This window comes from Balaenoptera borealis, assembly GCF_965194805.1.
Source record: "Balaenoptera borealis genome assembly, chromosome: 4".
Lineage (NCBI taxonomy): Eukaryota > Metazoa > Chordata > Mammalia > Artiodactyla > Balaenopteridae > Balaenoptera > Balaenoptera borealis.
Genome location: NC_138861.1, coordinates 106998600 through 107142778, shown reverse-complemented (window position 1 = coordinate 107142778; position 144179 = coordinate 106998600). Strand labels below are relative to the sequence as shown.

The 144179-nt window shown below is 41.9% G+C and overlaps 1 protein-coding gene across 3 annotated transcripts; it reads right to left on the bottom strand.

Moving 5' to 3' along the window:
- Window positions 1-29067: 29067 nt before the first annotated feature.
- TAPT1 (transmembrane anterior posterior transformation 1) lies at window positions 29068-94610 on the bottom strand. 3 transcript variants are annotated; one of them, XM_082389302.1, is made up of 14 exons: window positions 89312-94513; window positions 79594-79724; window positions 66003-66121; window positions 55311-55473; window positions 52819-52954; window positions 51174-51271; window positions 50928-50997; window positions 45384-45464; window positions 42804-42913; window positions 41320-41379; window positions 40865-40933; window positions 37442-37518; window positions 34127-34287; window positions 29068-31300 (listed from the first exon to the last, which is right to left on the bottom strand). In XM_082389302.1, the coding sequence occupies exons 1-14, from the start codon at window positions 90129-90131 to the stop codon at window positions 31083-31085; spliced, it is 2313 nt and encodes a 770-aa protein (XP_082245428.1). In that variant the 5' UTR covers window positions 90132-94513; the 3' UTR covers window positions 29068-31082. The 3 variants fall into 3 exon arrangements, with proteins under 3 accessions (XP_082245428.1, XP_082245430.1, XP_082245429.1); XM_082389303.1 differs by lacking the exons at window positions 29068-31300; window positions 34127-34287 and adding an exon at window positions 34501-34814 and having other exon boundaries at window positions 89312-94610; XM_082389304.1 differs by lacking the exons at window positions 34127-34287; window positions 37442-37518 and having other exon boundaries at window positions 31086-31300; window positions 89312-94585.
- Window positions 94611-144179: the final 49569 nt, after the last annotated feature.

Genomic DNA, 144179 nt, shown 5'->3' with positions numbered 1-144179 from the left:
ATTGAGAGGGTAAATAAGTGAATAATACACGTGAAGCACTGAAAACGGGGCGAGCCACAGAATAAATGCTCAGCCAACGCATCCACGTCAGCTGTTATCATATTTTTCCCCACAACTCAATGTCATGACGATTATTATATCTGCAGAGGAAGAAACCGAGGGTCAGAGAGGTCAAGTAATTTGCCAAAAGGCAAAAGGAAGCAAATATTCTTTTTTGAGTACCTCTGTGTGCTAGGTCATTATCACTGCCTCATTTTACAGAGAAGGAAATTGAGGTGCTGGGAGGTTAGCGTGTCCGAGGTCACACGGCAAGTTGGGGGCAGAGCTGCTTATTAGCAGTCCTGGTGTCTTCCTCCATCCTGCCCCACTTCCTCCTTCCGTGGAACAAAGGCCCCTAATCTGGGATTTACAATCACGTGGCCAGGGCGCCTCACCTCTGTGCGGTTCGAGGCATCCGGTTCTGCCTTCCTGGTTTCCCAGGGCTGCTGTCGGCTTCCTCCCTGGCTGCTTGCTCTGGTCATCTCTGGGCTGTAACTGGAGACACTCCTGCAGTGTCTCCAGCGTCTCTCCGAGCGGAGTCAAACACCCCGTGGAAGCAGGCGTGTCAGTGCCCCGGTTTCTACTGCCGGAGCCCCTCGGGTGCTGTTCAGAGACAGCCCAGGGCCTTTGAGCGAGGCCTCTCCAGGGTACACTATCTGCCGTGAGCTCAGGGCCAGGCACCAGGCCTCCCTTCACAGATGCCATCCCCTGAAGCCTCCCACCTCTGCCCTGGAGCAGGGTAAGCCCTGCGAAACACCGAGAAACGCCTCAAGCGCGGTGAAGCAAGGAAGACGTCTCAGGCTGGAGCCCAGAGCTCCGCCAGCCCACCATGGTCAGCACTGGATGTTGTTACCGAAACAATTCATTGGGCCGTAGAGCTTTCCCTGAGATTCCACAGGAGGGCTTCGAGGCTGCAGCCTTTTCCCAGGATGCTAATTAGAAGCACAACCCGACCAATACGGCATCATAAGTTATTCAACTTGGAGGACCACAGGGACGCAGGGTTCACGCTGCTGCCCGCGTCCCTCCAGAGCACGCTTGTTCCTGCCGCCCTCCGTCTGTCTGGACATCTCCCGAGACGGGAGTACTTCTCCGCAGGAGCTGCTCCCTAGTCACTGGGCCTAGAGGCCCGCACGGCTGCCTTGGTCCTGGCAGCCCCACTGAACCCCATCTGGGCTGCTGCCTGGCTGGGCTGTAGATGAGGCTGCCTGGCTTGTCAAACGGGAGCTGAGTCTGGAAACTGGACACGCCTCCCTTCAGTGAAGTTCCCCCAAAGTCCTCCAGCTCGGGGCTTGGTGGGAGTCGGGTAGACCTTCTGTTCCTGAGTTCCCAGAGCATACGCAGGTGAAGACTTATTTGTGAATTTAGAAATTGCAAATGCCTTGGACTCTGTCCGTTGAGGATGTCGGGCACCTGCTAGGTGATGAGATGCCCGAGCACGTGTAGCCCCATTGTGCTGTGCTGCACGGATGCGGGTGCTGTCAGTGTGTGGGTGTGGCTTCGACACCGGGAAAGACTTAGGACGTCCACACGGAATAGACCTGTGGGGCAGGTGATGCCTCCGGGGGCCTCTGCCTACCCAGCCTCTCTCCTCGGCCTTTCTGAACTAATGAAAACTCACTTAATACACCTGGAAAAATCCTATCGTCCACGACCCATGGAGAAGGCTCCCAATAAATAGAGAAGGTTCCCACACTTGGACTTCAATTGAAGGATCAGAGGACAATGCAACACAGTCGCTCTAACCTCTAGACCACACTCCTGTTATGCGTGTGGCAGACCCTCCAGGGGGTGTTCCTCAGCTGGCTCGACTCTCTTCCCCTGCTGCCAAAGCCCAGACCAGATCTGGGCACCCCCTCTCCCACCTGCCCAAGGGAGCTAGTGTCTCTGTGGCCACAGGCAATGAATGTGGCTCAGTTTGAGCCATTCGTGGTCCCTCATTCCCCACATCCATGATTGCTTAGGTGCGGGCTTGGGATGTAACCCTAGCTCCTGACACAAAAGGAGAGGGTCCTTTGGGGATTTGGGGAAGGATTTCCTCCCTGATGGAAAGGATATGTGAGGAGAAATTGCCCCTCCTGTTCCTGGACATGATTCTGTGAAGATAGATAGGCGATCAGAGGCTGAGGCCACCATCTTGCAACCATGAGGCAAACCTGAGGACAAAAGCCAGTAAACCAAGAAGCAGTGTAGAAAGCACCCAGGCCCTTGATAAAATTTAACAACTTGCTCCCAGCTGCCTTTGTACTACTTGTAGATGAGATAATAAATCCTTAGGTGCTGAAGCCGTTGATTTCCAACCTTTAGTGTGTGTATGAGGATCACTCAGGGAGCTTGTTAAAACAGGGATGCACATGGGGGCTGGACTGAGGCTCCCTAATTTGCATTTTCAGCAGACTCCCAGATGATGCTGATGCTGATCCAGGGACCGCACTTTGAGTAGCCATGGCTGAAAGCAATTTTAGTTGCGTGCTCCATTTCTCACAACCCAAAGCATCCTAGCTGATAAGTGCTTTGGGCTGGTACATAACAACGAAGTTTACTTCATATTCACAAAGCTCTGATGCAACACTAGCTCATTTGATCCTCACCACCGGCTTAGGAGGTGGCTTGCTTTGCAGAAGAGGAAACTGAGACTTAGAAAATTTCATTTGCCAGAAGCCTTTTGTTTGCAAGGGACAGAAACCTGGCTCCAAAGGAGTTTAAGCACAAAGGGAAAGTTGTTGACTTAGGTGTCCAGAAAGAATAGGGGACAATCTAGGCACAGCTGGATCCAGTGATTCAAATGACGTTGCCAGGGCTTCATTTTGTTTCATTCTTTCTGACCTTTGACCACCTTTCTTCAAGTAGCAGAGAACCTGACCACTAGCAACCCAAGGCTCCCATCCCATCACACTGGATTAAGACTCTAGAGTGGAGTGTTTCTCTTGCCCAGTGTCCACATATGAAACCCCTGGACCAATCCCCGGGAGGAAAGAATGGAAACAGTGAGAATGGTTAGGAAGTGACCCAAATTGCCAGGCATGAGATAACATGGCTCATATCAGGCTGGGGGGCATGAAGGTTGTGAAAAGCAGTCGGTGTGTTTAAATTCAAATACCTTTGTAAGATTTTCATTTCAATATATGTAAAAATCAGACAAAAATACTTTACCAGAATTCCTGTTGCAGGGCTTGGTCCTGAAAATGTGACTCCCCGTGGTTGTAGTTTTTATCTGACCCTCCAGCTTGGAGATGTTAATTATTACCTCCTTCATGAGTTATGGGGCCCTGAGAGCAGAAAACATGTCATTCATTCATTTCCTCAACAAATATTTGTGTGCCCAGCTCGAGGAATGGCGCTGATAACGCTGTGTCCGTCCCAGTGAGGACGTGGCATCTGGGCAGTCGGGCTCCCTGTGGACCAGGCATCCAGGAGGTGCGTCTTTGTGCCCCTCCTGGAGCACAAAGAACCACTTCAGCACACTCTCCTCAAATTTCATTCTATGATTGTAATATTCAGCTCTGTCTTGGCTTTGAATAAAGACTGATTTTACCATCTGCCAATTTAGAATTTGGTCAAAGGCACATTTAGTGACCCCCAGAATGTGTGCACGCACGCACGCGCGCCCACACACACACACACACACACGCCTCGTTATCCCAATGTCTCCAAGCCTCGCCAGGCTGGAGTTATGATCACATTAACCATAATCCCTATGGTTGGCAAGTAGTTCTTTTGTTTATATGCTCAGCCTTTTCCATCCCAAAGAGCATATTAGCTGGGTCAGAATGGATCTCAAATATCAGCTTCCAGATGATCTTCAGATCCCCTGTACTGCCCTCTGGACCTGAAGTCTTGAATCTGACTTGTTTTGCTAAAATTCCACTTCTGTCTTCAATTCCCTTGCAAAGATCCCCCAGTATTTTTGGTGGCTGTGTAAATTCATCCATCTCTTGTTCACAGAAAGACAAGGAAATCACAGTTGGGGTGGTTTAGGCTGATATTAGATTTGGACCTAATTAGATTTGGGCTTCCACGTGGTGATGCCCACCCACATGGTGATGCCCATTCATGTGGTCATGCCCATTCATGCAGTGATCCATCTACATGGTGATGCCCATTCATGCAGTGATCCATCTACATGGTGATGCCCATTCATGTGGTCATGCCCATTGATGCAGTGATCCATCTACATGGTGATGCCCATTGATGCAGTGATCCATCTACATGGTGATGCCCATTCATGTGGTCATGCCCATTCATGCAGTGATCCATCTACATGGTGATGCCCATTCATGCAGTGATCCATCTACATGGTGATGCCCATTCATGCAGTGATCCGTCTACATGGTGATGCCCATTCATGCAGTGATCCATCTACATGGTGATGCCCATTATTGCAGTGATGCCCATCTACATGGTGATGCCCATCTATGCGGTGATGCCCATCAGCCAGGCAGAGCAGCCATCTTGGAAGTTCTGCTTGAAGACTTGGGATAAAACTGGGGCCTCTACAGAGGAGAGCAGACACAAAAGGGAACTCACCCTGGGTTACAACCAGGGTTGAAAGGCAGGGAGAAAGCAGAGCAAATGTAAACGGAAGAGACAAAGAAGCAGTATCTGGAGAAAGGGCAGTGCAAGATGGCTGAGTCCAGGCAGGAGCATTTCTGGAGGGAAGGAGAAATGCAGTGAAAGCACCAAGAGGGCAAAGTCAAGGGGGATCGACAACAGCAGAGCAGGCGAGTGGCAGAGGCGAGTGCCTGCCTGCCTGGACCTTCTCCCTGCCTCTGGAGGTGGGCACGGCAGACACTGTGATCCTGTGACCTCTAGTTCCCAAATGAGTCTGCGGAGGACCAGAGAACTGTAGGAACTTCTTCAAAATCACACAGCTTATTCTAATGCTCATGTGTCCTGGGACCTTGGCCAGTGTCCTTTTGGCTCCATCCAGCTGCCAGGGGCAGTGATCACTCCAATGGGCAGCAGCTGCACAGGAAGAATCGGTCATTGGAAAGGTCAGCTGAACTACAGCTCAAACACGTTGAGATCTGAATTTTTTTTAAAACCCACACAAGCCTGCTGAAATTAACCATCCAACTTCGCCATCCAACTGTCCTCTCAGGAGACAGAGTTTGTGGATAAATTTCTGTAGATCATTACAAGTTTCCAAAAATAATCTTCCTTCTCTGTGTTGGGGAAACCGACCAGACTTCCCAGGAGACATGACGATACCAGAGGCTTCCCTGAATCCACTAAATGGAAAACAAGCCTTTAGCACTGTTGTGAATTCCCTAAACCACTGGTTCTCCACCCTGACCGAGAGGTTAAGTCCTTTGTGATGTTGTCTCCCAGCCAGGGGACGGTTCGCCCCCAGCCCTACCGCCAGCTGGTCCCATCTACTGCGGGGAGCCTGGGAGAGAGATGATCACTAAGGTGACCCAAGGCCCCGGGGGCGGGCAGACACAGACACACAGCAGCTGCCACTGCTGGGCACGCAGCCTATGCCCTGCTCTGGGGGGACTCCCGAGGGCCTTGGGCCAGCTGAGGCCTCAGACCCGAGGCCTGCGGGGCTGCCTGGAGAGAGCTGCTTGGAGAGAGTCCTCTTGGTCTCTGCACGCTCCTGCTGGATCATGGAGACCCCAGGGACCATCTCCAACTGGGGAGACTGAGGCCAGGAGTGGAACTGACACTTAGCATCAGAGCTGGGACTTACCCTCAGTGGTCCTGATACCTGCTCCTTCTTTGGGGTGATGTCTTGATGCAATGGGCCCCCCAGGATCCCATAGAGAGGGGCTGAACAGTGCTGCCGTGGATGGCATTCATTAATTCATTCATTCACTCAGTAGGCATACCAGATGTCTACTATATTAGTTTCCCAGGGCTACCATAACACATTACCACAAATTTGGTGACCTGAAATAACAGGAAGTTATTCTTGTACAGTTCTGGAAGCAAGAAGTCCAAAGTCAAGGTGTTGGCAGGGCAGCGCTCCCTCCGAAGGATCTAGGGGTGAATCCTTCCTTACCTCTTCCAGCTTCTGGTGGCTCCAGGCATTCCTTGGCTGGTGGCTGCATCAATCCAAACTCTGCCTCCTGAACGTGTCCTGAGCTGCTGAAGTGCAGGCCCGGGCACCTTGAGACCAGAGCAGAGTGTGGTGACACCATGGCATGAAGACTGGGTTTTTGAATTTCAGGGGCCACAGGCAAGTGGCATGCCTTTCCTGAAGCTGCCTTGGATGCACAACGAGGCGTAACAGCAAGGGGAGCAATCTGCATCCCCAGGGGCTGGACAGGCCAAGGGAGTCCAAGGAAGGAACCAGACTAGAGACTTCCTGGAAAAAATTCTGCCCAAGAGGCTGCTTGCTGGGCAAGGGGACCTCCAGGGCGAACCCTAGGGCCGGAGATGTGATGGGCAGAAGCTGTGAGAGGTCAGACAGAGAGTGCACCTCCCACGCCAAGAGCCCCAGGTGGTGACAAGGGTGGGTATCAGGGGAAGGGGATATCCCTGAAGAGCCCACAGAACACCCCATGAAAGTGAGAGGAGAAAGAGGGCCATTATGGGTGAGCTGTTCACCCCCACCCACCAAATATGTTGAAGTCCTAACGCCCAATACCTGTGAATGTGACCTTATTTGCAAATGGCGCTGTGACTAATGTCATTGGTGAAGATGAGGTCACACCGGAGTAGGAGGGGCTCTTAATCCACTGTGACTGGAGTCCTTACAAGAAGAGGGAAAACTGGGCACAGGCACAGAGAGGAGAAGGCCGTGTGAAGACAGAGGCAGAGACTGGAGTGATGCTGGCACAGCCTAGGAACACTCAGAGCCAAGAGAAGCTGGAAGAAGCAAGCGAGGATCCTCCCCGGAGACTTCAGAGGGAGCACGGCTCTGCCGAAACCATGATTTCAGACTTCTGGCCTCCAGATTGTGAGAGAATAGATTTCTGTTGATTGAAGTGCCCCATATTGTGGCTCTTTGTTATGGCAGCCCTAGGAAATTAACAAGAGGACCAACCTTTGAGCATCCACCACATAGCAGGTACCAGGAGCCAGATATTCCAACAGGAATTCAACAGAACTGCCTTGCCTTCACATCTCCTCTCCCTTTGCTCACCCTTCTCCTCCAGCTCTGGAGGAGCCAGACACGGCAAAGCCTATGGGGGAGAGGGGAGGAAAAATATGAGCCGAAGGACACACAATGCCCTCGTTGCTGCTGTTGTTCTGCCTGAACTGGGGGAAGGGTACTGCTTCAAATGGGATGTGAGACAAAAAAAAGAAAAAAGGAAAAAAAGGTCTGCCTTAGATTAGACTGGAATCTTTTTTTTTTTTTAATTAATTTATTTATTTTTGGCTGCATTGGGTCTTCATTGCAGCGCCCAGGCTTTCTCTAGTTGCGGTGAGCGGGGGCTACTCTTTGTTGCGGTGCACAGGCTTCTCATTGTGGTGGCTTCTCTTGTTGCGGAGCACGGGCTCTAGGTGCGCGGGCTCAGTAGTTGTGGTTCGTGGGCTTTAGAGCACCGACTCAGTAGTTGTGGTGCACGGGCTTAGTTGCTCCGTGGCATGTGGGATCTTCCCGGACCAGGGATCAAATCCATGTCCCCTGCATTGGCAGGTGGATTCTTAACCACTATACCACCAGGGAAGCCCTAGACTGGAATCTTTATACTATCTGAAAATGACCAGAACGGGGTACAGGATCCACCTATATAATGTGGGAAATTGCCTCCAAGAGCCAAGAATGGGAAAGAATTCATAGGAAACATGCAGGTAGAAATATCTGATGGGCTCTGATACAAAACTTCCCCCAAAGCCTCAGCAGGAGCCAGAGTGCCTCTCTATAGACGAGGGTGGCGGCAGGAGGTTATCTCGGAATCCTTGCCTTCCTTTGTGCTTTTCCAAAATGGAAAGAACCCTCAATTCAGCTTCACAGAAGTCTTCTCCAGGGACTGAAACCTAACCTGGAGCCCAGGTCACTGCAGGGAAATGATCCAGACTTCAGGGAATTGTAAAACATGTACTCAGGCAACAGCTTTACCTGGAGGCTGGCCAACGAAAGTCACCTGGTGGCCAGGGCAATGTTTTGTAGTTGAAGGAATGCTTTCCGAGAGGGGAAATCGTTTGAGACTGGAGATGGTGATACAAATGCCAGCGTAAATAGAGCAGGGTTTCCTGGTTGAGGGCACAGGTGCTCGAGGCACACAGCGTGGGTCTTTGTTCTGGCCATCTGTGCAGTTGGCTAAGCGGCTTTATCATCAGGGTCAACTGCAGGAAACAAAAGCCTCTAGTAGTTTCTAGGCAAAACGAGAATTAGTACAGGGAATTAGGTGCTTACAAAGTCATCTGAAGGCTGAAGGGAGTAGGGGGCTCTAGACTCGGTCTCCAGGAGTATTTAAAGAGTAGATAGGATTTGTTTTCATCGGTATGAGAAGATACCGACATGTCAGTGACTGTTGTCAAGGAAGAAGTGTGTTATCCTCATAGATCCCTAGAAACAGAAGGCATAGCGTGCTATATAGGGCCACATGGGGAAGCACCATGGTCTGCTGGGGGCAGTGGGAGCAAGGGGAAAACACGGACAAGAAAGAGCCTTTATCATGGTTTCCAGGGGAAGGAACTTGCTGCAGGGTAGGCAGACTTGGGTTGGGATTGGCTGGTGTGAATAACTTCAGCAGACTGTGGGGCATAGGTGCTGCCCTTAGTTGTCTGGTACCTGGCCTTGGGGTGATTAGGGCAGGTGAATAGAGGCTCAGATGGGGAGAGTCTTAGAGGAGGTGGCTGGGGGTATGGGCTCTGGGTTATTGGCCGGTTTGCATAGGAAACACATGTGTACAGACCAGCCATTGGCTGTCTCTAGGAATTAGCTACCCTGGAAGGGACAGTCCCTCCAGGGTCAGCAAGGTCCCAAGATGTCAAAGCATCAAAAATACAGAATAAAAAGACTTGATTAATTCAAGAATGATTTCTTTACTACTGTAGAATTGACCAATAGGATGCGGAATGGTTTCTGCAACCTTCTGGAAGGTGAGGCAACAGGCCACAAGGAAGCTACTGAGTGCTAGAGGATACAGACATGTATATAAACCGCTAGCAGAGCTAAAGGCATCAAGTCTTCATAGTGACTGCTGTCATTCTTATTATTGTTTTGAATTCTGTAACTTGGGCAGCACAGACAATGACCATTAGGCTTGAACTTAAAAAGGGAAAATGTCCCTGTCATTTGATTATCCATTAATACAGTACTCCCAGGGACACAGGTCTGATCGCATGTGCGTACTTGTCAGCCCTTAGATGCACCACGTTAAATTGAACTGCGGTGTAATGGGGATAAGGGAGTAATTCTGAACCTTATCTTTCCATGAGGGCTTGAGCATTGTTGGGGGTAAAGTTGCCTATGAGAGGACCTAGCAAAAATTGTTTCCAGTACCTTCCTGAAATATCCCAAGAGCTTTTCCATATGTGTAATGTTTTCTGCTGCCCACCAGGTAAGCAGCGGAGTGAGGCAAGCCCCAAAGCAGGGTGATGAGGAGGCAAACCCTAAACCCAGCCAAGGAGGGCCAACCTCTGAGTCTGTTTCCTGGAGTTGGGGAAACAAAGCGAGGGAACCGTTCAGTGGGTGGGGCCTCAGGGACAGCACGGGGGGCAGACCACAAGGTCCCCCCCAAGTCAACACAGGCCAATGTTGGCTCCTTCCACCTGGCTTGTCCCACCCAGTTTCCCTGACTGAAATTGCATTTCTCTGCACTTTCACTCACAACTTTAATGGGTTGCATTTTTTTTTTAATGAAATAGCTCTTTTTTTTTAATTTTTAAATTTATTTTGGCTGCATTGGTCTTCCTTGCTGCACATGGGCTTTCTCTAGTTGCGGTGAGCGGGGGCTACTCTATGTTGCAGTGCGCCGGCTTATTGCGGTGGCTTCTCTTGTGGAGCACGGGCTCTAGGTGCGCGGGCTTCAGTAGTTGCGGCACGCGGGGTTAGTTGCTCCATGGCATGTGGGATCTTCCTAGACCAGGGATCGAACCCGTGTCTCCTGCATTGGCAGGCGGATTCTTAACCACTGCACCCCCAGAGAAGTCCATTATGGGTTATATTAATAACATGTCCCTCACAGTCACAAAAGTAATAGACACTCACTGTAAGACAGAGACGTGTACACTGTATAAAAATAAATCACCACACTGACAAGGATGGCTATACTGCAAAGGATAATAGCAGGTGTGTAAGGATGCGGAGCGATTCGAGTCCTCAGACACAGCTGGCGTTTAGCACAGCTGCTCTGTAGAACAGTCTGGCAGTTCCTCAAAATGTTAAACAGAGTTATCTCATGACCCAGTAATTCCACTCGTAGGGATATACACAAGAGACATGAAAACATATGTCCACATAAGAGCTTGCCCATGAATGTTCATGGCAGAATTATTCATAATAGCCAAAAAGTGGAATCAACCCAAATGTCCATCAACTGATGAAGAGATAAAGAAAATGTGGTCTATCCGTACAATGAATATAATTCAGCAATAAAAAGGAATGAAGTCAGGGAGGGGGAAGGGTAAGCTGGGACGAAGTGAGAGAGTGGCATGGACATATATACACTACCAAATGTAAAATAGGTAGCTAGTGGGAAGCAGCCGCATAGCACAGGGAGATCAGCTCGGTGCTTTGTGACCACCTAGAGGGGTGGGATAGGGAGGGTGGGAGGGAAACGCAAGAGGGAGGAGATATGGGGATATATGTATATGTATAGCTGATTCACTCTGTTATAAAGCAGAAACTAACACACCATTGTAAAGCAATTATATTCCAATAAAGATGTTATAAAAAAAAAAAGGAATGAAGTACTGATACAGGCTACAACATGGATGAACCTTGAAAATATTAGGCTAAGTGAAATAACTCACAAAAGACCACATATTGTAAGGAATGTCCAGAAAAGGCAAATTATAGACAGAAAGTATATTAGCGGTTGCTTAAGCCTGGGGGGGATGAGATGGGGACTGACTACTAATGGGTACGGGGTTTCTTTTGTGATTACAAAAATGTTCTAAAATTGAGGGTGGTAATGGTTGCACAACCCTATGAATATACTAGAAATCATTGAATTATAGTCCTTAAATGGGTGGATTTTATGGTATGTAAATTAAACCTCAATGAAGCTGTTATAAAAATTAGTTAGGAAAACTTATGCCCACACAAAGACCTGCATACGGACGTTTACAGCAGCTTTATTCATAATTGCCAAAACGTGGAAGCCACCAAGATGCCCTTTAGTGAGTGAATGGATATTGCAGTACATCCAGACAATGGAATATTATTCAGCGCTAAAAAGAAGTGAGCTCTCAAGCCATGGAAAGACATGAAGGAAACTTAAATGCATATTACTAAGTGGAAGAAGCCAATCTGAGAAGGCTACATACTGTATGAGTCCAATAATCTGATTTTCTGCAAAAGGCTAAATTATGCAGACAGTAAAAAGATCAGTGGTTGCCAGGGGTTGGGGGGAATGGAGGGAGGGATGAGTAAGTAGTGCACAGAGGATTATTAGGGCAGTGAAACTATTCTGTATGATACCATAACAGTAGATACATATCATTACATATTTGTCAAAACCCATAGAATGTACAACACCAAGAGTCAACCCTCCTATAAACTATGGACTTCGGGTGATCATGATGTTTCCACATGGGATCATCCATTGTAACAAGTGTACCACACCCTGGGGGATGTTGATGGTGGGAGTGGAGGTGGTGAATGTCAGAGACCAGGGTGCATATGGGAACACTCTGTATGTTTCTACTCAGTTTTGATGTGAACCTAAAACTGGTCTTAAAAAATAAGGCCTATTTTTTAAAAAATCACTTAAAATTAAAAAAAATCACTTAACAGTCTGATCACATACACACATGATAACTCAAACATTTTAATCATGTGCTTAGAGTCTTTGTAAAGACTTTTTATATAGTTTTACGTTATAGTATTTTAGCCTGTTTTTCTTCACTTAGCAATATAATATACACATTTTTCTATGTCAATAAAGGTTTTATTACACTTTAAAATATCTGCATGGAAATCCATTATGTAGATGAGTTATAATTTATTTAAACATTCCACATTTTTAGACATTCTTTTAATTTGTGTTAGTGTAAAGAACACAGTGGTAAACATCACATGCTCTTGGAATAAATTCTTAATGATAATAAATAGTGAATATTTGTTGAGTGCTTATAAGGGCCAGTGAATGATCAAATGCTGTACAATTTGTCTCGATTAACAGATGCTCAGAAAAACTTAGGAAGCAGTTACTATAATTGACCCCATTTTACAGATGAAGTGACTGAGGTTTGGAAATATCAAATGACTTGCACAAGGTTAAACAGCTAGTAAATGACGAAGGCTGCAATCAAACTTAGGTTCACCTGATTCTAGAACTTTGAGCTATTAATTGTTTCTGACTCCTAAACACATGGAATTAGTTTCTGTAACTTTTCATTCTCTTGATACCTTTTGTCAAATAGCCCTCCAGAAAATTCACAATAATTTATAGTCCCTACCAAAAATGCAGGAAAGTACTAATGACTCTCACCAACACTGGTTTTATAGTTCTATGTAATCTTTGTGCTAATTTGATAGTCAAAAAATGATTTCCTGTTACTGTTTCAATTTGTAATTTTTTTTTAAGGGGCAGAGTTGTCATCTCTGAGGATGTAGACATGTTTTCTTTTTTGTTCTTTTTCTTTTTTAATTGAAGTATAGTTGATTTACAATGTGTTAGTTTCAGGTATACAGTAAAGTGATTCAGTTATATATATATATATATATGCATATATTTATATAAATAAATAAATAAATATATATATATATATTTCAGATTCTTTTCCCTTATAAATTATTACAAAATATTGAGTATAGTTCCCTGTGCTATACAGTAGGTCCTTGCTGGTTATATATTTTATATATAGTAGTGTGTATATGTCAATCCCAAACTCCTAGTTTATCCCTCCCCATTCTTTCCCCTTGGGTAACCATAAGTTTGTTTTCTATGTCTGTGGGTCTATTCCTGTTTTGTAAATAAGTTCATTTGTATCTTTCTTTTTTTTTTTTTAAGATTCCACATATAAGAGATATCATATGATATTTGTCTTTGTCTGGCTTACTTCACTCAGCATGATAATCTCTAGGTTCATCCATGTTGTTGCAAATGGTATTATTTCATTCTTTTTTATGGCTGAGTAATATTCCATTGTATACATATACCACATCTTCTTTATCCATTCATCTGTTGATGGACATTTAGGTTGCTTCTATGTCTTGGCTATTGTACATAGTGCTGCAATGAACACCAGGGTGCATGTATCTTTTCGAATTATAGTTTTCTCCATGTATACGCCCAGGAGCGGGAATGCTGGATCATATGGTAACTCTATTTTTAGTTTTTTAAGGAACTTCCATACTGTTCTCCATAGTGGTTGTACCAGTTTACTTACCAACCAAGATATAGAAGGGTTCCTTTTTCCCCACACCCTCTCCATCATTTATTGTTTGTAGACTTTTTGATGATGGTCATTCTGACCGGCATGAGGTGATACCTCATTGTAGTTTTGATTTGCATTTCTCTAAAAATTAGTGATGTTGAGTATTTTTTTCACATTCCTGTTGGCCATCTCTATGTCTTCTTTGGAGAAATGTCTATTTAGATCTTCTGCTCATTTGCAATTTGTAATTTTTAAGTTACTTGAGAGATTGTATATTTTTATGTTTATTGGCTGTATTCATTTATTTTCTCAAGGATCAGCTTTGTACCTGCTTTTTTTCTCTTCCATTGGGCTTTTTTCTTATTATTTGTTTAGCAATAGCCTTGTTGTTATATAATTTTCAAATATTTTCACACTGCATGCTTTTGCATTGTAACTTGACAATTTCCATTATTTTTCTTATTGACTTTTATTTTTAGACTTTAAAAGTGTTCCCTTACCAACTCCTCTAGACACGAGTACAGTAGCAATGAAGTTCCACAATGAGCAAGCTGACAACAGCTAGTCAGGGAGCCAGCTCCTGAAATGGTTTAAAACCAGTCTCTGCTCTAATTTTCTCTCCAATCAAATCCAGAATAAATATCCATATTCTTTGCTTTCTGCCTGGAAAAGTCAGAATACACATCAGATGTAGGAGGCCGGTATCAAAAGCGCAATTTGGAGCTGACATTTGGTCCATAAGACAGCAAAAATTACAGCAAATTCCTCCATACTTTTGCTAATTGACGAAAAATTTTAAGATATAATTCACATACCATGAAATTCATCACTTAAAAGTATAAAATTTAATGGTTTCTGTTATATTCACAAGGTTGTACAACAATCACTACTACTTAATTTCAGAATGTTTTCATCACCCCCAAAATGACACTCCATACCCATTAAGCAGTCAATCCCCATTTCCCCTCCCGCCAGCCCTGGGATCCAATAATATACTTTCTGTCTCTATGGATTTGCCCATTTCCTATAAATGGAATCCTACAACATGTAGTCTCTGTCTAGTTTCTTTCACTTTGCATGTTTTTTTTTTTTTAATGATTTTTTTTTTTCTTTTGTCTGTGTTGGGTCTTCATTTCTGTGCACGGGCTTTCTCTAGTTGTGAGCAGGGGCTACTCTTTGCTGTGGTACGTGGGCTTCTCATTGTGGTGGCTTCTCTCGTTGCTGAGCACGGGCTCTAGGGGCACAGGCTTCAGCAGTTGTGGCACATGGGCTCAGTAGTTGTGGCTCACGGGCTTAGTTGGTCCACGGCATGTGGGATCTTCCCAGACCAGGGCTTGAACCCGTGTCCCCTGCATTGGCAGGCGGATTCTTAACCACTGCACCACCAGGGAACCCCTAGCATGTTTTTTTTTTTTTTTTTTTAAGATTTATTTTATTGATTAATTGATTGATGGATTGATTGCTATGTTGGGTCTTCGTTTCTGTGCGAGGGCTTTCTCTAGTTGCGGCAAGCGGGGGCCACTCTTCATCGCGGTGCGCGGGCCTCTTCACTATCGCGGCCTCTCTTGTTGCAGAGCACAGGCTCCAGACGCGCAGGCTCAGTAGTTGTGGCTCACGGGCCCAGTCGCTCTGTGGCATGTGGGATCTTCCCAGACCAGGGCTCGAACCCGTGTCCCCTGCATTGGCAGGCAGATTCTCAACCACTGCGCCACCAGGGAAGCCCCCCTAGCATGTTTTTAAGTTTCATCCATGCCGTAGTTTGAGTCAGTGCTTTTCTTTTTGTGGCCAAATAATATTCCATTGTATGGAATTTTGTTCCTCTGTTTGGTGTTGATGGACATTTGGTTGTTTCCACTTTTTGGCTATTATGAATAATGCTGCTATAAAAATTCATTGCTACAAATTTTCATGTGGAGGTAAGTTTTCATTTCCCTTGGGTATATATCCAGGAGAATGGCTGTATCATATGGTAACAATGTTTAACATTTTGGAAAACTGCTAAACTTTTCCATAGAGTCTACACTATTTTTCATTCCCACCAGCAATGTGTGAGGGTTCCAATTTCTCCACATCCCTGCCAACCCTTGTTATTTTAAAATGTATTTATTTTTATTATGGCCATCCTAGTGGGAGAGACTTTCACACTGGGTGAACTTTGAGTCTATTAAAATAAAGACAAGCTTTCTGAGTGTGGGTCTTCCAGGGAACTACTAGACAGGTCAAATGATGATCGTTCTTTGTGAATGACGTTTTGAAAGAATTCCAGCTTTGTTCTGCTCCATCCAGTACGGGGAATGCAGACAGTTATTTTTCAAGGCTACTGCTGAGCTGGAAAATGAGGGATGGGACTAGAGCAAGTTAAAAAATAGAAATTATATTTTTATGCAAAATTGCCTGATTTTTAAAACACCTTTTGATGGCCCCAATTGAAAACACTTGTGGGTCAAAATCAACTGCAGGCCCCCGTTAGGAGCCTTGGACACAGAGAGAGGTGGCTTGGCGGAATGGAACGGTTTTCAATTGTTTTAAAGTAGTAGAAAATTTTTGTCAGATAGCATTTTATTCAGAAGCAAGGGTGATATGGAAAATATTTCACAACCCAAAGGCCTAGCACCGGCCCATCAGAACAGAAACAACTTTAGCTGTGCCAGGTGTTGCCCTTTGAATGGCCGGATTGTGGGGAGACGGAAGGGTGTCCAGGAGAGGGGCCCTCCCGCAGCAGCCCGCAGAGAAGAAAGGATGAAAGCGGAGCTTCCTTTCAAGGGGGGGTGGGGAAGGAGAACGTGTGCGCTGACCCCCGCGGTGCCCCAGACCCTGTGTAATCCGGACTCCCTCTGATCCCACACCCTGCGCCCACACTCCTGTGCTGCGGACCCCACTGCCCCTCCCCTGCTCCCCCTCATCCCTTGCTTCTCCCCTCCCCCGTTCGGTCCCCTCCCCGCTCCGTGCTCCGGACCTCACCCCCCCGTGCGCCCCCCGGGTCCTGGTACCCGGGCTCCGCTGTTCCTGGGCCCCTGCACCTTCCGTGCCTCCCGCAGCAGCCCTTAAAGTAGCTCGGGGAACCCTGAGCTCCGCAGAGGAGTTTAAAACTTCCTGCTACAGGATGAAGAGCGTAGCCCACGCCAGGGCTTCCCAGACTTGATCCCTGGGGGTCCATTCTCTGAGCCCGCGGAGGCCTGCCCTCCCCACCCCACCCCCGGCGCCCTGGGGGCCTCGGTTCTCCGCTGGGTGGGCGGGGCTCGCGGGGTCTCTCCTCCACCCACCCCCGCAGGCACTGGGGGCGGCGGCGGCCACCCCTTCCCGAGGGCCAGCCTCACAGGCGGTTCCTCCTCTGAACGCAGACGGGTCGCGGGTCCAGGGCGGGGCTGGCTGAGGGCGGCGATGGGGCTCGAATCTGCCGCCTTTGTTTCCTCAACCCCGCGGGACTGCGTCTGGAGGGAGGGTCTCCCCTGGGCCCCCAGCTTCCCCCAGTCTCCCTTCTGTAATGCCACCCTCCTTCGTGTGCTTTGTAGCCTAGCTTTGCTGGATGCCCACGTCTCACAGATGGGTCCTGAGTGGGTCCAGTCTCTCCGCAGGAGCGCTGGTTTTTCTTGGAATCCACCACATCTGGTCTCCCGTAAAGAAAGCATATTCGGGCTGTGATGTGTCCTGGCTCCTGATCCTTGAGATACGAAAGTTACTGAGGTTTTTGGTGAGGGGCTTCTGAGTCCTGCTTGAGCCTGGTTTTTACTGAGAATCAAGTCGGCACGCAACAGGCTCCCTGCCGTCTTGTCGTTCATGATTGGCACCAGCGCCCCTGGGATGGTTTCTCTGATCCTGGACGGGGATGGAAATGTCCCTTTACCGTCGGCCCCAAGGGCGTGGTATTGGATGTCAGCAAACTGGGTTCAATGCTCATCTCCACCAACTGTTGTGTGTTCTTAGGGGGTTCACTTGGCCTTCCTGGACCTCAGGCTCCTCAGTTATAAACCTGAGATAAGACTGTCCTCCTTATGGAATACTAGCCATAAAAAAGAATGAAATAATGCCATTTGCAGCAACACGGACTGAACCAGAGATGATCATACTAAGTGAAGTAAGTCAGAGAAAGACAAATGCCATATGATATCACTTATATGTGGAATCTAAAGTATGACACAAATGAACCTATCTGTGAAACAGAAACAGACTCACAGACAGAGAACAGACTGGTGGTTGCCAAGGGAGAGGGGGAGGGCTGGAGTGGGAGGTTAGGGTTAGCAGATGCAAACTATTACATATAGAATGGATAAACAACAAGGTCCTACTGTATAGCACGGGGAACTATATTCAACATCCTGTGATTAAACCACAATGGGAAAGAATATAAAAAAATGTATATAAGTGAATCACTTTGCTGTACAGCAGAAATTAAGACATTGTAAATCAACTATTCTTCAATTTAAAAAAATAAATAAAAGCATTAAAAAAAAAAAAAAAAGACTCCCTCCTTGCAGTGAGGACTCAAACAGTGTGTGGAGAGGACCCAGCCCTCTTGCTGGCATCAAGCAGGCCAGCAACAGAAGTGAGTTTCTTTCTTTGCGTCTCTTGGCTTCCTGGATTGAGCCAGCTGGTGTCCATGCCTTCTGGAGGGGCTGAAAGGAGAGGACGATTCTATGACGCTCCGCTGTCTGCCATTCCCATGGTCTCTGGACAGGACCATGATCAAAGCGGCAAACATGGCCCCAGGGCTGCAGAAAGGCTGCAGGTGGAGCGAACAGCACGGTGGTTCAGTAGGGTCTGAAGCCAGACACCTTGGGTTTGAATCCTGCCTCCGCCACTTCCTCTGTTCCTTTGAACTTGCAGCTTCTATCTTAAGTCAGAGTCTTATCTATAAAAAGGAGTAGATTGTGAGAGTACCCAGCTCAGAAAAAGTACATGCAGAATGAATGACCTAAAGCACCCACCGTACGTGAGCAGAGAGTCCAGACGTGGGAAGGAGCATCGCATCAACACACACTAGTGTTATGTGTTTTAACCTCACGGGACTGCCCTGAACATCCAATGAAATCATGGTATGTGGGCTCTTGGTGAGTAGTAAATGGTTTTTTGAAAATAAAAGCTTTTTGTCATTTGATCAAAACAGCAAAAAGGGAAAATGGCCCACTCTAGGATGAAACCCAGGGGTTGGGAGGCTGCCTTTGGGAGTCTAGACCAAGTTCGGGAACACACAGAGAGATTCTAATTCCTGGGTGGGCTACTGTGTCTGCACTGAGTTATAGCTTCAGCTTTTCAAACCCGGTCAGCAGCTTGCTAGGGGGGTTTATCTTGTGGCTTAACTACGTAGTTGTAAGTAAAAGGACTTTTGCTAAGTAGAGGAAAGACGGCATCCAAATCAGTCATCTGTGTTAAAATGGCAGAGCGAACTAATACCATTTTAATTAGGAAATCGTAGGAATTTAATTTGCAGTGGCAGTAGGGTGCCCTGCTCAGGGGGTGGGGTGGGGTAAACCCGGAGCTGCGAGTCACAGGGCTGCATCTGGATGAGTCATACCTCCATCACTAGCCAGATGTGTCACCTATAGGGCAGGTTATCTAACCTTCCCAGGTCTTGCATTCCTACTCTGAAAAATGAGTATAGTCAAACCTATTTCCTCTATTAAAGATAATTAATGAGAACACAGTCCAGAAAGTATTAGGTCCTACACAAATACAAGGTTTCATCATCATCACATCAGAACCTTTCTCTCATCTCTCAGCCCAGGGGCCCAAGTTCATCAGAGAATGGAGATTTTTGTTTCTTTGTTCATTAATTTTTTACTGACCATCATTTAACGACAAGGATTCCAAGTAGCATGTAGAAACATACAGAGTCCAGTAGCATTCCAGTAAATACCACAGTGAGTTCCAGAAGGCTATTTCTTATAAGCAACGCAGTATAGTAAAAGTGATTCTTTGGGATTCTTCTTCTCACTTGGTTTGTTGAGTGAATGAATGAGTGAATGGAAGATAATGAATTGAGATTATCCCTTTAAGTAAGATTCCTTTGTACATGTACAGGGAGTACATACTTTTGCAATGTCACGATAACCTGTTAGATGATCTCTCCCTTACAAGCATAATCCAGCCACAGAGGATCGATGTTCTCTCCATCATCACTGACCATCAACTTTATGACAAAGAGGCTGACACTCCAAACTGACAGGAGTCAGGGTGCAGGATATGGTGTGATCAAAGATTTGGTGAAGCACTCCTCCAACGGCATTGAAATGATCCACTGGTAAAAACACAGATGCTATATTTCTGGACACTAAGGAACTGAGCAAAACCCTCCTTTTGGGGGAAATTTTGTGCCTGGCCTAGACAGAATAGGGATCAATTGCCGTGTTCGCAGTCTTTTGGGGCAACAGTGATGGAGGGGAATGAGAAGATACTGAGTGCTGTGTCCAGAGACAGGGCCCAGTCCATTGTATGCTCTATACATTGTGACTCAAGGTGATGTGGGCCCCATCGAATGTAACTCCTGATCTGCATTGCATGGTTGTCCTTAGCCATTGGAGAAACATCCAATGAAGAGTTTAAATAGAACTTTGGGGGAGGATTTGTTACGATGCGTGCTTGAAAAGACACTAGGAAAACTTATCCTACGTGAGGAAAAGAGTGCAGAGAAGTAGTTGCGATCTGAACACACCTGAAGAAACAGCACTGGGCTTGGTGAATAGCCCGGAGGCGGGCGAGCCTGCTATCCTAAAATGAACCTTGAAGAAAGGCCACTGGGGATCTGAGAACTCCTGCCCAGGGATAACTCTCTCCATTATGGACTGAATGTTTGTGTCCCCCCAAAATTCATATGTCGAAACCCTAACCCCCAATGTGATAATATTAGGAAGTGGGGTCTTTAGGAGGTGATTAGGTCATGAAGCTGGAGCCCTCGGGATGGGATTAGTGCCTTGTTAGTCAGGGTTCTCCACAGAAACAGAACTAATAGGATATATATAGTTATATACAAGAGGAGATTTATTCTGGGAATCGGTTCACAGGTTATGGAGGCCAAGAAGTTCCAGTCTGCTGTCTACAAGCTGGAGAATCAGGAAAGCTGAGGGTATAATTCAGTCTGAGGCTGAAGGCCTGAGAACTGGGGAGGCTGCTGGTTTTAAGCCCCTCAGGCCAACGGCCTGAGAACAAGGAGCTCTGATGTCCGAGGGCAGGAGAAGATGGACATCCCAGCTGGAGGAGAGAGAGAATTCACCCTCCTTTCACCTTTTTGTTCCATTCCGGCCCTCAACAGATTCGATGGCGCTGCCCATATTGGTGAGGGTGGATCTCTTTATTCTTCTTCTGAATCAAACACTAGCCTTTTCTGGAAACACCCTCACAGACACACCAAGAAATAATGTTTTACCAGCTATCTGGGCATCCTTTAGTCAACTTGATACATAAAATTAACCATCATGGCGCCCTTATAAGAAGAGACAGGAGACAGGAGAAACAGGAGAGAGCTTTCTCTCTCTGCTTTCCGCCAGGTGAGGCTACGAAGAGAAGACAGCCGCCTGCAAGCCAGGAAGAGGCTTCTCATCAGACCAGATCTGCCAGCACCCTGGCCTTGGACTTCCAGCCTCCAGAACTGAGAAAGGTTTGTTGTTTAAGCCGCCCCTGTCTTTGGTAATTTGTTACAGCAGCGTGACTGGCTAAGACACTCCCTGAAGGGGCTCTCCTGCAGCCTGGCAGTCAAGGCCCTCGGGGGCAGGCGGGGCTCAAGCAACTTTCCCAGACAATCTCCTTCCATCCTTCCCAGAGCCCAGCCCGCCCGGTGTTGGACGTGTGCTTGTTCACTCACACTGCCGCTCTGCCAGGGTTCACGTGTTCACACCGGCCCATCCTTCAAGGTCTGATGTTGGCTCTGTTACATGTCTACCTGATGTCTCCCTCCCTTTTTGTCTGTGCTAATGAAACCCTGATTTTGTTCGGAGCCAGTATGTTCCAGGTAGTTGATTATGCTTGGTGTAAGCCGGTGTTTTTCAAACTATGGACACAATCCATCACAAGATTATGAAATCAATTTAGTATAGTGTGACCAGCATTTAAAAATTATAAACTGAAGAGTGAAGGTAAGTATTGTTTGGTGAAAGTTTACTTTTCAGTTATATATGTGTGTGTACAGTGGTTTCAATGTGCCATGTATAGTTGACCCTTGAACAACACGGGTTTGACCTGAGTCCAACTATACGTGGATTTTTTTCAATAAATACTACTACAGTACTACACAGTCCACGGTCGGCTGAATCCGAGGATGCGGAAGCATGGGAGGGCCCACTGTAAAGTTATACACGGATTTTGGATTTTCGACTGCAAGGAGGTCGGCATCCCTAACCCTCCTGTTGTTTAAGGGTCAGCTTTATTACCTATTATGGGTCTCCATCAGAAATTTCCAAAATCACTGGTCTAGGCCAATCAGGAGGTTCTCAAGTCCCCATCTCCCAGCCCCACTTGCAGCTAACACCAAAAAGAAAAATTAAAGATATAAATACACATGCCACTAAGATGAAAAATAACTAATAAATATTTTAAAAATATTTAATCACACTCTTAAAACTAGGTACCCTTTTTAAACATCTGTAAGGTTGGCAAGGATTAGATCAGGGCTGGTGGAAGTGCGGGGTTCTAGGATGCTCATATGTGCATCTAGAAGGTAATTTCATAACTACAACAAAAGTCGTTTGGAGACTTTGTCCAAGGAATTCCAGCCCTAGGAATTTATGCTAAGGAGAAAATCAAATGCCCAACAAAAAGGAATTGATTAAACAAATTATGATACGGCCGTAAATGGAATTCTAGGCAGCCATTAAAAATATTTAAAATCATTGACTTGGAAAAATGTCCACCACGTGTAAATGAAAGGAAGCATGTTATAAACCAGTATGTAGAGTCTCATGGAAATATATTTACATGTAGGAACCTATACCTGTGTATATATTATCAGAAACAGTTTGAAAGAAAGTGCAACAAATTAGATGGTAAAATTATAGATATTCCTCTCCACATCTCTACCTTTTTCTTAATAGTCTTCTGACTTTTCTATAACAAATGTCTATTACCTGAGGATTGACAAAAGCTTTTAAATTATGCGGTATTTACCATTGCTCAAGCCAGGAAGGCGGTCCCCACCCTCCTTTCTTAGCACGTGATCAGCGATGGGGGGCATGTTATGCCCACGTGTTTAGCAAGCATGTGCCCCACCCATGGTCAGGAGCCCTGCTCCGAGGTCCTGGCACCACACCCAAATTCTTGGAAAACCAAGGTCTTGGTCTCCCTGTTGGTACATGGACATCAGGACCCACCACACAGGAGTAAATGAGAAACCAAGTGCTAAGCATCACATAAATCCATGTTGTCATGCCTCACACTGTCTAGGTTCCTTAGGGAGAAAAAAAAGGTGATTCAACAATAAGCAGTAGAACCAGAACAATCCATTCCTAGTCCAAATTCTAAAAATAGCACTCAGCAAAGCCAACCTATGGAGAATTGGAATCATATGAGAGTCTGGAAAATGTGAACTGAAAAGAGGTCAGGAGGAATGGAAAATTTGTTAAATGCTCACACTTTTGTTGGAAAACCACTTGATTTAAGAAAAAAGTCTTGTGCGTATTGGTAAAAGCTCTGGTGCAGGGCTGTCCTGGGGTCTGAGCACTGCACAGTTGTGAAGGACCAGTGCTCTGCCATTAGATGAACCAGCCTTTAAATCTTGGTCCTATTCTTCTCTAGCCGGATGACTGTTGAGAAAAGCCTCCTAGCCTCAGTTTCCACATCCATAAAGTGGGGACTCTGCAGGCATATTGTACAGATTAGATGAAGTATGAATTAAAAGGGCCTTGTATGATGGTTTGCAGTAGATGTCTAATAAGTACTGCTCTAAAAATCATTATTCTTCTTATTACTACTACAGCTCTTGCTTCAAGCCAAAGCTAGATGACACTGGGGTACAGGAGAAAAGTAGCTTGCCCTGGGACAGAGGTTGGGTGCCTGTTAGAGCCCCTTCAAGGCTAAAATTCCATCTTTCTAGGACCTACATCATCTTTTTTTTTTTTTTTTTTTTTATAATTTGGATCCTTATTTGGTTGCCTAATGTACTTTTTTTTTTTTTTTTAATTAATTATTTATTTATTTATTTTTGGCTGTGTTGGGTCTTCGTTTCTGTGCGGGAGCTTTCTCTAGTTGCGGCAAGTGGGGGCCGCTCTTCATCACGGTGCGCGGGCCTCTCACTACTGCGGCCTCTCTTGTTGCAGAGCACAGGCTCCAGACGCGCAGGCTCAGCAGTTGTGGCTCACGGGCCCAGCTGCTCCGCGGCATGTGGGATCCTCCCAGACCAGGGCTCGAACCCGTGTCCCCTGCATTGGCAGGCAGACTCTCAACCACTGCGCCACCAGGGAAGCCCTAGGACCTACATCATCTTTAAACATGTTCTCTTTGAAGGAGAAATGAACATCCATTACATTTGCAAGGGAAAGTCATATTCTTTCCTGCGGTGTTTTCTAATTAAAGATGGGTAGGATCTGAAACCGCATGGCTTTATGTCACCCCGCCACCTGCTTCTTTGTTTCCAGTTCTCAGTCCGGTCCGGACAATGAGGGAGCTGAGCCCAGTTTCCTGCTATTCAGCCTGGGGCTCTCAGGGTGCTTCCTTCCGTTGCCTGTTATGCAAATGTGATTTCCATCCTGAGCCGGTGACCGGGTCCCAGCCTGTCTGGGCAATCATTCCAGGGGTAACAGACCTGCAGGCTGCTCATCACTACATCATCCAGTGAGAAACAGAAAATCAGACAGAGATTGATTTTGCCTACGTGCAGTGTCAGTACTGAAAAAACACAAGGATGAAGTCTAAATCGAAACCTCTGTTAGGTGTCTCTATGGCCAGTGGAGGTTTAAAGGTTCCTGCAGAGGTGCTGCTTTTTCCTTCCGAGGTGGAGACAGAACCAAGTCAGCCTGGGGGGCTCCTGGCCCTGCCCCGACTCCAGGCCTCCCTCGCCTGGTTAATTCCATAAAAGCAGCCCCCCCCACTGGTGTCCATGATTCCATGCTAGCTGCCCTACAACCCATTCTTCACACAGCAGGAAAAAGCAACATCCTAACTCCTTATCTGGTCCCCAAACCAGGAATATCCTGGCTCCTCCTGGTCCCTGGGCTGGACGCCCTGCCATAGCCCACCTCTTACTGCATTTCAAGCTGCATCCTGTCCTTAACCCCACATCCCTTCAGCCCTGACTTCCTTCTGTGGGAAGAATACACCCTTCTCACTCTCATCTCAGCAACCTTGAACTTGCTGGTCTCTGCCTGAAAGAAGGTCCTTCTACCTCAGGCCACATCTTACATGTCACCTTTCAGAGGGCTTCCCTGACCATCCCCATCACATTATCTTGTTTTCACTATGGCACCCATCACCCTCCGCACTACTCAGCTGTTCCCAAGGTTATGGTCTGGTTTCTGCACTGGAAAGTAAGCTTCCAAGTGAAGGACGCTGCTACCTCGTCTGCTGTGTCCCTAGTTCCCAGAACAGCAGGCTGCGTGCTCCCAGAGGGGATGAATCTCCCGCAAAGGGTTTTGGTGCCCAATTGCACAAGTTAGTGGACTGTGTGTCCTTTCTCTCTTCCTCGACTTTGGTGATTAAAACTTTGGAGTGTCATGTGATATCCTGACCCAGTGCTCTATGATTTCTGCATGATTTATCTGACAAGTTCTACTGCCAGAGGTTGGGGGTGGAGCCTTGAGGGTGCAGGAGGCGGAGCATTGAGGCTTGAACATCTGGAAGACACCGGTTCAGCCCTGCTCTGCCTCATCTAACTGCCCTGTCTTGAGCAAGCAACATCAGTGAAGTGTGGATTTTAAATAAAATGTAGGCATATGCTAGAGAACTTTGGCTCCCCAATTCTATTTTAGTCTCTTCGGTCTTTACCTTGGGAAGAGCAGCTGGAGTTGTTTCTGGCCCCATAATCTGAGGTCCAGATCCTAGACAGCGAGAGCTCTACGCCAGGGGTTCTGAAACTTGAACGTGCACGTGAATCACCTCGATCGTCGGGCAGCACTTCCAGAGCTTCGGATTCAACGTGGCTGGGCAGGGGCCAAGAATCTGCAGTTGTAACATCTTCCCAGGTGATGGGATGCTTCTGTGCCGGGACAGCGCTTTGAGGACCACTAGCCTAAGCTGTGAGGCATCAGGTAAGGATGGTCAGCACAACTTAGATTCGTACAGTGCTTTATCATTGACAAGCCGAGTTTTAGATGCATTATCTTATTTGCTCCTCCCAACAACCCTGAGAATATTATCAAGCCCAGTTTAAAAACGAGCAGACTGAGGTTTGCAGTGTCACACAGAGGAAGTCCCTGACTCAACACCACACAGCCAGCCAGCCCTCCCCGGACTTCCTAGAGGGGTAAACATTCTAGACATCCAGCGTCCACAAGGTCACCATGCCCTACACCCCTTAAGTCCTGTGACTCCGGCATGAATGACCACAGTCACCTCCTTAAGGGGTTTCCCTTCATTCATTCATTTCTGACTTGTCCTTCCTTTTTTTTTTATCCGTTTAATTCCTACTCTTTCTTCAAAGCAGCCTAAGTGCACATCCTCCACAATGACTCCCAGGTTTATTCATCCAATAAACATTTATTGGCTGCATCCATGTGCCAGGAACTGTACAAAATGCCAGGGCTACAGTGAACACGGTGAAACCCATCTGAATTAGATGTCCTGTCGCAACCAGCACCTATGTTTACGGTAGCACTTACCTCAGTTAGTGGTCCCCTGTCAGGCTGCAGATAAACTCTGTGAACAGAGAGCACAGCTTATTTAGTTCTGTGCTGTGCACAGCGACTGACTGTGCCATGAATATTTTACATCAAGCCCGACAAGCTATTTATGCAGTTTTGTTGTATTTCACTTATCTGGTTAACCCTGACGTGATAGCTGTCTCTTTCCCGAGTATTTACATTTTTATGTAGACATATCTAAAATGAAATGAAAATAAGCTTGTTGAAAATAATTGCAGTTTTGAAAGTACCCACTTTGCAGGTGATTCACCCCTCAAGAGCTTAAACACTCTGTAATCCCTGATCTAATTCCCTCGAAAAGGTGCCAACTGTACTCTCAAAACCCTCACTTCATTTCCTCACCTGCCAAAAAGAAAGTTGTACGTGAAAAGCAAAATACATCGCGCAGATACGTTCCCTTCTTTTTCATCACTTTAAATATCAAACGACTCCAAATACAACTTTACTATGCTGTGCCAAAACGTGCCTTTCGTTAACTTGCCAGTGTGTGTTGCTTTTCTTTTCTTACTCAAATTTACAACAGCAAGGCCAAGCGTGCACTTGCTGAGCATTGCCTGTTACTAAGGAAACGCCTCAGATAACAGAAACTCCCTTGAACGCCAATTTCTTTTTTAACAACTTCCCCTCTCAACTGTACACATTCTTCCTTAATCAGATTAAACATAATCTAAACCATCCGAGGTGTCTCAGGCGTATATGAATGCTGCATATCACACTGCCCCCTAACACAGGGATATTTTCAGCCATCACGTACACGGTACCATTTGCTTCAAACTGGTCCCAGATGATCATGATTTTGCTGCTCTTTTGACATATTAACTCCTTTTCTTTCCAATTCTCTGTGTTGTTAGGCTGTACTCATAATCTATACTTCCTGAACAATTTCCTGAGAGACAAGGGGCAAGGCACATCTGTTCTGTAGAGTATATGAACAAATAGGACTTTGCCACTTATAAACACACTTAATGTCGTGATGACCCAGGGTGTTGGAGTCTGACTGCTGAATAAGTGGGGCATAGTCGTTTTATCTTTTCCTCTACAAACAACAAATAGTAAATATCCAAAGAGTATTTTTAGAAGCACACGTTTTAGGGAGTTAGGTCTAACACCCACTCCTTTCATGTGAAGATCTCTAAATAGGCCCTTTCAGATCTCCAAGTGTTATGAATGTGGGCTGTAATCCAGACCCTCCAGATTCAGTGGCTTAGAACCAAGGCCACTTACATCTCTCTCATGTATAGTCTAAGCTGAGTGTCCCAGGTTGATGGGCAACTCCACTCCGCAGAGGCATTCAGGGAACTGGGTTCCTTCCCCGTTGAGACTCTGCCATCCAGTGAGCCCTGTGCATTTACCTGCATGGCTGGGGCGGGGCCACACCTTCTCTGGGTTCCAACTGGTGGGAAACGGAGAGGTGTAGGGGACCCGTGACGGTATGTACCCTTTGGTTTCCATCTCTTGGTGAGAATTAGTCACTTGGCCACATGTAACAGCAAGAGGGGCTTGGGAATGTAGTCCCCAGCGAGGCAGCTAGATGCCCAGCCACAGCTCTATGCTTATGCCACAGAAGATGCTGGTGGACAACTAGCAGTATTTAGTAAAAAGAAATATTTTCTTTCCTTTTTTTAAATTAATTTATTTTTGGCTGCATTGGGTCTTCGTTGCCGCGCGCGGGCTTTCTCTAGTTGTGGCGAGTGGGGGCTACTCTTCGTTGCGGTGCGCAGGCTTCTCATTGCACTGGCTTCTCTTGTTGCGGAGCATGGGCTCTAGGCGCACGGGCTTCAGCACTTGCAGCGGGCTCAGTAGTTGTGGCTCACAGGCTTAGTTGCTCCGCGGCATGTGGGATCTTCCCAGACCAGGGCTCAAACCCGCGCCCCCTGAATTGGCAGGTGGATTCTTAACCACTGCGCCACCAGGGAAGTCCCTCTTATCTTTTTCTATTTTATGGAAGCACTGTGAAACTGCTAGACAATTATTTTATTTTAAGCAAATCCAATAGGAAAAAAAATCAGATTTAAGTTAAAGAACTATATTTATTTTAAAACTGAAATAGACCTGAGAGATCATTTGGTTATTAGACAACTTGCCCCCAGCAGCTGTTATTTCACTGACTTGTTTACCATCAGTCCTCCCCAGGAGGGCAGGGACTTTGTTCATTGCTGATCCCAGCAGCTAGAGCAGTTCTGGACACATAGAAAGTGTTAATAAATCTTTGTTGAAAGAATAAATAGATGGAACTGAAACAATCCAAAATGTAGTGATTTTAAATTATTTTGTGACTTTATATCCATCTCTGCTGAGTTACCAGGGATGGGAGGAAAATTTCTGAGGTTCTAACAAGTTTCTTCCATGTATACGTCTAAAGAGTATAAAGTCTAACTGCTAGCCAAAGTACAAAAGTACAAAGAAAATTTGGACAAGCTCTGAATGACTCTTGGTGTTTATACTTCTATCCCAAAGAGAAAGCTATGAGTCTGACTTACGTTGTGCCTCAGATTTTTTTTTTTAACCGAAGTACTGTCTTAAACTTGACTCCCAGATGTGAAAAGCACATGGTGTGACATTCAAATAGCTGCAAAATGAAGTACCTTAATTTGCTGAGAGATATTAAATGGTCTATGATCAAGACCCAGCCTATTTTTTTTCTCCAAAGACAAAAATCAAACATTTTTCTCCCATTAAAACCAAAAGAATAATTCAAATTAGACAGTCCTGTCACTTGTGAACTGGAAGGAAATTCTTATTATAGAGTGGGAAATTCACTCCACTGAATATAGTAGTAAATATTATTAAAATAAATTCAGTGACCTTTTTAAAAAAGATTATAAAATTGAATTTATTGAGTTTCACACAAGATGCACTTATAAAATTAGTACTGAATGCCATTTTAACAGAAGAAATGAACATCATTCCAAACTCCCAATATATTCTGCCAAAAAAAGATCTTCCAAAAATGACAGCACAGTAACAGAGTAATTCAAGCTGAACTGAAAGATATTCCCAAATCATATTTTTGCTCTGATCAGGGCTATGTTTGGCAAAGTTATCCCCAAACTATTCCCATTCCTCGTGGACACTGTTCCTTACGTTGGTGAAGAGAAGATGGAAAAAAGAATAACAATCCTAAAACAGGCCTTCATTGAAACATACACAAAACAATTTAAAGTCTTTCATTTTTAAGTTAAAATAATTCCTGGTTTCACAAAAGCGTTTCTGTACAATTTTCTTTTTTACCCTATTGAACATTAATTTCGATTTCTTTAGCTTTAATGCAAAACATTAAAATCCACTTTTGTTTTTCAGAGGAACAAGCCCAAAGCATTAAAGCATGCTTTTTCACATTTCACCCAGGAAACAGACAAATCAGCTAAAATTTACCCTCTGCACATCACATGCTGGAAATATCAGCACAAGAGCTGAACTTTAAAATGAAAACATCAAAGGAAGTTAACAGTTAACGGTTAACACCTGGACATTCTGAAATTAGACCCTGTAAAATTTTTATAAAAGTGCAGAAAGGTTCCTCAAGGTAAAATGTGGAAAATAACCTGTCCTAGGACGTGGGCCACAAACTGGTAATTAAGCAGAAATGGAATACTGATGTCAAACAAAACCAAAAAGCACCTTTTGGCTGCTGTTCCCAACATTCCCGCACAAACACCTGTCCACACCCAGGCAGACACCTGAACGCCCCGAACACCCCATTCCCTTCCCCCACGCAGCCTGCCCAGCCCGGCGCAGGCGCACGTGACGGCCACACCTCCCCGCACAACACAGGCCCGCCCAGGCGCAGGCACACAGACAGACCCACCCACGCACTCCAGAAGCCGGAGCAAGATGCTGCCCCATCCGCTAGAGGATGGACTTCAAAACTGTTGCTTGGAAAACCCACTTGAAGTCGACACCTTTGAATTTTGTATGTTGACAGTTCTTCAGCCTGTTCAACACCAAATCCTTTCAACTGTAACAGTTTAGGAAGCAATTAATTAGTTTTAAAGTGAAACCAGTTAACTATACATTAAAGTTAACACTGCTCTGCTTTCTCAGTATAAAAAGTGCCTTTCTGTAAGGGAATTCCTATTTTATCCACTGCAATGAAACAATACACAGCTCACGTTTTGCTGTAGAGTAAACTGAAAAATTATGAAACATTTTCTCAGTGATGCATAACCTTCATTAATTAATATTTTTTAAATAAACTGGCTTAGGGTCTTTTTTTCCTCTATAAAATGCTACTATTCATCATGTCTTATTTAAGGTAGCTTTTTATTCTGATTAATTCAGGTACATCTTCAAAGATTATTCTGGTGGTAAGAACACTTATCTTGACTTAAGTTTAATTACTATTATTATTTTTAATGGTTTGGCAGATGAAGTGACGTTTGAAAACTGTGGAAACAGAGTGAGGCTGGAAAGGGAGCATCGTGCTAAGAGCTTCTCAGTTTTCCAGGTATATCCTTATACTGAAGAGGACGCACGTCAAAATCCGCTCTTCTGGAAGCACAGATTGACAAAGCAAAGTGATGTCTGTGCTGCTCCTGTCGGGCCCAGAGAGACTCTGCCGCTTTGCCAAGCAGGAGGAACTTTTCCTAATCCGTCAAGTTTTCCAAGGAGTCAAGGCTGGAGGTCACTGTTGGCTGACTCACGTGACCTGACCTTCAGCCAGAGCACATCACTGGAAGAAGGACACTAAGATTTGCTTTCCATTAATAATTTAAGTTCTTAAATAAATATTTAAGTGCCATTTTCAGCATCTGTCTGTCCTGGTAGCACAGCATCTGCTGTCCCGGGACTCTGCATCTTTGGCACACGCAGCTACAGAAATCAGTCAATTCGGTTTCCACAAATTGTGAACCTGTCTATCTCTAACAAATCTTTCTTTGAGGATCTGTGTTTTAATTCAGAGTTTTCTTGCGTTATGTCCTTCTCGTCACCATCTGGAGTTGTCAGAAACTGATCAGAATTGCTTGTCACAAGTAGTGGTATGACATTTTCCTTTTGATGAAGAGGCTGGCTGGTGACCGAAGCAGACAGGTTTTCTTCTGTGGAAAAACAGATTCATTTAATTAGAAAAGGGTTTCCCCCCAGCTTATAATAACCACAAGCTTACCAATATAGTGGTACTGAAAAAAAGTGTGGATTATCCATGCTTTTGGATAAAGCGAATAACAGCCAAATAGCAAGTTGTATAAGCCCCAGAGTTTATAATGAAACTCAGAGGCTACACTATTTCTGTTTCCTCGTCCAAAATTTTATATAAAAGCTATTACGTGGATCATGTCACACAAATAACACTGTTACCTGATTTTGGAAAGATCAGAACTCCTATGTAACAACCCTCCTCCTATAAAACCAATAATAAGATTGTTGCCAGAGCTGAAAAATTAACATTGATTCCTAAACCTAGGACATCAGGGCTAAGTAGACTCTAATCCATTCCACCTCTTATGTGTAGTCACATTAGACATAGTCAGCATTTCATGTCCAGGAAGTCGAAATCAGAAATAAAAACAAATCAATGGACAAAACCTCTAATGTTTATTTTGGGCCATGGGGATCCTGAGCCTGGCCTGAGGAGCAGTGGTCTGGGGGCCTGGACCCACCAATCTCTGAATCATACATTCAGTCCTTGTAAGAGCAGCTTCGTCAAGGTAAGGATGACATACCACAGATGGTACATATTTAAAATGGATAATCTGATGAGTGCTGACACATATATACACCTGTTGAAACCACTGCCACGGTTGAGACAATGAATACATTCATCTCTCTTGGTCGTCCCTCCCTCCTGCTGTCCTTTGCTTCTTTTAGAACATGATGGACTCCACGCTGTCTTGACAGCCAGCCGCTCTTTTCATATGCAAATTGGGCCTGAGCTGCCCGACTGGCAATATCTTCCTGAATGGTCTCTGGCCAGTGGTCTCCTGACCTCCAAAACATCCTAACCAGACACAAAGGCACTCGCCCAAAAGGCACTTCTTATTACAGGGCTCTGGATCCAGTGAACTTGAACTGCAGTGAGTGCTACAGGTTTTATCCCCTCTTCAACTGGAGGCTTCTTGAAAGCAAGACCGATGGTTATTAGTTTCTTAATGTGTTGAAGGAGCCTAGCCTAACAGAACACACATGGACCCATTATGAACTATCCAGGTAGCTGAAACAAATGCAGTCCCATATTACCAATGGTACTTATATGTTCTTTAAAATTAAAAATTATTTTCAAGTTAATCACAAGTTTCTGTTCTACTTTAAAATAAAGCATACATGACGAGCATGGCTCTCTCTTCAGACTGGCCTCTGGCCCAGCTCTAGTCTCATCTCTTATTCCTTCCAGAACAAACTCGACGCTTGGAATACTGACCCACTAGTTCTCTTCTTTTTCAGGCCTCCACGATTCAGTCCATGCTGGTCCCTTTCCTGACGTGCCCCGATCTTCACCTGGGCCTATTTCTTCTCACCCTTCAGGATTTAGTTCAGGCGTCACCACCTCCAGGAAGGGCCCCTCTCCTGTCCCCTCCACGCCCCTGTCTATAACCTCACTCACCAATTTGGATTATCCACTTTTGTTGTCTCCCCTGTCAGTCTGTGAGGCCCTAAAGCATGATTTATTTACCTTTGTATCTCCAGCATCTCATATACTACCTGTCACACACATTGCCCCGGTTCTTCCTCCAAATCTTCCAGGCCAGAAACCCTGGACTCATCCCCAACTCCTCTCCCACGGCACAACCTCACTGGCAAGCCCTGGGCTCCTCCTAATCCACCAGAATCTGGTCAGCTTGCCCGCTCGCATGCTCCCCAGTGGCCTCCACCTCTGGGCTCACCCTTCTTTTTTTGTTTTTTTAATAAATTTATTTTATTTTTGGCTGAGTTGGGTCTTTGTTGCTGTGCGGGGGCTTTCTCTAGTTGCGGAGTGAGGGCTACTCTTCCCTGCGGTGAGTGGGCTTCTCACTGCAGTGGCCTCTCTTGTTGCGGAGCACGGGCCCTAGAGCACAGGCTCAGTAGTTGTGGCGCGTGGGCTTAGTTGCTCCGTGGCACGTGGGATCTTCCCAGACCAGGGCCCGAACCCGTGTCCCCTGCATTGGCAGGCAGATTCTCAACCACTGCGCCACCAGGGAAGCTCTGGGCTCACCCTTCTTGAGGTTAATTTCCACAAAGACTGAAAACAGTCCTTTTAAAATGTCTGCTGGATCGTGTCACTCCTCCGCTCCAAGCCCTGCAATAACCCCTTCACACAGGAAAAGCTGAGATCCTCACGAGAGCCCACAGGGCCCTGGGTGACCCGGAGCCCTGGGCAGCCTCTTGGACCCCCTTCCAGTCCCTCCCGATCCCGGGGCAGAGGCTGTCCCCTGACACGCCAAGCACGTTCCTGCCTGGGGCCTCCGGACGCATGGCCTGTGCCTGGGAGGCTCCTCTCTGGAAGGCTTGGTCTCTGCCCGGATGCCGGCTGCTCACGGCTGGGGAGTGCCCCCAACCCCCGTCACGGTCCCTCTCCTGAGTCTGCTTTAGTTTTCTCCACAGCACTGACAGCCACCTGCCGTAGTGCACACCCACCCCCTCTCTCTCCCCGATGATCCAGCTCTGCCTGCCCCCCTGCTGCATCCCTGGACCTGTCAGGTAACAGGTGCCCAATAATCATCTACCGAACAACCAACGAAGGAGTGAAAAAGCTCGGAGCGCTGCGTTAGGGGCACCTGTGATGAGATCCACAGCATAAACATTAAAAATTGACAGCTAAGCAAAGTGAAATCCAATCTTGAAAGCATTGCTAAACGTCGACTGAACAGTGATCTTTTTATTAAGTAGAGTTCAGACAATTAATTCATTATAGAATGATTCATAAAAGTGATAAAAAGAACCAAACCTACCTTGAGAGGGTTTACATTTATTTTGTGATTTACTGGATGGTTTGCTGGGAGCGCTGGTTGGGGGAGGGTTAAACAACTTTTCTTCCATTTTGGCTTCCTTCACGTACTGGCATGATTTTCCCAACAGGACAATGCTGTTCAGTACTTTCAGAGATATCAACCTAAAACCGGAAAGAAACAACCAACCACTGCTGGAGTCCCTCTCAGTCACTGGGCAGGCAGAGGGGAGGGGGAGAGAGGATCACCCGGGCGCCGCAGGGCCCAGTTCCTTATGCAAAACCCGAGTTTCTGGAGGCTTCTTTACCACGGGGGACCATTTTTGAAAAACTCCTTAGTTCTCATTATAAGAAGAAATTATACTTAGAAGTCTCACCTGGTTCTAAATTGTTTGACATTTATTCTTTTATTACAAAACAAATACATTTAGCAAATGCAGATGAAAAACAACAACAAAAACTTATAATGCCACACTTCAGTACAAATCACTGTGACATGTGGCATATTATCCTTCAGTCATTTTTGCTCTGAATGTACGTCTATTCATACTTCTCACTGTCCAGAAATGGGGTCTCTTCAGAAGGCAGTAGGGGATTGGAGTTCAGAGTGAGTGCAGAGACTCCAGGGGCCAAGCGCTTGAGTTCGAATCCTGACTCCACTGCTCAGGACCTGTGTGGCTCTGAGTGAATCTCTTAACAGGTTAATCCATAAAGGAGGTGATTTCAGTAAGGTGCTCAGAACAGTGCTGAGCACATAGAAATGCCAACAACTTTTGTCATTTTATTACCATCGTTGTTGTTGACATGACAATACATCATGAATATTCTCCAGAACCGCTGGTGTTCCTCAATGACGTTATCTTAATGGTCTCACAATGCTGCACTATATTGGTTATCATATAACAGAGCCCCTCAAAGCCCTTAATTTCTGGTTACTTAGGCTATTTCTAATATTTTGCTTCTATTAAAAAGTTTCTGGTTAGGAAAACTCACGTTAAATCTGTGTTTCCTTAAGATAAATTCCAAAATACATAATTACAGAAGTGAGATTTCTAGGCCAAAAGGTACATAACCTTTTTAGGCATCTGAAACAAATCTGGCAAAAATTCTGAAAAAAACTCTTCACACTGGTATCGTCACACAAATAGGGGCCCTTAAATGGCACAACACCAAGGACCTCACGGCCAGTTCTACAGTGAGTGAAGACGTGGGTGGCTATTCCTTAGGCCTGATATGAAATCCAATCCTGGCAGTGACACGGAACTACGCCATTAGTGAGGGGAAGTCCGAGGAGGGGCGTGGAAGGAGGTCAAACAAGAAGCAAACAGGCTTCCTTCACTCTCCCCGGCCTCCCCACTCCCCACTCCGGAGCACCGAGGGCCTCACATGGACCCAAGGCTGCAAGGACCTTCCGCGTGCGTGCGCCACTCTTCCAGGTTTACCGCCAGCCCCGACTTCCCCCGCCCTCCTTACTCAGCCCTTCCACTGCTTCCTTGACACCACTAGGGCATGTCTAGTAGGATCTCAAGCTTACAAAACCCAAACAGGACTCTCGATTCCAGCCCCAACCCTCCAAAAAATCCAAGGCGAACCAGCCCCACGTATCTGTCTTCACCGGCTTCCCCATCACAGTGGACGGCCAGCCCATCACCCTAACTGCCTGAGCCCCACACTCTGTGATCACACTTGATGCTTCGTGTTCCCTCTCGCCGCACATTCAGTCAATGCATCAGCAAGTCCTGTACATCTCCAGCTTCAGTGTATCCCTAGCTGACAGATTCTTAGCACTCATTGCCACCATTCAATTCCAGCTGTGGTCACCCTTCCTGGGAACGACTGGAACAGCTTCCTGACCTGGCCTGACTTGTGCTTCTCTCCTTGCTACACTCCAGTCCATTCTCTGCATAACAGCCAGAGTGGCCCTTGCAAAAAGCCAGATGGATCTAGCCCTCTTGTGCTCGCAAGACTCCAGTGGTTCCCCTCCCTCAGAGCTGAAGCCCAGGCCCTTCCCGGGGTCTGCTGGACCGCCGGCCATCCTTGCCCACGCTCTCTGCCTGGCAGGGTGGAGGTAAACAAGGAATGATACTAAGAACTTCGGAGGGCAGTGTGAGTATTTGTGCCACGGAAGGAGGATCTCACGTTTTTTAATGGCAGTAACTGATGAAAGTTACCTTAATACAGTAAAGCATTTCTATGTTCATTCAAACAGTACATGGTATACAATCTGATCAGAACCACATCTTGCTTTGGGCATCACTGACATTGGCCGTGTAGCCTGAAGGCGGCACTGAGGGTGCGGAAAGCTTATTTGTAACTCACATACTTGGTGGAGACGGTGAACACTGACCGCTCCTGGGCTCCTGCGTCAGACACCTCTGGAGCACCTGCCGAGTCAGTCAGCAGGCAGACAGCGGTGTAGAAAACACTCAAAACGTGGAACCGGAAATACCCAGATGTCTCTAGAAAGCGGACCTCGTCCCAGAGGCAGATTCTGGGTGACTCTCTGGCTGAGGTCACTACCGTTACGCTTATCCTCTCCTCACTTTCTCCTCTCGAGATACTCAGTTCTGACTGCCGCCCAGAGAACGGCTCCTGATGCGCCACCCGATGCGCCACTGCACGTGAGCACAGGGACCAGGGATGGGGTCCCTTTCCGCTAAAGTAAGTAAATCTAAAGCTAGGCGGGGCTACTTTATCATAAATTCACGTCGTGAAAAAACTAGCTGTGGCAAAAATGCCTTTTTTATATTATTTTCTTCATACCGCTTATTACTATCTTAAAGTATTTTAGTTGTTTATTTGTTACCCTTTGTCATTCCCAACAAGATATAAGCCGCATGAGACCAACAAATCTGCAGATAAAAGTTTAACCAGTCACAGGCAGAGAAATGATACATTTCTGCAACTCCTTTGGGTTTATATGACATAGGCCTAGAGCATGCTAAATAATCAGTATGATAAACATAGTAGAAACAAAGATTTTTTTAAAACATAGAACAATATCTGATTACAATGGCAGATTTTATCATAAAACATGGGTGAAACTTAAGTCCTAGGCAGAAAGGGCTTTAAGTGATTTCACTAAAAGATTAAAATTAAATCTAAAGTGCTATTAATGCTACTACCAAACAGCATATTTAATTTAACTAGAATTTAACTGAGTCACAAATACATTTGGAGATACATGCTGTCAAGGGAGACCCCCAAGACAGTTGGGATGGGCATATTGTTATGATTTAGCTGCTATTAGCTTCCATCACATCTTGCATTTATACTTTACTGTATAACCAAAAACATATTCAAGAATGGTTAATCTTACCCAAAATAGAAGAGTATGACACAGGCATAAGACAGGATTCCTTGCACTTTAATTGAGCTTGTTACAACTCTGATGAGCTAGCCAGAAAAAAACCAAAACAACAAAACACATAAACAAAACATACAAACACAGAGTTATTAGTTAATATTTAAATAAAGATTTCTCCATGCAGATTTTAACACTTTGGGCACATACCTGTGGCCTTTGTCTAAACTCAAGAAAGCAGTTCTAGTTTTGTTGATTCATATCAGAATCTGGCTGCTTGTGAAAGCTTCTGTGGTAGATTTGGATTCTTTAGACAAATCCAGGATGTCTGTGGCTAATGCCACGTTCAACTGCTGACTCTAAAGTCAGACACTGTACCTAGTTCATGAATGACATGTTTACCTGTACTTATTAACAGAGATGCAAATCAGCTGACTTTTAAAATAAAAATTATTCTGGAAGATACAAATGAATTCATCTTGCTGCATGTGTCCCTACCAGAGCTAGAAGCATTTAGTGGGCATTTCCCTCGCTCCTGCTTTTTCTGTCCTTTTTTCTTTGACTCTCTAAGAACCCCCAATGACTTGCAGGGGGAGAGAGAAAAGGGAAACTTAGGGGGTTTGTACTGTTTAAAAAAACTAAATACTATTACAAAATTAATTACTTAAAGGCCAGAAACGTTCTGCCTCTTTTGGATAGTTATGATTAAACACCTATTTTCTTACTTATCTCACAGAAACATAGGAGTAACAGCACTATCCTTGGAAGTTTGCTGAATAAATCTGGTGGGATCTGTCGCTGGAAAACGTTTACACATTATAGGTTCAGCTTGATAATAAGCCCACATATTAGGGTATAGGGGGACTGCTATGTGAAAATAGAAAATCAGGGAAAATAACTGACCTTATCTAGTAATGTTATCATCAAATGGAAGGGTCTCTAAATAAATATCATAAGATACATTTTAAATGACATTTAAAAAATGCTTTTAATAAAAGAGCAATTGGGAGAAGACAGACAGAATGGACTGCCATATATTCAATAAAATTTCACGATGAGGAAAGATATGGAAGTCCTCATCTCTGTCACAGTCTCTAATGGGGAAATGACCCGTCGTACAAACATTTGTGACGGAAAGTAACATGGTTCTAGAATTTTATTCATTAATATGAAAGGCAAACCAATGATCACATTCAAGGCTTAAATGACTTCATTTTTACCCAGTACATTATTAGGTAACTTTAAGATACACGTGTCCCAAGTCCAATTTCCTTGAGACCTTAACATGATTTATTTTACTTTTCTTGGATATGAATTCATTCTAGGACCAAAAGTAACATTTACAAGGAAACACTGCCAACTCTTGGCCTTAATTAAAGAATTATCTTAGTTACTGAGGCCTCAGCTTATTCTTCAGGGCCCCTAGATTTCTACCAAAGCTAGGGTGTCGCTCTGGCACTCTGTGAGAAAAGCGCTGCAAAAGAAAACCTGCTGGATCCCCGCATAACTACATAATCCCCTTTGAAACTACAGGAGGTTTCCCAGAAGTGTTCTGCTAATCAATTATTAATTAAATTTAAATCTTTTTGTATAACAACCATAAAAACTTATTTAAAGAGTAAAACAAACACTGAAGAAAAATCTAAAAAATCTACTAGTTTAAAAAATTCATACTAATTATGAATCGAGTTTTCTGGCAAATAAGTTACTAGATAAATAATTATTATTTGGCAAAGCAGGGACACACTTAAATCCAACCACTTAACCAATCCTTTAAAAAAAAATAAAGTCAGGCAAACTAGGTTTATTCTCACACTGTTGTATACTTTCTCCAGTTGTAGAAAACAAGTGTAGAAAAATTTTAAATTCTATTTCATCAATCTCTTAAACCTTTAACAAATAATTTTACTCTTGAAAAATTTTCTGTTTTTCCAAAATTCTAGGAGCTCCTATTCCCAAGCAAAAGAAAGCCAAATTAGTTAGTATATAATAAAAACAAGCTCCTGATACAACTGAAAACATTTAGGATGTGGTTATTAGAAGAGTCCTGCTGAAGTTTAAATAACATTAAATCTATTCATCATCCATCCTCTAAAAAAAAGTTAGGCAAGCTGGTCAAAACTACAGTTAGTATAATCTACAACTTCTTTATACATCTCTTAGTTAATTTCTATGGGACTCTGCATTGTAAGAGAACTTCAGATGTCCTTTGACAAAAAGATGGTTGCATTTGTTTTGATATGAGAATAGGTAGCCAAAAAGGAATATAGGGACTTCCCTGGTGGCGCAGTGGTTAAGAATCCGCCTGCCAGTGCAGGGGACACGGGTTCGAGCCCTGGTCCGGGAAGATCCCACATGCCACAGAGCATCTAAGCCTGTGCGCCACAACTACTGAGCCTGCGCTCTACAGCCCACGAGCCACAACTACTGAACCTGCGTGCCACAACTACCGAAGCCCACGCACCTAGAGCCCATGCTCTGCAACAAGTGAAGCCACCACAGTGAGAAGCCCATGCACTCCAACTAAGAGTAGAGCCCCCGCTTGCCGCAACTAGAGAAAGCCCGCGTGCAGCAACAAAGACCCAACACAGCCAAAAAAAAAAAAAAAAAAAAAAAAACCCAAAAAAGAATATAATCATACATAAGTGCAGCCAGCAAATCTTCTTAATTAACATTATTACAGCCTTAATTAAATATTATAGTAACTATATGCAAGGCTGTTCTGAGCAATTCATTAAAATATCAGAAGTTGACTAATTTTTTTGGTTGATCTAGTAAATTTCAGTGCTATTATTTAAAAATATATATGATATTTCCTGTGTATAACAGTAGAAAATCTCTTTGTAAAAACTTCGGAAAAAATTTAAGAAGTAGTGCTTATAATGAACATAGAATATTTCTTCATTTGTGCATACCATATTTATTTAATCTATTTCATCTGTTGCCAAATTTTTACTACTATAAATGCCACTGCAATGCATAACCTTGCCTATAAATCATCATGTGCCTTTTATAACTATTTTCTTAGGATAAATTCCTAGAACTGGAATTACTTCATCAAAGCATAATACTGTCACAGTGCCCTTTAGAAATGTTGGATCAACTTATACTTCCACCAATATGTGTTACAGTGGCCACATCAATGCCTACCACTAGGTATTTCCACTCTAAAAGAAAAATCGTTGCCAAATGAATAAGCAAAAATGAATACTCTCCTTGTCAGGAAAGCCATTACATAAAATAGAGCCTTAATATAATTTACCTATTGGATGGCTCAAGATCCAAAAGGAAAATACTATAAAACAAAATTTCCTTCTAAGTCATGTACCTTTAATTTTTATATCAAGTCCTTTTAAAACAAACTTATTGATAATCCATTTATTAATATTCTGTAATGACAGTCATCTCGTCATAAAAAAGGGAAAAGTATGGACTTACTAAAACAGCGAGTGGGAGAGGAATAAACCCCATCCTCCGTGCCACGGAATCACTGTAATCAGTATATGCCTAGACAGAGAAAGGAGAAAAGGATTTACGGGATTAAACAGCATTTAAAAAGTACAATTCACTCATCACCAGCAAATGTTATAAACAGGTGAGGCTGTGAGCAAGAAGAGAACCTAGCACCTATAACGTAATTTAGTAAAATGATGTGGCAATCTAAATGTTCATAAGAAGTTTAAAATACAAAGCTGCATAACTGTTACAACACTGCAGAAATCATACCCTATGTAATGTTACATATTAGTATTATTTTTATTATTTTGTAAACATTTAGTGTCGAGAACAGAGATAAGTAGGAAGTTTACCTAGCTTTCCCTTAATTAATATCCCATGCTAAATTAAACCACTGTTCAGTTAACTTCAGATTATGTCTTTAATATAATACTCACATTTTTCTGTCGACTGCTAACAAGGTCAAAAGCAAGGCTGGCTCTATATTCACTGTAGACCTAAAGACAAGTAAGAATGAAATATTAAGTAATATAGTGCAAACATACAACGTGGAAAGATTTACCTTGTAGATAAGATGTTCAATAACTAGCCAGGAAGAAGATGCTAATAACTAAGTGACATCTGGGTAGTTTTCCTCTTATTCGTTTTCCTACAATATGGGTAAAACATAGCCTCAATTCCCCCAAATGGTAAGTTCACAGGCTTTGTAAAGGTTTCTCTTAAAGAGGGATAAATATTCAACGATTATGATCCTGAGAGTTTAGAATTTGGGGAGGAGTGGCTATTTTAAGTAGTGTAAGGCACAGAAAATAATTCTGAAAATTTAAATTAAATGAACACTTTAAAAAATACTATTACTGTATATCTAATGATAATGATGCCTTCTTAGAAAAATGAATGGTAAACATGATATAAAGCTGAATTCGAGAACACAGTTATGAAGGCACTTGTAAATTGTCATTTCCAATAAAAACTGCACTAAGTATTCGAATCAATCCTATTAGTTTTGACTTATGTTGCTGAGAAAATGATCCCATGAAAAGGAATTCTTGTTTTGAGGAAGCCAAGAGAGTAAAGGGTAAAATTACTTTATCAGCGTTTTGCAAAAAAGTGCAAAATTATATTTTATTCAAGTATATTAAAACATTCAGAAACCCAATAATCCAATCATCACATTATAGCAGCTGCAACTGCATTACATTTTAAGTCTTTGCCTTTTGAAATAAAACAATAAGCATCAGAGTAAGACAAAGCACAACCAAACCAAACCTAGATAACTGGTGAAATTACTATTCATTTTGGTCCTGAGGTAGGAATGAGGACCGCACTAGAAAACTTGCCTACGTTTTGTTTACAAGCCTACAGCCCCATTTCTATTTCTGGAAATTCTATAGAATACCTGGTTATAATATAAAACAAATCTCTCAAAGTTCCAGCAAATGCTTTCACTAGAAAAATATAAGGCTCTTGTCTTCTAGGACTTCTCAGAAACCTATTCATAATCACAGAAAAAGAATCAATTTTTAAATATAAAATATTAAACAATCTAGGCAGAGAGAGAAGTTTTGATATCTAATGTTTTAAATAGAAACAATGTGATTTTTAAACTGTTTATGTAGACAGATTATGATGGTTATTAACCGTTTATAATGGTTTTGAGTTAGTGACACCCTGATCTCAACTACTGGTCAATCTATACCTCTACCCAAATGTATGGAACCAGAACTGTTTAATATTGAAATAATGTACTTTCAGTAGTACAATTATTTTTAGAAATTTAAAATTATAATTCTAACTTTAAAGTAGTAGTACTTTTCTATTTTCTTCATAAATGCAGTAAACTTAAACTTGCTCTTCTACAACTTTATAATATTAACCAGAAGTCAACAGCAAACACTGAACTGCTTATTAAAATACATACATCTGCAGTAATGTCATTGAACTTTGTGATAAAGGCATGTTTTACAATATCCACAGCAATTTCTGATGTAACCACCATACAGACATCTGGAAACAACACCCAGAGATGATCTATAAAGTAGGGGAGAAGAGAGACAATTAAATCTCTTAATATGAACAAAATCCATAATATCCTATCACAGGCTACCACAGAAACCTGCAATCTCCACAGGGCAAAACTATAATGTTTTCAATAAGTGATAATAGAGAACCAGCATTCAATTAATTATCAGAAGAGCCATATTTTATCCAGATAAAGGATAAGTCATTCAACAAGTATTTATTCTGTGCTTCCTCTGTGCCAACCCCTATTGAAGCGGGCACAGTGGCGAGCAGAGCCCCTGGCTCCCTTCCCGGACCAGCACGGGAGGACTGGTGGGATGGCCAACTAAGCAGGCTCCTTGGAAAACTCTCTGGCTGCCTTAATGTGATGGTAAATAACTACTAGGAACATGTGCTGAAGTCAACTGAACAAATTCTTTTCCCTCCTTGATCACTAAGACTTAAAGATACTGATCAATCATTTATTTCACTGTCATACAGACGTAATTTGTCAGATTTGCTCACCTTTACCGTATTTATTAAAATGTCAATTCAGTACCAAGTACCTGACCAAAAAATGCCAACAGATAACCTCCTTAGACCTTGAAGAAGGATATAAGAGTGGGACAGAGCAAGAAAAGGATCAGAATTGTTGGCAGGGACCTGTAGCAATCCAGCACCTGGGCAGCTGGAAGGTGGGGTGGAGAGAGCACAGCTGGGGTTCTGCCTGCTGACAAGACAAGGCAGTCTTAGGGAGTTTCACATCCTGTTGAGGTTTGGGGAATCAGGGAACCTCTTTCAACAATAAACTCTGCCACTGACTGGCTAGATGATGCTGGCAATTACCTAAGTTCTAGCTTCCTCATCTACAAGATAAAAGTATCTACACTTCACCATTATGAGAATTAAATGAGACAATGATGTAAAGTGCATAGCAATGGGCCCAGCATACAGAAAAGCTTGTACTATTTTTATGTTGTTCATCATCTTGGGAATTTAGGGTAAGCTTCTGTAAGTGGTATTTGGTTTAAAAAATTTTTTTTAAAAACCTAAAAAAAAAAAAAACAAAGAGTGAAAGAATGATGAATTTACCAACAAAGAAGTGTTCCTCTTATCATACTCGCAAAGAAAACTAAGATAACTTGTTGAAAGTCAAGTACAAATGAGAACACGACTTTAAACATCCAGTTGTCAGCAGGTTTAGGGATTACTGTCCTGGGGCGCAACAATACCGCTGTTTCGGGACTGCTGATCCCACATGGGCTCTGCTGGGACCAGCCACACTCGCCCGTTACTGCCTCTCATGGACATCCTGTTAGCTGACTTAGTTATAAAGCAAGAATCCAGCTATGCAGAGAATCTGGGGGTGGGTGGGTGGGGTGTGTGTGTGTGTGTGTGTGTGTGTGTGTGTGTGTGTGTGTGTGTGTGTCTGTGTGTGTGTGTGTGTGTGTGTGTGTGTGTGTGTGTAGGAGGGGCTTAGCTACCACAGGTCAAGTAGCCTTTGGATCTATTCAGATGAGACGTCAAGCCACTGTTAAGATATACCATTTGATTTTATGCTTTCTACAAGAAAATAACTCCTGGAAATATATTTCCAAGATCATATATCTCATTCTACATCTGTTTCTGATGTTTCACACACACCTGAAAACTAACAAGTTATTAAATACCTATAACATGCACAGCATTGGGGGTATTAAACTGCAAAACATGACCTCGATGCTTAAGAACAAGGTTATACAGAAATGTCAGACGTAAAAAATTCTAAATTACTTGAGATACCTGATCATTTCCCACCAAGCTGACTTCAGCACCACCAGACTGCGTTCTAATTACCTATCTATTTCTTCTATTAGCTTGTGATTCCTATGCACATCTTAGTCCTTCTTACCTGTGCCAGTGCCCAGCACATAACATATACTTAGTGAATGTCTGCTAGCTGAATGACTGATGAAAATTCATGGAATCTCAACAACTTCCTTGCCAGCCTTGATTCAGAGAGTGTAAGTAACAAAGTTTACTGCTTTACATTATATTTCTTTAATTTATCTTTATTCAAAATGCTAATTCATAGGCAGTGAATGAGTAAAAGATAAATTTTAGGAAAGAGTAAAAGTTCTTCTGGTGAACCCGTAAAATGAAAAAGATCTGACTGTATTTAGATAACCACAGCACACAACAGTTAGAAAAATCAGCAAAGAGGCTTGGAAGCTGCAGTGCTCGACAGGGTCCACTCACCCACTGGGTACACAGCTCTAGAGATGCTGTGTGGCTCACGGGAAATGACGGGCCAAACACTACGGCCCGTGGTCTGGCTCCCACCAGACCACAGAGAGCACACTCAATCTGTCCTACTGGAACGGTTATTTCCAACACCCAAAGAGTTGAACAGCTAAAAATTTTGAAGTTTTCTGCAATATTCATTTTATTCCATGGAAGAGAATGATTTTTGGTTCAAGAGTAAAATTGGAAGGCACCGTATTTATTAAGAGTTACTTACCTGGATTCCAAGAAAATTGTTCCATGTTTCTTAGACAGACTATTAGCAAAAGCACATAATTTGTGAATCGTTCTTTAATATCTGAAAAAGAATTTAACATACAAATAGTAGATATATAACAAATTGTATATAAATAACAATTATAGAGTATGTATCTAAAATAACTTTTAGTCAGAGCATGATGAAATTGTAAATGTGTGTAAAATTAATATATTATAAAATATATATAAAATGTCTGTAAAATTATATATAGGGTGGTGCTACGTTGGTAAGCCATCTACTTCTTTCACCAACATAATTCTAGTATGGAAATTCCAGTTTTCTACAGACTTCAAAAAATATTCAAGCCATCAATCTGCTCATATTGAGTCAGACCGCTCCTATGGTCTTTGGGAATGTAAGAAAACTGTTTTCATTTTATAGAAGAAGAAATAATAGAAGAGTGTAAAATATAAGACTTTGGGTAACATAAAACCCCTGCTTCCCAGACTATTTCCGATCTGGTAAATAGTAAGTATACAAGTACCGACCTGAGGAATCCTTCAGCTAAGAAAGTGCTAGTACTACAATAGCATTACTAAGGATATATGTGGAACTTAGGGGAATAAAACAAGCAAAAAATTAGGTTTCATGATATTTACCGAAAGTTACTAAGTATTCTGAGCTTAGTCTGAATGAATTTAATAAAAGCAAATAAGTAAATTCCTGCTAAAGGCTAGTTTACACATTTCACTTTTGAAGCTGTTATCTTCATCAGAGCCTAAGATACTATGTAACCAAAAAATGGAATGAAATAAATCTATGTCTGTGGTAAGTCTGGTACATCCATGTGTTGCGTCTATGCAATGGTAGGGCTGTGGCTAGAAGCCATCACGCATATAGTGCCCATCTCAAAAGCCTGTATACATCTGTCATTTCCCTAATAATCTAATATCTCAGGAATTCAACTGTGGGACCCCCTGTAGCCCTCTGCATTTCAGTTTCACTCTGAAGTCCTTCCTGGGACTGCTTTGTTCTTCCTTTCTGATTTCCACCTTTCCCTGTCACTCTAGAGCAAATGATTTGGACTTTTATTCTACAGCTAAACCTTGGCCTCTGTAAGTGAGCTGGCATTTTCCATGTGTCTTCTTCCCTAAATTCCTGAACTCTCTCTAGTTAGTAGCAGTACCTCTTTTCTAGGGTAGCTCGGCTCCTAGTCCCTATTTGTGAGGAGGCTGAGCTGTACCTTTACTTCTGCAAAGGCCAGGGGGCACAATTTGCTGTTCTATTATGAATCCATAGCGTTTTTTCTTACGAAATGCCACGTTCTGGGGTATAAGCTCACAGCACGGTGAGTCTCCAGGGGAAGGGCACAGGCGTGCCCCCTCGAAGGGCACTGCAGACTTGCAAGGAAGCACACTGTGGAGTGTAAAGCACACATGTTGTGACTAGTTCTAGATCACATTTTCAACTTATTCTGTGATTTCAAAGGGGAGTATAGGTTAAAAGAAGCTGAAAAAAGCCTGTCCTAGAATAATTTCCATCATAATCTAAATAAAATGTATTCCCTGCTACTTATGTATAGTTAACTGTGGGACTTAATTCATGGGACTAATTAAATTTGTCCATGTACTTTCAGTTGTAATTCTGTACAGTTATTCACAGAGCTGCATCTATATGTGTGCTAAGCCCTTTGGATTTCTAATGTCCATCAACAAATTTAGCGAAGAAATGTACTTATTTCTGACCTTTCCACTTTCCATGATACTGAGTTGGTTCACTGCAGAATTATCTGGAAAGAAACTGCCTTGTGAAATTTCAAATAGTATTTGAGATAAGCCAACATAATTTTTATGAAGTCTTATATAATAAAACAAAAACAAGAGCAGTGTTTAAATTAATCATATCTGATTCTTGGACACATGGTAGCTGCCGGCATAGAGGAAACCTATAATCATTTCAGTTCTAAGAATACTGATAAAAGGGGAAAAACTCCATTTTATTAGGGGGATATTTAAGGTCAAATAGATTTTAGAAAAGCAGACTATTTCAAAATACTGTAGAGATTAATAAAAATTGATAAATTCTGGTAGATAAATGCAATTTTACACTATGAGGGACGTGAAAGGTGGTAAGTGTGAAGATTAAAAACACAATAAAAAAAGCACTCATTTATCAATCTAACTATGAAAATGAGGCTGCTATGTGGCTATTAAAAAATCCCACTATGTTTCATTCTTGTACTTTCACAATTTTATTTTTTGTACATTTAAATAATTTATAGAGATTTGACTTTTAAAATTTGAGCATCACTAAAGTACACCGAAATTCTGACACAGTTCCTCCGCAATAAAATAAAATCTTACATAAAGAAGTAAGATTTTTTAGAATAATAGATTCTAATAATGATAAGATGTAAATATGTTGTTGATTGAATGAGTTATCTATTTACAATATTAATAATGCAATCCACAACGTATTTACATCATATCTCATCTTCAGAACAGTTTTGACTTGGATTGAACTCGCATTAATTAAAAAGTGAAACGCCTACCAAAATGGGAATGTTTTCTCTTAATCTTTATTAATGAGCTTAAAAACACTGGTGATTAATGGTTTAAAAATATTTCTGATATTCAAATGATTAAGCTCCTTTTTCCTCTTCTAAGTCACCACTAACAGGGATATATTTTAACATATTTACAGTCACAATTTAAATGTGCAATGAGTGACTCTTTTCTTTCCAACAGTCATTCAAATTAATGCAGGTACACAGGCTTATGTTAAGAGAGTTAAACAGAATCACCCTGAGCTGGAACCTGACTTCAGACCAATGTAACTCCTGCAGGATCTTTCTGAAGGTACAGTTCACATTGTCAGTGGGTTAACAGCTATGTAAAATATTTCATTTTAAGAACCCAGGTCAGAAAGGTCTAGGTTCCATACTCAGCTGGGGCTTACAATGACATGATGTGGAAGAAAGGACAAAATGTCAAAAGTTGGGTTTTATTAACTAAACTCTATTTCGTGTGTCCTCAGGTAATTCCCCTAAAGACAATGTACAGTCAGGCAAGAAACTGAAAGGGATAAAGTCACTCTAAAATTTCCAAACCAAGTTTTCAACATTAAACTAGCATGAGGTACTAAATCTGATCCCATGCCGTGTACACGGCAGCTCGGTTTTCCAGGGAAATTCACAGGGAAAGAAATAGCTGGTGTGTGACCGGCAGCATCCTGTGGCCTGGCTCTCATTTCACAGCTGCTAATGCATGTGGAGGAGGCAATAAACTCAGTCACCACGTGAAAGGCAGGCGGTAGTGACTCCTTTCCTATCCCTTTAATATCTGAGCACCACCTGCAACATCAGCGAGACTGTCTACGACAGATTTTTCTTTTTCTTACTTGGGAACAGGTTTTAAAAGCTACCTTAGGTAAAATTAGTTTCTTATAAAACTTGAAGGGAGACAGAAGGGGGTACAATGCAGATCACCCTGCATTGTAACGTGAATTATTTTACCTCTAACAAAAAGCAAAACTCTTCATGCTGATTACTAACCATTTTAAGCCAAAATATACTTCTGAATTTCTTATAGACTCACATGCATTGCTTGATTAATATGCTACTGTTTTCAGAGTTTTCTTAGAACTGAAATATTGAATTCCTTATCTTTCTAAGCTAAGAGATTAAAATTTGGGGGACTTGTTTATAAAAGAAAGGAAAAAGGGATATTAATTATATCAACATACTGGCGATAAGGTTGAAAATCGTTCACAATCTCCTCCTCACGATACATAAAGACTGAAAACCCTTACAACTTAAAGATCTGCATGTCTAGTTTAAAGCTCTACAAAGAGTGCCTACTCAAACCAGGTTATTAATTTAAATAGAAATAATATGATTTCTGCTACAAGTGAAATTCTTGTAGTTGAAGCAATATATTCTAGAGTTAACTCCTGAAGCTGAGAAGAGCATGCCCCTTCCCTCCTACCCCTCCCCTCCTCTTTCATTTCAAATGTAAAGAGCTTGGCAGCACACGTTTGAAAGAATATTACTGCACAGAACGACACTGTGCCAAGTGCCCTTCAGAGCTCTGAGATCTAAGGTCTATCACTGCTCCACAGAATTGTCTAAAGTTTTTCATTAGTTCTTTCTGTTCCTTGCCTAGTTATCAAATCTCCTATAATTCTAAACACTCCTTTGCTTTAATATATTCATATGCCATTATTTTCCTTGTCTAATATATGTATAGCAAAATTTATGTACCGTGAAATTTTACTTTTAAGTGTACAATTTGATTGAGTTTTGATGGATGAACAAGCTATGCCACCATTCCCATAACTAAAATATGAACAGTTCCATCACGACAGTAAGTCTCCTTGCATCCCTCCCAGTCAACCCCACCCCCAGTAAGTAATCACTCTTTTATTTCTATCATCATAAATTAATTTTATCTGATCATAAACCTCATAAGTATGAAATCACACAGTACGCACTTATTTGTGTCTGGCCTCTTTTCACTCAGCATAAGGCTTTTGAGATTCATCCATGTAGCTGAATATACGCAGTTCTCTCTAACTGCTGAATAGTGTCCCACAGTGTAGATATACCAAAATTTATTTATCTGCTTTCTTCTTAATGGGAGGATTTGGGTTGTTCCCAGTTTTGGGCTATGGATAAAGCTGCCATAACAATTCTTTACAAGTACAAGTCCTTTTGTGAACCTGTGTTCCCGCTGGTGAGTGATAGGGTAGGTGAATGTGTAACTGTGTAAGAAACCGCCAAAAGGTTTCCCAGAGCAGCTGCAGCATTTCACATGCACCATCAGTGCGGGGCCCTCCCCAGCGCCACTGACACACACTGGCAGCCACGGGACCAGCCATGCCAGTGGGCGCGTGACCTCTCACTGGCTTTTTCACCCCTGTTCTCCACCACGGTGCAAATGGCAACATGGTGAAAGAGATAAGTAATGTCTTCATATTCTTAGGAAAACAGTTTTGACTTTGCAGACTCCCCTCCAGGGTTCCATGGGCCACACCTTGAGAACCAAGACACTGTGCTGCTATGATCATCCTAACTACGTAAGATAAGGTTTCTGGGGATAAATTCTGTGCCCTCACACATCTTAGAATTAGAAAGGAGGCAGTAAGGCACAACTGAAAAAGCCGAGAACGAAGAGCCAATCTGAGGTTTATCATCAGATTTCTCTCAGTAGCTAAGTGAGTGACCTTAGGGAAGTCAAATTACTCTCTGTTTCAACTTTCACATCTGTAAAATGGAATAATATCAGCTGCTCCTAAGAAATTTCTGGATCAGTGAGAAGCTTCTGAAAGTATGGTAAGGCGCGATACAAATACCTGTAATTTTTTACTATCTTAAACATCCTGAGATTACAATAACCAAAATAATAATAATAAAAAAACTTAGTAAAGATGTTGAGAGAATAAAAGAAAGCACTGCTTAAGTGAGAGAAAACAGTGGCCCGTAGGAAACGTGACATTAGAGTTTCAGAATGAGTTACAAAATAATACTGCATAAAGCTGCAAGTAGAATCTGATTGTACATACCGCTATTTGACATTTGAAAAAGATTGTTCTTTTCAAACTTCTTGAAAACACTTCCTTTAATTTCAACAAACTGAAATAGTAAACACAAATATCATCTTCATCATTAACGCAGTTTTAAAAATGGATATGCTACATATAAAACTTCTTAGAGAATAACATTTAGAAAAAATAACTTTTTCCCATTCAGAATACTGCTGTTAAAGTACCATATAACCTCAAAAATGTAAAATAAAATCTCATACTTACATTATTAGACATCATAATAGTAAGCAGGGACTTGTTGTGTGAGTTAAAAGCCACGTTGAGAGTTGTTGCCTGAACCATTATAAGGATTGCATGCAAAACTAGCAGTAAGTGATGTCAAGGAAAAAACTTGTCTGTTTTCAGTTTATATTAATAGATAATGCTATAAAATCTTGCAAGTTTATAATGGGGAAAAAAGATGACTATGCTTTCTAAATCAAGTCTTACGTAAGTATTTTATTATCTCTGTAATTTCCCTATTAGCTATAGTTGATATAAATTTGATGGGATAAGATGTATGCAACTCATATGAAACAAAACAAAAGTAGAAATGAATCCAGTCATTAAGACTGTGAGTCCTGGAAAACAGTCGTCTTGTTCTTTCTGGATCTTTGGCATTTGGTACAATGCTTGGGAAATAGGATCTCAGAGAAGTTTATTAAATAAATGGAAAAAATTATGGTAAATACTGAAAGAAGAGACCTAGATATATACATTGTGAATTAAGATAATTTGCATTCTAAAATAGAAGAGAACACAAAGTAAAAGTTAGTCTGGAACTGATTTTCCTCTCTGGTTCTGCAGGGGGCGGGGAATATAATAAGAAATGTCTGATAATTAAGATTCTTCTTCAGATGTCATTTTTGAAGACATCCACAAGCTGCAGAATTATACTCATATTACATATGGAATAGTTTGTTTAAATTAGAACAGTAACTTTTTACTTCATTATACTTGGAACAAGATTTACTCTCCACAGAAATTTTTCCCACATAGTCCTTTAACTTCCCAAATATTAATCCAATTCTTTCAAGCATTGCTCTTTCAGAGACAGTACAGAAAAAAAAATCACATGACACATTCCTCTGAACAAGTCCTGATCCCATATGGATCTTAAGTGTAGGTATGCATGTGTGTGTAAATATACATACACACACGTGCACACCGTGCTATATAGTAAAGCATTTACTCTCCAAAAGAAAAGCTTTCAGGAGAGGAAGGAGGGAGAAATAAAAGCTCAAAAATTCCTCCCTAACCAATTTCAAATTTTATTTCTAGATGAATTGTATACATTTTAAGCTGAAGGTTAAAACAAAGAATTCATAGGTTTAAAGATAACTTCAAAAAAATTCTAATATATGTATGAAAGTTATATAGATCTATATAAATCTAAAATATGTATAAACATACTATCCCTTTATTCTAAAATCCTTCCTTATAATCAGTTACACTGAGAGCAGAACTATTTTCTAGCAGTTCAAAGGGTCATGTACACATGAGACTCTTTAATTTACAATTACAGCTGACCCTTGAACAACATGGGTTTGAACCGCATGAGTCCACTTATATGCATATATTTTTCAATAGTAAATACTACAGTATTAAATGGTCCGTGGTTGCTTGAATCCTTGGATACACAGGGCTAATTATAAGTTATACTTGAATTAGCCCCTGTGTTGTTCAAGGGTCAACTGTACTATTATAAGCAATTTCTCAAAAGATAGCAGAGGGTTCACATTAGTCTTCAGGATATGGACACACACACACACACACACACACATCTTTAAATCTGAGAAACAGCTAACCAAATAGAATAATGTAAAATATGCATTGATGGTTGGAATTTCCGAGAAGTCTAAAAGGATACAGACATAGAGAACGGCCATGAAAAAGTGAGGAATCACCCCGATGTGTGCTGTTTTTCTTTCTTTGGGCTCTGTTGCTGTCCAATAGAGAGCATCTAATATATCTTGTCCAAATGATGAAAACAGACGATCTGCTACCTAAAGAGAAAAATTTTGTTAAGGTGTTTCTCAATATTCCATTTGAATATGTTACTAAAATTCAGAGGTGAACTCAAATACTGGAAATCTCACTTTTTAAATCCTACTAGAAGGTAGGCTCCAAAAGAGAGCAGGATCTTTATTTACTTCTTCACTTACATTTCCTTATTCTCTGACACACAATGAGTGCTCAAGTTCTGTATTATCTGAATTAGACTTTGTCTAGTAAACTCTGTTTGTGACAAGGAAAGTTTTAGTAGCAAAAATAAAAGGGAGAGGATACATCAAAATCACAGTTCCTCTGGTTTTAAAACTCTTTGAATTCAAATTCAGGATTCAAACTTAAATCCTTTAGGACAAATATATCATTTGACCCACTCTACTCACACCTAATATCGGTAAATAACAATAGCTGTAATTTGTTTGAGGTTTATCATATAAGAATATAATAAGCAGATTTGCTTCCTAAAGACATTTTCAAGTTCTGATCTCTATGAATACAGTATGATAAATAAAGAGAAGCACATAAAAAAAGAAGAAAGGAGGGCTTATCATTCAGGATTCAGTCACATTCTAAGAGAGGACCTTCCCAGACCATCCAGTCTTCTGTGGCTCCCGTGGTCTCTGACGTATCACCGTGTTCTTCTTCATCACGGTTATTTATTATTTCCAAATACCTCCTTGTTTACTGCCTCTCTCCCACCTGCAGCATATAAGCTCCAGGGGATTAGGCTTTGTTCATCTCTGGATCTTCGGGATCTTGGCATGTAGGGAGTGTTGGCTGAATATTTGCCGAATGAAGGGATAAATCGCTACCATTTAGGGAGCTCCTACCACATGCCTGGTTTGTCTCATGTAATCCTGGTAATTGCCCTAGTATCTCCCTTTCACAGATGAGAAGCTGAAGGTTAGAGTCATTCAGCAACCGGCGGCCATGTGCAGGATAACCAGGATTGGAGGTAGTTATCTCTATACTAGAGCCTGGACTCTTCTACACTATGCTGAAACCACTCATCAACTCTAGTCTACAAAGTGAATAAGTATTTAAGCCACTTAGATCAGCAATTCATGGGTCCTTCTGCTTGCCCTGTTTCCTAGTAACGGTAATACCACCACCTTGTGAGAGGGCTGTGTAAATCAGGAGGCGTCTGCCTTAAGTTTGGGAGCAGGGAGAAGCCCGGTCACCTGCAATCCCCCGGGAGGGAAGGCATGGAGATTAGTGGGGTGCTGGCACGGAGAGCCACCCACGCGGCCGGGGAGGACAGGAGGCCTGGGCTTTTCCTTCTGTGGGAGGGCGGGGAGGGCAGGATGGCTACTCGGCTTCACAAACCACACCCACACCTGATGGGGCGAAGCAAGTGCGTGGCCTACAACCAGGAAGCTGGGGTGTGGTTTTAAATCATCCCAGTCAATGAATTAAGGACTAACCGGGACGGCTAGAGTTCTGTGGCTTCTACGAAGAGATGGAAAGCCCCCAGCTGCCCGGGCAGCGCAGCTTCAGGGCAGAAAGGCCAGCAGCCTCCACCCCACCCCACGTGTCTACTAGCCAGGACAAGCCCGTCTGTGACTAATTCAAAAGACAGGTAGACCTTACTTGTATCCCCAAAAAGTAGTACAGGAAAGTACAAATTGAGTCTCAGAGGTTAATTATATAACCCAGGTTGGCTTACTATCTAAAAGACTTATTAAGTTTCTGCCTATAAAGCAAAGCATGTTTTTCTTTGCTTTGTGTAACCGTTAATTTACATAAATGCAGATTTTCATATGATGACTGCTTTAAAGCATAGCGTACTTGGAAGACATATTGTATTCAAAATGTTAAGTACTTAGAGAAACTGGGAAATTGTTTACCTGCTTGGTGTGAAAATTCAAAAGCAACTTAAAATATAAATCTACTATAGCCAACATACACATAACCCTAAAAGTATCTTCATAAATTTAAAAATTCTAGCAAAAAGTATACATGGGTTTCCAATGAATTTGCAAAATACGTTTCTCTACCATTTGACAGTTTACATTCTCAAGGGAGCACTGACTCAGAAATGTCTAGGCAGCAGGTGCCCCTCTTCCCTACTTGAGGACACATTGTGCCCTGGGGACCTGCTACCCTCAGTGTGTCCCAGGACTGGCAGCACAAGCACCATCTTGTTAGAAGACGCCCAGACCTACTACATCAGAATGTGCATTTTAACAAGGTCGCCAATGACCGGATGAACACGGGGGGCCAGAAGCACCATTACCAGAGCCTGCAGGAAAGTGTTCTGTTCTGGAAGGCTTGGAGCAGTGTGCCACCGGCCAGGCCTGTGCGGGCTGGGGCGCTGGACTGCCTGGCGGGGAAATGAGGGCCCGGACGCACCTCGAGCATATTGTAGATGATGTAGAGCTTGATGACGGACTGGCCCCTAATCAGGTGATACATCATGGAGTAGTCCACATAGTGCATCATGAAATAGCAGATGACCAAAATGACACCCTTCAAGATGTCACACACCTGGGCAGGCTGAAGCAAACGTCTGTCCCTGAAATATATGAGAAGAAATAAAAATATGAGTTTTACCTTCTGTGTTCTTGAGTAAATAATCTTCACTGGACATACAGTGGCAAACAAAGGTAATGGGACTTAGGTTGACCTTTTAAAAATTTCAAACTAACAAGGAAAGTTATCCTGACTACTCAACAGTATGAAATTTTCTGCCCAAGTAGAGAATATAAAATATTAAACCAGAATTACTGCTAGAAGTGGGGAACCTAAACAAGTGCACACCGAAGGCAGGCGGCTGCTGATAGAGTGCTCGGAAGCAATGGATTTCCACGAAGAAGACGCAAGCCTCCCACCTCATCGGAAAGCCCTGGAGCCCACTGGCTCAGCCCTTCTTACGCACTGCTAGCGTTCTACGCGTGGTGTTCTGCACTTTGCACTTTCTATTGAACAGCGTAACAGATCTTTCCATGTCAGTTCATTAGGAACTCATATTTACATGACAGCGCAGTGCTCCACTGTGTGGGTGTATCATAATTTACTTAACATATCACTGACAGGTTTCCAGCCTTCTGCAACTATAAACCATGATGCAATGTACATGTCATGCCGTGTCAGTGAAAGTGCATCTATAAGATAAAGTCCTAAAACTGGAATCTCAGGGTTATGTTCACTTGACATTTTGATAACAGCAGCTGCGCTGCCCTCTGCAGGGGTTGTACCAATTTACACTTGCACTAGACACCTGTAAGCCCACGTGCATCAATTAGCATTTGATCAACTTTGGGATCTCTGCCAATGTCACTGGTGAAAAATTGAATCTAGTAGTTTCAATGTTAATTTCTCTCATTAGGAGACTGACATCTTCTTTATATATTTAAGTTATTTATACTGTCTGTGAATTCTCTCCTCACATCTTTTTTTTTTTTTTTTATAACCTTTTTTTTTGTTGTTAATTAATTAATTTATTTTTTTATTTTTTGGCTGTCTTGGGTCTTTGTTTCTCTGCGAGGGCTTTCTCTACTTGTGGCAAGCGGGGGCCACTCTTCATCACGGTGCGCGGGCCTCTCACTATTGCGGCCTCCTGTTGCGGAGCACAGGCTCCAGACGCGCAGGCCCAGCAATTGTGGCTCACGGGCCCAGCCGCTCCGCGGCATGTGGGATCCTCCCAGACCAGGGCTCGAACCCCTGTCCCCTGCATTGGCAGGCAGACTCTCAACCACTGCGCCACCAGGGAAGCCCTCTCCTCACATCTTTCTCTTACTGGTTTGTAGGACAGCTTTTATATTACAAAAGTTAGCCGTCTATGACATGAGTCGAAAATACAGTTGCTCCTTAAACAACATGGGTTTGAACTGCACAGGTCCACTTATATGTGGATTGTTTTCAATAAATATGTACTTCAGTACTACGTGCTCTGCGACTGGTTGAGTCCATGGATGAGGAACCATGGATACAGAGGAATCTCGGACACGGAGGGATCGTGTATACGGAGGGCTGGCTATTGAGCATAGCGTCGGTGCCCTAACCCCCAGTTGCTCAAGTGTCAACTGTGGTTTTTTTCCTAATTAATACAAGCAGAATCATTCCTTACTTTTGAGGTCAGAGTATAAGGAGCTAAACCTAAATTGTGACTGGAAACGTCTTCCTAAGACACAGCAAAAAAATACATTAGAAAAGAAGAAATTTAAGACTTCTTTCACTGAACGAACGTAAAATTCCTGTGACAAGAATGGGAAAGGTGTTTTCTCTAAGTCGACTGCAGGCTGATTCCTCAAGATAGAAAATGCTCAGTCTCCTGCTTTGGCAGCTTTTACGTATGTATCGTACAATCAGTAAAAAGCCTGAATACTGGCATTAGGAGCTGCAGAGTCTCTTCATTTCTGTCCGTTGTGACAACACTTTAGGACCTACCTAAGGGGTGAGCTCCCTTTCCAGCGGGCTATTGGCGTCCTGAGCTCTCTACTTACTTGGTATTTCCTGGCTACCTATTCTCTCTGGAGCTCCTTCCTAGCCCTTGTCCACATTCAGATCGGGGGCTCTTTTCTTCCAAAGATCCTTGTAGGGTTCAACAAGGAACCCATAACTGCTACCCAGAACACTGCTCTGTAAGATAACAGTGAGGCATGCAATGCCAATTCTGCCAGATGTGTTACAGAACCTCACACTTGTTTTCTACAATACATACTGCATTGCGTACTACATTGTAGTATGCAGAGGTTTTCAGTCAGGTGTGAATTTGACCTCTTCACAGAGAGAATATGGAAATCTGCAAAAATCCTGAAAAGAGACAAATTCTGTGAAGACTGGGTCCAGGGAGGGCTAGCAGAGGATGAGAAGACACTGGGCTGAACCAACGAGCTAGAAGGAGAGATGGGTCAGAATAGTCCAAGTCACACCACGTGCCCAAGTCATACCACCATGGCACAATAAGCCGAGGGAAGTTATTCTTAGTAGTTGAAGTTGAAATCTTGGGAAAAACTGCCTCAAGGACAAAGCTGATCAATCTCTATCATCATTTTTCTGTCCCTTTCTGTCTCCAGTGCTGTTCCTCTCTCTCCCTGCAGACTCTGGCCCTTTTCTCCTCATGAAATCCAGAGTGAGCTGCATCTCCCATCTCCAAACACCTAGCCCAGAACACAGAACTCTGCCAAGGGCTGTTCAAATATCGAGGTAATTCGCTGCTGGACCCCAAGATAAAAAATGGAAGCGGTATTATATTTGTCAAGAGTTGGAGGTAAACATATTTTTAATTCAAACAATGAGTAGAGGAGACATTCTGAACACTCTTGGGCTCCTGGCCCGTGTGCCTGTCTCCTCTGGGATGGCCAGGGTCAACCCGAAGCATCAGCCAGGAGTGCACACCCACCTCCCCCTCAGAAGTGCTGGCACAGCTGAGCATATGCTGAAAAGCACAAATCACCCATAGTCAGGGTCCTTTGTGTTTAAGAACTAGAGGTCATGTTTTATGAACTAAAGAAAACGATATGAACAAAAAGTAGGGTGGTATTAATGAATCTGCATTAATTACCAAAAAGATTTAGATAACTAATTAAAGTAGAAATCTATACTTAGAGCTTTTGGTACTAGATTGGCATCTACTTAGTTAACTGATCTCAGTCAAAGCACTTTATTTAAGAGATAAAAGGATTTTTAATACATATCTGTCCAACTTTGTTTATAAACATTTGCAACGAAGGAACAGTGTGTTAGTGTATCTAAGGAGGAATATTATATTTGATACAAGTCATTGTTAGAAATTAGCTACCAAACACTGGAAAGCTGTCTCCCCAAATAACGTAATACCACACATTTTAAACCAAGATGATAATAAATTAAAATTTTTAAATTTTAAGTAAACAACTTTAATTTAGCTTTCTTTTGCTTAGGATTAAACCAGGCTGTAAAAATAGCGGAAGAGTTGAAGAAACACCTTATGCTACAATCCACAGGTCCTATGAGGCAGGCACCATTCTAGGCACTCGGCACGTATCTGTTCTAGTTTCCACGACAATCCTATGAGATCCTATGAGGAAGGTACATCACCATCCCAATTTCACAGATGATGCAAAGAGTATCAAGAACATGCCTGCAGCTGCATGGTCAGGAATTAGATGTGGGGGACCAGGGATCTGACCCTCTGCATCTGGCTCCAGAAGGCATGTTCTCACTCCCGTCTGTCGTCCCAGACTTTTCTTTAAAAGAACTTTTAAACTTACAGGAATCAGCAACTCAGTATCTTTTATCTTTCAGCATAATTTAATACTGTATAATTTATCACTGTACTGTCATCTCATATGGAAAAATTATTGTGCTAAAAACCAAAAATAGCTATAATTTTTCGTTTCTAAAAAGAGGGAAAAAAGGACTATTTCCACTGGATCTGTGCACTGCTTTCTGTGCACTCTCTGCTTTGGTGAAAATTTTCCATTGCTTACATCATAACTGGGTGCTACAGAGATGACTCTGATTTTCTCCTTAATTTCAAAATTAAGGGGATTTATTCAAATAAAAAAATAAAAGCAGAACTCTTAAGAAACAAGAGTCTTGTTTTCATATAAATTTCCCTGTAAATGAAAAAGGAAAGTTGCAAAAATTAAAAAAAAAATCGTTTCTAAGGGGGCATCACAGCTTCTCTGAGTAAGAAAAGATCTAACCTCAAAATAAGTTCAGCTGGTTAAAACAACTTGAATCAGTTCCAACATTTGTTTCCTTTTCTGCCAGGACATTTTTGGATATGATATATGATAAGTATTTCCAACTCCATAAGAAGCTTATCTACAGCCCTGCCAATGAACTCTGAATTGGTTTATGAACAATACTTTCAGGCTGAAGCTCTTGCTTATAAATGCCTGTTAAACGGTGGTTACTGGCAATTCGTTTTGCAAGCACTGAAAATCCCACACTAACACATAAACAAGTGGAGGAAGCTGTTGGACAAAGTGAAAAACCCACTAAATCTAATTTACAGCTGGCTGTCAGTTATCACAAGACAAGTAATATTAAACAAGATAGTCAACAGAACTTAAAAATTGTTTTAATTTTCAAGTTAAGCCACTCTTACAGAAATTAAATTGTCTACATTTCTAAATTTTATCTTTTGGTCTTTCAAATACTTTCCCTGGATTTGCACAATTACCGAATAAAGTGACCCAGTTGTTTCAAGGGCACTTTTGGGGAACAGAATGATGGAGTAAACCCAGATGATCAGGTGTAGGCTTTTTCTGCACCCTGTTCAGCAGAAGGTACTATGCCAACTAAGATTAAAGTAAAAACTGATAGTGAACAGAAATAGATCAGGAAAGAAGAGGAGGCAACACAAATGACTAAGAGAACTGGGATAAGCCCTGCCTAGTTAATTTTCAAACTGGTGTTGAAACATGCCAAGGTGTCAGCATGAGCTACTTCATTACAAAATACGCAGACTGGATCTTTCTTTTTTTCTCTCTTTGTCTTTTAACATTTTTAGCTATTTGTGGTATAACTGAAAGAATGAAGATATACAAGCACTATTGAAAAAAACGTGAAATATTAAAAATGGTCTCCATTTCTGAAAGAGAAGTCGTTTTATAATTTTAGAGTAAATTGGAATAAAGTATTAAGATTAAGATGTTTTCCTTAATTAGGAGACTGAAAATTTTAAATCTTAAGTTTTTGCGACAGACAGTAGAAAAATAATTATAAAAGCTTAAACTGAATGACTAAAGCGTTCCTTGGGCTTTGAAAATAATTTCAAACTATACTAGGAAAAAACCACTGGTTTTATAAGCTATGTTTGGTGTTCGGAGGATGCAAAATAAAAAACTGCTCACATTGAAGGGCTCAGCTGACTGATGTGGCATTGGGAATGAAGTACTTGATGTCAGGTCTAGTCCGACATGTATAATTAAAGATCATTTTATCAAGTGATTTTCTTATGTTAGATGAGATCATGGTGAAATCCTGCACAAATGTGGACAAAGCTTTATGACCAAGTAAGGACAGGGAACCACATTTTCTTCAGTATGTGTCCATCTCCAAATGGTTATGTCTGTATTTTTTCATTATAATCAGTATTCGTTTGTACTGATGTCAATTTGGCCGAGAGTATAGAAGGAAAAATCAGGGTTTACTCACCACAAGGAGTCCCTGTGACACCACATTCCATTCTATAAAGGAAGTGAAAGTGCTCCTCCCTTCGGTCTGATTTACGAGAGAGAAAGAAAGAGAGAAGGTTGTAATGTTGCTACGCTACTTAGAGCGTCATGGTGAGGAAACAGGGGACAATAAAACCTGAGGTTAGGAAGACTCTCTAACAAATATATTGCTCTCTACAAATCAGCCACGTAGACCAGCCCTGGTAAGAGGAAATGACAGACGTACTTGTTTCCCCAGAGAAAGTTACCAAGAGCTCTCCCTACCTGCGCGACAGGGGTGGCATGAATCACTCAGGCCAAAAATAAGGCTTACATCTAAAAAGAGAAAAATCTATTATGTATATGTGTGTGTGTTCATATGTGTGCAGTTAATTTTAGGTAGAACTACCTTGGAGGAGGTAAGGCATACGGAGGAAACCCAATGGGTTAAGAAACTCTCAAGCATTTGAAATTCATAATTCTTTGGGAGATGAGAGCTTTCTGTGGGGTAAATTCTCAAAAGAAAAAGACACCATTGCCTCTTAAAACCAAAGAAGTACATAAAGCCTCAAGTAAGAGTTATGCCTAAAACCAAGGTGAGATATCAGTAAAATTTACTTGCACATATTTTATTTGCCCCAATAGTAAAAGAAAAATACTCTAGCATTTATTACTTAAACCTACTCTACACTTATTACTGTCTAAAATATTTTAGCAAAGTTTTCAAAACTATCAGTTCCTGGCACCAGATAGTATTGCTTTTCTCTACAATCTCCCTCAACTTTTAACTCAAATGTGACTGAGGCTTCTACAACACAAAATGAAGCCACAGGTTGGAGGAGGAAAAAGAATTCAGAAAAAATGCCAGGTAAATTAAAAACACACATACAACTGGTTATTATTTATTTATTCTATAAGTAAATTTGGAAAAAATAATGTTGGGTACCTCTTTAGCATAATATAGAGCAGTCTACTTTTCTAAAAAACAGAATACTTTCATTCTTCCAAGAAACAAAGATACTTCATATAATGAATCAAAACTTAATTCTGATTTTCATGTCCTCATCATTAAAAAAATTATCTTAATTCAAGAAGTTTCTCAAATGTTTTAAAAAAATTATACTATCCTGAGAAAGAGGGAAGACAGACATAAATCAGTTGGCTTTTAAAGAATCTGGATGTATTTCTTTATTTTAGTCTACAACAAAATAGTTAAGGGCAAAGATTTTTCAAGACTGCCAATTCATTAGCAATAGTTTTCACCTAAATATTCTTGAAATTACTAAGGACAGGTGTCAACTTTTTATGCAAGCAGTGCACCCTTTGCAGAAAACACACACACAACTACCGAGTCAAGAAAATTACCCTGCCAACATCTCAAAATGAAAAATATTTTAACAGGGTCAAAAGCTGGCAAAATGTCCACCAGGGGAGCAATCACGATAAAGACTGGTTTCTTAAGAGCTGCAGATTCACCCTGGCCCTCAGGCTTAATGAAAGGCAGAAAGTCTATTCAGTTGTCAGTACTGACAAATATCCCCAAACCAAAACCCATGGCAAGTTTGCAGAAGATTTAGAAATAGGTTCAAAAAATCAATTCTAAAGCAGAAAACCTGGGAGGCTGTCAGCTTTCAGAAGCCTCTCACAAATGCTGTACCAGATATAACTCTGCACGTAGAGGAGGTGAGAACACCAATCCCATTTCTGAAAAGAGGGCAATAATAGTACTCTGCTGTGATGTGACACTGAAACCACAGCACTAGAGCCTGCAAACTGTTGCTGTTTTCATGTCAGCATCTTGATTACTTTGACAAATATCCCTTCCCACCCACCCTGCTTTTTGGGAATAATTTCAAACAACTAAGAGACTAGGAAGATATCAATAGTAACTTTCTTTTTTTTTTAACAGAAAGAAAACTAAAATACAGGAGAGTGAGAAAAAGAAAACAGAAAAAAGAATACAATCAACCTCTTTGCTGGTCTCTTTAATTTCTTCTTATCTCTTTGAAAAAATAAAGTCAGACTGAAGGAAAGAGCACTTTTTGTTTGCTTAAAAAGATGGGACATGATACAGCTACAGGCAAGACAAATCAAATAATCTTGAATGGAAGTAGAGAATGTTAGAAGAAAAGCTATAAGAAGACAAAACTTGGCTGATTAATAATTTTGTAAAAATAAAATGTATTTTTATATTCCTAAAATATTTGAAAGGTCTTAGACTTAATATTAACAATAGTTTTGCTAATTCTGATGACGTATACTTAAGGCACTAAGACAGGAAGGCAGTATCTTCATATTCTGTGTAATCTGCCTACACTCACAGAGTATTTAAAGTGTTGAAGTTCTGTTATATCATTTTAACTGCACTTCACGTTATATATACACATATTTATTAGTGATGGCATAAAATGTAATTTTTCAGTTGATCCAAACTGCAGAAATAGCAAGAACTGTTTGCCCAGGAAAACTTAGCGGAGTCTTCAATGTAGTGTGATGGGCTGACCTCTAGTGTCAGTTTGGCCATAAAAACTTGAAAACAGAATGGACTTGAATTCTGTTTTAAAATGTTATTCAAATTAATTTAGATTGAAAAGTATTTTAAAGTAATATACAAAAGTTATCATCTTTACTTTTTATGCCAAAAAAAAAAACCTAGAAAAGGTTGGCTCCAGGGACCATCGACCACTCACACTAAAGCCAACAAGGAGTAGAGGGATGAAGGCTTCCCAGCTCTCTGCAACACCTCTCCCAGTTTTCAGAACAAACACTGAAAGACTTCTCTAATGCTACTTTGGTGCCTTGCTCCCCAAGTGACAAGGGACACAGTTTAGATGCCTGTGCAACAACAAGATGGCTCTTGTTGATTTTAGGTTACACATCCTTTTAATGCTATATCTCATCGTGCCAACAGCCACGGAGAACATGCTCTGTCTTTAAAAGCCATTCGCTTAAAGACAGCTAGAGCACGAACTTGCCTCACATTGCTGATCAAAGAATAACTAAAAAGTAATCTAGCTCATAGTGTAGACATGAGTTATTTTATGTCAGGTAGCCTCACCTGGGCTTTATCCAACTTTCCATGCGTCTATTCTTGTTATGCAATCACACATGAAGACTTCCATTTAGTAATGTCTTAGATTTTTTTCTTGGTCTTCTGAAAAGGTAACTGAAATAACCATGATTCTACTGAGCTCCCAATAGTGATAAAGGAATAGTGACAGTATACAAGGTTAGGCTTTCTGAATATTGGAGTACCATGCTACAAATGTCTGAAAAAAAAGGTTTGCTGATATGAATAAAGTCTTCTTAAAAATTCTCCCAAAGGCATAAAGCACGTACTTGAATATCTTAAAGTTGACAGTAAATTCCTAAAAAAGATCCTCCCATTTGATTAACAAGAAATTAATAAAATATGTAACATAATTCTTTCATTCTGGAAGGAGAGGAAGATTATAGAATATAAAGTATCACATATAACAATGATGTGATCTTAATTCTTATAATCTACCCCATGCCATCTTGCAAAGAAGAGCTTTTACTCTTATCACAATATGATCATCATGATCGATAAATTCTTCCAATTTACACTGGAGGGATTTCTTCCTTATTAAGATTGATTAAGGCCATCTTTAAAAGGACTGTATGTGTTATTCAGTAAGTACTAGATATCAAGTATATGCTCGTTTATTACTTTAAAAGAGACTCTTCCATGACTTTAGTCTTAAAAAAAAATCAACATATAATTCTGTATGTTGATCAATAATTTTATAACTCAGTTTCCATGGTTACTGATGATAATGTTATTATTCATATATTTAATATACCATGGAAGAGTCACCTACTTTATAGTTAAATAAAGTTTCACATATTATTGTCCATTTCAGTATTTTGTAACTTTTTCAGAATGAAACGTATTTAGAAACATGAGGCATGTGAGAAATGTAAATTGGGCAACTATGCTAAGAACACTGTAATAATGTTACAGAGAGTGACCACACAGAGCAGAGGCATGTTGATGTAACCACAGAGAAAAAAACTGTAAAATCCAAATTTCTAACCTCAAGACCAAAAAAGCATTAAGATTCACATAAGCTTTACATTTTCATCTTCCTGTTCCTAGTTTTGGAAGAGAAGGAAGGAAGGAAACTAGTATTTATTCCTGTCTACTACGAACCAGGCACTACACTAGGTATTCTTTTCACATCTCTCAGTCTTTGTGGTAAAAGATGCTGGCTCTAAACATCCCCTTTTTACTGATGGGGACACAAGCTTAGAGAAGTTAGTAGTTGCTCATGACTCATCAGTTACTCAATGCTGGGCCAGACTGTCTGATCCTTCCCACCAGGACAATGGTCTTCAAAAGCTTTCCCCTCTCACAAATCAGAGGGGGGGTGGGTCTCACCTGTAAGCAGTAACTAAGGCTAGCTAGGCCATGAAGACAGAGACTCTCAAATGAGATGGAGGAGGAACCCTGTATTAAGCGCTCCCTAGGAGAGTCTGATGCCAGCCACCGCCCACCTCCCAGCCTAGCACCTGGTCCTCACTTTACAGATGATGCCCAGGAGGCCAAGGGACTTGAAGAAAATAAAAGTACAGGCTGAGCTAGCACAGTGGCAATGTGGTTGGTCCTTGACTCTCAGTGCTAGGCCTTTTCTATTCTTCTACACAGCCTCCTGCATTATTAACATTTGTTTACTGGCCAAAGCAAAGTTCTGGTCCAAAACCATTTGGGAAAAAAAAATGTACATATAAAAAGTACAAATATTATATAAGTATATTATATAATACTCATTAAAAAGATAAACAGCATTAGTTTATGCATTAAGGGCCAAAGTGTGAAAGAAACTTAATGATTATCCCTATTCTAAAAAATCTATGCAAGTGATTATTTAGCTCAACTACAAGTAGTAAAAATAACTTAAATGTTTAAAATAGTTCATAATCTTAAACTTACCTTAAGCCATAGCAAGGCAGTGTGAAGAGCCTGAACAGCGCCAGGAAAACTCTTAAAGGAAGCAGGGTGAACACATACAAAAATGCATCCAGGCACAGAAAGATTCCAAAAACCATGAGCTGGATTTTAAAAGCAGAGAAGAACATAAAAAACAAAATGTAAAATAAATATTCTTTAAAATATTACAGATGAAAATTTCAAACAATCAAGGAATTTCTAAACTTTGTAGGAAATTCATTTCTTATAACTTAACTATGGGAATAAAAAGTTAGTACTTCTCCTTGTGTATACAAGCCATATTCTAATGAAAAATCCCTTTTCAAAATGCAAGTTTGTAGTTCTTCTCCCAGAGCCTTTGGTTTACCACCTACACAAGTCAATTACTCAAAACACAAGTTGCCCTTGACCACAGCATCTGATGTAGCTTTCTGGGTACTTCCTCAAAACTTTAGAGATATTATAGAAAACCTTTCAGATAAAACTTGTAAAGTCTATCCTTACTCTTATGTAAAGAGATTACTAATTTTAACAAAATTTCATGTATACTTTAACTTGCTGTACAAAGAAGGCATTATTCTTAATTGGAGGAATAGCTGCTAATATCTGTAATGTTTCCCCCTTTCTTGTATACTTGCCACATAAGGAGGACAGAATCTTTTGATGGCTTAGAGAAGTAGCCATACCCAGGCTACTAAACTCCACGATTTTAAGAGTGGTGACTTTCTGTATGTCTGACACACAAACATGGTATGATATATACACCCTCACACACAGCACTTGATGTATTCTTAGTCAATAAACTGTCCTACATATATATATTAAGCAGTTAAAATCCACACTGTTACTGGCAGAATCGCATCCCTCCCCACCAAATTCAGATGTTGAAGGCCTAACCCCTGGTACCTCAGAATGTGACTGTATTTGGAGATGAGAGTTAATTAAGTTAAAATGAGGTCATTAGGGTGGGCCCTAATCCAATATGACTGGTATGCTTATAAGAGGAAATTTGGACACAGACAAGACACAGAGGGAACACAATACAAAGACACAGGGAGAAGACAGCCACCTACAAGCCAAGGAGAGAGGCCTCAGAAGAAACCAACCCTGCTGACACTTTGATCCCAGACTTTTAGCATCCAGAACTGTGAGAAAACAAATTTCTGTTGTTTAAGACACCCAGTTTATGGTACTTTGTTACTGCAACCCTAGCAAACTAACACATCTTTATAAGAAAGGATACATTTTATTAATTTTTTGCAAGAATGTCTCAAAGAAAAAAAAAATATATATATACACATACATGTATGTGTATGTCTACATATATGTGCCAGGTTTCTTAGTAGTTGGTCTGAGTCAGTCACCCTGTCGTCAGCACAGTCACAGTTCTGTGACTGTCCCCTTGTTTTACACACAAAGGAGTGCTATAAAAGACTGAGCAAGGTCCACCTAAAGCTAGTGGTCCTTACTTATTACTCTCCTGTCACCAAGAATCCTTTCCCTGTTTGCTGGTGATCTGTTGTTTACACTCCAAAGGCAGAAAATGACAGAAACCTGACATTCCCAGAAGGTATTTTGCTGTGTCCGCGTAAGTGGCTGTCCTTCTCGTGACCTTACACTGGGGATTAACACATCACTCATGCATCAGCATCTACTAAGCCGTTAATACGGGCCAAGTAAGACGCTCCACCTGGCGGGCGGGCACAGAGCCAGGCAGGACCTCATGACGGGGTTCCTGCCCTCAGCAAGCTTATTCGCATTTTCACAGATAGAGACACCAGCATGCAGATAAAGGAGGTCAATGCAGAGGTAACGGTTGCTATGACAGCACTAAGTATACAAGGAACAGGGGAGCCCTGAGAAAAAATGGCCAACCCAACTTTGGGAGATTTAGAAAAAGCTCCATAGAAGAGGAGACTCTTAATGACATCTGAGATGAGGGCTACTGACACCTGGAGAGGGTAGACTGGGCGGGGGTGGAGGGGTGGGAACAGGGGAAGGAAGCTTTCCAGGGGAGGAAGAAGCATGAGCAAGAACACCGATGAGAAAAGTAATCATGACGAAAACTGCCTCTTAAAGAATCAAACTTTCTTTTAAAGAACAGTCACCTTTCTTAGGCTTAGAGGAATCTGTATTAGTATCATGGTAAACAACTAACAAAAGTCTAACGGGCCTTCCCCTTCACTTTTTTTTTCAATTTTTCTTTTTACTGAAGTAGAGTTGATGTACAATGTTGTGCCAATCTCTGCTGTGCAGCAAAGTGACTCAGTTATACACATACAGATATTCTTTTTTTGTATTCTTTTTTTTTTTGGTTAATTAATTAATTATTTATTTTTGGCTGCTTTTGGTTCTTCGTTCCTGTGTGCAGCTTTCTCTAGTTGCGGTGAGCGGGGGCTACTCTTCGTTGCAGCACATGGGCTTCTCATTGTGGTGGCTTCTCTTGTTGCAGAGCACGGGCTCTAGGCACGTGGGCTTCAGTAGTTGCATCATGCGGGCTCAGCAGTTGTGGCTCGCAGGCTCTAGAGTGCAGGCTCAGTAGTTGTGGCGCACGGGCTTAGTTGCTCCGTGGCATGTGGGATCTTCCCGGACCAGGGCTCAAACCCATGTCCCCTGCATTGGCAGGCGGATTCTTAACCACTGAAACACCATGGAAGCCCTCTTTTTTCATATTCTTTTCCATTATGGTTTATCACAGGATACTGAGTATAGTTCCCTGTGCTATACAGTAGGACCTTCTTGTTTATCCTCCCCTTCACATTTTAAACCAGCCCAGTAAACTCAGTGGGCAAAAAAAAATCTTCCCCCACTGTATGCTGACCACATAAAGACCACCTGGAGCTGTCGATACGACAGATCTCAATATTAAAATGGAAGGAGGGACTTCCCCGGTGGCGCAGTGGTTAAGAATCCGCCTGCCAATGCAGGGGACATGAGTTCGAGCCCTGGTATGGGAAGATCCCACATGCTGCAGAGCAACTAAGCCCGTGTGCCACAACTACTGAGCCTGCGCTCTAGAGCCCGTGAGCCACAACTACTGAGACTGCGTGTCACAACTACTGAAGCCCGTGCGCCTAGAGCCCATGCTCCGCAACAAGAGAAGCCACCGCAATGAGAAGCCCGCGCACCGCAAAGAGGAGTAGCCCCCGCTCGCTGCAACAAGAGGAAGCCCGCGCGCAGCAACGAAGACCCAACGCAGCCAAAAATAAATAAATAAATAAAATTTAAAGAATAAAATGAAAGGAAAGCAAGTGGCTGTGATCTAAAGAAACTTCAACTGGACGGAAAGAAGGCATCCATCTATGTGAGAACATGCAATATACAAGTGAAGCAATAGAGATGCCTTTCAGGGTTTAGAAACATGGAAAAGTGACCCAACTCCTCTATCTACTGTTCAGGTGTTAACTTTTTTCACAAAGCGCAGCATTCTCTTAAATTCTTTACAAATGAAAATGAGAAAACTTCCTAAAAAAGTAAACAAGATGTAATCCTGAAAACATTCATCCTTGAGGGAGGTAAAGAAACCCCTGCTGGGCTGAGTGTGAGCCTGGCGGCCTACTGGGCGCTGGAGGGCATCTCATTTAATTTACCTGGTGATCCAGGAGTCTGAAGGAGATGTGCCAAGAGGGACCCCTGTGTCCTCCGTCCTCCAGGCGAGTGCTGAGTGCTGACTACTTAATCCCCCATCAGCTCTTGAGCTAGTGATTTTCATCCCTGCTCAGCACATGAGGAAACCACAGCTCTGGCGGCTGAACACCTGCCCAAGGCTGTGGGTCAGAGTGAAGGAACTGGCCTTCACGCCTAGGTCTGTCTGCCTCAAGGCCCTACATGTTCTCTTTGAAGCAGTTTAAGCACAGCAAAAAGATCTTACTCCCTATTTTTGCTAGGCACAGGAGTTAACGTAATTTTCTTTGTGCTAACTTGTCTTTTGCCAATTTGCCTAGTGTCATAAAAAAATGCAGAAATAAAAGGCATTTAATGAATCAAATTTACAAAAGGCATAAACATTTCACATATATAGATTTACTGCTAGCTTTGAAAATGTTATCTTAATAAAATTAAAAGGTTTGAGTATATATTATTAACAAGAATAATGTGTACTTTCACACCTTCAGTTAATTTGTATGGCATCTTGATAAAATAGGCAAGTACTATTTCCTCTTCATTTGGACCAAATAACCATAAAGCATTCAAGCAGTCTTAAGTAACAGCTAATGAAATCTGCCCTGAAATATAATAGGTGTGACTATAAAGCAATGAAATTGGTGTCATATGCCACCCTCTGTTTCCCTTTTGAGAAACACAAAAATCTCCTTTAAATGCCACTTGAAATTTCAAAATAAATACAATGTTGTGGCTAAAATCAAAGAAGCACCATGCTTCTGGAACACGCCTCTTTAAATCACGGGTGAACATCCGTCCTATCAGTTGATAGTCGTGCCTTGCGCACTGGACCCTTGTTGCTCTCTCACCCCATTTCCCCATTTCTCTCCTCCTCTGCTACTGCTGCTCCAGCCCCGCCTCACTTTATCCATCTTGAAGAAGGCGGTATCTTACTTTAGCTGCATCTCACCTTTACGGGGGGCGGGGTGGGGGAGGCCTTATAAATATGTCATCTCTTTGAACTGGCCATTACATGAATAACAGAATGCAGAAAACCGAAGCATAATGAAGAAGCTTCAAGAAGAAACCCCACACTGGAGTTTTTGGCTTGTACCTCTTTTCCATTCCATGTTATTTTCCCGGGGATGGAAGACAAAATGCTACAGAAGGTTTTGTGTGAAAACTTTCCAGAGCTAGCTCAGTCTTTGATTTGTTCCTCCTTCTCTCTCTTAACGAAACAAGTACTGCATGCTCTAATGTTCCCTGGTCTTTCTGTCTGGCGGGAGATCTTGTGTGGAAGGGCTTCAGAAGCCTTTTACGGGTACTGGGCAATACGGCCAGGCACTGGCCAGGTGCTGTGCACAGGGCCTGAGGGCCTTCATCCATCCTCACCTCCAACCCGAGCACGCCGCCCCTGCCCCGACTCTGCAGTGAAACTCGGGAGCTTGCCCAGTTCCTGAGCAGTAGAGGCAAGGCCGGTAGGTCTGCAGAAGACATGGCTTTGAAACTGAAGCACTATTTCTACTGAAGACACCTGTCACTCAGCCTCAACCTCGCCACTGGATTTGGCCTTATATGTTTAAAAAAAAAAAAAAAAAAAAGATTTAACAGAAGTTTTTAATAACTGAACATCAATGTTAAAACTACAACAATTCTGTAACACTTCTGGTCAACAAAACATCACACGCTAGTGAAAATTTCCACAACCAGCTCTTACCACACTCATTTTGAACCTAATACTATTGCTCTTAATCATATGAAAAATACTAGCCTCAAAAGAAATAAAATAAAATGCCAGCCTCTCTCTGTGGAGAGTGGAGCAAGGTTTCTTAACCTTTTAAAAATGTTTCCTTTTTTGACAAAAATCTCCTGCCTTCCTTTTAATGCCATTTGAAATTTCAAAAAATAAAATGTTATGGCTAAAATTAAAGCACAGTGATTCTGGAATATGCCTCTTTGAGTTGCACAAACCATCTTCCGGCAATTCTGAATCCACCTCCTCCACCATGACCACCAAGTAGTGTCCAGAGCTGAGGGCGGCTGCTCTGGGGTGGGAGTTGGGAAGCAGTAGTAAAGCAGGAAGGGTGTTTTCTTTCCTTCCCCTGGTCTGTTTATAAAGCTCTGGGTCTACTCCTGTAAGAGCAGAACCCGCGTCCTGCTTAATTCTACGTGGGGGTTAAAAGGTCATTTAGGAAGGACATCTTCCCCAAGGAATTCAAATCTAGTGAGCGGGACACAGACTGCAGAGCAAGGGCCGGATGAAGGATGTGCTCTGGATGCGCTGAGATCAGGTCTGAGCAGCGAGCTGGGGGCGGGGGGGGGTGAACTTGGGATGGGCACCTGGGGGAGGGAGGAACGGAGTTAGCAAAGATCTCCCACCAGGAGACAAGGTGGGCACTAGCTGCCGCCAGGCACAGAAAGGAAGAACAGCATTTCAAGCGAAGACAAGAGCGTGCTCAGGTGCAACGTGAGAGGGAAGCTGTGTGGCCAGAATGTAATCATCAGATGAGAGGGTCAGGAATCAGCTCAGTTAACCACTAAGGGGCACAAATCTTTATCCTGTGTTCTGGAAGTTCTCAACAAACTCACATGCGGGGATCAATTAAAAGGATGTCAAGGAGAATGGGTCATCAATAAGGAAGTTTACAAATGACTGACTTTGAAAGCAATTACTGCTTCAAGGTCATCCCTATAATAAAATAATTTTTATTCATCTGAATTCAAAAATTCATACCCCTGGGAAGTCTACACTCTAGGAGATGGTAAGCAAAGGGATTACAAGGAGCCAAGTACTTTTATGACAGGCAAAGTCACATAAACACATGTGCGTACGGAAAACAAAGTAATTTTGATAAAAGGCTTCATAACAATCAACTTATACCTGACACATTTAACACAAGGAATAAATTTCTTCGGAGATAAATAAATATATTGAAGATTTTAATCTGTAGAAAGACTGCACATGGAAAGATCTTGAGATTTTCCTACTTCTCTTATTTTTAATCATTGTTGAATACTGTAATATTCTAAGCACTTGACCTATATTAACTTACTTAGTCCTTACAACAACCCTTGAGGCAGGGGCCATTACCTGGTATTTTGCAAGGACCAACAGGGCTGTGATGTACAAGGCTGGGTGTGCCCTCAGGACCCTATGGCACATTTGCGAGGTCTTAGCAGCTGCTGCAGGCTACAGTCACACACCGTCTAGGCTCAAATCTGCTGTTTTTAGGGAGTGACCAGCAGCACTGCAGCAGGAACAGTTAAGGAGGAGAATACTAGTCTGAGGGAGACATCACAGGGGCCTGATACAGCACAGTGGAAAGAGAGAGGAAGAGAAAGAGTTTAGACTGTCTCCAAAGCTAACGTGACAGAAATAAGTTACTGATCCAAAAAGATAAACATAGCCCCACAGTGCCAAGATCACAAATTGTCTTTTAAACACATCAGTGAATGGGATGGAGGCCTGAAGTCTTTGGCTGGCTGCCCTAGAACCATGTGATGGGTCCTATGTGCCTAAGAGGTACAGGGCCGACAGCAGGCCACGGAAGCTCCGGATGCCTGGGCCATCCCCCGTCACCCCCGAGCCCCACCTCTGAAGTGGGCTATTGGTGCCCCCGCCAAAATGGATCTGCACTCCCCGCCCCCCCCACGCCAAGAAGCGTTAGGAAAGGTGAGACAGTCACACAGGACACGTGGAAGCTGCTGTCACCACTGCCGCAAGCCAGGGGCGACAAGCCCCAGAGAGGCCAGGAGGAACACCAGCCAAGGCTGCTGAGATGCTGAGATGAGCAGATACCCTAGGCTTTCTGGTGTCTTAGTAGTCATGTGGTGGGACATCTTGAGTCAGGGTGTGTCACAAACAAGAGCTGCATCATGAGAACAATTTAGGGGGATGATTCCCCACACGTTTTCATGAAAATTAGAAACCGAGCAGGATGCCCAAGAAATCACTGCCATAAACAGATCTAAGTACTCTCTATTAGTTTCACAACAAAGTCTCAGGACTGTTTTTATTGAAATAAAGGTGAAACATTGGCTATAACTACATTTTCTTAATATACACTTACACTGTGAAACAACAAAAAGGCTTTATATATTTTCATTAAGTTCATTATTTTGAAAGGAACTTTTTGAATTATTTTTTCCTAAATGTTATTACCCCTTCCAACTCTCAAAAAAGCAGAACTAAGTTCCTCCACTAGAGATGTAAAATTTCCCTTCTGTGAATGTTTCCATTACTCCCATTTCCTCTGCCCCTCGTCAGCAAACTCATTCACATGGTCATGGACTACCCACCCTCCTGAGATGACCTAGTCCAACTGCCTAATCTTAGACGAAGAAAGGCAAAGCCAAAGAAACACCATGATCGGGCTACTGGGCTCTTCCCTCTGGACCCGAGGGAAGCTAAGGTTGTTCACCTCGACCCCAAGAATCCCCTCTGTGACAGTAACCTCTCCCTTCCAATAATAACAAAGTCTATGCCCCAAACACAATATTCTATACCTACTGTCATACTTACATCTTCAATCTGATGAATTTAAGTAGTTCTATTTAAGACTAAGCAGTTGAATTCAATTTTCTAAAAAAAATATATTAAATAACTATAACATACAAAGCATGGTAATGATGAAATAAAAGACTGTCAAAAAGCATAGAATTATAAGGTAAAGTCAAAAATATATTTTCATTTTAGTTCTACCTCTTATGATATAGGCAAGGTTACATAAACATATGTAACTACAGAAAAGTAATTTTGATAAAAGACTTCATAATAATCACAACCTACATATGACATGTATTTAACACGAGGAATAAATTTCTTAAGAGGTAAAATTAATTAACTGATTCTAATCTGAAGAAAGAGCGTACATATGGAGGGATCTTGAGCTCTCCCTGCTTCTCTTATTTCTAATCCATGTTGAACATTGCTATGTTTCAGAGGCAGAGCTCTGAGGGGTGGATAACCCGATTATCATTCTCAATCTGTTTCTCCCTTTGTTGGAAAAGCGTGATATTCACTGGCCTAGTCTCCTGTGCAGCAGGGATGGCTGTGTGACTCAGTTTAGCCAATAAGACATAGCGGAAGGAAGCATGCTGGGGTACCTCTGGGAAAGCTTTTAATTCTTTATAAAAGGGACAGTGGAAAAGGTGGCACTGTCCATCTCCTCTTGTTTCTGATTATAATGCAGATGTAATGCCCAAGGTTGCAGCTGTCATCTTTCTATTAAAAGGCAGCAACAAGAGGACTGAGAGCCAATTTGCCAGCGATGGTGAAATAGAAAGATAAAAAGGACGTGAGTCCATGCTGGCCTCATTAATCCGCTGGAACAATTAAGATCTTCTTCCTCTTCACTTGTTAAAAATTTTTTCAAAAACCTTTTTGTTTAAGTCACCATTAGGTATTCTGTTACCTATACAGCTAAAAGTATTCTTGAGAAATAAATTTTAATTTCCTCCCAAAGCCAGTCTAAACTCCTTAGCCTAACCATTCAAAGTAACCTGGATCCAGCCCAACCTTCCAGTGTACCTGTCCTTTCTTGTGTGTTCCTAACAATTTCCTACCTCTGGATCTCCCTAGTACAACCACCCCTGTCCCCACCACATATGCCGTAAAATGTACAGAAGTGACCTCTTTTTCCTCATCACCTTGCCATTACCTTCACGAGTCTTAGTTTATCTCTCTACTCCCACACTGTAGAAGTGCCTGGAACATAGTGAGCTCTCAAAACAAAGACTGAGGAAATTAATAAATAAATGCACGAGTGAGTTGTATCTCTCTAAATTAGTATTTAAATACATTAGGGGATTTTAGAAAATATTGGGTTGGCCAAGAAGTCCGTTCCGGTTTTTCTGCAAGATGTCAAGGAAACATGTAACATCTTATGGAAAACCCCGAATGAACTTTTTGGCCAACCCAATACTATGGTGAGCATTTCTTTACTACTTCCTGCAGTTTGGGATTCACTCAGATGACAAAACTAGCCCTTGGACAAGGGATGATTTTGTACATGGTGTGGGGTAAATTGTTCCTATGGGGTCAAAAAGCAGAACACACACTAGCACGTTTCAACCAAAACATGGGTTGAAGGTGAGATCTGTCTGGGCGTCTATGTGGGACGGCAGAGTGTGGCAGGAAGAGGACACGGAACTTTCATGGTATTTATACCTCAGGAGGCTGCTGATGGGATTTAATGCTAATTCGTTTCAGGTGCTCAGGACAGTGCTCAGCATCTAATCCTTATTTGATAAATGCTATTTGTTTTATTAGTAACACAGAAATGGATGCCAGAGATGGGATGTAACTGGCCAAGCCAAGTGGGGTATGGAGCAGTGAAAATCACTCACCAGGAATTTCCTCTCTGGGAAACTGGTGATCCCCTGCCCTGGTTCCACCAGCACCTGATTAAAGCAACCATTGTCTATCCTAACTGTCAGCTCCAGCCACGTGCCTGCTGAGGTCAGACTTGAGGGCTCAGCAGAAAATGTCAGGGTGTAAGGTATGTTATCCCTATGGCCATTAGCTAAATCCCCATGAAAGAGATAAGCTTTACCCTAAGACAGTCTGGCTAAAAAGAGGGAAGAAAACAGTTTTCCCTAAAGGCTCTTTCCGCAGGAGGTCAGCAATCCAAGAGGGCTGAGAGTCAGAAAATCATGGCGCTTGCAGGGTTAGAAAAGTTGTTTATTAGCTAGCAAAGAAGGAAGATGAAAGCATAGCAGGAGATGAAAGAGGGACACAGGAGAACCTTGAAAATCAGTCCTTTCCCAATCACTTCCTGCTGTACTCAGCCCAAGATGACAGCTACCCCTATTGCAAATGAGACTTCCACTGGAATGCAACCTGGGGACAAGAAACCTTTCAAAATTTTTCTTGTTCTCCCAGGGCAAGGCATTCCCAATTTGCTGAAGAGAGGCTTGTAAAAATTTTAAAACACTTACAGAAGGCTTACCACAGAAGTAAATTAGTCCAGGCCTCACAGTTAATAAACTGTGGGGCCAAGATTCAAGTCCAGGCAGACTGGCTTTAGAGTTCATGCCCTTAACCCACTTTGCTATCCTGGCTCTCAGTTCAGGATGCACAGTTCAGCCTCCTCCTTGTATGGAAGAGAAAAACACAGCCCCCAAAGTGGACCACGTAAGCAGTTAGCAGCAGATCTAGGACAAGAACCCAAGGGGTGTGTGTGGGCACAGGGGAAAAGGGACTGTGGAGGAAAAGAGGAAATGTTGCCCCAAAGCCAACAAAACGCTCCAAAATTTCATACACTTACATAAGATTGAAAAGTTCAAATGTAAAAAAGTGCTAATAATTGGAAATACTATTTTAAATATATAAGCAATTTACCTTTATTAAATGTCAAGTATAATGTGTTTATCCACTGACACAAAAAACCTGGGATTTTTTTTTTTTTTTACAATCACTAAACAGGTTTGGTAAGAGATACTAAGCTGACCTTTCTCCTGACTCTAAAGTATAAGCAGTAATGACACGCTTTATAGTGTTTGCAATCCCTGTAGACGCAAAGTGCTCTTTAATTATCAACTCTCTCTTCCTGCAAAGGTTAGGTGGAAATATATTAGCACTTACCCAAAAAAACAAGAACAATAAAAAAATGAGTAAGGTATTACATATTAGAATAGACAAACACAAAGGAAATCAATAAAAAATAAATTAGATTAGCGTGAATATCTAGATAGCCTCTCACCTCTCACAATAAAAGTCTGAAGTGGGATCCCCACATATCAAATAAAGGCCTTAGAGAGAGCAGAGTGAATTCATGCTGTTATGAGAGACATTTAAGCCTGGAATTAAACTGAAATCTAACGCTGCTTTCCTCTGTGCTTCACTTAGTCTTAGAAGAAATTGCTCTAAACTGAAAAAGAAGACATTCTTTCGTACATTTTAAGCAGTAAAATTGCTAAAGTGTTGTTCTAAGAGACTAAATGAAAATTTCCTAAACAGGCCTAAAGCTAAAAGCCTCTCTCATGGGAAACAGGATTAGAATAATTACAACTGTGCATGAGCAGTGCCCATTCAACTTTTCTGACGTTAATACGTTTTACACACATAGAAGTGAAACCTAAGTTTTAAGAAAAAATACTTACCCTTAGCACAGGCAATGAATGCAATCTGATACTTTTTCTATTCTTTAATTAAAAAAAATAAATCCTAATTGATTAGTAACTGTATGGGTGACTCCACCTATCAGTGGTCCTGTAACGGACCACAGTTTGAAAAACAATGGTTTATACTGCAGTCCCAGAAAGACCTGCAGGGATTTCCCCCAGAAGACAATTTAATACAATAACGAACATGAAACGCTTACAAGTTTCTTTGAGAAATCTACCCAGAAACCTGTTTGTGATTTCAATGTTGCTAATAAAGAGAGAAGGGTGGGTGTATTGAACCTGCCTCTGATGAGGTGACAGGATTACGAGAGGATGCTGCCACCACGCACTATTTCTGCCACAGGTGGGATGATAAAAGGGGTCAGATGGACGCCTCTCGGTGTCGAACCAGCTTCCCGGGCGTGTCCATAAAGTCTGCCTGTGACTGCACGCAAATCCCTCTGTGCTCTCCCAGAGCAAAACGGGAGTCCAGGGCAGCTCAGACAGGTGGGCGGATGAGGCCGGCACTGTCCCAGACAAGAGTCCAGGCTGCAGAGGTCCACGCCTCCAGCAGTGTCCTCACGTTTCCAGCCATGGCTTATCATCGGTAGAAAAAAGTGAGCTTTGAAAAGCAGGCTGAAGTGTTTTAAGAAAGACACAAAACTTACCTTAAAAAGATTTTTTTTTCCTCAAGCAAAAGAAACATCACCCCCTAGGTCCCCCCAGGACAAAATCTTAAAGTGACTCCAATACACAGAATAAGGGTGATGTTGCACCTGGGGAGGAGTGCTGCCGAGGGTGCCCCCCCACGCCTCCACCTCCCTCCTCACCTCCAGCCCTTGGCTCCTCCACAGAACCCTAGAACTCCCCAGAAAAGCAGCAACACAATAATAGCTACGCATGTTTAATGATCCTGACCAAAGGCAACGAGCTGTTTCATTGTCTCAAACGTCTGCTGGCTCCCTAGCTCTCTAAATCTCACCCTAATACAGAACTTTCCAAAGCTTCAGCACACGATGATGCGCCACTAAGAACCTACCGAAAGCAACATCTCTCAAACCGGGCATCCTTCCTTTTCACTGTACCACACCTCTTGTTGTTATAATACATTGAGAAAGCAAACCAACTAAACTCTTCTGATACCAACTCCAATAGTAAAGTATGATTCTAGAGAAGTGACTGGAACATTACAAGTTTTACGTTACTATAAAAGTATGAAAACTTGCTTCAGTATAGCTAAAGCTGAATTATTTCTTAATTCTTTCCTTCCTGCTCAGAGTCGTCAACTCTATCAATGCAGACAGAAAGAGCAGCCTTGATTTCGTATCTGACTGGTCTTGATGGCCTGGGACACAATCAACGGAGCACGCGATGTGCAGAGATTTAATGCTGCTATTACTATGTTTATCCTATGCTGAGATGTTTTCTGTGATGAAGGTGAAACAAATTGTCTTTTTTCTTTGAAGAAACTGTTTTTAAAAATGAGGGCTTTCTGAGAAACTGAAACCTTAAAAAAAAGGGTGCAATTAAATAATTTATATTACGCTGAATAGGAAAAAAAACTGCTTCTAGTAAAACAAAACTGAAGAGAACTAAAGGAATAAGTAGAGAGCAATTCCTTGAAAAAGTTATTTGGGTGGGACACAAATGGGAATATGATTAAGTTTAATAAGTAGCAAAGTTACAAATCATTGGCTCTTACACTAAAAATACACTTTTTAAGACTCTTCCTGAATGGGAATTCCTACTCCCCCAATATATTTAATTATTTATGATCACGTTATTTCCAGTATTTTAAAAACGCAACTCAAGCTGTTCACAATTTTTTTAATAGAATTAACATATTGACATAATTTTCAAAACGACGAGTTAAAAAAAAAAGTACCTTTTCCAATTCTCTTGGTATTCGCATACAAGTGTATACTCTTTCTCTTCTTTCTGTATACTTGGCCTCATTATGTTCAAGGAAGTACCCTCTGGTTAGTTCAGCACTGAGGAACCTCAACAATGAAAGCTCTACAGGAAAAAAAAAAAATGACAAAACAAAAACAACAGTATTTATCAAGGAACTTCCATGCTAGCTGGTGCTACAGGTAATGTATATGTAAAACAACAAGAGAATAAAACAAAGTAATCTACATTTCTGTGCCCAGAACTGAACTGCACATAAACCACCAGCAAAGACTGTTGAGAAAATTGCTGTTCTGTGTGATATAAACTGAAAAAGTCACAGGAATATAAAAGGGACGATTACTATGAGCCAGAATAGTTAGAAAAGTGTTTTGTGAAAGTCTAGTCATGGGTGTTACAGGTGATACAGGACCTGGACTGATGGAGAGATGAAGGCAGGTAAAAAGAGTAGATACCAAGTATATAAAAAATGGAGATACACACACACACACACACACACACAATCAAAAGGGAGCCAAGTCACGTAACAGGCATTGCTTCAGCCCAAGAACTATCCTGGGTGAGGTACACAGACACCAGTGCAAATTCTTCCTTCTTCAGCCTCAGAGATCCTGCAAGTATCTAAATAACGCCATTTCCCCAGGTGAAGGCTTCCCAGCATGATGGTAATTATAATAAGTCATACAAAACAGAACCTCAATCCGATCTGAAAGACCTCCCCCTTTCCTTGGATTTGTCCACCTGTTTCCTCGGTTCCTCTGAGGCAAATTCACCCACAGTCATCTCATCTCAGCTGAGGAAAGAAAGGCCAAAGGAGGTGGAATACTTTCCACTTGGCTGTTCCTGGAGGACTTGAGATGAGAAGTAAGGCTGTTAATGCCTGATCCCAATTTTTCCACTGTGTGACACTCCTCTAACAGCCCACCACCTCGGTGACCTCTCAGTCCCCAACTTCACAGACATCCCTACTTCTACTCTCTAGGAGGCCGTCCTCTCTTCCAGAACTCAGCATACCAAAGGTTTCAAATTGTCCTCTTTGCTCTGAGCTGGCCTCGTGGTCCTTTTACCAAATACAGTATTGGTGTTCCCTCCAAAAAATGACAAAGAGGGGAGGTTGATTTCATTTACGAGTTATCGACCCTCATAGTTAGTCTTATGTGATGCTAGGATTTAAAGGTTGCAGGGATGGGGAACAGTGTATAGTCCAAAATACCCTTGAAAAGCCCTTAGGAAGACTCAGAAGTGGACTTATTATCTCCCAGTGGGCCTAAAAACAGCTTACTTCCTCCAACACTGGGACAGATCACTAGTTCTTTGAGCGTCAGGTGAAGTGGCTTGCTTATGTATAGAAGTTATAGCTTCCCCCAAAAAACTACACACATTTTTTTAAAATACAAGATTCATAATCCATTTGGAGAGTCAGTGATACCACGAAAGCTGTCTGAAACAGGAGACTGAAACAGATGGAGAGAAAACCCGACTTCCGCCTACTGCAGCCCAGCGCAGGGGCAGGCCAAATCATCCAGTGCACCACGAGCACGGTACTCTCAGTACATTTATGGTTGAAGCCACGTACACATGATGTAAGCTTCACGGTATATATTAATAGATGTTCAGACTAAAAGGCCTTAGTATAGGGACTTCCCTGGTGGCGCAGTGGTTAAGAATCCGCCTGCCAATGCAGGGGACACAGGTTTGAGCCCTGGTCTGGGAAGACACCACATGCTGTGGAGCAACTAAGCCCGTGCGCCACAACTACTGAGCTCACGTGCCGCAACTACTGAAGCCCACGCGCCTAGAGCCCGTGCTCTGCAACAAGAGAGGCCACCGCACCGCAACGAAGAGTAGCCCCCGCTCGCCGCAACTAGAGGAAGCCCGCGTGCAGCAACGAAGGCCCAACGCAGCCAAAAATAAATAAATAAATAAACAAATATTTTTTTAAAAAGCAAATTAAATTAAAAGGTTGAGACAGCTGTATGTATGGTGAGGCCACTCAAGGTGGCTGTTCTCTTGCTCTCTGTACTTCCCCTGCCCAGCCAGTGCCTGCTTCACCTACATCTTAGGCACACGCGTGATCTTCCTATATACTTGCCTCAGGCCCCAGCTAGTGACTGTTCTTATGAAAGGGGTGGTGAGGGGTGTGCCCCTCTGCTGGTTTCCCTGGTAACTAAGGAGGCCACCTGAGGTCAATTCCCCTGTAACTGGTAGTCTCCCCTTCCCCCGGGAGAGAAGACTGCCGCCAGGTCCTGCCTGCTGTCAGCCACACACGGTGGGGTGTCGCTCCAGGACCGTGCTTCCCACGTGTAAGATCCCCCGTCCATTAAACTACTGATGTCTCTGTCGCTGAGTCCGGGCTCTTTCTTCAGTCTTGAAGCTGGGCAAGCACAGGGTTTGTAGGCCTGCAGGGTGCAGCCCAACACTGTACCCTTGTTTACTTAGAAAATTATCCTCTATAACGGTGCCTTCCCTGGTGCCCACGAGATGACCGAGCTTCCACCATAATAAGGGTTTTGTTATGATGCACAAAGAGAGCACAGGATTAGCAATTAGAAGAAGGAAGTTCTGGCACCAGCTCTGTCACTCACTAGTGCTGTGACCCCGCTCGACTCATAGATCTCAATATCACAGGAGAGGAAACCAAGGCTTGGAGCAGTTTTACAACACCTGTTACCTGCTTGCCACCCACAAAGGATGTTCGAGGGACTGAAGAGAGGATTTGAATGAAAGGATATGAGAACTGCAAAGCATGACACAATACTTGAACTACTGACTAGTAATTTCACACGATCTATAGTATTAACCAATTCTAGTTTGGTGGTTACCTAATGTTTATTGCTATTTCTGCAATCCTGTTTCCATGGATAAAAGGTAACACATCAAGTAAGCATATTTAACAAACTATATAACTTAAGTAACTAATTTTCCTTAAGTTATAAAATATAAACCTATGAAAGTGTTTTAACTATATTGTAAATATGAATAAGTGTCGTGTCAGGATTTTACCTCTAGAAATGCAAGAATTTTAGTTATAAACACCAATTTTGATTTCCCATAGAAAATTTAAAAGTAAACACTTAAAAATCAAATGATTAAACATGTTTTGAGTAGACACCTCTCATAACTGTGAGACAGGTTTTATAATTATGCCCAATTTATAGATGACGAAACCAAGGCACAGAGAAGTTAAGGAGGTCTCCAAGGTCACAGAGCAAGCCAAATGGTAGAGCCAGCATTCAAATCAAGCAGTCTATCCTAAAGTGTGTGCTTTTTGGCACTAGATTATTCTATCACTGTCTCAAGTGCTTTTGTAAACAGGCCATTGTGTTCTGCAAAACTGGGTCTCCCCCCACCCCCCATCTCTGTGCTCCTGTAGCATCCTGGGTTTACTTCTATGAAGGTACACTGTTTACTAATCAGCTCCCTTACCAGCCCATGAGCTTTCTGAAAGCAAGCACCATGTATCCAGATCTTCTTCATGTCCAGCCCGCAGTGAGCTCTGAGTGTAAGGGTAGTGTTTGCCTACAATTAACACCATACTAATGGGCTGGGGAATGGTTTTAGAAGAAACATTAAAGCAATACTAACAAAAAACCCCAAGCTTCATGGGGTGAAATATTTTGAAACCTTTCTCACCACCTCCTCCTCCCCCACTCCTGGAGAACTGGCCCTACTTCAGGGATTAGGATCCTCCCGCTAGATGGCCTGAGGTAGTTTACAAAGGTCCTGCTCACACTACTTCATGAAATTCTCACAATTCTGAGAGCTAAAGGAACAGTTAACAGCATTCACATTTTGCAAATGAAGAATCTGAGGCTCACAGAGGTTAGGAGACTTGCCCAAAGTCACTGAAAAGCTAAGGGGCAAGTTGGGAATAGAACCTGGATCTCTGAACTCCAAGTCCAGCGTGCTCTCTCCCCTGGACCATAATTATCACCCATCTATCTGACAATCGTACTAGAGAAGATGACCTAGCCCTGATCTGGCTTCAGCCTGTCAGAGGAGTTGTCTGATTCACACTGAAGAACAAGATTCTGTTGCCCGGTGGCCTGAGCTCCTAAGGTATAGGGTAGTCTTGCCGCTCTGTCTGGTCTCCCCACCTCCAGTCTTTTCCTGGCCATGGATATATTCTGCAGGATGCTACTCCATCTTCTGTTCCAAGTATAGCTGTGTTTCAGTGTTTTCGTTCGTTGCTGCCGTTGTTTTAAACACTGTTCTCTAGCATTCTACAGACTTACCTGAACTCACCTGTCCCGTGATATTGGGTAGAGTGCCTGGCTAATTATTTAGGAAGGCTACTACTGCTCTTTGACCTGTGGGCGCCACTCTTCAAGAATTCTGCTAGCCAAGTGAACCTTAACTTTTTCCATACCGTGGTGATACTTCATTCCTTCTTAGCAAGAGTCACTTTCATTTGTTATGCCAAACATCTGTCTTTATAGTTTAAGTGCAAATTATTTTCCAAAATAAAATAATCCAATTGTTTATTTTCTGAATACTGTTTGAACTCTTCTGATGTCAACCAACTTTAGTTCATTTATCCAGATCTCACCAAGAAGAAATATTCAGTAAAAGTCTTTTAAAAATAGAAGTATTTTACTATTTATCAACAATTATAATAGAAACGAGCTTCTACATTTAAACAAGTTAGTCTTGTCAATTATGAATATTTAACACTAGGAAAATAATATCAATCATAAATCTGGATCAATTCTTCCAGATTATTTTTAATCAATATTCATCTACCACAGAATTGCCTTGTGATCCAGTATCTTAAATTGAGAAAAAGTACAGTATAAATGGTTTCTTCCTCATCCCTAAACGAAGAAATATTATGTTTAATTATCTTCTGAGAGAGCTTGTTTTAGAAATAAAAACCCAGTATAAAAAAGTATTAATTTGAAGTAATGAGTAATCATAAATATATTTACATGTTCAGTAATATGTCTAAATATATCTTTCTTAAAATAGCATTGACCATCAAAAAAACTGTAAAGTAATATTGGTTAACTGCTAGGAAAATACTATGAAACATGCAAACCTCCAGTCTTAAATAATGCAAAAATTTAATAGGCTTTACTAAAGTTACACTAAAATATTAGTTACAAGTTTATTACACAAATACAAAGGCACACCCTTGTACAAGGCCAACTAGGAATCAATGACAGCAATTCTGCTTTCCTAAGTCAAATACAGTAAAGGTACCAGTCGAACTTTTAAGGTCCTCAAATTGTTTATAAATAATCTCATTTAGGGAAGTAAAGAATAGGTAGAATATTCATAAATTTATAGATGGAAAACAGATACAAAAAGAGTAGTGACTTTTTCCAAGGTCATCAGGTTACAAAGTAAGGACTAAAAACGGGAACAAAATATCATTAACCTGACAGTCAATGATACAGTCTTTCCAAAGACCTCTTTTATGCAAGCATTCCCCAAAGTGGGCTGCAAATGAGCTGCTAGGACTGAATTTTGGAGGGTAAACTAGGTGGAAGGTAAACATCTTAAAAAGGTCAAGATACTGAACCAGTCAAAGATCAAAATAAATAACTTTTCATTGCTTGTTTACTTTACAAGTAGTTGTTAAGTAAAGCAAGTGAGACTTTTAAAACGAGAGCAATCGTCTGTCAGAAGAGAAGCAGCTAATTTTACTTTATCTGTATCTGGGTTGTGTTCACTCCAAGTAATTTCTCAGGCAGTTTTACAATTATTCTTATTTTCCTTTATAAATGAGAAACTGATTTACTCTAGAGCATAATTTTCAGAATCACGGCCTTTAATCATCCATCAGGATAAGTTTGGGGCCATAAGGATAACTATGTAACATATTACAGAGGATCAGGACTGGTTAAATGAGAATGTATTTTAATATTCAAAATGTTAAATTTTCAAATACACAATGGGACATAGTGAATATGAACAGTTAAAACCTTTGTCCCACTCAAAATCTTTTGTGGGAGCTGCTAAAAAGGAGATCAGTTGGCTTTTCTGAGTCTTAGTCTTTCTTCCTGCCTCTGTTCATTCTCTTATGGAGGTAAAGCAAGAGGTTTAAAATGTAAAGAAAGAGAAGAGAAGCACAAGGGATGGATACCAAGTTTAAGCTCCAGAGTGACGAGTCACCACCTAAAAAGGAACAAAATGGGCCCATGGCACCGCTATAGTCAAAAACCATACTGTTCACCCATACCTTACGTCAAATTCTTTTGTTTTACAAGCAATACCTATCTCTATGCATACTCCAATACCTGCATTATATAGGTATTGTTTCATCCTCACCAGTAGGTGTTGCATTTATTTTACACCAAGTCTTCTACTGTTAAGTCTCCAGTCACTAGAGCCAACTTAGATACTTCAGATACTAAACTATTTAGTAGTGGAGTTATGAAACAGAGCCAAATGGATTAGGCAAGCATAGAGTCTACAAAGCAATTGAACAACTGAACCAAGCCAAGAACAGATTGCCTAATTCTTAGTCCAAAGTTGACTTGCTGGACCTAGATTCCTAAATGGGAATATGGCTATACAGAAACTCTCCCACTTAGAACTTCTACAGACCTGTGAAGTGGGGCACAAGCATGGAAACATAGTAATATGTACTTTTTTTTTTTTTTTTTGGCCGTGCCATGCAGCTTGCAGGATCTTAGTTCCCTGACCAGGGATCGAACCTGTGCAGAGAAAGCAAAAGCATGGAGTCCTAACCACTGGACCACCAGGGAAGTCCCAGTAATATGTACTTGTCTGGTCTTATATCAAAAAGGACAATAGAAATTGGTCATATTTTTAAGAAGAGGAAAAAAAGAAGACAGAAGAGATGAATCTGCGGTTCTTGATGACTACTATACCCAGAGTTCAAGACAGGTGACCACATAAGGCAACGGTGGAATACACAGTGACCATCATGAGTGACAGAATGAAACCAGGAATGATGAGTGGGATATCCATTCCTATCTATGTTAAGGTTTAAGTACTAGAACCTGAGAAAAGTCTCAGCCCACTGCTAGGCTACACATAAGTCAGAGGGAGTTCAGTGAACAAAGTGATTAGAAGAGTTTGAAAAGAGAAACAAAAAGAAAGCTTACCCTTGACGTAGCTGTATATATACAAACTAATATACATAAATATTCTACAAACATATGAATGAACACAGACAGGTATAAAATAAAAACAGGAACCTCAAACATTACATTTTGAATTATTTTACTTGGATTCAGAGGGTTTGGATAATCACCTAATCTGTATATTCATTTACGGGACCCTAGATGGTTAGGGCAGGCCAACAAACATCTAATTTATAAGAGTCCTAAATTCCTTGGGAGAAATGATGAAGGGGACTTTGGAACTAACTGATGGTTCACGCCACCAAGACACTAAAATTATGACTTTCAAAAGGAAAGACAAAGGTTGCCCTAAATTGGCAGGGGACGGGGGGGAAGACTAGAGTATCAGAGGCAGCACCAGAATATAAAAAATGGACATGGAACACCTTAAGAGCAAGCACCTAGGCTTGGAAGAGATTTGATTCAGGAAGAAATACTTCTCACATGACACTAGGTGGCGCCACTCCAAGGCCCTCTGGCCCAGGGCAGCCCCTAGGTAAGAGTTTTCTAAATTCCAGACAGGAGAGGAAGGAAAGGATGCTGAACCGTGGAAGGGAGCAATGCTGCAGGGTTAGGGTGAACGCAGAAGCCACTCAGCAGCCCAGGGCATTTCAGAATGACTGAGAGAATTCTAATCTCCAGTGAGGATGCCCTGACCAGTGCGGCATCAGAGTTGGAGAGTGGGCACTGGCAACGGCAAGAGCTGTGTAACTAGCGGAGAAGAGACAGACACCCCGGGGGAAAGGACAAAGGGCCCATGTGCAGTCCCAGACACAACAACGCTGGCTGGTGACTCCAGCTGAAATACTCCTGGGATTCTCACCTAAGTCCTCATCCCCAAGAGCTGCCACGGTCATCTCTCCTCAACATAACGGACAGCATTGGGGAAACAATGACTACCCCAAAGACTAAAGCCGGAAGTGTGTGACTGATAACGACTTCCTGCAACTCTGGGTTAAAAGCCCAGCTTCAAACATGTTAAGTAAACCACGCTCCGTAACCCATGATGATGAAGAATGCACAGGCGGCGTGAAGTCTATGGAAGTCCACAGTACCAGGTATCCAGACCCATGACCAGCAGGGCCACGGAAAGGGTGTTAAGGGTTACTCCAGGAGCCCAACATCTGTGATCATCAAAAGGCACCTGACAAGTTCATTTTTTGTGCATGCAAACAATAACAAAGGCTTTTATCATGTTGGCTTTCCTAAAACTCATACATATTTCAAAGAAATTAGAGTGAAACCTGGCTACATTTTTTTCTGTTTGCACCAGAGGGCTTTTAATTTTCAAGTCCAAGTAAGTAAACAGACAGCTGAGAGATTTAATACTTTGTCTTAATTAGATCTGACCAATTTAGAAAGTAAATACTCTTCCAAGCAAGTGTTTAACTGACAACCTAGAGTTGAGAATTTCTAAGTGGTTCATTGAAAAAGACAAAACAAGGCACAGTCTGTACTTAATTTTTCAAAGATAAAGACCTCTTCAAAGTCTAACCTACGTCTACTTCTGATAATTAGCAAATCAATCAGGATCTTACCTGATCAGCCTTAAGTTAGCATTTAAGTACTCCCACATCTTCAATACCCAAGTGCAATCAATGATGCAGTAAGCCCTAGTACTTAAACACTTATTTGCATGAACTGCAGGAAATAACGGCTAATGCAGCTCCTATGGTGTACCAGAAGCAATTTTTTAGTTGGAAGAAATTAATGTAGTTATGGGTCTGTTCCTGCTCAAAACTTATAATTATTTAAGAATTAAAATGCTGTTATCACCCTATATTCAATGAAACATACATCTCAGTCTTCCCCTTTTTTAAGCTTAATACACGACTGCAATATGAATACAAATGCAACTTTTAAAAACAAGAATAAAGTCCTATCGCTTAAAGAAACAACATTGTAACAATATGCTTAAAACCGGTCATTGAAAGTAGGATCCACAAGTGCATCTTACGCAGCCTTTTTCTTTTTTTTTTCAAAGTGGCTTAAGTTTCGGTTTAGGAAAAGTTCACAGGTAACATTTGCAGGAGCGCTAAATATTTATGTCCTGGGCAAAACGACTGAACTTTACGGTCATTATTACCACCTTGTTATCTGCAGCAGAAGAACACAAATTCAGAGGGCAAGTTAACAGGTTTCGATGACTCAAATTCGCTTAAAACACAGAACAAAAGTCACCTTGGCACACAGATAATGAAATCAGTCTTGCGTTTCTCAGTTTTGGGCTCCCTGAGACGTGGGGAGATGCTCGCCAACGTTATCGAGGCGGGAGGATACCAGGCGTTCTGTTTTGTTTTTAAAGACCTTTCAAAAGCAGGAAAGTGAGCGGGGACGAACTCCCCGGGCCGCAGCCCTCTCTCTCGGACGCACCTGGCCGGGCGTTTGCCGCCGGGGCCTCGGCGCTGCGCGCGGACCCGCCCGAGGAGCTGTCAGCGGCCGCGGAGCCTCGGGAGCTGCGGCGGCTCCGCGCACCCACACCCCGGCGGCCCCGGAGGCAGCGGCGGCCGCGGAGCTCGCAGCCGGCAGTCCCACGGCGCCCCCCGCCGCCCTCCGCTCCCTCGCCGCGGCCTAGCGCCGCCCGCCCGCCCTTCTCACCTGCGCGGCTGCGGCGCCGCTGCCGCCGGCGGTCGCTCTCGTAGAAGCCCAGTGTCTCCGTGTGCTGAGGCGCCGGCGGGGGCCCGTGACCGCCGCCGCCCGCCTGCTCCGCCTCTCCGCGGCCTTCCCTCTCCGGGATGTCGGCGCCGCCACCGCCGCCTTCTCTCTGGGCGGTCGCGTCGCCGACGCCCGCCATGTTCCGAGCACAACAAACCTTCCCCACCGCCTCTCTCCAGCCTCCCGCCCGGCCTCCGTCTCCGGCCGGCCCCCTTCCCGCCTCGCCCCGCCCCTCGGTGGAGCCCGGGCCGCCGCCGCCACCACCATCCGCGGCCCGCCGGCCGGCGCGCGCCATTAGCGTCAGCTGTGCGTGAGAGACCGCCGCCGTGACGGCCGCCGCCATCTTCTTCCTGCCGTCGCCGTAGCGAGCGCTGGCTTCCCGCGCCGTGCCGGGCTCGGCCGTCCTGGACCCCGCGCCGGGCTCCATGCCGCCGGGTCGCGCGGCCGGGGAGAGCGAGCGCCTCCGGGGCTCGGGTCGGGGCCCCGGCGGGAGCGGGGCGAGAGCGGAGGCGGCGGCGGCCGGAGGGTCGGCCGAGGCGCCCCGGGGCGGCGGCCGCTGCGCCTGCTGCCCGCCGTCTGCGAGGTGGCCGGCCGCTTGCCCGGGGCCCGTTTTGCAGGCTCGGTGCCCGGAGTGCGCCGGCGCCGCCCGCCCGGTCTTGGCACAGCTCGCGTGGCCGCGGCGCTGAGGGGCCGGCTCCAGATCCCCGACCCCCGCGAGGCCCGGCCCCATAGGTCCGCTATTTGGGCTCCATCTCCTCTGCATAGTTATGATCACCTGTCACATTCCCTGGCCTCTAGGTTTTTGTTGACAGCTTCCAAAGCACTTGGGCAAGGAGGAGCCCGGAGATGCTACCCAACAGGTGGGGGCGCGGAGGAGAAGCGATGGTCTCAGGGACTCAGCCCGAGGAGCAGGGTGCTTTATACGTTTTCCGCGCCCGCGGACAAACTAGATTGTCTTTCGGTATTAGGGTTCGAATACAGCTCTTGGCCGCCGTGGTGCCCTTGCTCCATCACCTGGGCGACCTCTTTACTTGGGGTGACTGTCCTTTGCAGCTCAGGGGTGTGACTCCGCACCGAGGGCGGTGCCGAGACCGCCGCCGCCGCAGGGCTCCTGGAAGTGAAGATGCCCGGGGCTCGGGGAAGGGGCCGGGCACTCCATTTAGGGGAACCGTGGCAGGTCGCTTTCTCTTCTGCCAACTTCACTTGTACCTCTGGTACCCTTTTGATTAGAAAACGGAAAACTAATTCTTCACTTAGCATTAAGCTGTCTGGAAATTACCCTAGACCTAAACTTGAGAGCCAGATATAAACGGGTGTGAATAGAGCAAAGTCGACCTCGTGTTGATTCATCAAAGACCTTGAGTGTTCTGTTGTCACTAGTGAGTACCTACCTGGTTGCAAACTCAGAGTGGGCTGTTTTGGGCACCGTGCTGAGGGCAGCCGCCTAACAGTCTTAACAGCAGGGTAAGAGACTGGGGCGAGGGACCAAGATGGACCCAAAAGACCCCGTAGCTGGGAACTGACCCTCGGCCGCCAGAGAAAGGAGGAACTGATGCCTTTGGAACATCCTTATTCCCCTTCATAAAACGGAACAGTTCAGAGGATGACATTTCTAAACATTCCTGTGACCATGAAATTCTCTGTTTTGGTTACGTTTGGTCAAAACTGAGTCTTAATGAATCAGTCAAAAACAAGTGCTCTGGTCAAATCTTCAGAATCATTTTGAAAATCAAAAGGTACTGAAAATTGTATGGCCTCTAAGATTCCTCTACAGCTCAAATTCTATTATTCTCTGATCTTTTATAGTGTAAAACCATCCCATTCTATTATTTACTGATTGTGAAGAAGGAAGTAGGCTTTTATTGCTTGTTTATGTCAGTTCCCAAGTGCTGTCTCACCACATTTATTGGCTTATGGCCCCTGCTTTTAACTCAACAGGAGCTGGAAGGGAAGGAATCTAAAATTCTGTTTCCTAAGGCAGCCAGTTGTAGGAATGGATTTCTCTCATTTTCTGTAATAGCCTGAGGAAGAACATGGTGTTCCAAAGGCTGTCTCTGTCCTTTAAAATAGTCAGCAAAGAGAGGGAGGGAGCAATGTGTCCAGGCCAGGTCTGAAGGTGTTATAGCAGAGGAGCAAAGCAGAAATGGGAAAGCTGAAGCTCTTGTAGCTTTTCATCAATTGGGTCTTTTCACTGAAGCTGCATTATTTTATCTGATGTTTTGTGAAACTGCACAATTTCAAACACATAATGAAGTCGAATATACTAAAAAGCATTTTTGAAATGAACATTAATATAAATAATTTTTCAATTAACACTATTCTTTCCTTGTCTAGGTATTGATAATTAGATAATCAAATATCTTACTGTATATGAAAATTTTTCTCTGACTTAATTCAACCCATTGGCAAATTTTCAGAATCCAGGAAAAGGGTATTATCAAATATGTATTCTAAATCATCAAAACTTAAGTTACACATAATCTTAAGAAATAGTTTCAAAGTATAGAAAACCAACAGTTCTCTGAGAACAATAAATAGAACTTAAAATATCATAATGTTCTTTATATCAGTTGTAGAACAAAAGACATAAGCTTAGATTTATAATGCCACCGTTAGGAATTAATAGGAGTAGTTCAAAAACATGATAACCCTCGCCATTAAAGAGACATCAAATAACATTCTGAGTTAAATTATAAGTTGAAAGCAGGATTTGGATGACAATGAGCTACAGGAATTGAACTTAAAACATTAATTCAGCAAACAGTAGGATGGTGTGCTGTTAACATGTCACTATATTAGTTGCTAGTGAAAGAAATAATTCATTGGTGGGTAATAGTTTCCGTAGAGGAAAGTGATGAGCAAGAATGAGAAGCGGAGAAGAGTCTTACATGTAAACAGTACTGAAGGAAAAAAATGCAATGAGTGAAGAAACTTCTTAAATAATAAGGGACTTACATATTCAAATTATATTTTAATATATATGCATAATAACTATGATTATATAAATTCAATTGAGTTTGTAAAATTGCTACACATATTCTTAATTGTATTCTTTTTTAAATTTTTTAATTTAATTTTATTTTTTTATACAGCAGGTTCTTATTAGTTATCCATTTTATACATATTAGTGTATATATGTCAATCCCAATTAACTGTATTCTTTACCTAATGGTGGTAATATCTACCATGTAGCTATTGTATTTTGAAAATAGCAAAACGCAAAATGTTGTTTTTAAAAAGAATGAAAATTGGGTGAGTAGTGTACACAATTAAAACAATAAATCGCCTATTTTAGTAAAGATTTAATGATTGTGATTTTGTGACTAAACAAAATACATTGAGCACATTGTGTATGAACCATGGATTCAAGCTCCAGAAAATTATCTTATGAAACCTATAAACTCTGGTTCTCAGTATCTTTCGCTGGTAAATGGGGCAATACCTATGCTACAGTAGGAAATGAAAAAAATAAGATTTCCCTTTTTCTTCCTCCTCAGTGCTAACTTCGAATGCTTCCTTTTGTTTAGACTGAGTAGGTTTTACTTTTCAACTACAAAGCAATTTATCTCTTGATAACATTTCTGGTATATTTCCCCTAAAATATGTTTGGAATTAGTTTCATATACTTTTCCTGAGTAACGGGAACATCAGGCACTTTGATGACTTGAAGGGGCCCTGAATCAAGAGAAGTCCTGGACCCTCTGGCTCTCCAGTCAAAGAGTCTTTTGATCTAAGGTGACACATGTGACCTCTCTATGCTTCATTTTCTCCACTGTAGAGCATTACACCAGATTACCCTGATGGCCTCTTCTAAAATTTTCTGATAAAACCCTTCCAAACCCTTTTCAGATTCTTGGACCCCTGGGTTATAAAGAGCTAGATATTTGCCTATACTCTGAAGATTCGTAGAAAAGTATGAAATCCTTAATTATAGAGTGACTTTGTAATTGGGTCTAAATTTTGAATGCAGGGAATTCAAATGCAGTAACTTTATTGATAACACATCCAAGGTGTGTCATTGTTAATGTCCCTACTTTATGAGCTAAGCATTAGCTCTTCATCCCTTTCTGTGAGGAGAACTGGTGGTTCCCGCTGACCTTTCCACTCCTCAACCCAAGACTCAGGGTTTCTGTGCTTTTTACAAGTTTTCTGTACTGGACACATGCATAACTCTAAGAACACCGCTTGAAGGTAGCATTTAACAGCAACTAAAGAGGTATTTGAGATGATTACTGTTGTACCACTCATTTTGGTAGTATAGATTCAACCACTGAATAGAATACAGTTTAAATCTGTATTTCCCAATTGAAAATTTATTTTAGCAGTACATGACTTCTATTCTCTAAACCATAAATACCACACATCTAATTCACAAAATGCAGTACTGAATTTAATTCATTCACCCTTGTCTTTCCAAGAGAAAAGTATGAATTGATGTTTTCAGAAAATCCGAACAGCATTGCAACTGATGTTCTAAAGAAATAAAATATACTGTGGGACCCAGAGCAATGCTTTGCAGTAAATTTATGTGAGTTTATTGAATCTCTGAGCTTCAGTAATAATACTTTCTATCTTCGGCAGTCATTTTTGGACTGATACTTATTATGTTTTATCCTGTCTGGGCTTTATTCCATGGATTTCTAAAGGACATCAACTCAGTTTGTTTCTGGAAGATCTAGCACAAATTGAATAATGTGCCTTTGATTTTAATGTACCTGTTACAACTTAACTAAAATGGTCATGAGCAAAATCTTTTTTCTAAAAGCATTTCTCTGGCATAAGAATATAGAACTGAAAACATTTTAAACAGGACCTATTGAAAACTGTATTTTGTTACAAGAGATGTTTTATAAAAGATAGTCTGTTCTGAAGACCTAAAAGGTTCTGTTTATGTAATAAAAGTGTATGAACGTAAATCCATGCTTTATTGGCTAATGAGACCCTTTATTCAAAATCAGATATAAGGTTTGTTTCATATTAAATTTTAAATTTCTGGAAAATTCCAAAATACTGATGAGAGAGACCAAGGTGATGGCTTAGCAAGCTTTCCAGTCCAGATTTCTCTCTTTGAGGAGAAAAAAACATTGTTTATTTACTTATTTTTTAAATAAATAAATTTATTTATTTATTTATTTTTGGCTGCGTTGGGTCTTTGTTGCTTCACGTGGGCTTTCTCTATTTGCGGTGAGCGGGGGCTACTCTTCGTTGCGGTGCGCGGGCTTCTCATTGTGGTGGCTTCTCTTGTTGCGGACCACAGGCTCTAGGTGCACGGGCCTCTGTAGTTGTGGCACGTGGGCTCAGTAGTTGTGGCTTGTGGGCCTTAGAGCGCAGGCTCAGTAGTTGTGGTGCACGGGCTTAGTTGCTCTGCGGCATGTGGGATCTTCCTGGATCAGGGCTCGAACCTGTGTCCCCTGCATTGGCAGGTGGATTCTTAACCACTGTGCCACCGGGGAAGTTCCCAGTGTTCTGTTTTATGGAGAGTAGTGTAATTGGCTTCTCCCTTGAAAGAAAATAATTTTCTTTGTATTTGTAAGGATTGTAAGGATGTGTTTTTAAAAACAACACATCAGCAAGGATTTTTTTCTTCTGAGTTTGTAATTTTTTAACTAAATTTTCAGAGAGGCAGTGTCTGTTAATTCTTAAGGGACCTATATATAACACACAGGTGGATTCACCCATGCAAGCATTTATTTCTAGCTAACGGATGGTTTTCTCAAAACAGTCTGATTCTTTTGCTTCTTTGCCTAAGTGTGTGGCATATTTGTTTGGGACTAGACTCTACAATCTAATATCACGTGATGGCAGTAGACTAGAAAAGGTCTTCAGATAGAGAGACAGCAGATTAAATGGGGAAAGCTATAAACTCGGAGTCAGGAGGCCTGGGTTAGGATTCTGTGCTGCCACTTACTAGTCATGATAATTAGGATGAACTCTGGGCCTTAGTTCCCTGATCCATACAGCAGAGGATTGGCTATATTGTCTTGAAGTTTCCTTTAAGTTCTAGACTTAAGAGATTTTAGGTACCTCTTGGGGTATTTAGGCTGAAGTTAAATGTTGACTTGGCATAAGCTTGTAATATTATTTTTCTTATGATGAACTCAAGTTCCCTATTCTAAATTATAATGTTTACCTTATATTGCTTACCTTTACTTAACAGACTTTAGTATTTCTTATTCAGCAAACATTAGTTGAATGTTTTTTATGTCAGTTACTACACAAAGCCCTAGAGGAACAACGAAAAATGACATGTAGTTCCTGTCCGCAAGAAATTACATTGCAGTGTGATAAGTATTACAGTAGAGGAATGAAGGAAGTGCCATGGTAGTTCGAAGGGGAGACCGAGTAATTCTGTTCAGGGGGAGCCGGGACAGCTTAGAAGGAAGTGGCATTTGAACAGGTCTTGGAAGATGTGTCTGTCTGGTAGAAAATGGGGCAGAGACAGGTAGCTAAAAGGCCTTACAGGCAGATGCAACAGCGTGTGCCGAGGGAGCAGGGTAGGAAGATGCAGAGTGTTTGAGTAGAGCTTCAGGACTGGGTTTGTTTCCAGGGCTAAACCCAGGGAAAAAATGGTGGGAGAGGCAGGGCATTGACTAGACAGAAGAATGGGCAGAAATGGTCTGGAGGTAGAATGCGGAACTAGGGGATTAAAAGGTTGCTAACACTACCTCTGGGCCTTCTTGACAAGAATAATTCATAGTTTTTTTGAGCCTCATATATAGTGAGATTTGCTTGCACTTCTACCCATAGTTGTTAAGTAGAACAATTAGAAAGTCGGTCTGTGTTTATGGCGCATTTACTGTGTATTAAGTCTTATTCTCAATGTCCAAGTCCCTAAGAACTTTTACCAACATCTTTTTATCTGAAAATTGATCTCTGTATAAAATTTGTAAAACAAACATTTTTTAAAAATTTGTTTTGTTTGGCTATAAGACAAAGGGTTAGGTTTTTGACAAGGAATCACAGATGCAATTTAACCGTAAGCAATGTATTCTTCACGTATAGAATATCATATTTCACCTCAAAATCCCAAATCAAATCATTTCAGTCTATTGAAAGGGTAAAATGGGATGATGGCTTGGAAGCTGGTTTTTGGAAACTTTAAAGTTCTAGATTATTTTGATTAATTATAAATATCAGAAGGAATACACTGTTAAATTTTATGTCTGAGTTTTAGCCCTCTCCCCCAACAATTATAGCGTGGGGTAAGAACTGTATGTCAGCTTCGAATCAGGCTGTTTTGAGCCATTTAATTTAGACACTTATTGTTTTAATATAAGCACTTTTCCTTTGGCAGGCAGCATACAATTTTAATTAGCACTTGGAACACAGAAGAATAGGTTGACGAGGTACCAGACACGAAGAAATGTGTTCATAATGGCCTGCCTGAGGACTCTGGCAGCATCCAGGAAAGATGCTTCCAGCATAATGCCCAATGCTTCTGAGAAATCATCTTCACTGGCACTTACACTCATATATTTAATCACTTTAGTGTTTTGAGATGTCAAAATATTGGCATTAGTTGCTTTGTCATCTAAACTACACTCAGAGAGAATATTAATTTCTTAAGCTTATTCTGATGAAGCAACTGGTATATGAGAAAACTAAACTCATTTTCTACATCTGTCCAGGATTCACTTCCCAACTTTGCCAGTCAAGCTCTTACTCATCCTTTAAACCCTAGTTGGAGTATCCCCCTTCCCAGTCTTCCCTAACCTCCCTTTCCCCTATGGCTAGTCTCTTTTCTGTATATACCCATTGTCCATGCACCTACAACTGCATGACCACACTATGTTGTTATTTTTTAATGCATTGTTCTCCCTGTTGACTCTCAATGCCATATTTGTAAGAATTGTGTCTCCATATCTGTATTTGGGTTGCATCTAATTAAAAGACACTGCATGGTGGAATAAAAAGAACATGTGCCTTATAGTTAAACTGTTATAGGGTTAATCTTAACTGCTACTTACTTTCTATGGGAACTTGCACAAGTTACCTAACTTCTTTGTGCTTCTTTCAGTGAGGGTAGTAATGCCTGCTGTGCAGGATTGTCGTGAAGATTAAATACTACCCATCCATCTGTTTAACAAATACATAGAGAGGTCCTATTTCATGTTAGCCACTGTGCTTGGTACTAAGAATATAATGGTGAATAAGGCATGATCCTTCCCTGAGAACTCTATAATTTCTTGGGAGAGACAGATAAGAAAAAAGACAATTGCAATATAATTCTTGAAGGAATAGCACAGGGATTCTTGGGGTTGGATGAAGGCAGCAGGATTTGGGGTGGCAGAGGAAGCACGTGGGATAGGATGCTCTTGAGCCAGAGAGAAGACAGCAAGTCAGGACGCAGAGAGAGACATTGTCTAGCAGTGGCCACGGGGTTGAGGCTGGAGATGTAAATACCATGAGAGGCCTTGCATGTCAGGCATGAGGCAGAGGGAACCTGTGAAGAATGTATGATCAGATTTGAGATTCAGAAAGATCTCCCTCCTTGGCAGTGTGTGGGTAGTTTGCGATATTCAAGGGAACCAGCACGACCAGTTAAGAGGCTGTTTCCCTGAGGTCATGGTGGCCTCCATAGCAGGAATCACAGTGGGAACGGGGTGATGAGAACATATTGAGAGATATTTAGGAGCCAGAAAAGGCAGGATGGGATCAGATGTGATGGTAGGGAAAAGGTGGTAAGGAGGGGAGAGGAGTCAGGGAGAGGAAACAGAAGTGGTTTGGGACATAGGTAGGGAAGGAAAAGTGAGTCCGGTTTGGAAATTGTAGGGTTTGAAGTACCCGTGGGGAGTGTGGGACATTGTGATGTCATCATTTTGAGCTCTTGTATATTTTGGCCCTGCTGGTTTTTGTTCTGGAATGTAAACATTTCTGCTAGGTTGATATAAACACGGATGAATTCTGTGGCAAAGATTTATTCCAGAGTGAACTCCATTGAGGCAATTTAATTCCCTGATCCATTTTCTATATAGCATATTAAAACTGTTTCCAATTGTATTCACTTTCATTTTTTTTTACCAACATTATTTCCATCAGCATAAAATCTTTCTCATGTACCTTTTACAAGGAAGGCTTGATTGTTCAACTTCTTTTTCTTCATCTTTGTCAAATTTTTATAGATTATAGCTTTTACTATGGCAAGTTTCCTTTTAGGTCCACTATTTTTACCATGTCAAATTTTATACATGTAAACTTTTACCAAATCTTTTTGATTTTTCATTAATCTGTGAGCAATAAAAGTTTTTTACCATTTGCTGTTTTGGCTATTGTCCACTGTAGTTTACTTTGCTTTTTTAACATAGCCCAATATTTTCTGAAATGATTTTTGCAGTTTTTAAATTTAGCAATGATATATGATCCTCAAGTCAGCTTTTCATCCGTAACAAATTTTACTATGTCTCATTTTGGCCCCTGCCAGTTTCATTTCGGTCCTTAATATCAGGGGTCCCCAATCCCCAGGCCATGGACTGATACGGGTCTGCGGCCTGTTAGGAACCGGGCCGCACAGCAGGAGGTGAGTGGCGGGCGAGCGAAGCTTCATCAGCCGTTCCCCAGCGCTCACACTACCGCCTGAACCATCCCTCACCCCTACCCCGGTCCGTGGAAAAATTGTCTTCCACGAAACAGGTCCCTGGTGCCCGAAAGTTTGGGGACCATTGCTTAAGATCAAACTGCCTCCCAATGAGAGAATCAAAATGACATATTTCAGCCCACTGATAGCCAAGGGGAGGTGTCCAGGAAATAGGAAATGTATGCAGATATAGTGATTTGGAGAGAAATCAGGGTCAAATACAGATATGGGTGTCATGTGCATCTGGGTGTTGAGGACAAGGGGATGGGTGACATCTACCAGGAGGGTATATAGCATGAGAGAAGAGCACCGAGGAAAAGTAGGAGGAGCACCAACATTCCAGAAGGACATAGCCTGAGGAGGAGGAGTCCATGAAAGAGAGGCAAGAGGCAGGAAGAAGCCCACCAGAGGGTATTATCACGGAAGTCAGCTCAAGGAAGAGCAGTGTCCAATGATGATGGCTGCAGCAGAGGGCGTGTAGGAGACACATGAAACATGTCCTTTAGGGTTAGCAGCAGTGACACCATCACTGTCCTCAGTGCCAGCCACCTCATGAGCGGGAGAGAAACACTCAGCTGGGGAGACAAACAGGAGGAGCGAGAAGGAAGTAAAGACTTGGAGACAGGGCTTCCCAGGTGGCACAGTCGTTAAGAATCCGCCTGCCAATGCAGGGGACACGGGTTCGAGCCCTGGTTCGGGAAGATCCCACATGCCGCGGAGCAACTAAGCCCATGAGCCTCAACTACTGAGCCTGTGCTCTAGAGCCCGTGAGCTGCAACTACTGAGCCCACGTGCCACAGCTACTGAAGCCCGCGTGCCTAGAGCCCATGCTCCACAACAAGAGAAGCCACTGCAATGAGAAGCCCGTGCACCACAATGAAGAGTAGCCCCAGCTCCCGCAACTAGAGAAAGCCTGCGCGCAGCAACGAAGACGCAACACAGCCAAAAATAAATAAATAAAATAAATTTATTAGAAAAAAAAAAGAACCAGTTAGTCTAGGTAAGTAGGGACTGGTAGATGGCCTTAATTATTATTGTTTTTCTGGGTTTTGTTTTTTTTTTTTAGTAGACTCTATAACAATCTTAAGAGGGCAATAGAACATATGAAATGCACCCTTCTTATCCTAATGTAATCATTTCACCTGCCGGTCTGCCAGTGCACACAGCTCCAAAGGTTAACTTTGTTTTAGGAAGTGGGACAGGTTTCAGGACTGCGATTACCTTCAAGAAAACTTTTCTCCTTCCGTAGCAACTGACCTCAGCTACTGAACCTCCAGGACACTGAACAAACTACATTCTCTTCGAATCCTTTATATTTGTAGCTAGCATCCCCTTCCACCCTGTCCCTGTTCTGACCCTTTTTTCGTTTTGTTTTTTTTTTGTCCTGCCTTCAGGACAAAGTGCAGGACACTTTTGTTGGCTGTTCTTGAGTCTAACGTATTTGTTTGACCTCTGTGGAATTTAGTTCTGGGCATATGAATTAAATAAAGGTGGACTGAGCAGTCATGATTCCTCCCTGACAAGTTCTCCAAGCTTCTGTCTTTGCTTTGCGTTGCTGTTTCCCTATCCCACGGACATGTCATTGCCTCTGGCCTCCAGCACTGGCACCCTGTGTAGGTGGGACACTGCAGCGGGACAGCACGGGGCTGGGGGAGCCCGGGGAAAATCAGAGATGCCCTGCTTCTGTTTCCCTGCACCAAACCACAATTCCCCTTGGAGTATAAGTGCGTCTAATTAGGTTGAGAAAGAATCAGAGATATTGGGCATATATTTCATCCCCCAAATTGAAGTATGCAATAAACACTGCATGAAAGTGATCTGTAGACCAATTTAATACTCACTTTAGATTCACGTCATAGTAGACTGTTGGAAAAAGGAAAGCAGAGGAAATCCTCACCCTGTCCCGGGGCTGGCTCTCTTCCTGACCTGGGTCACGGGTCCGGATGTTGTCCCTGGCCAGAGAATGGGTGGGGTTGGACCTGGGCTTTGTTCACTGCCCATCTTTATAGGTTTGTCTCTGCATAGTCCTTTCACACCATGTGGGTCTCACTCTGTCTCCCTGCCTTGCCTGGAGCACAGGTCTCGGGCTGGGCTCTGCCTGGAGGGTCCCGGCCACACGGCCATGAGCCTTCCTGTCTCTGCCCGGAATATTAGATGGATATTCTCCTCACTCATTCTCAGGACGCCAGACATCATTCTCTCGTTCTTCTTCCCTCTTTCCTGGTGGGTGGGGCAGTGAATGTTGGACAGACAGGCCTTTGTGTTCTACCCTCCACATCTGCTCCCCAGGCAGTACACATGCAGGCACCTCCCTGCTCCGATGGGGGGCAGGAGAGCAGAGAGAAAAGAAGGGTCAGGCCCGGAGAAAAAAAGACACAGTTTAGTATTTTAAATTAGTATCCTGCCCCACAAGCAAAAAAATGCTAATAGGGAAGATGGTCTCCCCTAAAAATTTAGAAAAAATATTTCTAACTTTAAAAAGTTTTGGCGAGGGCTTCCCTGGTGGCGCAGTGGTTGAGAATCTGCCTGCCAACTCAGGGGACACGGGTTCGAGCCCTGGTCTGGAAAGATCCCACATGTCGCAGAGCAACTAAGCCCGTGTGCCACAACTACTGAGCCTGTGCGTCTGGAGCCTGTGCTCCGCAACAAGAGAGGCCGCGATAGTGAGAGGCCCGCGCACCGCGATGAAGAGTGGCCCCGCTTGCCGCAACTAGAGAAAGCCCTCGCACAGAAATGAAGACTCAACACAGCCAAAAATAAATAAATAAATAAATAAATTTTAAAAGTACCTGAAAAAAAAAAAAAAAGTTTTGACGAATGATGAAGATCTGTGGCAAGATGGAGGGAGAAGTTTCTGCAGACTGGGGGAGGAGGCCGTTTGGGGAAGTGATGTCTTGATCATGCTCCTGCTCCCTTCCTGTTCTCTGGACCACCCTGCCTCTGGACCACTGCCTCTGGACCACTCTCCTCCTGAGCCATATTGTCCCCTTTCTCCATCCATCCCCGTCTTTCCCCGCCATTGTCCTGCTCTCATCCTATACGCATCCAACGAAAGCTGTTTAGAGAGGACCAGCCAGGGCCTAGTAGGTCCCCCTACTTTGAGGGCTTGTCCAGAGGGCCATACACCACAGTTTGACTTCTCCCTGTGGATTACTTCTGTAAAATATCTCCTTTTAATTTCTGCATGAGCTATTTTCCTTGTTTTTTTACATTTAATTTTACTTTTTGAACATAAGATTTGTATGATTCCAAAGTCAACATTAGATGGTTATACCCAGGGCCCTGCTGCTTTCATCCTGTGCCCTCCACCCTGTTTGCCTCTGCTGTCTGCAGGTAACTAATGTTGTTTCTGAAAATTGTCTTCTAATATTTCTTTATGCAAATATAAAAATATATATAGGAAAGGTGGCATATGACTTGCCAGTTTGCACCTTGCTTTTTGCACATAATTTATCTCAGTATCCATATTGATACGTATGGAATCTTCCTCATTTTTCCTCAAGGCTGAATATACAGAATTATGGGAACATATCGTAGTTTCTAAGTCCCGTATGGATAGGCATTTGGATTGTGTCCAATCCTCTGCTATTATGAATTATGACACAATGAGTAGCCTTTTGCATTTGTCAATGACTTTCTTTAAGTAAAAACAACTAGGAGGGAGTACAGGAGGGCAGGAGAGAGAGGGAGAGAGGAAGAGATGAAGAAGTAGAGAGAGATGCTTGATTTTATAAAAATATGGTCCTTTGGACCAGAACATTTTTGAAAGAAGGCCTGTATGCTCTTGGGAATTAGCTGAGATTCCAAAGTGTTCTCTCTTCCCAACGGCTTTTGTGTCCTGTGAGAGAACCCCGAGAACTACCCCCGTCTGTCCACAGCCATTGAATTAATGGGAGACACTGATCTATTTGGAAGTTTGAATTGGTCGTGGTGGGTGGGACTTACTGTCATCTTCTTAAGGAGGTCAAGTTCTCCATGGTGCCAGGAAGCCTCCTCTCCAGCATATTCTCTTGATTTTTACTGACTCCTTTGATAGGAATAAGCCTCTCATTTATGATTAGAGTTGCCCAGGAAGAGAGAACTTACTGGCCTTAGTGTGTCAATGGCATCTGTCCCAGGCACTTTCTTGAGAAGACATTTTGATAGAGCAAAGGACAGTGCAAATGTGATGATGCGAGCTGGGGAAGATGGGAGAGGGAGGAAGGGGAGGGGAGGAGTAAGACACATTTTTGAACGTTTTACCAGGATACCTCCTAATCCCTGCAAACTTCGCATCTCACACAGAGATGGTATTTCACCCCTGGAGCTGCTATTCCCCATCTTATTAATGCGAACCCCCATGCCTTCGTTCACTGAAACTAGAAACCTCAGTTATTTGTACTGATCTCTTTGTCTCACCTACTCACCCTGCAAATGTCATTCGTCTTGTTCCCTCTTCTCTATTCCAGCTATTATTGCCCTCGGACAGACCTTCAACATTTCTGCCCTGGAGGATTACAGAATAGGGGAGCAGAACATCCTGCCGACTCTGAAGTCAGACTCCCGGGTTTAAGTCACTGCTCTGTGCTTACTAGCTTTGACCCCCTGGACCACTTACTTAGCCTCCTGCATCTCAGTTTCCTTCTGCTATTTGAGATGCACGATAGTATTTGTCCCATTCAGCCCTTGTGAGGATTTAGTGAAATAAAATGTGGAAAATGCTTGGAACAGTGCCTGGCATGTCATAAGTATGCAGTAAGCACTAGAGATCATTTCAAAAGCCTCCTAACTGGTTTCACTGCCTTCTCACCTCTCTTTCTCTATTTCTCTTTAGTCTATTCCCCACTGGGTGGGCATACTGGTCTTTACCATCCATATGAACAAAGTGGTTCCCACTGACATCACTTCCATGATCCTCTGGACCTTCTCAAGCTGATTCCAAGCTATCATCCCAGTCTCATCTCTTGCCACAGCCCTGCAGGATTCCCTGGTCCTACCACTGTGGGATTCTCTAGGTTCACATCTCTGCACCTCGGGGTTCTCAACTGGGATTTCCTCCTTTCTCCTTTTCTCCTTCGTAATCCACTTCTTATCCTTCCAGGCATAGATCAGATGTCCTAAGCTCAGTGAAAACTTTGCTGACCTTCACCTCCTCATCATCATGTTGACTGCTTTCTTTTCTGCAGTCCCCTGGCAATCTGTCTATCCCTACAACTTAGCCCACCTGCCGCAGCAGGGAGAATGCACATGCACCCCATGTTACCCTTGCTCTGTGGAGGGGAAGCCACGCCCTTCCTGCACATCTCGGTTCCCACAGGATTTTCTTGTGCCCAGATCACCTTCTACCTTTCCTCAAACCGTCACACATCCCTCACTGTAGCACTTGCCACACTCCCTAAAGGAATGGAGGGAAGCGTGCTTTATTTTGGGCATAAAAGTGGTTGAGAAAGAAAATGAGAGGAATGAGGGATCTTCAAGATGGTAGAGGAGTAAGACGTGGAGATCACCTTCCTCCCCACAAATACATCAGAAATACATCTACATGCGGAACAACGCCTACAGAACACCTACTGAACGCCGGCAGAAGATCTCAGACCTCCCAAAAGGCAAGAAACTCCCCCACGTACCTGGATAGGGCAAAAGAAAAAAGAAAAAACAGAGACAAAAGAATAGGGATGGGACCTGCACCAGTGGGAGGGAGCTGTGAAGGAGGAAAGGTTTCCACACACTAGGAAGCCCCTTTGTGGGTGGAGACTGCGGGTGGCGGAGGTGGGGAGCTTCGGAGCCACGGAGGAGACCGCAGCCACAGGGGTGTGGAGGGCAAAGCGGAGAGGCTCCCGCACAGAGGCTCGGCGCCGACCAGCACTCACCAGCCCAAGAGGCTTGTCTGCTCGCCCGCCGGGGCGGGCGGGGCTGGGAGCTGAGGCTCGGGCTTCGGTTGGATCCCAGGGACAGGACTGGGGTTGGCGGCGTGAACACAGCCTGAAGGGGCTAGTGCACCACAGCTGGCCGGGAGGGAGTCCGGGAAAGAGTCTGGAGCTGCCGAAGAGGCAAGAAACTTCTTCTTGCCTCTTTGTTTCCTGGTGTGCGAGGAGAGGGGATTAAGAGCGCTGCTTAAAGGAGCTCCAGAGACGGGCATGAGACGCTAAGGCTGCTGCTGACGCCACCAAGAAGCCTGTGTGCAAGCACAGGTCACTATCCACACCTCCCTTCCCAGGACCCTGTGCAGCCCGCCACTGCCAGGGTCCCGTGATCCAGGGACAACTTCCCCGGGAGAACACAGGGAATGCACGCCTCAGGCTGTTACAACATCACGCCGGCCTGTGCTGCCACAGGCTCGCCCCGCATCCGTACCCCTCCCTCCCCCCGGCCTGAGTGAGCCAGAGGCCCTGAAGCAGCTGCTCCTTTAAGCCCGTCCTGTCTGAGCAAAGAACAGACGCCCTCAGATGACCTACACGCAGAGGCGGGTCCAAATCCAAAGCTGAACACCGGGAGCTGTGCGAAGAAAGGAGAGAAAGGGAATTTTCTCCCAGCAGCCTCAGGAGCAGTGGATTAAATCTCCACAGTCAACTTGATGTACCCTGCATCTGTGGAATACCTGAATAGACAACGAATCATCCCAAAATTGAGGCAGTGGACTTTGGGGGCAGCTGTAGACTTGGGGTTTGCTGTCTGAGACTGATTTGTTTCTGATTTTTATGTTTATCTTAGTTTCATTTTTAGTGCATGAATCGTTGGTGGATTTGTTTATTGGTTTGGTTGCTGTCTTCTTTTATTATTATTATTTTATTATTTTAATAATTTTTCTTACTTATTATTTTTTAAAAAAATTTTCTTTCTTTTTTTCTCCCTTTTCTTCAGAGCCGTGTGGCTGACAGGGTCTTGGTGCTCCGGCCAGGTGTCAAGCCTGAGCTTCTGAGGTGGGAGAGCCGAATTCAGGACAATGGACCACAAGAGACCTCCCGGCCCCACGTAATATCATTTGGCAAGAGCTCTCCCAGAGATCTCCGTCTCAACACTAAGACCCAGCTCCACCCAATGGCCAGCAAGCTCCAGTGCTTGTCGCCTCATGCAAAACAACTAGCAAGACAGGAACAAAACCCCACCCATTAACAGAGAAGCTACCTAAGATCATACTAAGTTCACAGACATCCCAAAACACATCACTGAACGCGGCCCTGCCCACCAGAAAGACAAGATCCAGCAGCACTCACCAGAACACAGGCACCAGTCCTCTCCAGGGAGCCTACACAACCCACTGAACCAACCTCACCCACGGGGGGCAGACACCAAAAACAACGGGAACTATGAACCTGCAGGCTGTGAAAAGGAAACCCCCAACACGGTAAGTTAAACAAAATGAGAAGACAGAGAAATACCCAGCAGATGAAGGAGCAAAGTAAAAACCTACCAGACCAAACAAATGAAGAGGAAATAGCGAGTCCACCTGAAAAAGAATTCAGAGTAATTATAGTAAAGATGATCCACAATCTTGGAAATAGAATGGAGAAAATACAAGAAATGTTTAACAAGGACCTAGAAGAACTAAAGAGCAAACAATGATGAACAACACAATATATGATATTAAAATTACTCTAGAAGGAATCAATGGCATAATAACTGAGGCAGAAGAATGGATAAGTGACCTGGAAGATAAAATAGTGGAAATAACTGCTACAGAGCAGAATAAAGAAAAAAAGCATGAAAAGAATTGAGAACAGTCTCAGAGACCTCTGTGACAACATTAAACACACCAACCTTCGAATTATAGGGGTCCTAGAAGAAGAAGAGAAAAAGAAAGGGTCTGAGAAAATATTTGAAGAGATTATAGTTGAAACCTTCCCTAACATGGGAAAGGAAATAGTCAATCAAGTCCAGGAAGCTCAGAGAGTCCCATGCAAGATAGATCCAAGGAGAAACACACTAAGACACACATTAATCAAACTATCAAAAATTAAATACAAAGAAAAAATATTAAAAGCAGCAAGGGAAAATCAACAAATAACATACAAGGGAATCCCCATAAGGTTAACAGCTGATCCTTCAGCAGAAACCCTGCAAGCCAGAAGGGAGTGGCAGGACATATTTAAAGTGATGAAAGGGAAAAACCTACAACCAAGATTTCTCTACCCAGCAAGGATCTCATTCAGATTCGATGGAGAAATTAAAACCTTTACAGACAAGCAAAATTTGAGAGAATTCAATACCACCAAATCAGCTTTACAACAAATACGAAAGGAACTTCTCCAAGCAGGAAACACAAGAGAAGGAAAAGACCTACAATAACAAACCCAAAACAATTGAGAAAATGGTAATAGGAAAATACATATTGATAATTATCTTAAATGTAAATGGAATAAATACTCCCACCAAAAGACAGAGACTGGCTGAATGGACACAAAAACAAGACCCATATATATGCTGTCTACAAGAGACCCACTTCAGACCTAGGGACACAAATAGACTGAAAGTGAGGGGATGGAAAAAGATATTCCATGCAAATGGATATCAAAATAAAGCTGGAGTAGCAATACTATTATCAGATAAAATAGACTATAAAATAAAGACTATTACTAGAGACAAAGAAGGACACTACATAATGATCAAGGGATCAATCCAAGAAGAAGATATAACAATTGTAAATATTTATGCACCTAACATAGGAGCACCTCAATACATAAGACAAATGCTAACAGCCATAAAAGGGGAAATTGACAGTAACACAATCATAGTAGGAGACTTTAACACCCCACTTTCACCAATGGACAGATAATCCGAAATGAAAATAAATACGGAAACACAAGCTTTAAATGATACATTAAACAAGATGGACTTAATTGATATTTACAGGGCATTTCATCCAAAAACAACAGAATACACTTCCTTCTCAAGTGGTCATGGAACATTCTCCAGGATAGATCATATCTTGGGTCACAAATCAAGCTTTGGTAATTTTAAGAAAATTGAAATCGTATCAAGTATCTTTTCCGACCACAACGCTATGAGACTAGTTATCAATTACAGGAAAAAATCTGTAAAAAAATACAAACACATGGAGGCTAAACAATACACTACTAAAAAACCAAGAGATCACTGAAGAAATCAAAGAGGAAATCATAAAATACCTAGAAAGAAATGACAATGAAAACACGACGACTCCAAACCTATGTGATGCAGCAAAAGCAGTTCTAAGAGAGAAGTTTATAGCAATACAATCCTACCTAAGGAAACAAGAAAAATCTCAAATAAACAACCTAACCTTACACCTAAAGCAATTATAGAAAGAAGAACGAAGAAAACCCAAAGTTAGCAGAAGGAAAGGAATCATAAAGATCAGATCAGAAATAAATGGAAAAGAAATGAAGAAAACAACAGTAAAGATCAATAAAACTAAAAGCTGGTTTTTTGAGAAGATAAACAAAATTGATAAACCATTAGCCAGACTCATCAAGAAAATAAGGGAGAAGACTCAAATCAACAGAATTAGAAATGAAAAAGGAGAAGTAACAACTGACACTGCAGAAATACAAAGGATCAGGAGAGATTACTACAAGCAACTCTATGCCATAAAATGGACAACCTGGAAGAAATGGACAAACTCTTAGAAAAGCACAACCTTCCAAGACTGAACCAGGAAGAAACAGAAAATATAAACAGACAAATCACAAGCACTGAAATTGAGACTGTGATTAAAAATCTTCCAACAAACAAAAGCCCAGGACCAGATGGCCTCACAGGCAAATTCAATCAAACACTTAGAGAAGAGCTAACACCTATCCTTCTCAAACTCTTCCAAAATATAGCAGAGGGAGGAACACTCCCCAACTCATTCTATGAGGTCACCATCACCCTGATACCAAAACCAGACAACGATGTCTCAAAGAAAGAAAACTACAGGCCAATATCACTGATGAACGTAGATGCAAAAATCCTGAACAAAATACTAGCAAACAGAATCCAACAGCACATTAAAAGGATAATATACCATGATCAAGTGGGGTTTATCCCAGGAATGCAAGAATTCAATATATGCAAATCAATCAATGTGATAAACCGTATTAACAGACTGAAGGAGAAAAACCATATGATCATCTCAGTAGATGCAGAAAAAGCTTTCAACAAAATTCAACACCCATTTCTGATGAAAACCCTCCAGAAAGTAGGCACAGAGGGAACTTACCTCAATATAATAAAGGCCATATATGACAAACCCACAGCCAACATCATTCTCAGTGGTGAAAACCTGAAACCATTTCCTCTAAGATCAGGAACAAGACAAGGTTGTTCACTCTCACCACTATTATTTAACATAGTTATGGAAGTTTTAGCCACAGCAATCAGAGAAGAAAAATAAATAAAAGGAATCCAAATCAGAAAAGAAGAAGTAAAGCTGTCACTGTTTGCAAATGACATGATTCTATACATATAGAATCCTAAAGATGCAACCAGAAAACTACTAGAGCTAATCAATGAATTTGGTAAAGTAGCAGGATACAAAAGTAATGCACAGAAATCTCTTGCATTCCTATACATTAATGATGAAAAATCTGAAAGAGAAATTAAGGAAACACTCCCATTTACCATTGCAACAAAAAGAATAAAATACCTAGGAATAAACCTACCTAAGGAGACAAAAGACCTGTATGCAGAAAACTATAAGGCACTGATGAAAGAAATTAAAGACGATACAAACAGTTGGAGAGATATACCATGTTCTTGGACTGGAAGAATCAACATTGTGAAAATGGCTATACTACCCAAAGCAATCTACAGATTCAGTGCAATTCTTATCAAACTACCAATGGCATTTTTCACAGAACTAGAACCAAAAATTTCACAATTTGTATGGAAACACAAAAGATCCCAAATAGCCAACACAATCTTGAGAAAGAAAAACGGAGCTGGAGGAATCAGGCTCCCTGACCTCAGACTATACTACAAAGCTACAGTAATCAAGACAGTATGGTACTGGCACAAAAACAGAAATATAGATCAATGGAACAGGATAGAAAGCCCATAGATAAACCCACGCACATATGGTCACCCTATCTCTGCTAAAGGAAGCAAGAATATACAATGGAGAAAAGACAGCTTCTTCAATAAGTGGCGCTGGGAAAACTGGACAACTACATGTAAAAGAATGAAATTAGAACACTCCCTAACACCATATACAAAAATAAACTCAAAATGGATTAAAGACCTAAATGTAAAGCCAGACTCTATAAAACTCTTATAGGAAAACATAGGCAGAACACTCTATGACATAAATCACAACAAGATCCTTTTTGACCCATCTCCTAGAGAAATGGAAATAAAAACAAAAATAAACAAACAGAATCTAATGAAACTTAAAAGCTTTTCCACAGCAGAGGAAACCACAAACAAGACAGAAAAACAACCCTCAGAATGGGAGAAAATATTTGCAAATGAAGCAACTGACAAAGGATTGATCTCCAAAATATACAGGCAGCACATGCAGCTCAATATCAAAAATCAAACAACCCAATCCAAAAATGGGCAGAAGACCTAAATAGACATTTCTACAAAGAAGATATACAGATTGCCAACAAACACATGAAAGGATGCTCAACATCACTAATCATTAGAGAAATGCAAATCAAAACTACAATGAGGTATCACCTCACACCAGTCAGAATGGCCATCATCAAAAAATCTACAAACAATAAATGCTGGAGAGGGTGTGGAGAAAAGGGAACCCTCTTGCACTGTTTGTGGGCATGTAAATTGATACAGCCACTATGGAGAACAGTATGGAGATTCCTTAAAAAACTAAAAATATTGGAGATTAATCCTTTGTCAGTTGCTTCATTTGCAAATATTGTTTCCCATTCTGTGGGTTGTCTTTTCATCTTGTTTATGTTTTCCTTTGCTGTGCAAAAGCTTTTAAGTTTCATTAAGTCCCATTTGTTTATTTCTGTTTTTATTTCCATTTCTCTAGGAGGTGGGTCAAAAAGGATCTTGCTGTGATTTATGTCATAGAGTGTTCTGCCTATCTTTTCTTCTAAGAGTTTTATAGTGTCTGGCCTTATATTTAGGTCTTTAATCCATTTTGAGTTTATTTTTGTATATGGTGTTAGGGAGTGTTCTAATTTCATTCTTTTACATGTAGCTGTCCAGTTTTCCCAGTGCCACTTATTGAAGAGGCTGTCTTTTCTCCATTGTATATTCTTGCCTCCTTTATCAAAAATAAGGTGACCATATGTGCATGGGTTTATCTCTGGGCTTTCTATCCTGTTCCATTGATAAACAAACAACCCAATCCAAAAATGGGCAGAAGAACTAAATAGACATTTCTCCAATGAAGATATGCAGATTGCCGACAAACGCATGAAAGGATGCTCAACATCACTAATCATTAGAGAAATGCAAATCAAAACTACAGTGAGGTATCACCTCACATCAGTCAGAATGGCCATCATCAAAAAATCTACAAACAATAAATGCTGGAGAGGATGTGGCAAAAAGGGAACCCTCTTGCACTGTTGGTGGGAATGTAAATTGATACAGCCACTATGGAGAACAGTATGGAAGTTCCTTTAAATACTACAAATAGAACTACCATATGACCCAGCAATCCCACAACTGGGCATATACCCTGAGAAAACCATAATTCAAGAAGAGTCATGTGCCACAATGTTCATTGCAGCTCTATTTACAATAGCCAGGACATGGAAGCAACCTAAGTGTCCATTGACAGATGAATGGATAAAGAAGATGTGGCATGTATATACAATGGAATATTACTCAGCCATAAAAAGAAACAAAATTAAGTTATTTGTAGTGAGGTGGATGGACCGAGAATCTGTCATACAGAGTGAAGTAAGTCAGAAAGAGAAAAAAAAATACCATATGCTAACACATATATATGGAATCTAAAAAAAAAAAAATGGTTCTGAAGTACTTAGCAGCAGGACAGCAATAAAGATGCAGATGTAGAGAATGGACTTGAGGACACGGGGAGGGGGAAGGGTAAGCTGGGATGAAGTGAGAGAATAGCATGGGCATATATACACTACCAAATGTAAAATAGATATCTAGTGATAAGCAGCTGCATCGCAAAGGGAGATCAGCTCGGTGCTTTGTGACCACCTAGAGGGGTGGGGTAGGGAGGGGGGGAGGGAGATGCAAGAGGGAGGGGATATGGTGATATATGTATACATATAGCTGATTCACTTTGTTATGCCATGGAAACTAAGATTGTAAAGCAATTATACTCCAATAAAGATTAAAAAAAAATAATAATCAGGCAATGGCAAGAAGTATAAAACAAAAGAAAAGAAAATGAGAGGAATGAGTCTGGGGAACGGCAGATTTATAAGAGCTAAATAGTCTGGTTGCCACGCCTTGTGTCTGCTTCCACAGCTCTCAGAAACTTCTTAATACAAGTGTCAAACTCTGGGAAGTAACTACACCAAGGATTTGCTGCCCTCTTGTTCTTGTGCTCACCTCCTTCCATGGAGGCAGTTAAGAGAGGACAGAATAAAAGCCTCTGAAAGCATGAAAGTAGTTATGATTTTGTCCTGTTGTTCTGTAGAGAAAAGAGCATTCTCTACCCTGCAGCAGTTCACGCTGGGGCTCCTTGGTTTAGCAATGTAGCACGGGACCCAGATCTGAATCCTTGCTGTTCTGTGTTGAGTTCTCAGTCCCCTCCTGGAAAAAATCTTATGAATCCAACTGTGTTAGGTCTGGTTCCCCAGAAGCAGAACCTGGGTCAGGGACTGTTGTGACAGTGATGTTTTGAGGCGGTGCTTGGAGAAGGGGAGTGGGAGGACAAGAGCAGGGAAGGAGAGGAAAGCCCCTCATGGATGTGACCTTGGCAGGAGCTGACTTGGATCTGACCCCTCGGGGAGCTCTGGAGCATGAATTCCACCACGGAGCTGGTCTCCTCTTGAGGCAAAGGGATGGCTTTTCAAAGTCTTGTGTCAGTCAGTCATTGTCTCCTATCTTCTCTGAAGGCGGGGCAGCTCCTTTTGGTTGAGCGCCCACAGAGTCCACTATGCCAACAATGTTTGAGCAAAAAAGTGGAAAGAGGTAGCTCAGAGGACGTACTGTTGACTAGAAACATAACCTCTTGGGGTGCCTTGGAGAGACTGAAACGGGATAGGCTAAGTGTGTGCATATGGCTCCTGCATGCATGTGTCTGTGCCTGAATTTCCCAAGGCACGTGGTATGGGGCCCAGGCAATTTCATTAGGGTATTGAAGGGATGATGCCCTCTGAAGATACAAGGACTTAGCAAAAGTGAAATAACAGACATTCATTTTTTGATAATCCATGGTCTATTTAAAAGACCAGAGCTATGCCATGTCTGTATCTAGGTCTAGCTGCAATTGACTATGGTGATGTGTTACTCTTTCTACTTAATTTAACTAATTTATTTAGAATTTCTACCCTGGCTTTGTAGAGTTTAACCCATATAAACTAGGCAACTCTGAAAGGGAAGAGTATGCTGCCAAAACCTTTAGTTGAGGAGTTACTACAGGGAGTTCTGAGAACTGAGACAAAAATGGGATAAGTTTTGGGTTAGAAGGGTCTATTATTTGGGGAAAACGAGGAACTATAATGTGAAGAAAGACACAAAGCTTTATTTACCTCCCCCAACCATCTCAAACCGAATAGGTGGGACTCTTGCATGACTTGGATAGCCTTATTCCTGGCCAGGTAGCTCAGACAGCTCCAAACGTGACTCCCAGAGGTTCTAGCGCTGCCTGGTGTCCTTAAATAAGTTCATTGTCTGTTTCAACTCGTACATGTAAGAATGGATGAACTCAGAAAGCTGGAGGACTTGAAGACATCCACGTGGCCAACTCTGTATTTTTATATATTTAAGGATCTTTAAAAAGACCACAGCTTGCTAGTTGACTGTGTGTCTGTGGGTCCTGCTGATATTTTTACTGATGTCAGAAGGTCCAGCATTGTATTTCTAAAGTTTTTCCCATCAGGTCTTCAATGGACATTCCTACCTCTGCAGTCACTATTTGATAGATGCCTGAGTAAGCTCTTCCACGAGGCAGGGTTATCATTGGTGAAAGAGCTTTAACAGGCCAAGTTTGAAAACCTTGCCTTCCCAAGAGCCACTTGATCCTAAGAACTGTAGATACTGCATTTTTTCTGTGTGAATGTGTGATTGAGATCTATAGAGGCTGATGCTGTCTCAAAAGCTCCTGTAAATGGTCTCTGACAAATCTGTAATTATTAGCTTCTTGCCTTCTTTCTTTTAAAAGTCTGGAGCAGAAGAAGTAATTAACAGTTGATTGAGACGGTTCATTCATTTGGGCTCTGGTTAAAGTCAAGAAGGCTCTAATCTTAGTGCTATTGACTCTAGGGAATGATCTATCAGATCACCTATAAAATATCAATAATATTATTAAAGGAAGTTTTCAGAAAAGCAATTTTCTAAGCAGACATAAAAAGATTTAAGATATATGTCTGTGCTTATACCTATGATGAGCACCTGGTGTGGTGGAAGTTTTTATTTAGAGGCAAACAGAAAGTCACATCGGAGTTGCATCCTCTATATAAATATAAGAATTGAGGTATGTCGACTTTGGAAAATGGCATACCGTTAATTTTTTTTTTTTAATGCTGTTGATTTAGCCAAGACTTCTCCTCAATTTGCAGAGGTTTTGGGAGAAGGTGGATGTATTTGCATAAGGATCCTAAAAGCCTTCTGAGAGGGAAAAAGTGAGGTACCAACCCTCTCCACCAAATCTTAAAATTAGGAAAACCTGTTACAGTGGATGGTGGCGGTCCTGACCACTGTTCAGCGACAGAAGAGGACACTCTGGTTCCCCAAAGGGAGACTCACCACAAGAGAAAGTGGAGTTTGGCAGTGATCTGAGCTCCACACAATAGTCCCAAATCAAGGTGAACTCTTCATCTGATACACCACGAGCCTGATTTCAGAAGATCCACAGATAGGGGCCAAGAAACCAGCCACCTTGGATGCTATGATAAAAAGCTTAAACATTCCAGGTTGAAGGGTGTTAAGCAAGGCAGTGGCCTGGATTTTGTATTCGAGAGTTCATTCCAGTGACCAATGCAGAGGCTATGCCTAAGAGGAACAAGAGTAGAGTCTGGGAGGCTATTGTCATGGTCCAGGGAGTGGAGTGGGGTCCGAATGAGCCAGAGATAGAAGGGAAAGAGTCAAGCAGTGGGAGGTAAAGCTGTCATGTTGTTAATTGATTAGCTCAATGGGAGCAGTACTTAATTTGTTTGCTATTTGTGCTGTTTATTACTATTATAAATGGTGGGAATTGGAATAAGTGGCCAATTATTCTTTTTCCTGATTCCACTTGTTTCAGCTGTTGGTCTCTAAGAAGAAAATTATGACAATGGGGCTTTGATTAGCTTCACTCATTTTCACAATGACTGTGGTTATCATTCCCAGTTTCTTGAGTGGAGTCATTGTTTTAATTTGCATAAGTGGCTTTTGGATATGCAGAGATCCAATTAATTAAAAGCAAGATATCAATGGATATAGAAGAACAATTATCTCGATATGGCCAGATGTTAAAGAGAACAAATGTCTGACTGGAGAGTTTGCCAGCATTTCCACTGAGTTAATTCTAGCTGCCAAAGATTGATGGGAGGAGAACATAAAGGAAAGAAGAAATATAGATGGTCTTGGCCAAATGGTACTTCTGCAGCTTAGAAGCATGGTGGGGGAGGCGTGTCATTTTTTTTTTTTTAACCAAAATGTTTAAAACTAGAAAACCAACAGATTTTTGTTGTAAAACAACAACAACCTAAAACAATAAAATGATGCATATGGTAGAAATGAAAAAACGTCCCCTGTCCCCGCAACCTCCTACTTGCCTGGACCCGGTTAGTAACCACTGTTCATAGATTAGTGTGAATTCTTCCAGGTCGAACATGTCCTTAATGAGATTCTATTCATTTTACAGACTCGATGACAGCACATGTTTCATCAAGGTAAACCTTGCCCTATTTTGTTATCTGATAAAGTCTACTTGATGATTCAGTTCATAGCTTGCTGGCTGGCTGAATGCTAGGATTGTTGCTGGCAGGAGATGCTGTCTTGTTGGGACAGTAGACAGTGGGAATAAGAGAGGCAGGACAGAAAGCCAGGAAAAAAGGGTCAAGTGAAGGTTGAATACAAATGGCAGATGCCAGGTGTGAAACTAGGACAGGCTTGGCATTGGAGGCTTGGAAGTCCCCCTTCTCTGCCTTCACGTTCTCACTCCAATCCTAGTCACTCTAACCCCTGGCTGCTGAGTTTCTCCCCCAGGCTTCTAAATTACTCTCCCAAAGGTCACCAAGGGACCCTTGGGTCACCACATTGGATGACATTCCCTCAAATTTCACCTTCCTTAACCTCACTGGGTATATGACATTGCCACCAACAGTCCCCTTCACACATCTTCCTCTGTCCTTGGCCACAGTGACGATGTATTCTTCCAGTTCTTAACCTTCTCTGACTGTCCTGGCCCTGATTTCCATCCTGACTCTGCTCCTCTACCAGTTCTCAAATTGTGGGCATTGCCTACAGCTCTGTTCCTTTCCTGCTCCTCTTTTCTCTGCATTTCCTGTTTTTTGGACGTTTGATTCACGTCTATGTCTTCAACAATGATCTCTGTGAGGGAGATGCTGAAATATTATAAATATAGCTAGAAATAAAAAGAGGAATTTGGCCCCAATGTTCACTGGAGTTCTGATCTTCTGTTTTTTGTTACCTTCTCGACATGTTCCATGTCTATCTCAAACTCAGCAATTCTAAGACTAAACTTGTCCTCTTCTCCATCTGGCAGACTCCTCAGCATGGCCTAGAGGGGTCTTCATGATCTATCTCTGCCCACCTGTCTAGTCTCATCTCTTGCCCCCCTCCTACAAGCACCCTCTTTTCCAGTCATACCGAAATAACCACAGATGCATGACCATGCCCTGCTATCCTGTGCCTCTATGCTATAAATTATGTTCCCTCCACCCGAATTGCCCTTCTTCCTGGGCCTGGATTTCCCCCACCCCCAGACAACACTTCTTCAATTCTCAAAACTTCTCTTGAATATCACCTTCTTAAGGAAGACTTCCTTGAATTCTGGATCTGCTGCGCCTCTGCAGTCTCCTGTATCACCCCTGGAAACTCCTGTTATAGAACTTATACTATAGTGTGATTGGTTTCTTTGCTTGTATTCCTGACAACCTGTGAGCCCTTTGAAGGCAAGGACTATGTCTTTGGCCTCTGCACCCCCAGAGCCTAGATAAATCCTTTACACATACTAAGTACTTAATACATACTGGATAAGTACGAGAACCAGCTTCCCCCTCCTGGCTTCTCTATTTTTGGTGATTGTAAAGTCATCTGACATTTAGATCTCTAACCCTGACATCTCCCCCAACTCCAGAATCGTATCCTTCCTTTGCAACATCTCCGCTTGAATGTTCAGCAGGTTGATCAAAGATAACAGGTTCAAAGCAAAGCTTTTGATTCCTTTGCCCACTATTCCCTACCTCAGAAGGGCACAACTATTTACCAAACCACTCAGAGCAAAAACCTTGGAAGCATCCTGATTTCTCTCTTTTTCTTCCACACTACATCAAATCCAAGAAAAAGATCCTGTAAGCCTTATCTTATCATATATTGGGAATCTGGCTGGTCTTTGTATTCTCTAAAAATATCACATCAGTCCAAGACATCATCATCTTTTCCCTGAACCCCTGTAGTACCCTCTTGCTGGTCTCTGTATGTCCACTTTTGTTCCTCTATGAATGATTCTTCCACACAATGACCAGAGGTCCCTAGCCTGGCTTATGAGACCGTTCTAAATCTGGTCTTTTGTTATCCCTCTGGCCTCCAGCTGCCTCTGTCCTGGTCACTTCCAGAAAGAGGACTCTGAATACACCATCTAAAAAAGAATCTCCTGACCCTCCATCCTCTCACCCTGATTTTTTTCTCTTTACGCCATGATATTTTATATTTCTTTATATATCTATTGATGAACTCTTAACCCTAGTATGTAAGCTCCCTGAGGGTAAGGTGTTTGTCCGTCAAATTCTTTCTGCAGCTCAGCATCTGGAACAGTTCCTGGCATCATAGTAAGAGCTCAATAAATGTTTGACGAATGAACGAGTTATACTAGTTTGAAGGCTATGAGTCATCTTTGCTTTCCCACTGCCTTCCTTCCCGCGTATAGTCATCAAGTCCTTTAGAGTCTTCCTGATGTTAATTCAATTAAGATTTATTGATGTAAACTGATCGCCTTGCATTGTGTCTATCATTGAGCGACTTACTTCCCACAATTGCCGTATCAACTGAAGTACTTGATGGGAAAAGAACTTTGTAAACTCTAAAGCACCGCACACATGTCGTTTGCCTTCCAGCTCCCCTGCGATGACACTAATTAACATTACTTCCGCTTGAACCTCTAACTGATCTTCCTGCTTCCAAAATCTCCCCAGAAAATATATTCCAAACTCTTCTGCTGACTTAATTTTCTTAAAGCATTGTTATAATTATGTTCCTCTCCTACTCAAAAGCTTTGACTGTCTTCCAACTTCTGACCAAATAATATACAAACTCCTTGGCTTGTAACCGAGATCCTCCCCAACCTGGCTCCAGATGGCCTTTTCACCCTCTCCCTCTATTCTCCCATTGAAGCTCCTGATGTTCAAGTCCATCTAGACCACTCAGTTCTCCCCGAGGACAGCTGCCTTTCCCCCTCTTCTTCACTCACAGTCTCCCTCTGGCAGGAACTCCTCCTACACACCTTCCCCTGAAAAATTCACACCTGGCAGGGTCAGAGCAAATGAACCTCATGATGCTGCCCTCCCAGTGTTTTTCCACTTCCAGGTGATTTTTCTCTACTCTCTGAATGTTAATAGCATTTAGTTCTTCCTATTGAGGGAGCACTCTTATTTCCAGAGATTTTAAACAAGCTAGAATATTTTTTAACAGGCTAGTTTTCCATTCTGAGCGTGTGTGTCTGTGTGCGTGCATGAGCGCATTTCTATTTAAAAGTGAACACTCCACATGTATCACAAAATTCCAAACCTGGAAAAATCCTCTGATGTAGCCTAATCTATAACTGTTTACATTTGAGGAAACTATGAACTACTTCGGTTACATGAGATATTCCAAGTGACACACTAACTGGCAGAAGAGCTTGGGCCAGAAACTTGGTTTCCTGATTTCCGAATTAGTTCTCTTTCTACTACTCTACTTCATAGCACATTGCCAAGTTAGTACTAAAAATTCAATTCAACAAATACTTATAAACTATTTCCATACATGCCCAGCACTGGCTTAGTGCTCTGGGATACAAAAGAAGTGTAAGAGAAGAGTCCTGCCCATGAAAAACTTTTGAGCTCACTGAGCAAACAAGGCACACCCACATGAAACAAATATATTCTATCTTACATTGTTATGTAATTATACGAGTGAAACAGAGCTGATAAATCTTCCTGTAATGACAGAATGATTCTTTATCTTTGCTGTTCAGTGGCCAGTATAGCCAAGCGTGGCTGCTGAGCACTTAAAATGTGGGTAGTGTTACTGTTACCAACCTGGGTTCTTGGACTACATTTCCTTAAAGGAGGAAGGAAGGAAAAAGATGCAAGGAACACTTTAAGTATCTCTCTCTTCTCTCACCATTCTTATTTGGGAGGTAGGGAAAGTTGAATGTCCACCTGTCCAAGCTTCTCTGATTCCCGCTCCCTTTCAAATGGGTCCTGTGGCTATCTCTCTGGGATCTGCCTTTCAGCAATCAGCATGCATCCGTGGCTCCCGCTTCTATATGGTAGACTTCAAAGACAGGTGTTCATCTTGTGGGATGCAGTGGCCTGCCTTTCTGAGTTGGCAGTGGGCGAAAGCCTCCATTTGCTACAGGATGAGCTCCATTCTCCAATCTAGCCTTGCTGAATTACAAATGTAATGTTTTGGCCTCTGTGCATTGGACTCTATTTCTTAATTGGTTCTGGACTTTGAAGAGAAGGAGCAATTAATTATCATCCTCCCTTAAACATCATCCAGATGACCTATTTGATGCACTCTTCTATAGTACAGATTTTATAATCTTATTCAGATTTGTAACCCAAGATCGTAAGCATATAGAAAGAAGAGGCAATATTCTACACTGTTATTCTTCCTAAATCTCTTTAGACTTCAGGTTCATGGGCCAGTATTTATTTGCACGGAGGTCGTAATGGGCTAATAAATCAGACACTAAGAAAAAAATTAAAAATAAAATACATATGATGAGAAATGGGATGTTTCCTGCAGGAATTCTGGCTGAAACTCAAAGCTAGTTAAAATGTATGACAAATTCCCTATGTTATAAAGAGCAATGCTAGACACATTGCTGTAGGACTTACTGAGAGGTGAAGAAATGGATTCTTCAACTGTCCAGAGCTTCATCAACTCCATCAACCACCTTCAACTGTATAAGAAAAAGCTGGAGGATGATTTAGATGGGATTCATAGGTGTAAGAGCATCATGGCATTCTCTTGATCTTCAATCTGGGGTAAGAAAGGAGGGCTGTCCCCTTAAGCCAAGCTAGAGTGGTCCTTAAGGCAAACCTAGAAAAGAGGAAAGTCTTCGAGGAGGGAATATCGACATCCTACCCCATGAGACTGGGGCCTTCCCCTTGCCTGGGGTGTCCTGAGGGTGGGAGTCTGGCCAGAGCTGTCTGAGACGGCAGCTGAAGACTGAGGGCAGGGACGACAGGCCAGGACTTCAGGAGGTTGATAGAGAAGCATGTCTGAGTAACCCCGCAGAAGGCATTCAGTTGCCTTAAGACAGTCATACCCAGAGTGATTATTAAGGCAATTATGTGAGAAAAATACAAGCTAGTTACGTTAACACGCATGAAGCGCTTCTCTAGTTCCAGGGTATGGATTATTTTATTAATCCTCACAAAAACACTAAGAAGTGGTACTTTGACTCTTATTTTATAGATGAGAAAATGGAGGCATGAAGAAGTTGTTATTTGCTTAAGATCATAGAATGAACATGATTCTGACTGGTGTTGAAAGAAGCAGATCCTTGTATATATTACTTGGTTTTGATACCATCTGTCTGTTCTTGATACCTAAATTTAATATTTCCAGCTCTAACCTCTCTCTCTCTCTCTCTCCCCTCAACTCAAGGCTTGTATATCCAACTGCTTATGTGATAGCCCCATTTGGGTATTTAATAGGCAATGGAAAATAATATATACAAATTGAAAACTCTTGATTGAAACCTGTCCCTATCTGACTCTTTCCCATCTCAGCTGCTTCAGCTAGATCCTTTCCATCCCCCTCCCTTATTGAGTGTAGAACTCGAATCCACTGACTTCTTTCCATTTCTTCTGCCACTTTCTTAGTCCAAGCCACTATCACCTCCTGCCTTTACTCTTTCCTCCTTAGTCCACAGGAGACAGAAAATTCTCATTCCCTTCATTGGTCTTGCATTTGTCTGAGAATAAAAGTCACACTCTGTACAATGGAGCCCTGCAAGGCCTGGCTTCTCCTGCTCTCACGCTTTCCCCATTTCTCACTGGACTTCAGCAGCACCACCTCCGTTCTGTTCCCCAGGAGCCCGGGCATTTGCACGTGCTCTTCTTTCTGCCTAGGATGCTCTTGTCCCATCGTTTTGTGTGGGTAGATCATCCTCTTCTTTAGAACTCAACTCAAAGGTCATCTACTCATTGTTATTCCTGGTTACTCCATCTCTCTTCCCTGTTTATTTTTTCATAGCCCTCCATATAATTGGTAATTATTTTGTGCATTCTTTTTTTGAGTTGTTTTTTGGAGGCATTCATTTCCACCTCCTCCCTACAACTAGAAAGTAAGCCGCCTGAAGAAGGGACCTTGCTTACCTTCTTCTTCATCACTGTATTCCCAGAATCTGGCATATCGCCTCATGTGTAATAGGTGCTCAAAAAATGCCAGTTAAGTAAAGGAATGAAAATTTCAGTAAACGTTTGTTGTATGAAAGAATAAAGAGAGAACCATGTATCGGATGCCATATACTGGATATGGTGGAGTTCTGACTTGGTGGGAGTGGGAGGTATGCTGGGGGAGCACATAGTCATCATGATTAGGACCACTGTCTCTTTTGGAGGCAATGAAAAAGCACCACCACTCACCTATACTTATTCCTGTGTTCAGACAATATTTATTATTTTCTCATGTTCAAAGCACTAGTTTAGTGGCCAAGGATACAATGACATAGGCACAGTCCCTGCCCCCAAAACTTATGGTGTAGCATCCTACAATAGACAAGAACAGGGAAAAGTGGGGAAGGGGCAGGAATGTAGCAAGTCTTCAGTAACTCCTTAACTCTATAATGTCCCCAGGAAGTTGAACACTCAGTTTTTTTCATCTCAAATACAACGTAAAAGAAAAACACAGAAAGAGTCTGTAAGGGATAGCAAAATGCCCACCTTTTAAAGACAAGAATAACCACTGAGAAACTGGAGCAGAACTTCATCTAGATATCAGTTAGATTAGTTGGTATGAGGGTGACACTTCTTTAACATGAAATCTGTAAGTTGTCAATCCTAAAGCTGAAAGTTAGAGCTCAAGATACTTTGAGCCATTTAGAAATTACAACTGCCCTATTATTCAAGACTTCTGCCAATGTCCACTCCTTATGCAAGGGAACAAGGAACAATGGAGAAGGCAGTGGAAAAGTTGGAACTGAAAAACATGGATGAGAGTTCTTGCTTTGTTCCTGCCAGCTCATTCGCCTTAAGGATGTTACTTAATCTTTTCCAGTCTCAGTTGACTCATCTATATATTGGGGATGAAAAAGGCATATATCTTATGATAGTGTTGTAGATTAAATGAGCTAAACCATGTAAAGTGCTTACCACAGTGCCGGTCACCTAGCATACAGCGTAATGTTAGGTAATATTAACATGATTTTGGGGGAAATTATTATAGTAGCACCTAAGTCACAGGGTTGTCATGAGGAGTAAATGATGTGTGTGTGTGTGTGTGTGTGTGTGTGTGTGTGTGTATGTAAATACCTATCACAGTGCTTGGAACATGGTAAGACTCAATAAATAGTTGTTGAAGAGGCTAATGTATTGGAAAAGCCGTGAAGTATAGATTGCTATAAAAATGCTTCTGGTTTTTATTATTTATTTTCTCAACAAAAATAGACTGAGTAACTAAAAGCCTTTGTATGAAAAAAAAATGCTCAAAACTTCCCCATCCAACTAGGTATGATATTTAGAATATTTAGCAGTCAGGAGGGCATGCATGCCGACCAATCAGAATGGATGCTGACAGTAGCTGCAGAGAGCGGGATTCCAAGGGTTCCCACTCTGCCAGGCACTATCCCTTTAACCAGAATCTGTGAGAAGGCCTTGGAGGAGCCCCAAGGAGGGACCAGAGGGAAAGAAGAGGGGTCTGGGGTGGAGAGGTTTGCATAGGGTAGTAGCCATTTTCTAACAAGTACAAAACAGTTTTGCTATGGACCTAGAGGGTATTATGCTTAGTGAAGTAAGTTGGACAGAGGAAAAAAAATACTGCATGTTATCACTTATATGTGGAATCCAAAAGATAAGACAAACAGAAACAGACTCACAGATATAGAGAACAGACTCTGGATACCAAGTGGGGAGAGGGAAGGAGGAGGGGTAAAATAGGAGTAGGGGAGGCACAAATTACTATGTATAGAATAGATGAGCAACAAGGATATATTGTACAGCATAGGGAAATATAGCCATTATTTCGTCATAATTTTAGAGAGTATAATCTATAAAAATATTGATTCAGTATGCTATACATCTAAAACTAATATAATATTGTCAATCAACTATATTTCAATAAAAATTTTCACTTATTTAATATCTGAATCGGCTGTGTTTGTGCTTACATTCTGATGCAGCTCTGCCCCCTAAACTACACCCTTTGTGAACTGGAGTTGAAAGGAGAGAGAATGCATCCTATGTATACCGTTCTCCCGTTCACTTCCCATCCTAAACTAGGGTTTGTTTGCTTGTAAGTAATGTTCTGTTGAAGAGTGGGTCAAAGAAAAGATCCCAAGAACTCAGCATCAGGAAAAGGGTGTGAGAGTTCTGTCAGGGATCTGTAAAAGGCGGTCTGTTTTTGGTAACATGTGGGTGAGCTGCCAATTGCATCATCCCTAGCTGTTGCTGCTCTTGATAATACATTATTAGTCATCTTTATTCCAACAAAATCCTCATCACTCTCTATAGATTTGATGTTGAATTTCGAATCCACTTTAGTAATGATATTTATAACTGGTACGTTAGAAACCCTGCATTATTTGAAGAAAGGTGACTTATTTGAAGATCAGAGGGAAGGTTGGGGAATAAACTAACTTCAAGTCACTATTTTTTTAAAAGTGCTACTAAGGAATTGAGCCTTAACGTTCCTCTGTATAACTCTTTTTTAAAAAATTAATTAATTAATTAATTAATTTTATTTTTGGTTGCATTGGGTCTTTGTTGCTGTGCCCAGGCTTTCTCTAGTTGCGGCGAGCGGGGGCTACTCTTTGTGGCAGTGTGCGGACTTCTCACTGCGGTGGCTTCTCTTGTTGTGGAGCACAGGCTCTAGGCGTGCAGGCTTCAGCAGTTGCGGCTCCCGGGCGGGTTCTAGAGTGCAGGCTCAGTAGTTGTGGCGCATGGGCTTAGTTGCTCTGAGGCATGTGGGATCTTCCCGGACCAGGGCTCGAACCCGTGTCCCCTGTATTGGCAAGCGGGTTCTTAACCACTGTGCTACCGGGGAAGCGCTGTATAACTCTTTTAAGATCTATATTGATATATTAGACATCATGAAAAGTCTGTGGCCTCTGTTTTGGAGTTTGGAAAATATAGTTAGTGAGAGATATGGAGGAGGGACCACAAATCTTTATGTTCCTTTCCAAGTGAAAGAAGTTTGAAAAGGCTGTATAAGCTGATTAGCACAAATGACTTCCATAATTCACCTACTGGAGAGCTTATGTGAAAGCACTTTTTATAAAGTGTATTAGCCAGGATTCTCCAGAGAAATAGAACCAACAGGATGTTTCTGCCTCGATCTCAATCTCTATATCTAACTTTATATCTATCTATCTACCTATTATCTATCTATCTATCTATCATCTATCTAAGAGATTTATTTTAAGGAATTGGCTTATGCAGCTGTGGAGGCTTGAGGAGTCTAAATTCTGATGCGGTAGACCAGCAGGCTGGAGACCCAGGGAAGCACTGCAGTTTGAGTCCAAATGCAGTCTGCTGGCAGAACTCCTTCTTTCATGGGTGAGACCAGTCTTTTTCTATTAAGACGTTCAACTTATTAGACGAGGCCCACCCACATTATGGAGGGCGATTTGCTTTACCCCAAGGCCACCAATTTACCTGTTAATGTCATCCAAAAAAATACCTTTGCAGAAACATCAAAAATAATGTTTGACCAAATATCTGGGAATTGTGACCCAGCTAAGTTGATGCATAAAATTAACCATCACATAATGTACTGTGAAGAATGACTAACTTTTTTGTTGTTATTTATCTATTTGTAAGAGAGAGCTGCCAAGATGGCAAAACAACAGCTATCTGAGTAATAGCTGCAGGTTGAGATGTTAAACCAGAAAGAAGAAGACTTAGGGACATATGTATAGTAATACAAAGAGAGTAACACATCGGTGTTCTCACCACCAGAGATACACAATGTGTGGATAAAATATATATACCTTATATACCTTGTGCATTTTCAAAATACTCAAATGTCTGCATGTGAAAGGCAAAGAGCAGAACCAGGACTCTCAAAGGAGATGAATTTTGACTCAAGACTAATTGGAACCATTAATAAATGATGACTTCTGATCAGAGCTGGTCACTCATTCCTGACCTTCTGTGGTGAGCTTACTTCCAATTCTTCCCAGTGGCTGTCACAAAATTTTCTCTTTTCTTTCCCTCACCCCCATCCACTTTATTTCCCTCAGTGCAGAGACAAAAGGCCACCAATTCTGTAGCATTCTTCTCAAACACCCCTATTTTTAGATCTTCTTTATTTATATCTCATTGAATGGGTTTCCTGGATTTTTCCCAAGGCCAGTTTACCTGCTTGTGTGCTTGGCCCTATCCTTTCCACCTTCTCCAGGTCTTTGCTCATTTGGTGAACATACAATTCTTTAGAAATAAATATGTGAGGTGCTCTGCACTTAATATTTTGTAGCAGTTAGGCTTTTTTGTCTCAATGTCTGCTATGCTAGGCTTATGGTTGACAGAATTTTTATGTAAACCAGATGAGTGAGATTATCTATCTGCCTATCTATCTATCTATCTATATTTTTTTAAACAAACAATTTTTATTGAAGTATAGTTGATTTACAATGCTGTCAGTTTCTGGTGAACAGCAAAGTGATTCAGATATATATGTAATATATATATATATATTTTCAGATTCTTTTCCATTATAGGTTATTACAAGATATTGAATATAGTTCCCTGTGCCATACAGTAGGTCCTTGTTGTTTATCTATTTTATTCCTTACAAATTCTTTTTATTTTTTGGCTGTGCTGCGTGGCTTGTGGGATCTTAGTTCCCTGACCACGGAATGAACCCAGGCAACAGCAGTGAAAGCCCAGAATCCTAACCACTAGGACACCAGGGAACTCCCCCTATCTATCTATATTTATATGTTTGGACTAGTGCGAGAGTGAGGATGACAGAAGGAAAAGCAGATGTATAAAAATACAGAACAATAAAGTGTGAAGCATTTGTAGGTGGAGAACCTGAGAATACTTTGCTATTAGTACTATTAGTACTGAATCTTCAATGCATTCTAGTACAGAAAGCATGGGGTCTGGTGACCAGAATGCACTTATCATGCATTAAAGGCAAGTTGCAGACAATAGCTACATTGACACAATGACTAGGTCTCCTCCTTGCCATATCTCCCTACCCCCACAGCTGGGCCCGCTATCTTGTTTATCTTAAGGTATAACTTATGTAAAAGAATACCCCCCTTTTAAATGCACAATTTGAGGAGCTTTGAAATATATATACAGTTATGTAATCATTAGCACACTCAAGATATAGTTTTGATTCCATCACCCCCAAAAAGTCCCCTCATGTCCCTTTGCATTCAATATCCCCTACTCCCAATCCCAGGAAACCACTGATCTGGTTTCTCTTAGTGTTATGGACTACATGTTTGTGTCTCCCCAAAATGGGTATGTTCGAAACCTAATAGGTGGGACCTCTGGGAGATAATTAGGTTTTGAGGGTGAGGCCCACATGATGGAATTAGTGCCCTTATTAGCAAGCTCTCTTCTCTCTCTACCATGTGAGGATGGTAAGAAGATGTGTTTCTGTAAGCCAACAAGGGGGCTCTCACCAGACAGCAGATCTGCCTGTGCCTTGATCTTGGACTTGCCAGGCTCAAAAACTATGAGAAATAATGTTTGTTGTTTAAGCCACCCCTTCTATGGTATTTTTGTTATAGTAGCCTGAGCTGATTAAGACACTTAGTATAGACTAGTGTTGCATATTCTAGTATGGAATCACATATTAGTTTTGACTGCTTAAATAAATGGTGCCATACAGTATTACTGTTTTGTGTCTGACTTCTTTTCCTCAACATAGTATTTTTGAGATTCATCTATGCTGTTACACGTATCAGTAGTTTGTTCCTTTTTATTCCTTAGTGGTATTTTATTGTATAAATATACCAAAATCTGTTTATCCAATCAAATCACACGTTTGGGTTGTTTCCAATGTTTGGCTCTTATGAATAAAGCTACTAAGAACATACATGTGTATGGACATATATTTTAATAATATTTGGGGTGGGATACATAATCAGGAGTGAGAAGATAAGTATATGTTTAACTTTATAAGAAATTGACAAACTGTTTTCCACTGGCAATATTGCTTCATATCTTCTTGCCAGTCTTAAAATGTATCCATTCTAATAGATGTATAGTTGTATTTTATTTTGGCTTTAATTTTTTGCATTATCCTAATGATTAATGATGTTGCTTGTCTTTTCATGCGTTTATTGGGTATTCATACATCATTTTCTTTTGTGAAGTGTCTGTTTAAACCTTTGCACATTTTTATTTTATTCATCTTTTATTATTCAGTTGTAAGAATTCTTGATATAGTCTGAATTCAAGTACTTTGTCAGATACATTCATTCCAAATATTTTCTCCCAATCTGTGGCTTGTCTTTACATTTTCTTAATAGTGCCTTTTGAAGACAAGTTTTTAATTTTATTAAAGTCAAATTTATCGATTTTTCTATTATAATGCATACTTCTGTGTTCTACCTAAGAGATCTTTGCCTATCCCCAAAGTTGCGAAGATTTTCTTTTATGCTTTCTTATAGAAGTTTTTATAGTTGTAGCTTTTATGTTTACTTCTCATCTATTTTGAACTAGTTTTTATGTACGCTGTGAGCTAAGACCTGAGGTTAATTTTTTTGTGTATGGATATTCAGTTGTCCAGCACCATTTATTGAAAAGACTATTCCTATTGATTTATCTTAGCATTTTCAGCAAAAATCAATGGACCGTATATGTTTGCATCTATTTCTTAACTCTCTGTTCTGTTCCATTGATTTCTGTGTCTATCTTTGCACCACTATCACACTGTCTGGTTACTGACGCTTTAGAGTAAGTTTGAAATTAGGTAATGTCAGTTCTCCAGCTTTGTTCTTTTGTTTCAAAATGGTTTTGGCAATTCTAAGTCATTTAGATTTACAAATAAACTGTAGAATCAGCTTGTAAGTCTTTAAAAAATCTGCCTGCTGCAATTCTGATTGGGTAGAATTGACATCTTAACAATACTGAGTCTTCTAATCTATGAATATGACTCTCCATTAATTTAGCTCTCCTTTAATTTCTCCCATCAATATTTTGTATTTTTCAAGGTATAGATCTTATATATACATATATTTAAATTTGTTATTAACTAGTCCGTGTTTTTTTTTTTTTTAATTATTGAACACTTCATTTTAATTATTTAATTATTTATTTATTTATTTATTTTTGGCTGTGTTGGGTCTTCGTTTCTGTGCAAGGGCTTCCTCTAGCTGCGGCAAGCGGGGGCCACTCTTCATCGCGGTGCGTGGGCCTCTCACTGTCGCGGCCTCTCTTGTTGCGGAGCACAGACTCCAGACACGCAGGCTCAGTAGTTGTGGCTCACAGGCCTAGTTGCTCCGCGGCATGTGGGATCTTCCCAGACGAGGGCTCGAACCCGTGTCCCCTGCATTAGCAGGCAGATTCTCAACCACTGTGCCACCAGGGAAGCCCTAGTTTGTGTTTTTTGATGCTATTATAAATGGCTTATTTTAGAAGTTTCAGTTTCCATGTGTTTGTTGCTAATATAAAGAAATACGATTGTACACTGGCCTTTTCTAAAACCTTGCTAACTCCATTTAATTAGTTCTGTCAGTTTTGGCATGTTTTTTTAGATTCCTTAGAGTTCTCTATGTATGAGTCCCTTTAAAATCAGCTCCGTATCCCTGAATGCTTTCCTTTGAGAGCTGGACTACTATCCTATTTCTTCGAATCTGTTGTCTCTCTCTGTCCTCTGTGTCTGGACCTTGGCTCATTTTCTTTTAGCCTCTGACTTCACCAGTTCCTCTGAGGTTGGAGTCTGTCGTTGTCTTGGTGGGAATGTCTTACTCTCACTCAACTCTAGCGCTAACCTCGAGAATCCTAACTTCCTTCCTAGACACTTCTGGAATGGAGGATCATTCCACATTCCTTAGTATCATAACCTCTAAAACATGGAATATGGAAGATTATTATAGGGTGATACAGAGTTGGAACAATTAAAGAAGAAAATAATCACTGGAGAGAGACCAGCACTGTTCACCAAGCACTGTTTACAAAGAGTTTTACCAATGTGCCGCCAACTGAACAAAAAATGCACAACATAAAAGTTGTGAGTTATGTTTTATTCGGCAGATTTTCTGCGGACTTCAATCCGCAGACAGGACTCTCAGATTGCTCTGAGGGACTGCCCCAAAGATGTAAGGGTGGAGCCAGGATATAGAGGAGTTTGCAACAAAACCCAGGTGGTCGGAACATCAAAAGATGACTGTTAATTAAAGAAAACCAGACATCACAAGTTAATGAATTTAGTGCTTTTCTGTGTGTGGGAAGATGCAAAAGTTTGGGCTCGTTGAAATCATTCTTTTGATATGCACCTCAGCTATCTAGGGCCAGTATCCTGTTTTTTTCCATCCTAAGTTTCCTCAGGGTGCATCCTTGGGGGTGGCTGCAGCGGCTGAGGGTTTGATGGCAGGCATCCTATTTCCATCCTGAGACGGCTTGATGGCTGCAACATCCTCTGTTTACTGATGTGGCAGATGTGATTCTTGGTCCACAGTGCAATGAAGTGGATTGAAATATAGTGCTGATAGAGCTATGTATGTTCCAATTATGCCATGTAATAAGCAATTATAAATCCTTAGTGCAATCTACACTAAGAGTATGTTTCCCATGCATCTGGGGCAAACTGGCTGATCTAAGCTGGCCATGGCTGGTGCAGCTGGTGGGGTGTAGCTCTACTCCACATGTCTCTCATCTTTCAACAGGCCAGCCTGGGCACACTCTCACGGTGGTGACAGAGGCACAAGAGAGAGCAAGCCCCAGTGTGCAACCCCTTTTCAAGCCTCTGCTTGTGTCACAGATGCTAACATCCACAGGCGAAATTACTCGGTTAAGCCCAAGGTCAAGGGGGTACAGCAGAGTGCCCTGCTCCTGTAGGAGGGCACTTCAAAGTCACATGACAAAGAGTGTGGGTACAGGGAAGGGTTAATAATGGGGCTAAAGGAAACTACTACATTGCCAGAAACTCACTGGGTATTATTTGTAGATGCATTTGAGTATGCTCAAATTTGTGGTTGAATAAACCACATGAATTCTCAATCAATGGTACGTGTTCAGATACCTTCAAAAAATCTGGAGCCAATAACGCTTGTTTTATGAAGTTCTGATTTAGCCCCTTCTGAGGTTATTTTCGATATCTGAAATTAGTAAACACTAATTAACTGTTACTTACCATTTTAGTACCCAGAGCCAAAAAACCGACTATCTTCCACAGAGACATCAGAGTAGTTAAATAAATCCACACATGAAGTACTTAAGGCACTGTTTGATCTTTTGGTCCATAAGTGTTGGTTATTTTTATTATCATTTTCTGAAACTTAAATATTATCATGACACTTCCCTGCTAATCTTTCCTGTGGCTTCATCTTGCCTGAAACTCTGGTTCTCAATCTTCAGTTTGCCTCATGATCACCTGGGCAGCTTGATAAACATGCATAATTCTGCATTCCATTCCTATAGATTCTGACTCAGTAGATCTGGAATGGGCTCAGAAATCTTTATTTCTACAAGTGCATAGATCATCAGAATAAAAGTGGTACTTGCATCACACTTGGAGGCCCATGGACCCACAGGAAAAAAACTCCAGGCTCTTAAGCACTGCACACAAGTTGCTCTTCTGAAGCCTTATCTCCAACTGCATAAAGCTTTAACATTTACTAAATGAATGAAAGGTGGGAATGACACAGCTGTTCTTTGCTTTCTGAAGAAGCCGTCTTTCAAGTCACCTTATGAGTGCCTTCTCAATTTTAAGCATCCCTAGGTAGGGGCACATTATCTTTTTTTTTTTTTTTTTTTTTCTTGTTTAGGTATATAAATGTCATCAGTCCCATTGTCCTTCATTCCTCCAAGCTGTTTTGCAACACAGGAAGCTACATTTCCCAGGCTCCCTTGCCCTCTGATATCCTGAAGTTTTGGCCAATGGGAAACATTGGTGGAAACTGGAAGATGGAAAGGGGAGAATAGCCAGGTATTTCTCCCCTTTTTCTTCAGCTCCCCTACCAAACGTGGTAGCTCTACCACCTGCAATGCCTCTTCCGTGGTCCCAGCTCTTACTGGGCAGTTACCACCATGCTTCCCCACCATTTGGACCCTAGGACCATGTCATTCCAATGTTCCCCCAGCCCAAGTGCTGATGTGGATTCTTGCTGTCAATAATATAATAGTCAGTCTTCTGTGTCAACCAGGCTATAGTACCCAGTTATTCATCAAACACTAATCTAGGTGTTGTTGGGAAGGTATTTTATAGATGTGATTAACATCTACAATCAGTTGACTTTAAGTGAGAAGGTGATTATCAGTAATGTAGGTGGGCCTGATCCAAGGTGCTTCAGGAGAAAGGGCTTAAGAACAGAAGTGAGGTTTCCCTGAGGAAGAAGACATTTTGCCTGTGGTCCTGTGGACTGCAGTATCACCTCCTGCCCAAGTGTCTCCAGGCTATGCTTGTTGACAGCTGGCCTTATGGATTTTGGAATTGCCTAGCCAACCTCCACAGCAACATGAGCTAATTCCTTATAATACGTAACATACGTTATATTATCTCTTTATCTATCTATCCATCTAATATGCTGGTTCTGTTTCTCTGGCAGAGCCCTGACTGATACAGATTATCTCTGGGTTATCTTTCCACTCTCTGAGCCTTCCCTGATACAGCATATTTGAAAGGAGCTTTTTGAAAGACATTGTTTAGAGACTATGCCAGTATTACCTTAAAAACTGATGTGTGTCATAGATCAGTGGAACAGAATAGAGAGTCCAGAATTAAACCCACACGCTTATGATCAATTAATCTGTGACAAAGGAGGCAAGAATACACAATGAGGAAAAGACAGCCTCTTCAATAAGTGGTGCTGGGAAAACTGCATAGCTACATGTAAAAGAATGAAATTGGAACATGTTCTCACTCCACACACAAAAATAAATTCAAAATGGATTAAAGACCTAAATGTAAGACCAGAAACCATAAAACTCCTAAAAGAAAACATAGGCATAACACTTTTTGACATAAATCGTAGCAATATTTTTTGAATCTTTTAAATTAAAATAAATAAAATCAAAAATAAACAAATGTGACCTAATTAGGCTTAAAAGCTTTTGCACAGCAGAGGAAACCATAACAAAGTCAAAAGACAACCTACAGAATGAGAGAAAATATTTGCTAATGATATGACTGATAATGGATTAATTTCCAAAGCATGTAAATAGCTCATACAATTCAACATCAATAAAACAGACAGCCTGATTTAAAATGGTAAGAAGACCTGAACATTTTTCAAAAGAAGACATGGCCAACAGGCACATAACAAGATGCTCAGTATCATTATTCATCAGAGAAATGCAAATTAAAACCACAATGAGATACCACCTCACACCTGTCAGAATGGCTATCATCAAAAAGAACACAAATAACAAATGTTGGCAAAGATGCAGAGAAAAGGGAACCCTCCTACACTGTTGATGGGCATGTAAATTGGTGCAGCCACTGTGGAAATAGTATGCTGGTTTCTCAGAAAACTAAAAATAGAACTACCATATGACCCAGCAATTCCATTCCTGGACATAAATTCTGAAAAAAATGAAAATACTAATTCAAAATGATACATGCACCCCTATGTTTATAGCAACACTATTTACAATAGCCAAGACATGGAATCAACCTTATTGTCCATCGACAGATGAATGAATAAAGAAGATGTGGTGTATATATACAATGGAATACTACTCAGCCATAAAAAGTGAATGAAATGTTGCCATTTGCAACAACAGGATGGACTTGGAGGGTATTATGCTAAGTGAAATAAGCCAGACAGATAAAGACAAATACTGTATGATATCACTTATATGTGGAATCTAAAAATACTAATGAATATAACAATAAGGAAACAGACTCACAGATATAGAGAACAAACTAGTAGTTACAAGTGAGGAGAGGGAAGGCGGAAGGGCAAGATTAGGGTAGGGGATTAAGAGGTATAAACTACTACGTATAAAATAAATAAGCTACAAGGATACATAGTACAACCCAGGGAGTATAGTCAATATTTTATAATAAGTATAAATGGAGTATAACCTTTAAAAATTGTGAATCACAACTTGAAAAAAATTTTAAAAATTGTGAATCACTATGTTGTACACCTGTAACATATAACATTGTACAGCAGCTATATCTCAACAAAAAATTGATGTGTGTATATAATTAATGTCTGAGGAGAATTTTATGATTTATAAAGTACTAACACAAGTTATATCATATAACCATCGCTCCCCCCTTTATATCCCAGTGAGTTACATATTATAATGCTACATTTCAAGGAAGACAATGAATCTCAGAAAGGTTAAATAATTTGACCCATGTCATGTATCTGGGAGATGGAGGAGATGTGGTTTCAGCTCTGGTCCCTGACACCAAATCATGTACAATTTCCAGCACTCCTTGTGGCCCCATGAATGTTGGTGACATGAATGACCGCAGAGTGCGGTATTTGAGAACACGGACTATCTGTGTGGATGTGGGCAACTTATTTACATTCTCTGGGCCTGGTTTTCATACCTATAAAATAATAGTAGAATCTATTTCGCAAGTAGATTTTGAGGACCAGAGGAGATAATGTATATAAAGAGCTAGAAAAATACTTGGCAGTGGCATGTAATAATTCCACAAGAAAAGTTAGCTATTATAACTTTAGCAATATATGTAATTTGATGCTATAAGTCATTTGCACTGAAAACATGCTTGATGAATGGTCATTATTAGCTTTGTGTGGTTAGGGGGGTGGTAGCTGCCCATGAACAATCTGTTAACAGTCTCTAACAAGGTAAAATTTGGAAACTTTTATAGCAATTTTACATTGCTCCAGTATCTGAGAACCTAATTGGTGAACTCATTTTATTTCTATGGTATTTAAGAAATATATCAGTCTGTGACGGGTTGGGGAAGGAAGTGTCTTCATCCCAGATAGTTTGAGAAGCACTGATAAAAGGAAGCACAGTCTCTCAGCTCGGGGAACCCCAAAGATTGAAGCCCATGAAGTCAAGAGGAAAGGGAGAAGTAGAACTGGGGAGCCAGGAGTCACATGAGAGGCAGTAGAGAGGTACTTCATTTGTCTTCAGTGGACACAGATATCCGGTATGGTTTAAAGCAGGGCCACAAACTGAAACTCCCAGTTGGGCAACAAAGATGAGTCATAGGACCTGAGTCTAAAAAAAAGTCCACTTTATTTTGATAGGAAACATGTAGGAACATTTTTCTTATTGTTTTCAAACTATATGTCCTTTCCACTTTTCATTGTCTCAATTTTTGATAGAAACGTGTCATAGAAATAGTTCAATTTCAACTCTATCCTGAAAAAAAAAAAACAGTGCAAGTTTGATAATGAATGATAAACCAACCTAACCAAGTGTGGCAGACAGAAGTCTAGGATTCCCACCTCAAGTTGTGCATGCCCTGCATAATCCCTGGGCCTGGCACTGTGAGGGGACATCACCCCCATGAGTAGCTTCTATCACAGAGTGGACTTGGCTTCAAGGATGGGAGACTAGCTTGGGTGGGCCATCCCTGATCAGGTGAGTCCTTAAAGGGGACTGAGCTCCTCCTGGAGAGATATCTGGGGCATGAGTGGGGTTTGGTGCATGATAAGTGCTCCACTTCTGGCTTTGGACATGGAGGGGACCACGTAGTAAGGAATGCAGGCAGCCAACAGGAATTGACAGTATCCCTGCTCAGAACCAATAGACAAACAGGGAACACAGGTCTACAACCACACAGGACTGAATTCTAGCACAACCACGTGGCTTGGAAGACGATGGGAAAGCAGGCTGGCTGACACATGGACGGTAGCTTTGTAAGATCGTGAGCAGAAAACGCAGTCATGCTGTGCCCGGGCTTCTGACCACAGAGCTGTGAGCTGACATACGGGTGCTGTTTTAAGCTTCTAAGTTTGTGCTCATTGTTGTGCGGCGATAGAAAACTAACATAGTTAGGAAGCAGACACCAGAGTCAGAGCAAATGGGAGACTCTGGAGGGCTCTAGTTTGGTTAAAAGGGGTGGGCACCACTTGATGCCAGCCTCTTGTTGCATGTGAAAATAGGGACTCAGTGTTGGCAGATCTGTATGCTCTAGAGAAGCCAGGAATCTGGATTTTTGTATGAAACATCTCGAATTTTAACATGGGCAGTTCTTCACACACACACACACACACACACACACACATCCCCCCCCCCCCACACATGCATGCACTTCAGGTCAAGAAAACCATATTCATTCCCTGAATCTGTAGAATGCCAGTTTGCTACCTATGGCCTTAAATTTCTCACTTGTGCTGGTATGTTTCCTTAGAGTTAAAATTTTGATTTTCTTTTCTAGATCATTAATTGCCAAGTAAAATTCAAGATCTGACTTTGAGAAAAGTTTCATTATTACTTCCTGTTGGTATCTATTGACAGCTCTCTTTGCTTAGAGGTGCGTTTTTATTTCCTTTGGTTAAATGTTAATGAAGAAAAGATGTCTCAGAGAATCCAACCCTTCTCTCCATCATACTTTAGTTTCAAGAATTTTTACCTAAAATGGAATCTGTGAATGTGTAGAGTACAATAATGCCTCTAAATGATCCACTGTCCTTTCAAATTAACCTGAAAAAGCACTGAAGTTCTTTCTGTTTTAGAATCTTTGTGAGGCTGACCATTTGTTATTAAAGTAGCTTTTCAGTTTTATTATTTACTACATTGTAATATCATTATTTATTATTATATGCTGCCACCTAGTGACATAGCAGAAGGGTTGTGCTGGTGATTTCAGATTTTGTGCTTTTTGTATCTGAATTTTGGTGAGTATTGTGATTCTCCCAAATTATAGAACGCTTTAGAGTGAAAACATTGGTATAGTTTAGACTTCCTAGGAAACAGAGGGTCTATATAATATGTACATTCTTAGTCTTTTTTTTTTAAACAGATATAGTTACTCAGATTCTTGGAGGTCTAAAATAAAATTCAAAGGCATGTTATATGTTTACAGTGTTTTATCCTTACGTATAACTTGCTATGTTTTGGAAGTTGTCATGTTTCATTTCTTAGAGATGTAGAGTTCACAAAAAAAGGGGAGTTTCCTGGGAAAACAAGTCATCGTTCGTTTTGAGTGTTTGTTTAAAGAAAAGTGTTCCTGCTCCACCAGGCTCCACCCTAGTAAGTAAACTCTCACGTCCCTGCCCCTCCCATCATTCCCCTTCACTGCACCATTTTGTGCCCAGTTCTGGGAATTTGTCTGTTTACTTTCTCAGCAAAGTACTTAACATTTGAAATTTCCAATATGTGAAAAGTGAGTCACCTATATATGCAATAAGATTCATGGATTCATAGCATTCCCTCTGCTAGAAATGACCTCAGACTTAAAAAAAAAAAGCACCTCCCTCTCTTTATAGACAAAATACCCACCCAGATGGGCCGTGTGGTTTTCTCTGGGCCCAGAGCTTCTTCATGGCAGAGCTGAGATGAGGCTGAAGTGTCTTAATGGCCACTGAGTGTCCTAGACACTAGGACGTGCTCCTTGTCTTGATAAGAGAGTTCGACAGGGCTGAGCTGGGATGGAGAGGAGATGCCATTCAATAGCAGGGGCAGGAGGAACCCAGTCAGGAGGGGGAACCTCAGCTCTGGAGCGTGTGGCATGGTCTGCAGCCAATGAAGAAGTGTTTATCAGCAAACTCTTATTCACCCAGCCTGTGGGGTCTCACCCCGTGCCTGTTCAGGTCATGCAGGGCAAGGAGAGACAAGACTGAAATGATTGGTGTGCGTCTACCCTTCCTCATCAGAGGGGCTGGCCAAAGCGGAGGAGTGCTGAGCTCAGGGGCAGACAGCTGGCTTGAATGGGGTTGAGCCTGAACCTTGACTCAGTGGGGTTGAGTCAATCCTCCTTGACTCTCCAAACACCTTTTTCTATATAAGCCAAGAGAAAAAAAAAGCTGCTATAGCAATATTATTATACTATCACTAGTCACTAATGATTGCTCACTATTAACCTAATTATTACTAGTAATTGTTAATCATTGATATTAGCTTAATTGCATGTTAATAATTAGTATACTATTACTAGTTATTAACTGTTACTAATTATTAATTAACCTAATTATTATTAGTAATTATTGATTATTAATATTGGCTTAACTGTATGTTAATAATTAGTATTAACTTTTTCATAGTGGTAAAATCAATGTTAGAGATAAGGAAGATCACCACATAAACAAAAACAACCCACCAGGAAAACTGAACAGTTCTGAACTCATCTGCGTCTAACAACATTGTTTTCAAAATATTTTTAAAAACCTTTTAAGGAGAAATGGGTATATTTCTACTAATGGCAAGAAAGCATATCTTTTTCAGAATCTGCTAAGTAAGGCAGACAGTAATTTTTAAAAGGATTTAGAAAATTTGAACAATAAAACAAAATGGGCATAATAGAATCACCCGTTCCCATCAGTTAGAGAATAAATACATACAGAGCCACAGAAATGTCTCAGCAAACACCTGAAAACAAATATACTATAGATAATGTTGTCCTACTAAAATGTACTCAAACTAGCACCAATACTACAAATAATCCCCATAGTTTTAAAAATTAAAAAAACCCCACAGTGATCAATTAACAAAATGTATCTTAAAGCATAATAAAAATTCTAAAATATTTAGAACTGAATAACAATAATAACCTTACAAATAAAGATAATGGGGTTTAGTGACTGCAATATTTTAAATTTATGGAGTTAATACATTATTAGACAAAAGAAGATGTAAAATTACAAAAAAAAAAGCTTGAATTCAAGAAATTAGAAAAAGAATGACAAAGTAAACTCAAAGCAAGAGAAAAAGGTGGTTCTAAAGATAAGAGCAGAAATAAATTAAATAGGAAGCAGAAAATAATAATCAGCAAACATTAAAACTAGTTGAAAAGGCTAACAAAATAGATAAACTTTCAGCAATGGTGATTGATATTAATATCGAGGTAAACGATAATTATTACTAGGAATGAAAAAGAAATCACAACTACAGATACAGAAGAGATTACAAATATTTCAAGAGAATATTGTGAACAATTTTATGCCAATAAACTTGGAAATAGTTTATTAAGCTTGTAGAAAAGTGAAGAGTACCAAAAATGACTCAAGAGGACATGGAAAACCTGAAAAGTCCTCTTAACTTTGAAGAAATTTAATCAATGTTCACACACATACACACGCGGGCACGTGCATGCACGCACGTGTGCACACACGTGCGCCCTCCATCACACACCTGGATCAGACTAGTTTCAAGATTCAGTCAGTCAGATTGTGAAGGAAGTCTATTCACTAGCTTATGCAAGTTGTTCCGGTGATTGACAAAGACAGAAAGCTTGTAAGTTCATTTTACAAAGCTGGTATTCCCTCAAAACAAAACAAGGACAATAGGAGATATAAAAATATAGAGCGATCTTCTTTAAGAATATATACTTTTACAGTTTGAAATAAAGCATTAATACATGTAATTCAGCATTGTATACATGTGAGCAAATTCGGTAGTTAAGGAAGGAGAAAGTATAAAAAGCTAGGAAATAAAAACTGCTAATTTGTACCAGTTTAAATTTAGCAACACTGCTGAAGACATGATCACTGAGATGGATTTCTTTTTCTTGTCTTCTCCTCCTTTTCCATCTTTTAGGAAGCCTTTTATCCATAAACGTTATTAATCTTGAATTTATCTCTGTCCATCATTTCACTATCATAGAGGATAGATCTCCCATTCATTCGTTCATTCATTCATTCATTCAACAAACATAAGTTTTCTCCTAAGTTCCAGGCACCGTGCTGGCTCCAAATAGCTTCCCCCATCCTCTCCATCTATTGAAACCACCCATTCTTTAAGGTCCAACTCAAATCTCAAATTTTACCAATGTGAAGTAGATTAAAAGTGAGTGAGAGGCAATATTTTCCTTCCATGAACTTCTGCATAGTTGGAGGGCAGTGAGAGACAAGTCAAATTTTTAAAATTTTACAATAAAAAAGGAAAGTAAAGAACTCCTATAAGAGAAATACAAACAATCCTCGAGGACTGAGGGAATTTTTAGTTTTTGTATATTTCTGTGTTACTTTTATTTTTTATATTATTTAAAAAACTCAAACCCAAAGAGCAGAAAGCAAAAAATCAAAACAACCAAACCAAACGGTACCATGGGGATTTGGTGATTCAGATAAGGGGCAGATTTTACTTTGGGGACAAGGAGGCATAGGGAAAAGCTTGGAATGGGTTTTGTTTGATGTGGGCCTTTTTAGGTTGGATACAATGAGACTAGATAAAGGATTACTATGGCCATATATTCCTGCTTACCTCTGAACATGGCAATGTTTCTTTTCCACAGAGCTCAATAAACATCTAATCATGTTCTGTTTTGGTTCATTTTTTAACTATACATTTAATCTCTGAATAGATTAGAAAAAAAATTATGGGAGAAAAAGAAGGGAGAAGGGGGATCATGATTGTCACTGAAAGAAAATTTCTATCTCCTGTAATCTCCCTCTGAAGACTTAAACACTTTTTTGGAGCTGTTCCTGAACAAATATTTATCCAGCCCCTATTAAATGGGAGGCACTGCCCTGGGTGCTGGAGCTAAAATGATGAATTGGAGATCTTGTCCCTGTCTTCAGAAGAAGGAAGGCCAGGTTGGCACCCTACAATATCTAAATTTCCTCCTGCGCAAGCCCTAAATTAACCTCTGCCCCATCCCTATCAGCTGCGAGGGTGATGGTGATTTAATTCTATAGAAATAACCCTGCTCGGTAAGTGTTTTAAGGGGAGACGTCATTATCCCTCCCCTTATCCCATTATGGCAGCGCTGAGACTTCAAAATGTCGGCTACCTGGCATCTTTTGCTAGCAGGGTGTGAGGTACTCAGTGCTAAAATTGTGGAGGAAGACCCACGCCAACCTGTCACCATTGAAACTCGCTGAGCACAGCCTGGTAAGTGCTGCCAAGTCTCTCCAGAGCCTTGTGCTGGTGGGAAATGTCTCTAATCCAGAAGCTTCTTGTGAATGGGCTTCATCCGTGCATGTCCGCCTCAATTTCAGGGACTACTTCCCCGTCCCAGCAGAGATTTCCCTCCTGGAAGCTTGTCACGGCACAGACTCAATGGTGGCCCTGTTTCTGAGAAGCACTGGCTTTGGCTGAGAGATGTCACCATCTTCTAGTCCCAAGTCGCTTCTCACTCAGTGCGCTGTACTTAAATTCCATGGCACAGGCTAGCATCAGAGAAAACTTATATCTGAGGCTGTGGGGAACTAATGAGCTTTCATCTAAGGGCCTAACCAGAGTCTTTTCGGGGACTGCATTGCTGGTGAGCCAGCAGCCCACCACCTAAGATAAGGGACTGTGGGGGAATGACACCACCACTTGTGTTCACTACAGGACTTGGTGACTGGACCACCAGTCAGATGGGGATCAGAATATGACTGTGCAAGGCCAGCCTCTATTCACCCACCACTGTTTCTCTGATTCAGACTTGCCCTGAAATATGCCTGTGCCTTGATTATCTCCACCACCACCACAGCTCAAGCAAGACATCTCCAGGCAGCAGGAAGTTCTGAAGGCAAAGCACAGTGTATGATGCAGTCTGGGATTGAGATCCATAGACTTTTTGATTTCCTGCTCTTATTGGTAGCTGGGAGCTCAAGCATCTCATTCAGAGTACGGATTGTCCCACTCTTTTCAAATCCAGAACTGTGTAGAGGATTAAACTTAGTATGACACTGGTGGCCTGTCAAATGCCCAGTGGATCCAGCTCCTGGGAACTGGTTCAAGTTAACGTGCATCCGATTGGCTGCCTTTGGAGAGCCTAACAAAGCGCTGTAGACGGGGCTGGGGAGTAATCCCATCCCAGTCCTGGGGAAGGACCAGGGGGCAGAGCAGCGGAAGCAGGTACTGATCAAGGTCTTCTAGGAGAAGTGAGATGAGGGGGAGAGGTAAGAACATCTCCTTGGACCGAGGGCTCCTTGGAAGCCATCTAAGAAGCCCATCAGGGACCACGGGGAGACTTGGGGTCCTGGACTGGGGACTTTGCTGTCAGGCAAGCACTTGCTTGTTTCCCAGGACTTGCTTCCCTGAGCCAGTGGGGCCTGTGAGAGCAAAGATTCATAATTCCTCATCTCTGCAATTTAAATTTTTGGCAGGATGTGAGTGACCACCTGGAGGAATGGTCAGACATAGCCTACATACTCTCATAGTTACTATCTTTTGGTATTTAGTAACTGAATCCCTTTCTAACTGGAACAAAGGCAATCAAACCTATCTACAATACGTATGGCTGCCTCTAAAGGAGAAATTCTGGGAATAAAACCCCTCAACTTGAATAATGGCAATATCGTGGGAATATTTGTAGCCCCAGAGGGACTACTTTGGATGCTACATAACTCCTTGTACACAGATGTCAAGTCAGTGTATTGAATCACAATTTTAAAAATCTGACTTGCCTACCTACATAAGCTCTTTTTCAGAAGTCTTTTTTTTTTTAATATAAATTTATTTATTTGTTTTTGACTGCATTGGGTCTTCGTTGCTGCGCGTGGGCTTTCTTTAGTTGCGGCGAGCGGGGTTTACTCTTTGTTCCGGTGTGCGGGCTTCTCATTGCGGTGGCTTCTCTTGTTGCGGAGCATGGGCTCTAGGCACGCAGGCTTCAGTAGTTGTGGCGCACGGGCTCAGTAGTTGTGGCTTGCGGGCTCTAGGTGCGCGGGCTTCAGTAGTTGTGGCACACGCGCTTAGTTGCTCTGCGGCATGTGGGATCTTCCCGGACCAGGGCTCGAACCCGTGTCCCCTGCGTTGGCAGGCGGATTCTGAACCACTGCGCCACCAGGGAAGCCCCAGAAGTCTTAATAATCACATTTTACATGCTTACAATGCTTGCTGGGGTCAGGCTCTGCTCTATGCATTCCACACATATAACTCATTCATTCTCCTAGCAATCCTGGGAGGAACGCATTCCTGCTCTCTGAACTTTCCTTGTAAGCAATTTGCCCAAAGTTCAGGCAGCCATGCAGTGGAGGAAGTGAGGTTCACACCCACATGGTCTGGGTTTGGAGCTTGGTTTTTAACCACCACCTCCACTTCTTCTGATGATGTCATCTACTCACAGGATATTTCCAAATTTAACCTGACCACAAGGAATCTTAAGAAACAGCCTCAATTTACTGCATAATCTTTACCTTCTTCCCCAATGCCCTCCATTGGCTGCTGTGAAGATTTGACTTAAATTTCTTAGGATAAGTGTATCCGTTAGGGTTCTTTTTTGGCTAAGACCATATAAAAGGAGAATTTGTTAGAGGGATGTTGTGTGGATCAGGGAATGAGAGGGAAGCTGGAGAATCTGCCCTAAAAACAGGAGGAGGGAGAGCCACAAACAGAAGTCCTGTCTGCTGTGGAGAACAGACAACAGGGCAGTGCTGCTGGAATAATGGACTCCATTGTTATGAGTCTTAGGAAAAGGAATGAATTGTCCAAGCTTGGGTCCTGTGCCCTCCCAGTGGGTGTACAGAATGGGGAGAGAAAGGTTTTGATGGAAGGAGTCCTTGGGTACTTCCACTCCGAGGTAGAAAGTGTGGGACTTTAGCTGTGGCAGGAAGGAGTTTCTGCTTTCCTAGAGCATGAAATGGGCAAGGGTAAGTATGAATGGGGCAGAGGACGAAGTGAGAAGGCGACATATTTGAAAATGATTATAACAGGACAAGTAGGTGGTAATGTAAGACTTAAACTTGGGTAGCAAAAGAGAGACTGGGGAGAAAAAAAAAAGATTTAAGAGGATGACTTACCAGCAGTTTTCTTCCTCGTTGTCCTCTTTTTTTCTTCATGTTCTGAACCATCACCTCCTGCCCCAGGTATATTTAGGCAACTCTGAGAATTCAAGCTTATCTATTTCCACGTCTATCTTCTGGACTGAAAACCTTCAACTGAGGACCATTTTTCATAAGTCCTAAATCTCATCTTAGTATGATTTTGTTCCCCAGTATTTTCAATCCCAAGTCATTGTGCTTTTACTAGAGGCTGCAGCAAGTATAGTTTATCTTTTGAACAGAAATGTAGTTTCAGAAGCATACCATTCTCCTTGATTATAAGCAAAATCAAACTTAATATTAGTTTGGATTTATTTTACTGTTAATATTATTTACTTTCTGAAAACACACTAACCCCAATTAGCATTGTGAATTGTCTACCCTGTAATGACCAGAGATTCCATTCTATTACATTACTGAAATCATTTGCATAGTAATTATGGCTTAGCTATATTGGTAAGTGGAATTGTTTCCCTTCTGGTAATGTTGTATGATGGTCTCTCATTAATCACATGGAAAACCTTACCAGATGGCAGAATTAAGGAAGTATAGTAATATACTCCCACTAAACTCATGGTCATTTGAGGTTCAAAATCAATGTTTCA

What these genes read in the sequence shown, in the direction of transcription:
- TAPT1 (XM_082389302.1), bottom strand. Translation starts at nt 90,131, where the DNA reads ATGCAGAGGAGATGGAGCCCAAATAGCGGACCTATGGGGCCGGGCCTC. An exon ending in TTTTCAAATGTCAAATAGCG is followed by an intron (nt 45,465 to 50,927) that starts GTATGTACAATC and finishes ATTCTTTTTCAG; the next exon opens with ATATTAAAGAACGATTCACA. An exon ending in TTAGCAGTCGACAGAAAAAT is followed by an intron (nt 40,934 to 41,319) that starts GTGAGTATTATA and finishes TTCTCTGTCTAG; the next exon opens with GCATATACTGATTACAGTGA.